The sequence below is a fragment of the Petromyzon marinus genome, unplaced genomic scaffold (genome assembly GCF_048934315.1).
Source record: "Petromyzon marinus isolate PM22_M1 ecotype Great Lakes invasive population unplaced genomic scaffold, UKy_Petmar_22M1.pri1.0 PM_G_Scaffold_94, whole genome shotgun sequence".
Taxonomy (NCBI): domain Eukaryota; kingdom Metazoa; phylum Chordata; class Hyperoartia; order Petromyzontiformes; family Petromyzontidae; genus Petromyzon; species Petromyzon marinus.
This window is the reverse complement of record NW_027423051.1, coordinates 621,414-729,048: the sequence shown is the minus strand read 5'-3', so window position 1 is coordinate 729,048 and position 107,635 is coordinate 621,414. Positions and strand designations below refer to the sequence as shown.

The window sequence follows — 107,635 nt, the reverse complement described above, 5'->3', positions numbered from 1 at the left end:
CCCTAGTGAGGGTTCCTCTACCAAGACGTCTTGAACAGCGTGGAAGAGTTCAGCCCCTAGTGAGGGTTTCTCTACCAAGACGTCTTGAACAGCGTGGAAGAGTTCAGCCCCTAGTGAGGGTTTCTCTTCCAAGACGTCTTGAACAGCGTGGAAGAGTTCAGCCCCTAGTGAGGGTTTCTCTTCCAAGATGTCTTGAACAGCGTGGAAGAGTTCAGCCCCTAGTGAAGGTTTCTCTACCAAGACGTCTTGAACAGCGTGGAAGAGTTCAGCCCCTAGTGAGGGTTCCTCTACCAAGACGTCTTGAACGGCGTGGAAGAGTTCAGCCCCTAGTGAGGGTTTCACTTCCAAGGCGTCTTGAACAGCGTGGAAGAGTTCAGCCCCTAGTGAGGGTTTCTCTACCAAGACGTCTTGAACGGCGTGGAAGAGTTCAGCCCCTAGTGAGGGTTCCTCTACCAAGACGTCTTGAACAGCGTGGAAGAGTTCAGCCCCTAGTGAGGGTTTCTCTTCCTTTAAGACGTCTTGAACAGCGTGGAAGAGTTCAGCCCCTAGTGAGGGTTTCTCTTCCAAGACGTCTTGAACAGCGTGGAAGAGTTCAGCCCCTAGTGAGGGTTTCTCTACGAAGACGTCTTGAACAGCGTGGAAGAGTTCAGCCCCTAGTGAGGGTTTCTCTTCCAAGACGTCTTGAACAGCGTGGAAGAGTTCAGCCCCTAGTGAGGGCTTCTCTACCAAGACATCTTGAACAGCGTGGAAGAGTTCAGTCTCTAGTGAGGGTTTCTCTACCAAGACATCTTGAACAGCGTGGAAGAGTTCAGCCCCTAGTGAGGGTTTCTCTTCCAAGACGTCTTGAACAGCGTGGAAGAGTTCAGCCCCTAGTGAGGGTTCCTCTACCAAGACGTCTTGAACAGCGTGGAAGAGTTCAGCCACTAGTGAGGGTTCCTCTACCAAGACGTCTTGAACAGCGTGGAAGAGTTCAGCCCCTAGTGAGGGTTTCTCTACCAAGAGGTCTTGAACAGCGTGGAAGAGTTCAGCCCCTAGTGAGGGTTTCTCTTCCAAGATGTCTTGAACAGCGTGGAAGAGTTCAGCCCCTAGTGAGGGTTTCTCTTCCAAGATGTCTTGAACAGCGTGGAAGAGTTCAGCCCCTAGTGAGGGTTTCTCTACCAAGACGTCTTGAACAGCGTGGAAGAGTTCAGCCCCTAGTGAGGGTTCCTCTACCAAGACGTCTTGAACGGCGTGGAAGAGTTCAGCCCCTAGTGAGGGTTTCACTTCCAAGACGTCTTGAACAGCGTGGAAGAGTTCAGCCCCTAGTGAGGGTTTCTCTACCAAGACGTCTTGAACAGCGTGGAAGAGTTCAGCCCCTAGTGAGGGTTCCTCTACCAAGACGTCTTGAACAGCGTGGAAGAGTTCAGCCCCTAGTGAGGGTTTCTCTACCAAAACGTCTTGAACAGCGTGGAAGAGTTCAGCCCCTAGTGAGGGTTTCTCTTCCAAGACGTCTTGAACAGCGTGGAAGAGTTCAGCCCCTAGTGAGGGTTTCTCTTCCAAGACGTCTCCCCAGCGTGGAAGAGTTCAGCCCCTAGTGAGGGTTTCTCTACCAAGACGTCTTGAACAGCGTGGAAGAGTTCAGCCCCTAGTGAGGGTTTCTCTTCCAAGACGTCTTGAACAGCGTGGAAGAGTTCAGCCCCTAGTGAGGGTTTCTCTACCAAGACGTCTTGAACAGCATGGAAGAGTTCAGCCCCTAGTCAGGGTTTCTCTAACCAAGACGTCTTGAACAGCGTGGAAGAGTTCAGCCCCTAGTGAGGGTTTCTCTTCCTTTAAGACGTCTTGAACAGCGTGGAAGAGTTCAGCCCCTAGTGAGGGTTTCTCTACGAAGACGTCTTGAACTGCGTGGAAGAGTTCAGCCCTTAGTGAGGGTTTCTCTTCCAAGACGTCTTGAACAGCGTGGAAGAGTTCAGCCCCTAGTGAGGGTTTCTCTACCAAGACGTCTTGAACAGCGTGGAAGAGTTCAGCCCCTAGGGAGGGTTTCTCTTCCAAGACGTCTTGAACAGCGTGGAAGAGTTCAGCCCCTAGTGAGGGTTTCTCTACCAAGACGTCTCCCCAGCGTGGAAGAGTTCAGCCCCTAGGGAGGGTTTCTCTTCCAAGACGTCTTGAACAGCGTGGAAGAGTTCAGCCCCTAGTGAGGGTTTCTCTACCAAGACGTCTCCCCAGCGTGGAAGAGTTCAGCCCCTAGTGAGGGTTTCTCTTCCAAGACGTCTTGAACAGCGTGGAAGAGTTCAGCCTCTACTGAGCGCCCTCTAGTGGAGGCCCTTTTGCCAGCAGTGATTACGATCAAACAATTTCAGATCTGCGCCTTAAACATTTTTACGTTCACAGCACTTGGCAAAGACGTTTTAAGGGAAAGTTAATTTAAAAAATAAAAAAACCGTGTATTTGTGCTTGTACATGACTTGATCGAGTTTTCGGTTGAAATGGAGTAATAATAATCAGTTCAACACGTAGGCTTTCACGACCAATTATATTCGTATAATAAATGTTTTTTGGGTTATATCGCGTAAAGTATGAATGTGTAAATGTTGTGGATTTACTCTCCGACACACCGGTGGGCCGAAGTAGTAATTCACTGGCGCGTTTTGTTTACGTGACAAACCTCACTGGCTGGGTCGGGTGGTGGAGGGTAACGACACACACTTACGCGAGCCAACCCAAGAACGTTTATCGCGAATGATCGGTCATCGGGCAGCGGAAAATCTTGATGTGTTCACGACACTACGGCTTGGGAAGCTGCTGACACACGCTCCTCATGCCGTGTGTTGTGTTTGGTTGTTTTTTTTTCTTCGCAGAATAAAGATCACGTGTCAAGGACGTACAATTCTTTGCGCTGTGAAATGAACAAGTTGAACATGTGGAAGGTCAGAGTTCACTCTGAGCTCAGCAAAAAGGAGGAAGCTGTCAGAATGGCCCAGGAGACGGCCGACGCTCTGCAGAAATCAACTCGACAAACACAGGTGGGTAGCAGCAGCAGTAAGTGGTCTCATTTCTCTAAAGCAGTGCTTCTCAGTGTGGTCACTCACCCCCGGTATCACCGGTGGTCCACCACGCTCCTCCGGGTGGTCGTCAGGGCTGTGAGTAACACAGGTGGGCAACAGCAGCAGCAGTAAGTGGTCTTATTTCTCTAAAGCAGTGCTTCTCACAGTGTGGTCACCCTCCCTCCCTCCCCCGTACCACCGGTGGTCCTCCATGCTCCTCCGGGTGGTCGCGGGGTTGTGACGCAGGCTGATCCGGAGAGTAATTACAATGTACGTCATTATTATTATTAAATTAAACTCGTGATATTTAAAAATTAGGTGAGGAAAAACGACCTTAACCCTCGGGTCTAAATGCGCCCCCCCTAAAAAAAAACCTCGTAGCTGCGTTTAAAAAAATAAAGCGTTTGTATTCCCGTAATATGAGTGATTTAGTGTTACTGCTATTTAGAGAAACAAGCGAATGCATTTTGTTGCTAGGGGTGGCTGAGTTGGTTTGCGGGCCGACGACTTGTCGAGTTTCCGCGGAGTATTTGTGCATTGCGCGCGGTCATTCTCTTGGCCTTTAATCTTTGGTTACTTCGGTAAAGTCACGTGGTAGGTATAAAGATGATAAAATGTCCACGACGTTTCGATCGCAACACCTTTGTCCTAGGGCGGTAAAAAAAGTAATCCCTGCAGTGGAACTGCTGAACCAGCGAGAGAGTCCTGTCACAACAACAACAACAGCAGCAGCAGCAAGAGGTTTAATTTTTATTTTCGCCTGAGGACGACCGCCGCCTGTGGTGTCGCGATGGAAACGTCGTGATTTGATTTATTATTTTGTGTTGTATTTTTATACGCGCTACGCGACTTTACTTGAATGAAAGCAAAGACTGTGGATTCCTGCGGTGACGAAAAACTTCAAATCTCTTAGTCTTATTAAATTTTTATTTAAATATTTCGTGACTGCAGGGATTCATATTCTTGGTTCTTTCGGTAAAGTCACCGCCACGTTGAAGGGAATCAATAAAATAATACAAATTTAAAACGATCAAATTATCATGACGTTTCGACTGCAACGCAAGCGATCATCGTCAGGTGTGAAAACCACAGCAAGAAAACAATTTTCACCGCCGCTCTTTAAAAAAAAATTCTTGCTGTGGTTTTCACACCTGATGATGATTGCTTGTGTTGCAGTCGAAACGTCGTGAGACTTTTATTGTTTGATATTTTTTATTATTTTATTGTTTCCCTTCTACGTGGTGGTGACTTTACCGAATGAACCAAAGATTATGGATTCCTGCAGTGACGTAAACTTCAAATCTCTTCTTCGTCTTCTTCTTGATTCTTTCGGTAAAGTCGCCACGTAGAAGGGAAAAAATAAAATAATAAAAATTTAAAACAATAAAATTCTCACGACGTTTCGACTGCAACGCAAGCGATCATCATCAGGTGTGAAAACCACCGCAAGAAAAAAATGTCACCGCCACTTTTTTAAAATTTTCTTTCTGTGGTTTTCACACCTGACGATGATTGCTTGTGTTGCCGTCGAAACGTCGTGAGAATTATATTGTTTTATATTTTTATTACTTTATTGTTTCCCTTCTACGTGGTGACTTTACCGAAAGAACCAAAAATAAATCTCTTAGTCTTGTCGACTAAAGCAGTGAAACGCTTTCATTCAATGTTGGTGTGAGTGGCTCCTCATTTCTCCAAACCCAAACATTTATTGTCAGCTAATCGGTAAACTTCATCAATCTTTTGACGTAGACACGTAGCCAATGATCAGGTTTGGTTTTCCTCAGTGCACTGTGTGTATGTTGAACTTCTTTCACACCGTACGTAGCCAACCGTGCTGTGTGTGTATATTGAACATCTTTCACACCGTACGTAGCCAACCGTGCTATGTGTGTGTGTGTGTTGAACTTCTTTCACACCGTACGTAGCCAACCGTGCTATGTGTGTGTATGTTGAACATCTTTCACACCGTACGTAGCCAACCGTGCTACGTGTGTGTATGTTGAACTTCTTTCACACCGTACGTAGCCAACCGTGCTATGTGTGTGTTTGTTGAACTTCTTTCACACCGTACGTAGCCACCTGTGCTATGTGTGTGTATGTTGAACTTCTTTCACACCGTACGTAGCCAACCGTGCTACGTGTGTGTATGTTGAACTTCTTTCACACCGTACGTAGCCAACCGTGCTATGTGTGTGTGTATGTTGAACATCTTTCACACCGTACGTAGCCAACCGTGCTACGTGTGTGTATGTTGAACATCTTTCACACCGTACGTAGCCAACCGTGCTGTGTGTGTGTTTGTTGAACTTCTTTCACACCGTACGTAGCCAACCGTGCTATGTGTGTGTATGTTGAACATCTTTCACAGTACGTAGCCAACCGTGCTACGTGTGTGTATGTTGAACTTCTTTCACACCGTACGTAGCCAACCGTGCTCAATGGGAGATGCAGTGGCATCTCAAATAACGTTGCTACATTTGCATATTGTTTCAGACTCATTAATTTCGTCTGGTTATAATCACGATTAGGTTGTTTTTGTGGATTCCCCATAGTCATCATTATGATTGGTAATTGTGTCCACTCATCATTCGTCATTGTTAACTAAAATAGAGAAACACTTGGTTTGCCAAGACAATAATTTAAAGGTGCTTCTAATCTGTTTGTAGCTTCAACTGGACAGCAATAAGATTCGTGTCTGTGGTTCCTCAGCGATCGCTTTGTCTGCATGATTGACGATGCTTTATGAAACCCGAACGTCATTATCAGTGCTGTGTGTCAGATAACAATTATCAGACAACTGTGTTGAAGCGGTATGCGTCACCTCAGCGAAGTGTGTGTGTCGTGTTTCCTTTCAGCTTGAAAATGTACACCTCAGCGCGCAACTTCAAGACGTGATTGACATCAAAGGAGATTTAATGGAGAAGTAAGAAGTTATTCATTTCCCTCGAATTTCATCTTTGTCCTCTGTTTAGGTTCCTAAACTTACTGGAGAAACCCGAAGAGCAATGAAGCTCTTTTTTTGTAACAAATGTCCGGTAGATTTCAGAGATGTCCGGTGGACTCAGGGGCGAGGAGCCAGGATTTTGACTTTGGGGGGGTTGCTGACTTCAACATTCTGAGATATCTCAGTGTGTTTGTGTTTTCCAATGGGCACCACAAATGTATAAAACTAATTATTGGATTTGAGCTGCGGAGTTTATTAATAGGTCGGAGCCGCCGACGTGGCCAGTAAGTTCGATAAGTTCGCAAGGCTGCCGCTCAAGCAGCCTGCAGGGCAGCACGCAAGGTGGCAGCCTGCAGGGCAGCACACAAGGTGGCAGCCTGCAGGGCAGCACGAGGTGACATCACAAGGTGACATCACAAGGTGGCAGCACAAGGTGGTAGCCTGCAGGGCAGCACAAGGTGACAGCCTGCAGGGCAGCACACAAGGTGGCAGCCTGCAGGGCAGCACAAGGTGGCAGCCTGCAGGGCAGCACGAGGTGGCAGCACACAAGGTGACATCACAAGGTGGCAGCTGGCAGGGCAGCAGCACAAGGTGGCAGTCTGCAGGGCAGCACAAGGTGACATCACAAGGTGGTAGCCTGCAGGGCAGCACACGGGGTGGTAGCCTGCAGGGCAGCACACAAGGTGGTAGCCTGCAGGGCAGCACACGAGGTGGCAGCCTGCAGGGCAGCACAAGGTGACAGCCTGCAGGGCAGCACACAAGGTGGCATCACAAGGTGGCAGCCTGCGGCATTTTGCAGCAGCCGGATATCCGGTTATCCCGATTGCCGACTTCCCCAAATTTTCAGGGGGGGGGGCTGACCCCCCCCATCCCCCCCTGTTGCTCCGCCCCTGAGTGGACTACTGGGTGGAGGTCAGAGGTCACGCCGGCAGAACAAACGAGCGACTTGTTGATGACACCAACATCCTCTCTGCATTTTCATTTTAAAAACTTTCGCGACTGCAGGAATTCACGTTCTTTGGTTCTTTCTGTAAAGTCACAGAAAACAACAAAATCACGGTGAGTTTTTATTTTGTTGTTTCCCTTCTACGTGACTTCACCGAAAGAACCAAGAATATCTTCATCTGCAATGCGCTTTGCCTTAAAATGGCGGATACGTTCCTACGAAGGTTTTCTGACCCGCCGTCCTTGCAATGTGCCCGTGTCCGTAAGGATCCGTGCCACCAGGCAGATGTGTGACGATCTGAAGGGCCAGTCCTCTTCAGTGCAACAAACATTAACCAGAGGTACATTCTCAACATTCGCCGACCATTGGACGTTGCCGGTGTTACACGTTTAGTGATTAAACTTGCTTGTCGTTGACTCACGTGGGTCACGTGCGTACGGTGATAATGGACGTTGACGGTGTAACACGTTTAGTGATTAAACTTGATTGTCGTTGACTCACGTGGGTCCCATGCGTACGGTGATAATGACATTGACGGTGTAACACGTTTAGTGATTAAACTTGATTGTCGTTGACTCACGTGGGTCACGTGCGTACGGTGATAATGGACGTTGACGGTGTAACACGTTTAGTGATTAAACTTGCTTGTCGTTGACTCACGTGGGTCACGTCCGCACGGTGATAATGGCAGCTGAAACAGAACAAGAAGAAGTGGAAGCTGTTCATTCGTCGCTGAAAGCAGAACTGAAGGTAAAATGTGTGATGCTTTTTAAATTTTGTTTTCATTTAATTGTATTTCTTGAGAAACGTGTAACGGTATGAACGTACGCACGTGCACATTTAACATTAATGCTGGATCCCCGCTGTCATCCTCTCTTAAAGACGTTTGCGGTGACTTTCAGCGAATTGAATTTAAAGTCTCAAAATGACAAGAATATTGAGTTGGGCAAAGGTGAGTCTCGTGCCGGGTGACGCAATGCACGGCTGCTCAGTGATACGCAGAGCACTGTCGATGATGATCAATGACCGTTGTGGTTTTTACTGGATGAATATTGACGCGCTCAGCCACTTTGTCGAACGTGCGACGCGCGTGTGTCGTACGCAGTGGAAGCAGCCGTGGAAGCGACGGGGAGAGCGCGGTGGGACTTTGTAAACAAGTTGACGATTAAAGAAAGCCAGGTTCGCGCGAATTCATGAGCTCATCGCTTTTGCTCACATTTTAAATGCATGACGCGTGTGTCGTACGCAGTGGAAGCAGCTGTGGAAGAAATGGAAAGAGCGCGGTGGGACTTTGTAAACAAGTTGACGATTAAAGAAAGCCATGTTCGGGCGAATCCACGAGCTGATCGCTTTTGCTCACATTTTAAATGCACGTTGGGATAAAAAAAAAATTGGATTAAATGACCATGCATTACCTTTTACAAACCAGTGTGTATATATATAGCTCAAACCCCAAGGGTCTGTTATAATTCAGGCTCATTAATTTTTGTTGATTTCAAATGTAAGAAATGCAGCTCCTAAAGGCATGCCTGTCTCAATCATAAAATATCCTTTGAAGATCAAGATCACCTTCAAATAAAAACTGATATATTAATGTTCCTATCCCATACTATTGCCTTTAACGCCTACTATTGCCATTGTGTACAGTGTTCATACATTGCTTTTACAATTTACAAACGTCTGTATAACAATATAATGCTTAAAATGTGAATTATTTCCACTTTAGAACGTATTCAGTGCCCTAAACGCATTTGTTCAACGAAATATATGGGATCTGCACATTTCGACCTCTTTGTCTTGATTTCTCAAGTTCATTTCAGTCTGGTAAACACAACTTATCTGACTTCAATGATGACTTTCAAACCAGAAAACTCGCCTTGCCCAGCAGTAGGTCATTTCATAGATCCGTGCGTAAAGTCGTATTATTATCTTTGTCGTTCAGTAGTTAGCAAACAGAGAGTTCCGTCTTTTCACTCTTAGGCCAAAGAAATGTCCGAGCTGTTGGAGTTAAAAAATGAAGAGCTCAAAATGGCCTCGCAAAAGCTGCAAGATTCCATTGAAAGCTGCGCTCGACTCGAAGAAACAGAGCGTGAGAGCACACTTCAAGTTGCCCGCTTTTTATTGCCAACGAGCCCGGATGTGTTTGTGCGTGTGCGCGGTGGGCAAATGTCTGCACGTCCCGACCGTGAAAGTCGATCCCGATTTCATTTGTTTTGCGTGAATTAACAGGCAACTTTCAAGCACGGCTTGAGCAAATGCAGAAAGAAAGTGGTACCCTGAAACTCGAAGTAAATCGCCGTCGGGAAATTGAAAGCACGCTGCAGGTGACCTATCCGTTCATTTTTTTTATTTAAAGCTTTCGTGACTGCAGCGATTCATATTCTTAGCTCTTTCGGTAAAGTCACCACGTTGAAGGGAAACAAAATAATAAAATATATTTAAAACAAGAAAAATTCTCACGACGTTTCGACCATAACACAAACGGTCGTCATCAGGTGTGTCGGTTTGCATTAATTTATTTATTTTTAAACGGTGTTTAAACGGTGTTTTAAAAATAAATACATTAATGCAAACCGACACACCTGATGATGACCGTTTGTGTTATGGTCGAAACGTCGTGAGAATTTTTATTGTTTTATATATATTTTATTATTTTTATTGTTTCCCTTCAACGTGACTTTACCGAAAGAGCTAAGAATATGTATCCGTTCATATTTATTACATCGCTAATATTGTCTGCATTCCTTAACTGGATATTTTTAACGGAATGGTTTTCTTTTTGATTTAAAGCTTTGGTCACTGCAGGGATTCATATTCTTGGTTCTTTCGGGTAAAGTCGCCACGTAGAAAGGAAACAATAAAATAATAAAAATATACAACAATAAAATTCTCACGACGTTTCGACGGCAACTCAAGCAATCATCATCAGGTGTGAACACCACAGCAAGAAACATTTTTCACCGCCACTTATTCCAAATGTTCTTGCTGTGGTTTTCACACCTGATGATGATTGCTTGTGTTGCCGTCGAAACGTCGTGAGAATTTAATTGTTTGATATTTTAATCATTTTATAGTTTCCCTTCTACGTGGCGACTTTACCGAAAGAACCAAGAATAAGGAATGGTTTTCTCTTAGCCTTTTTGGAAAAGTCTCAAGCTTTTTTCACTGTATCTGAACAAATGCAGCGGGTCACCCGCCTCATCGATTTCATCATCGTACGGTCTGAATGCAGGCTGGGATGCAAAACGCGGAGAGAAGTTTTGCGGAGAAGGAGCGAGAGTTCACCGCAAGCACCGCGGGGCAGCGGCTGTCGTGCGACAAGCTGCAGCACGAACGTCGGGACCTGAACGTGATTGTGCAAAACCTGGAGAAGGCAAACGAAGAGTTGACAGCAGCAGCCAGCCAGAGGCAAGTGGTGAACTTTTACAACATGGAACGTGGCGCGTGCCGAGACATTAATCATCGATTTAAAGCGTTCGTGACTGCAAGGATTAATTGTATTAAATAATAAATTAATAAAATTAAATAACACGATAAAATTCTCACGACGTTTCGGCCACAACACAAGCGGCCTTCATCAGGTGAAGGGACGAGACTGCCTCAGCGCTCCAGCGCTGTCCTCCAGACATTCTCGTCCCTTCACCTGATGAAGGCCGCTTGTGTCGTGGCCCGAAATGTCGTGAGAATTTTATCGTGTCATTTTATCAATTTATTATTTTATTCTCAATCTACGTGATGGTGACTTTACCGAAAGAACCAAAGAAGATGTTAATTATTGTTGCGTCGCTATTGTCACGTACTACGCTGGTTGACGCAGGAAAGCCCCACGGCGGTGTTCTTCACTCATTTTCAGAGGTGGCGGAGGGCGAGGGCGGGTCGTGGGGGGTGGGGCACGTCCGCCGATAAGACACGGTACAGCGTGAGGGCCGCCACACGTTTTAACACCGCTGGGTTTGACAGCAGCACACGAGGACGACGACGACGACGACGATGGGGAGGTGATTTCAGATCTGGGTATTGTCAGGGGCCGCACAAGAGGCCACCAGGGGCCGCTCGTGGCCCGCCGGCCTTGCAGTGAAGGACACTGCCCCGCAGTGTTCACGTTTAGAAGGGGGTCTGCAATTGTTTTGCAGTAGGGGGCGACAATTGCTTCGTGTTTCCCCCAATTAAGTTATTAGCGAGTTTTCAAGTTTGTGAATTGCAGACGTTGGGAGCTACTAAGGAGAAGGCGCTGCATTGCGTAGAACATCTCTGACTGTTGTGGTATCTGTAAAGCAAAACAAATACAGTACATATTCTTAGTTTTTTCGGTAAAGTCACGTTGAAGAGAAACAACAAAATAACAAAATATATATAAAACAATAAAAAATTCTCACGACGTTTCGACCATAACTCAAACGGTCATCATCAGGTGTGTCGGTTTGCATAAATGTATTTTGAAAACGGCATATTTATTTATATATATAAAAATAACGTTTGCGTCACGCGCAACGATTGGCTGTTTGCCAGGACTAGTCCATCTATTTTTTGAAAAGAGGAGGGGGGAGACGAAATTTGTTTTTATGTATGCTGTCTGAAAGCCACTGTAAGCGTGAACAATCAATCAAGAACTGAAATGATTTATCAAATCTTTCCAATGATTGCTAAGATAGAATCCATCTTCTCGGTTGAAATTGTCTCTGTGTTTGTATATGTGGATAGCCTCATGAACGAATCTCTCATGGAAGCCAGATGGCTTACAAAGAACCTCCGTCTTGGAAAAGTCAATGGCATGTGAGCCTACTGAATTAGAACAATGATCTGCTACGGCCGAGGTGTTGGTCCTACCGTGTTTAAGGTCTGCTTTATGTTCACGAATGCGGTCCGAGATATGGCGTTTGGTTTCTCCAATGTAACTACTACCACAGAGGCAACTTAGTTTGTAGACACCAGGGTATTGTATGTCCGGAATCACATCTTTTACAGACGGAACCAGATCACGGATTTTATGTAATGTGTTGAAACGGACCTGGATCTTGTGTTTATTCAAGATTTTGGAGATCTTTTTTGTGATCCCAGCAATGTAGGGTAAAGTGATGGTTTTGAAAGGCTCCTCAAGAGGGTTCTTCTTCATGGTTTGAGTGATAGCTTTGCGGATTGTATAGTCGGAGTAACCATTAGCCCTAAGAGCTTGGTGTACGTGCTTGAGTTCACTGCTTATGTGTTCCTGGTCGGATATGCATATATGCAGGATATGCATATATGCATATCCGACCAGGAACACATAAGCAGTGAACTCGGCCGTAGCAGTGAACTCGGCCGTAGCAGATCATTGTTCTAATTCAGTAGGCTCACATGCCATTGACTTTTCCAAGACGGAGGTTCTTTGTAAGCCATCTGGCTTCCATGAGAGATTCGTTCATGAGGCTATCCACATATACAAACACAGAGACAATTTCAACCGAGAAGATGGATTCTATCTTAGCAATCATTGGAAAGATTTGATAAATCATTTCAGTTCTTGATTGATTGTTCACGCTTACAGTGGCTTTCAGACAGCATACATAAAAACAAATTTCGTCTCCCCCCTCCTCTTTTCAAAACATAGATGGACTAGTCCTGGCAAACAGCCAATCGTTGCGCGTGACGCAAACGTTATTTTTATATATATAAATAAATAAATATGCCGTTTTCAAAATAAATTTATGCAAACCGACACACCTGATGATGACCGTTTGAGTTATGGTCGAAACGTCGTGAGAATTTTTTTTTATTGTTTTATATATATTTTGTTATTTTGTTGTTTCTCTTCAACGTGACTTTACCGAAAAAACTAAGAATATGAATTACTGCAGTCACGAAAGCTTTAAATCAAAATACAGTACAGTTTAAATTTCCATTTAAAGCTTTCGTGACTGCAGGGATTCATATTCTTGGTTCTTTCGGTAAAGTCACCACCACGTAGAATGGAAATAAAATAATAAAAATAAAACATAAAATAAAATTCTCATGACGTTTCGGCCACAACACAAGTAGCCTTCCTTAGGTGAAGGAACAGAACTGTCGGGAAGACGGCGCTCGAGTGAACACTGCTAAGCTTGGCAGTGTCTTTTAAGCTGGGTGGGAGGAGCAGAGCCCCTTGACGAAGGAGTTTACATATCAACAGAAGGATTTAGCATTGAAGTAGCTAAGTTAACGTGTTGGATTAGCATGATGTTAATGTGAGGAATTAGCATGTAACTGGGAGATTAGCAGGATGTTAATGTGAGGAATTAGCATGTAACTGGGAGATTAGCATGATGTTGATGTGAGGAATTAGCATGTAACTGGGAGATTAGCAGGATGTTAATGTGAGGAATTAGCATGTAACTGGTCACGGTAGTAGCTATGTTAAAGTCCGAGTTTACATATCAACAGAAGGATTTAGCATTGATGTAGCTGTGTTAATGTGTTGGATTAGCAAGATGTTAAAGTCAGAAATTAGCATGTAACTGGGAGATTAGCATGATGTTAGTGTGAGGGATCAGCATGTGACTGGTCACGGAAGTAGCTATGTTAAAATCAGAGTTTACATATCAACAGAAGGATTTAGCATTGAAGTAGCTGTGTTAATGTGTTGGATTAGCAGGGTGTTAAAGTCCGAGTTTACATATCAACAGAACAATTTAGCATTGAAATAGCTGTGTTAATGTGTTGGATTAGCAGGATGTTAAAGGCAGAATGTTAGTGTGAGGGATTAGCATGCCGGTTTATTTTTTCCTTGTTTCAACGTTAGCACCACGGAAAGCGACGAGCTTTGTTCAGACGGACGAGTCCATCATTGTTCGGAACGGAGGAGGGGGGAGAGGGAGAAGCAGCCACGATGCGCTGGGTCTGCAATTATTTTGCAGTAGGGGGCGACAGTTGCTTCGTGTTTCTCCCAATTAAGTTATTAGCGAGTTTTCAAGTTTGTGAATTTCAGACGTTGGGAGCTACTAAGGGGAAGGCGCTGCATTGCGTAGAACATCTCTGACTGTTGTTGTATCTGTAAAGCAAAACAAATACAGTACATATTAGTTTTTTCGGTAAAGTCACGTTGAAGGGAAACAACAAAATAATAAAATATATATAAAACAATTAAAAATTCTCACGACGTTTCGACCATTACTCAAACGGTCGTCTTCAGGTGTGAAAACCACTGCAAGAAAATTTTCTTGATATGTGGTTTTCACACGTGAGAATTTTATCGTTTTATATTTTTATTATTTTATTGTTTCCCTTCTACGTGGTGACTTTACCAAAAGAACCAATAATAGAGTACAGTTTGTTCACCGATGCAGTTTTCTGCATCGTTTAATCTGGCTTCTGCCGCACATCACGAACACAACGTCCGCGTGACGATTATCCGAACCGGTCCCGGGCCTCCACTCAACTCGGCCTCAAATGAGTACCCTGGTGCGGTGTGTGAACATCGCCACTGGGGAGACAAAGGCGGCCGGGCGTGGTGCTGGCCACCCACCCCCTCGTGTACCGTGCCGGCCTTCAATGATGCTCGCGAGCAGCACTTGACCCAACAGTCTGTTAAGGCTACACGGGGACGATTTTCGTCTTGCATTGATTGTGTGCTGCGTTGCGTATGACATTTTTTTAAACAATTAAATGAGGCAGATGTCTTGTTATGTTTTTTTTATCAGGCGCAGCGAAGAAGCTGAGATTCGTAGCAGGCTTGAAAGAAATATTCGTGAAAAAAATACAGAAATAGGTAGGCAACGTTTTGAGAGTGTCAGTGACCATTGCGAGTGTTAATTATTTATCGCACGTGCGACATTTGACCTCTATCAGGAGTGTACATTGTTAACGTCTGTTTAATATATTTTCATCGTTGTCCAACGTTTATTGGTAATCCTTAATTAATATTATCACTCGATTATTATTTTTAGATAATTTGAAGATTGCAAGCGACAATAACGACGTGAAACATCGCGAAACGCTGGTGAGCACATTTCAATGTCGTCTATCGCAATATCAGCCAGAAGAGCGGCGACGTTCAACGTCGCGATTGTAGTTCACAAGTTCATTAGCCAAGTAAAGCCCAATGAGCCAAAAAAGCTCCTTTGTCAATGGTGGCTCAGCAAATCATTCTATTTGAACAATTACACAGGTTTACATTTTTAAAATAAATCAATTAGATTGTACTATTTACATTCACATTTGAAACTTTTGTGATCTTAACAGTCGGTTTAGGTGAGGACAGAGATGACAGAGTGAAGGTGCTAAGAGACGATGCTAGATGGTTCCAAAGCTTTGTAGCAGCTACATTAAATGATTTAGATTTATCTTCCCACCCGCCCCACTTCTCTGAAATGGTTCAATTGCGTTGGGATTGTTTTCCGCCAGCGAAGTCACCTGCTTGAGCAAGCTATGCAGCGTTGCCGTATTGGGGCTCGCACTTTGTTACCCAAAAAAAAAACACAATCGCTTTTCGATTTATAATAATAATAGGGTTTTTCCCCTTTTTTCTGGCAATAAAACTGAAATCTTTTTACGAGGATTCACGTCACTGCATTAACCACAACACCTGCAGTCAAAATGCAAACAAAAAACCTACTATGATAATATATATGTGGCATTGTCCGTGAAACTGATTGGTCCACACCAAGGGACGGCTTTCTTTTGAGCCTCGACCCAATTGGTGCTCGACAAGATGACGCCAAAAGGCGTACATTGTTTTTGAGCTGTGTGACGCCTTTTGGCGTGGACCAATCAGTTTCAAGGACAATGCCACATATATATTATCATAGTAGGTTTTTTTGTTTGCGTTTTGACTGCAGGTATTGTGGTCGATGCAGCGACATGAATCCTTGTAAAAAAAGGTTTCAGTTTCGTTGCCAGAAAAAAGGGGGAAAACCCCTATTATATTATTATATTTTGGCACTGGCAAAGGAGGTCTAACGATGCTTTTCGATTTTATCAAACACGGAACGCCGGCCACTGCGTCGGTCTCCGTCGCTGTGCTCACAACGGCCTTTGGGTCGCGTCCCAATATTTTTTGTTTTGCTTGGCAAGGCGTTTCACGTTGGGCTCCCGAGAGGCTCGGGGAGCACGTGGGGGGGGGGAAGGGGGGAGAGAAAGGGAACGTTCAGACGGCATCCGAGAGCATTTACATTATGAGACCTCCTTTGCCAGTAACAAGATATAGTAATAGGTTCTACCCTTTCAAACTGGCACGAAAAACTGACACCTTTATTCAAGGCATCATGTCTGCAATAACCACAACACAAGCAGTCAAAATGCAAACAAAAGAGACAACTCTGATAATAATATTGGCACTGTCCTTGAATTTGAGTTTTTTGTGCCAGTTAAAAGGGTAAAAACCTATTACTATATCTTGTTACTGGCAAAGGAGGTCTCATAATGTAAATGCTCACCCCGAGCCTTCAATACTCTGATAGTGCGTTGTTTTTGAGTTGTACGCCTTTTGGCGTCTTCTGGTCCAACACCAGTGGAGACTAGGCTCTAAGAAAAGCCGTCTCGGGTGTGGACCAATCAAATTCAAGGACAGTGCCAATATCATTATCAGAGTTGTCTTTTTGTTTGCATTTTGACTGCTTGTGTTGCGGTTATTGCAGACATGATGCCTTGAATAAAGGTGTAAGTTTTTGGTGCCAGTTAAAAGGGTAAAACCTATTGCTACGGCATCCGAGAGCTTACGCCCACCGTGGTGCAATAAACACATCTTGGGGTATCGTAGGAGGTGTTGGTCTCGTGTCGTGTCTTGCGTGAAGGAATCCTTAGACGCGTTCAAACGAGAGAGAGCTTCACTCCAAGAAGCCGTCTGTCAAATGGAACAGCGGATAGCCACCATGGAAACGCTGAAAAACGAAAGCAAGGTATTTCGAACGTTTCTTAAATCTACGGGTAAAATAATAACCCGCGCAACACTTCCCTGTGAGCGTTATCGTTTGCAAACGCGTGTAGAATTGCGTCAATTGTCGTCGCTGCGGATGCTCTTTTTTGCGCGCACAAATGTGGCAATTCGCGTCGCCCGGCGCCGCATCTTGGGGCGTCGTTTAACTTCCAGAGCGAACTCAACGGAGCGAAAGCAAAAGAGCGCGTCTTGGAGAATGACCTCAGAGATGCCTTGAACGCGGCGAACGTCCTGGAATCAGAGCTGTCTCAGGAGAGGTAAATGTTGGAGCGTTATTTTTCAGCTCGCTCATTCGGGTGCATTTAGGCGTTCCCCTCCTCCTCCCCCTTCGCCCTCTCTCCCTTTTATCGTTTCGACCCCCGGCCGTCCTTCCCCCGAGAGCGGTGTCTCTTCACCTTGACCGCAGCCTGCCACCCCCTGTGGCTCTCAGCCGTTAACAACGTCGTACGACGTCGATACGGTAGAAACCGTGGGATCGCGAGCACGATTCGTTCCGGAAACGTGTTTTGTAATCCAAAGCACTCGCGTATAATCAGAGCACTCGGTACATCAGTTGTGATCACGTGACGCCCGGCAGTACAAAGCGTGTCTACACGTGCGCTGCGCGTATTGCGAGAACCTCGCTCGTTTATCAAGTTAATATTTATTTACAAATGTAGCCCGTCTCGCCAAACACTCGCAGGCCAAGTTACTCGCAATCCAAGGTTTTACTGTACACAGCAACTCCTCTGCACCCGCTGTGGGACGTAAGGCCACAATAAATACACAGGGGTTGATGAAACAAAGTAGTTGTACTAACGTATCCGCGCTAAATTTGCGTTTTGTTTTTTCACCTTCTAAAGAAAACAAATCTGGCCGTGTCTCGCACCCCCCCAGAAAGGGAATCTCGCACCCTCAGGTTGTGAAGAGCCACTGCCCTACAGGGTTATCCGAGTTCAGGAAGTAGACACCAGGGAAGTAGAGTTTATTGAAACGCATGGCATCGACGGGTTAAAGATATAAAACGCCGGTGAATAATCGGCGTGCTTGACAGGTGTCAAGTCCCAGGCAATGTCGTCTGTGTGTGTGTGTGTAGCTTAAGCGTTGGTTCCATAAATAGCTTTCGGACAAAAAATCGTGAAGCTTTGAGACAGTTTGGCAGTGTGTTTAAAAATCATGGTTTTATTTTTTCTCGGATGAATGCTTGTCAATTGACTCAAACGATAGATAAAATAAAACCTGAAAATAGTAGATATCGCAAACAAGTTCTTACTGATTATAGTATAATGTTACCCAATATCAATGTGTGTGTTTGTTAGCTTTATTGACACTGGGCCAAGGTTTATGGTGCATCAAACATTCCACAGCATCGTACAATCCAGAGAATAAATTGTTCCTCTCTTGGATTTACACAACTGTTGCTTATGGTTTTTTATATCCTGGAGCTAAGTAACCGCGTGTGAAATAAAAGTACCCGAACGATCTTGAATTTTTAACAGAATATGCAGCCTTGACATCAGAAACAGGTTGGGGCTGGTTATTTTGGAAAACGAGGAACTGACCGAGCTGTTCTCTCGCGTGGCGAAACAAAACGAGGAACTTACCGACATCATTGAGGTATTCTGGCTCGGACGTATGCACGATGCACATCTTTGTGGGACATTGCAGACCGCAAAACTGTTTTTACAAAATGATCCACGCTCTCGTTTTCAGACGACAAAGCGCAACGAAGCTGCGTTACAGGTCAAAGTTCAAAAGTTGGAATCGATTAATAAAAACCTAACGTAAGTTCTGATTCATAAACTTCGTTGAAAATTTCCAGCTGTGGTTTTCACACCTGACGACGATTGCTTCTTGCGTTGCAGTCGAAACGTCGTGAGAATTATATTGTTTTATATTTTTATTATTTTATTGTTTCCCTTCTACGTGGTGACTTTACCGCAAAGAACCATGCCCATACATGTGTCTCTCTCTCTGTCTCTGTGTTAACTCTTTCCGCTTATGCGTCTGTATATGTATGTGTCTCCGGTTCTGTGTCTTATCTCTCTCTTAAACGTAATCAACCAGGTAGGGTGTTGACTGTTATGTCAGCCGACATTCTGCGCTGTATTGCATTATATTTCTAAGTTTACTAGGAATTGTTTCTCTTTCATTTGTACCTGATGATGATTGCTTGCTTTGCAATCGAAACGTCGTATGATATTATGTAATTTATTATTTTCTATTTCTACGTGGTGACTTTACCGAAAGAACCAAATAATAATACTAAAGTAAGTTGTTCCTGCCTATTTTTTTGGGGGGGCTTTTCAATTCACAATATTTTCCTTTTTGTGAATGACATACTTTTGTTACAAACACAACTCCCATCTCTGTGAAAGACGACTCTGGCCCTTTATCCACATGGTAAGGTCTTTATTTCACGGCATGGGTCCACACCTTCATCCCCGCTCTCTCTCTCCCGCAACGACCCCAACTCCGCCTCCCGCCCCCTCTTTTAACCTCTTCCTGGCTCCGCCCCTCGTTGCACTCCACCAATCGTCACCTCTCTCTCACCCTCACCTGCAACTTCCATCACTACCTATGAGATCTTCACTCAAAACTGCTCTGGAGGAGTTGTACACCTCTAGCTGCCACTGCTATTCAGTGGCCTAAAATATGGCTCTAGGGTTTGGTGTTGCATGTTATTTATGTAGTTTATTGTAAAAAATTCGGTCACAGTCCCTATGATCACTGTTACATTGCATTTATGGCTTTTATTTTGGTGATTTTGAAAAGTTTATTTGGTTTGGCCATGTTTTTGTTTATTGTAGTACGGAGTTAGACTGATGGCCTTAATCTAAGTTGTATTGTGGTTGTTGTTGTTTGACTTGCATCCCACTGGGATTTTTGCACACAGAGTTGGTGTACGGTGCTATTTCAGGAATATTTTGATGTTTTTTTTCCTGGATTTTCTGTTTGCACAGTCACATAATCACTTTAAGATGTTTTCTTGTTCATGTTTTTTGTTTGTTGTGGTTGCACCTGATTCAAGAGCCGAATGGCTCACAGGGCTATACCAAATAAATGCAAATGGAACTATGGAACCTGGCCTAACCGTCCCACCTGACGCCCACCCAACCCTCTCGCTCTTTTACCTTTTGAATGTTCCGGGCCAATCCTCTTGGCTCCCCGTTCCCTAACCAATCGTCGCGTGGATGTGTTTGCTCCCGCCTTCTTGATTACTCTGTCCCGGGGAATCGTGTGGGACGATCACTACGCCTGCAATGATGTTTTTTTTTTCTTTTAATCCAGGGAAGAGTTGGAATCTGCCAAAACGCAACATCATGCACAGCTTGAAGCCCACGTACAGAAATATACAAACTTGGTAAATACGAAACATAAAACAGTACTCTACGAAGTGCTTTAAATCATTGATTATCATAATGTATTGCTTAGCACACTAGGTTTCCAATCCAGAAGTAGACGGATCAATCCTCTGGTGTGACAGTTGAAACAATGAGGACTATTCTGAAATTCGTCTTAAAAGTGTACCCAAGTTTTGCGTCTCAGTAAACTTGAGTATAGTTTTAAGATACGCACCCTGTATATTTTTGTTACGCAGACTGCCACGTAGTCTATTCTGATCAATTTATGATTCCTCTAGTTCTTTAATGGGGGGCATTACCTCGTTCTCAGTGAGTCGAGGATTTGTAGTGTATAGTGTCGTGTATAGTGTGTAGTGTAGTGTATAGGATGAACATTGAGATTTATAAAGGCACGGGGTGACCGATAAGGTCTGAATTGGTCTGTGATAAGGTAGACACTGATAAGGGGTTGACTGCTATGTAGTGTATAGTGTCGTGTATAGTGTGTAGTGTAGTGTATAGTGTTGTGTATAGTGTGTAGTGTAGTGTATAGGATGAACATTGAGATTTATAAAGGCACGGGGTGACCGACAAGGTCTGAATTGGTCTGTGATAAGGTAGACACTGATAAGGGCTTGACTGGTATGTAGTGTATAGTGTCGTGTATAGTGTGTAGTGTAGTGTATAGGATGAACATTGAGATTTATAAAGACACGGGGTGACCGATAAGGTCTGAATTGGTCTGTGATAAGGTAGACACTGATAAGGGGTTGACTGGTATGTAGTGTATAGTGTCGTGTATAGTGTGTAGTGTATGGGATGAACATTGAGATTTATAAAGGCACGGGGTGACCGATAAGGTCTGAATTGGTCTGTGATAAGGTAGACACTGATAAGGGGTTGACTGGTGTGTAGTGTATAGTGTGTAGTGTAGTGTATAGTGTGTAGTGTAGTGTATAGTGTTGTGTATAGTGTGTAGTGTAGTGTACAGGATGAACATTGAGATTTATAAAGGCACGGGGTGACCGACAAGGTCTGAATTGGTGTGTGATAAGGTAGACACTGATAAGGGCTTGACTGGTATGTAGTGTATAGTGTGTAGTGTAGTGCATAGGATAAACATTGAGATTTATAAAGGCACGTGGTGACCAATAAGGTCTGAATTGGTCCGTGATAAGGTAGACACTGATAAGGGGTTGACTGGTGTGTAGTGTATAGTGTAGTGTATAGTGTGTAGTGTAGTGTATAGGATGAACATTGAGATTTATAAAGGCACGGGGTGACCGATAAGGTCTGAATTGGTCCGTGATAAGGTAGACACTGATAAGGGGTTGACTGGTGTGTAGTGTAAGGTGTCGTGTATAGTGTGTAGTGTATAGGATGAACATTGAGATTTATAAAGACACGGGGTGACCGATAAGGTCTGAATTGGTCTGTGATAAGGTAGACACTGATAAGGGGTTGACTGGTGTGTAGTGTATAGTGTGTAGTGTAGTGTATAGTGTGTAGTGTAGTGTATAGTGTTGTGTATAGTGTGTAGTGTAGTGTACAGGATGAACATTGAGATTTATAAAGGCACGGGGTGACCGACAAGGTCTGAATTGGTGTGTGATAAGGTAGACACTGATAAGGGCTTGACTGGTATGTAGTGTATAGTGTGTAGTGTAGTGTATAGGACAAACATTGAGATTTATAAAGGCACGTGGTGACCAATAAGGTCTGAATTGGTCTGTGATAAGGTAGACACTGATAAGGGGTTGACTGGTATGTAGTGTATAGTGTTGTGTATAGTGTGTAGTGTAGTGTATAGGATGAACATTGAGATTTATAAAGGCACGGGGTGACCGATAAGGTCTGAATTGGTCTGTGATAAGGTAGACACTGATAAGGGGTTGACTGGTGTGTAGTGTAAGGTGTTGTGTATAGTGTGTAGTGTAGTGTATAGGATGAACATTGAGATTTATAAAGGCACGGGGTGACCGATAAGGTCTGAATTGGTCCGTGATAAGGTAGACACTGATAAGGGCTTGACTGGTGTGTAGTGTATTGTGTCGTGTGTAGTGTATAGGATGAACATTGAGATGTATAAAGGCACAGGGTGACCGATAAGGTCTGAATTGGTCTGTGATAAGGTATACACTGATAAGGGCTTGACCGGTGCACATTTCCAGCACTAATTGTGTCACCTGACACATTCAACGTTTAAAGACGCCGCGCTTGAATAGTACCGGTCGGTCACCTCGGACAGTTACGCTCGTTGGTCGGTGGCAAAGCGGCCGCACGGTGTGCGATGAACGCAGTCCGTGGGAGTGTTTTGCCGCGCGGTCTGTTTTAAGAAGAAGTTTGCGAGCCTCGTTTCAATCAGGAGGTGAGGGTCATCAACCCCCAACACGTCTGTTGCACGCGAACCGCAACAGGTTCACGAGCTGGACGAGCAGCGGGAGGCGCACCGCCGGAAGGACAGCCGCAATGAAAACAAGGTGAGCGCCAAAACGTTTCCGTGGCAACGCATGTATCATTACCGGAGCGTGTTTGCGTTCGATGTGTTCGCCGCAGGTACATGGTGGTTAATGCGGTGCTTGAGACCTTGCAGAAGGTGTCTACTTGGAGTTGGAACATCTTAAACACCTGCTGCTGTAATAATAATAGGGGTTTTTCCTCTTTTTTCTGGCAACAAAACTGAAACCTTTTTACGAGGATTCATGTCGCTGCATTAACCACAATACCTGCAGTCAAAATGCAAACATTTTGACTGCACGTATTGTGGTTAATGCAGCGACATGGATCCTTGTAAAAAGGTTTTAGTTTTGTTGCCAGATAAAAGGGGAAAAACCCTATTATTAAGGATTCATGTCGCTGCATTAACCACAATACTTGCAGTCGAAATGCAAACAAAACACATACTTCATCATCATCATTATTAAAACACACACTATGATAATATGATGCATTGTCCTTGAAACTGATTGGTCCACACCAAGGGACGGCTTTCTTTTGAGCCTCGACCCATTTGGTGCTCGACCAGATGACGCCAAAAGGCGTCACACAGCTCAAAGACAATGCCACTATCAAAGTAATGAGGGCTCGGGGTGAGCATCTACATCATCATTAGACCTCCTTTGCCAGTACCAAAATATAATAAGAGGGATTTTCCCCCTTTTTTCTGGCAACAAAACTGAAACCTTTTTACGAGCTTTCATGTCGCTGCATTAACCACAATACCTGCAGTAAAAATGCAAACAAAAAACACCTCCTGTTGTATATACCCAGAAAAGGTAAAACCTATTCTTGTTATTTTTCATACCAAAAAAAGACACCGACTTTCTTATTTCACTAACACCGGCTGATAAAAAAAATTGTATATCGTATATCCCGGATTATAACATGGACTCCTCCACCCGTATATTGAACTTCTTTCCCACCGCACATAGCCAACCGTTCTTAATCGGAGGTGCGGGGGAGGCTAAGGACAACCGTGGATAAAGCTTACTGTATTTCATTTAACAGTAAGTTCATATTCTTAGCTCTTTCGGTTAAAGTCACGTTAAAGGGAAACAATAAAATAATAAAATATATATAAAACAATAAAAAAATTATCACGACGTTTCGACCATAACACAAACGGTCGTCATCAGGTGTGAAAAGCAACGGCAAGAAACATTTGAAGGAAGTGGCGGTCCGCATTTATTTATTTATCTCCGGACGGTGTTTTATTTATTTATTTAAGCCATCTGGCTGCCATGAGAGATTCGTTCATGAGGCTATCCACATATACAAGCACAGAGACAAGTTCAACCGAGAAGATGGATTCTGGCTTAGCAATCATTGGAAGGATTTGATAAACCATTTCAGGTCTTAATTGATTGTTCACGCTTATGGTGGCTTTCAGACAGCATTCATTAATTTTTCGTCTCCCCCCTCCTCTTTGCAGAACATAGATGGACTAGTCCTTCTAAATAAATTGTCAAATCGCTGCGCGTGGTGCTGACGTTTTTTTATAAATAAATACACCGTTTAAAAATAAATAAATTTATGCAAACCGACACACCTGGTGACGACCGTTTGTGTCATGGTCGAAACGTCGTGAGAATTTTTTATTGTTTTATATATATTTTATTATTTTATTGTTTCCCTTCAACGTGACTTTAACCGAAAGAGCTAAGAATATGAATCACTGCAGTCACGAAAGCTTTAAATCAAAATGTAACAGTAAGTTGTTAGTGGTTCATGCCGAAGGTGGCAGGGGTTTTTGTGTGACGTGTGCCGTTGTGAGTCAATGTCTGAAGCCGGTTTACGTGCGATACTTTAGGCACAGAATGTGTAAGTCCGGCGTTGTTGTTGTTGTTGACTTTATAAAGAGCAGACAGGGCGTGGTGACCTATTAACGTTGACAGCACTTCTAAAACAACCCCCTTTTTAACATCTAAAAACCTAAGCAGTCGTTACCGTGACTGCAAATGTTCGCCCTGACCGAGTTCACTTCACTTTGCAGATCAAGGATTTGGAGTCTGAGATCGACTCGCTTGAGCGGCAGCGGCAGGACGACCGAGCACGCGACAACGCGATCGCGGAGTTAGCGGACTACATGGAGCAGATAAGACACTTGGAGGAGGTTTGCGAAATGAACTTGACAAATGTTGTTGTGATAATTGTTTTTTTACCCTTTTATCTGGCAACAAAACTGACACCTTTTTTTTACAAGGAGTCATGTTTACATTGACCACAATACCTGCGGTCGGAACGCAAACACCAAACAACAACTCTGATAATGTATGTGGCACTGTCCTTGAAATTGATTGGTCCACACTCGAGACAGCTTTCTTTAGAGCCTCGTCTCACATTGGTGTTGGACCAGAAGACGCGTTCCGACCGCAGGTATTGTGGTCAATGTGAACATGACTCCTTGTAAAAAAGGTGTCAGTTTTGTTGCCAGATAAAAGGGTAAAAAAACAATTATCATATTTTGTTACTGGCAAATGAGGTTTCCAATAATGTATATTGACAAATGTTGTTTACCTCCAGTTTTAGTCTTGGTAAAAAAAATCGCATCGAGTATAATGTATAGTACGTTGGACTTCTTCCGTGCCGTACGTAGCCAACCGTGCTGATCGGAGGTGCGGGGGAAAGACAGCAAATGATGCGTTTCTGTGAGTCTGGATTTCTGTGTGAGTCTGTGGGTTTATGTGTGAGTCTGTGGGTTTATGTGTGAGTCTATGGGTTTATGTGTGAGTCTGTGGGTTTATGTGTGAGTCTGTGGGTTTATGTGTGAGTCTATGGGTTTATGTGTGAGTCTATGGGTTTCTGTGTGAGTCTATGGGTTTATGTGTGAGTCTGTGGGTTTATGTGTGAGTCTATGGGTTTCTGTGTGAGTCTGTGGGTTTATGTGTGAGTCTATGGGTTTGTGTGAGTCTATGGGTTTCTGTGAGTCTGTGGATTTCTGTGTGAGTCTGTTGGTTTCTGTGTGAGTCTATGGGTTTATGTGAGTCTGTGGGTTTATGTGTGAGTCTATAGGTTTATGTGTGAGTCTGTGGGTTTATGTGTGAGTCTATGGGTTTATGTGTGAGTCTGTGGGTTTATGTGAGTCTGTGGGTTTATGTGTGAGTCTGTGGGTTTATGTGTGAGTCTATGGGTTTATGTGCAAGTCTGTGGATTTCTGTGTGAGTCTGTGGATTTCTGTGTGAGTCTGTGGATTTCTGTGTGAGTCTGTGGATTTCTGTGTGAGTCTGTGTGTTTATGTGAGTCTGTGGATTTCTGTGTGAGTCTATGGGTTTATGTGTGAGTCTGAGGATTTCTGTGTGAGTCTATGGGTTTCTGTGTGAGTCTGTGGATTTCTGTGTGAGTCTGTGGATTTCTGTGTGAGTCTATGGGTTTATGTGTGAGTCTGTGGATTTCTGTGTGAGTCTATGGGTTTCTGTGTGAGCCTATGGGTTTATGTGTGAGTCTGTGGATTTCGGTGTGAGTCTATGGGTTTACGTGCGAGTCTTCGTATGTACGTTGAACTTCTTCCGCGCCGTACGTAGCCAACCGTGCTGATCGGAGGTGCGGGGGGGGGACAGGACAACAACCCTAAACACAACAAAAAGCAGTTAATGCTAAAACTAATAAGAGTGCCATTTATTAAGTAAAAACCTCACCAAGTCTCGAGCTCTTTTCACCGATCACGTAAGAGTTCTGCTTGGAGATCGTTGGCCACGTCCCCATCATCCGTGAGCGTTTTGCGTCCGGTATATCAAAACCGGAGCGTCCGGCCAAAGATTCGCCGCTCACATGAGGGCAATTCATTCGCAGGTTTGCGCAACCTGATTTCCGTGTATTTTCTTGACCCCTCCTTATCAACAGAAGTTGGGTTCGGGGGGTTTCTGCAAACGATCAACGACCTTGGCCTTGCTTCGAAGGGTGCCGGATTCGCAGACAGCCAAACCCACCGCTCATGACGAAGAGGATGCTGCGTGTTGTCGCGTGCGAGCTGTGATTTACACAAGTGCGGTGGAGCCTAATGGTGCCGTGGCAGATGTTACGTTTCTACACGCGGAGCGGCAACTTGCGTCGATGTTATATATATAAAAAAGCGGCAAAGATTTTGCCTTCACGGCATTTCGTAATGAATTTCTTAACCGAGTCAAAATCCGAGGCGCATAGCGTGACCGTTGTTGAAATCTCCCTCTTCCAGATAAGATCCCGGAACATTTCAGCTGAGATTGAGGAGGCGAAAATCAGAGCGGAAGAAACCGCACAGTTCAAAATCACAGAAATGACTGCGGTGGTGGAAGAGTGGAAGGTAACGTGCGGAAGTTGGCACTTCGTCCTGGATACGCCCTCACATGTGTTTTTAAGCTGCTTCAAAATAACTGCAAAGTTTGTAAAAGGAAAATAAGGAAATGCCTTTTTGTCTTCTGATAGTTCATCGGCAGTGGTGGATTGTAAAATAACTTAGCACGCTCTGCAATGGCCCTCTTCTTAACAGCAACAGGAACATAATCTTGGTTCTTTCAGTAAAGTCACCACCACGTAGAAGGGAAACAATAAAATAATAAAAATATAAAACGATAAAATATATCACGACGTTTCGACTGCAACACAAGAAGCAATCATCATCAGGTGTGAAAACCACAGCAAGAACATTTGAAAACCACAGCAAGAAAATTTCAAATTGTTCTTGCTGTGATTTTCACACCTGATGATGATTGCGTCTTGTGTTGCAGTCGAAACGTCGTGAGAATTTTATTGTTTTATATTTTTTATTATTTTATTGTTTCCCTTCTACATGGTGGTGACTTTACCGAAAGAACCAAGAATATGAATCCCTGCAGTCACGAAAGCTTTAAATCGATATTTATATATATTATATGCCGGTGTTACCATCCGATTAATGCTGAACATCTTTTGCACCGTACGTAGCCAACCCGTGTTTACCGCAGGCGTAGGTGGGAGGACAACAGACTAAGCAGCAACAATTTGAATATTTCTTTATACTCCAGGAGGAATCAGATGAGCCGTAAAGCTCTTTTTCACAGATGTCCGGTAGAAATTAGTTTTTCCTCGAATCTAGATTTCAAAGTGAGTCGCTCCGGTAGCTTCCTAATATCAAAAGGGAGAGCGTTCTAGACGGCCCCTTCGTGTCTTATCTTGTTCCTCTTTGGGGCGGTTTTATTGACAGATGCGTTGGAGCTCTGTGAACGTACATTCGCCGGCGTTTATGTTTCAACTTACTTATCTTGCAGGTTTATTTATTTATTTTCAGCGGCGAGTCCGTCTTAGAATTTTCGAAGCGCCGTCTTCCGCCCCTACAGTGTTCGCGACATGTTCGCAAGATAACATCGAGACGCAATTTTAACCGTAGCCCAAGCACACACACACATCTACAAGTGTTACATCTACAAGTGTTACATCTACAAGTGTTACACACACATCTACAAGTGTTACATCTACAAGTGTTACATCTACAAGTGTTACATCTACAAGTGTTACATCTACAAGTGTTACACACACATCTACAAGTGTTACACACACATCTACAAGCATTTCCTGAGTGTTTTGTGCAGTTGGTAAATGCCGTTAAAATGTTTCGTGATTATTTTTTTTGTTTTTCGCGGCGATCCCTGACGTAAAGCGCGAGTGTGACCGGAAGCTGGAAGCTAAAGACTATTCTTCTCTCGACCACAAATATCAGGAAGCACTTGAACGTGCGCGAACGTCGGTAAGTTTCCCGTTTGTTGCACCATTTGCTTGGATCTTCCCCATTCGGTGAATCGTCGTTGGGAGTCGCCGCGCTCACGTTCACCCCAGCCTCACGATCCCCGGTGACGCTGTGGCAGGCGAGCCACGTTGCCAAGTCACGCAGCAGATTAAAGACTCATCGTAGAAACACAACGGTGACATATTCTTGGTTCTTTCGGTAAAGTCACGTTGAAGGGAAACAATAAAATAATAATTTTGTTTTTTATATATTTTTTATTGTTTCCCTTCTACGTGGTGACTTTTCCGAAAGAACCAAGAATGTGAATCACTGCAGTCACGAAAGCTTTAAATCAGAACGGTGACAATTTGGTGAAGGCAGAGCGAGCGCTCCGTTTTGCACGGTCGCACACCGCGTACAAATCTAACCGAGAGACGGTCCGCTCAGTTGCGTTACCCGTGAAACACTCCACGGATCTGCAGTTCAATTATCGTGAAAGTAGTCGACACTGAGATGCACGCAGAGACACAGAGACAGAGATTCCCCACCGTGTAGCCTTAACAGACTGCAGGGGCAAGTGCTGTTAGCGAGTAGCAGCACCTATGAAGGCCGGAACGGCACACGAGGGGGTGGGTGACCAGCGCCACGCCCGACCGCCTTTGTCTCCCCAGTGCTCACGATGTTTACTACACACCGCTACACCAGGTACTCATTTGAGCTTGAGTCGACCTAGGGGAGACCCAGGACCGGTTCAGATAATCGTCACTGACGGTGTTGGCCGCGGGGTTCGTAGCGCGACGCACTAACCGCTACGCTACCGCTCCCCACTCTTCTGAGATACTGAGCCACGTGACAGACACACAGATAGGGAGGCACAGAAACACGTACAGAGATGCACGTGAAGTTTCCTTGAGTAGCTTATAATGTAATAGATTTTTACCCTTTTGTCTGGCACCAAAACTGACACCTTTATACAAGGGATCATGTTTGCAATAACCACAACACAAGCAGTCAAAATGCAAACAAAAGAGACAACTCTGATAATAATATGCACTGTCCTTGAATTTGATTGGTCCACACCCGAAACGGCTTTTCGTGGAGACTAAGGGCCAAAAGGCGTCATCTGGTCCAACACCAGTGGAGACTAGGCTCTATGAAAAGCCGTTTCGGGTGTGGACCAATCAATTTCAAGGACAGTGCCAATATCATTATCAGAGTTGTCTCTTTTTGTTTGCATTTTGACTGATTGTGTTGTGGTTATTGCAAACATGATGCCTTGTATAAAGGTGTCAGTTTTTTGTGCCAGATAAAAGGGTAAAAACCTATTACTATATCTTGCTACTGGCAAAGGAGGTCTCATAGTGTAGCTTATAATGCGTGTGTCGTTCATATCCCCAGTGGCGCCTGCGTTACAGACGAGGCTCTTGGCGTGTGTACAAAACTCAAGCGTGCGATGTCAATCACCGTGACGTTTTTTGTTTGTGTACGAAAAACAGAACAAGGCTCAGTCTGATGAAATGAGAGCAGAGATAGCGAAGTTAAAGGAAGAGTTGAAGCGGAAGGTAACTTGTAACCGCAGTTGGGGAGACACTCACACAGGGAGACACAGAGAGACACGGAGACACACAGGGAGACACAGAGACAGAGACACGGAGACACAGGGAGACAGAGAGACACGGAGACACTCACATGGAGACACACAGGGAGACACAGAGAGACATGGAGACACACAGGGAGACACAGACACGGAGACACTCACAGGGAGACACACAGAGAGACACGGAGACACAGAGAGACAACCACAGAGACACGGAGACAGAGAGACAGACAGAGACACTGAGACAGACACAGAGACAGAGACAATCACAGAGAAAACCACAGAGACACGGAGACAGAGACAACCAAAGAGAGAGACAACCACAGAGACACTTAGACAGAGAGACAACCACAGAGACAGAGAGACAGCCACAGAGACAAAGACGGAGACAGAGAGACAGCCACAGAGACACTGATACACTCACAGAGAGACAACCACAGAGACACGGAGACACTCACAGAGAGACAACCACAGAGACAGAGACACGGAGACAGAGAGACAACCACAGAGACACGGAGACACTCACAGAGAGACAACCACAGAGACACGGAGACAGACAACCACAGAGACACTGAGACACTCACAGAGAGACAACCACAGAGACACTGAGACAGAGAGACAACCACACACAGAGACAGAGACACGGACACTCACAGAGAGACAGCCACAGAGACACTGAGACAGAGACACTGAGACACTCAGAGAGACAACCACAGAGACACTGAGACACTCACAGAGAGACAACCACAGAGACAGAGACAGAGAGACAGCCACAGAGACACGGAGACACTCACAGAGAGACAACCACAGAGACAGAGACACGGAGATAGAGAAGACAGCCTCAGAGACACGGAGACAGAGACACGGAGACACAGAGAGACAACCACAGAGACAGCCACAGAGACACGGAGACAGAGAGACAGCCACAGAGACACGGAGACAGAGACACAGATACAGAGAGACAGAGTGACCAGGGTTCGGGCAGTTAACTAACCCCTGGTCTCTCTCCCACTTGAGTAAACAATGTCCTTGCTGTGGTTGTCACACCTGATGATGATTGCTTGTGTTGCAATCGAAACGTCGTGATTTATTTCAATGTTTTTATTTCATATTTTTATCACCCACCACGTGACTTTACCGAAAGTCACAAAGAGTCTGGCTCCCTTCTAGATTTGAATCTTTCGTGACTGCAAGGATCCATACTCTTTGGTTCTATTCGGTAAAGTCACATAGGTAAAAAAATAAAACATCAAAAATCACGACGTTTCGGCCACAACACAAGCGGCCTTCATCAGGTGAAGGGTCCAGACTGTCTCGAGGACAGCGCTGGAGTGAAACACAGCCACGCTCAGACCGCGGACCTTTAAGCTGTGTGAGAGTAATTAAGGTGCCTTGACAAAAGGAATTAGCGTAAAAATTAGCATTTAATAGGCGGACTTAGCATGATGAAAGGTGGGCAGAGGGTCAACCTGTGCAGGCTGGCGAGGGGGCAAGGTGGAGTCCACATGCTGGTGGTGGTGTGAAAAGGGATTTTTTTAAGAAGCCGCAAAAGTTTGGGGTACCACTACTTGAAAAAATATACTGGCTCCCGCTTGCCGATGGAACTCGCCCCTCAAATGAGCCCGCAGCTTCGCCGTGGCGATTTGATTTCTCGCGTTCATCCCCGTGGGGAAGCCAACATTGACGTGTCGCAGCCGACCCGAAGTCGCCGGCGTCGCGCGCCCGAAACGTCGTGATTTAATTTATTTTGTTTTCTGCCTACCGCGTGACTTTTACCCAAAGAACCAAAGAGCGTGGGTCCCTGCGGTCGCGACAACTTCAAGTCCAGATTTTTCTGGGTCTCTACTCGATGAGTCGGGCTCGTTAAATAAATCCCGCTGCGTTAGGCGCCGATGTTCGGCGTTTGCGATCGGCACAGCACCCCTGTAGCCTGCGAGACCTAAATGTGGGATCTTTGTCTGTGTGTCGTGTGATCTGCAAGACTCCACTCCTACAGCCTGCGAGACCTAAATGTGGGATCTTTGTCTGTGTGTCCGTGTGACCTACAATCACTCCTGTAGCCTGCGAGACCTAAATGTGGGATCTTTGTCTGTGTGTCGTGTGACCTTCAAGACTTCACTCCTACAGCCTGCGAGACCTAAATGTGGGATCTTTGTCTGTGTGACCTACAAGACTTCACTCCTACAGCCTGCGAGACCTAAATGTGGGATCTTTCTCTGTGTGTCGTGTGATCTACAAGACTTCACCCCTACAGCCTGCGAGACCTAAATGTGGGATCTTTGTGTCGTGTGATCTTCAAGACTTCACCCCTGTAGCCTGGGAGACCTAAATGTGGGATCTTTGTCCGTGTGTCGTGTGACCTTCAAGACTTCACTCCTACAGCCTGCGAGACCTAAATGTGGGATCTTTGTCCGTGTGTCGTGTGATCTACAAGACTTCACTCCTACAGCCTGCGAGACCTAAATGTGGGATCTTTGTGTGTCGTGTGACCTTCAAGACTTCACTCCTACAGCCTGCGAGACCTAAATGTGGGATCTTTGTCTGTGTGTCGTGTGATCTACAAGACTTCACCCCTACAGCCTGCGAGACCTAAAAGGGGATCTTTGTCTGTGTGTCGTGTGATCTTCAAGACTTCACCCCTGTAGCCTGGGAGACCTAAATGTGGGATCTTTGTCTGTGTGTCCGTGTGACCTACAAGACTTCACTCCTACAGCCTGCAAGACTTAAATGTGGGATCTTTGTCTGTGTGTCCGTGTGATCTTCAAGACTTCACCCCTACTGCCTGCGAGACCTAAATGTGGGATCTTTGTGTGTCGTGTGACCTTCAAGACTTCACTCCTACAGCCTGCGAGACCTAAATGTGGGATCTTTGTCTGTGTGTCGTGTGATCTGCAAGACTCCACTCCTACAGCCTGCGAGACCTAAATGTGGGATCTTTGTCTGTGTGTCCGTGTGACCTACAATCACTCCTGTAGCCTGCGAGACCTAAATGTGGGATCTTTGTCTGTGTGTCGTGTGATCTACAAGACTTCACCCCTACAGCCTGCGAGACCTAAATGTGGGATCTTTGTCTGTGTGTCGTGTGATCTGCAAGACTTCACTCCTACAGCCTGCGAGACCTAAATGTGGGATCTTTGTGTGTCGTGTGACCTGCAAGACTTCACTCTTGTAGCCTGCGAGACCTAAATGTGGGATCTTTGTCTGTGTGTCGTGTGATCTACAAGACTTCACCCCTGTAGCCTGCGAGACCTAAATGTGGGATCTCTGTCTGTGTGTCGTGTGATCTACAAGACTTCACTCCTACAGCCTGCGAGACCTAAATGTGGGATCTTTGTGTGTTGTGTGATCTACAAGACTTCACCCCTGTAGCCTGCGAGACCTAAATGTGGGATCTTTGTGTGCCCGTGTGATCTGCAAGACTTCACTCCTACAGCCTGCGAGACCTAAATGTGGGATCTCTGTGTGTCGTGTGACCTTCAAGACTTCACTCCTACAGCCTGCGAGATCTAAATGTGGGATCTTTGTCTGTGTGTCCTGTGATCTGCAAGACTTCACTCCTACAGCCTGCGATACCTAAATGTGGGATCATTGTCTGCGTGTCGTGTGACCTTCAAGACTTCACTCCTGTAGCCTGCGAGACCTAAATGTGGGATCTTTATGTGTCGTGTGATCTACAAGACTTCACTCCTACAGCCTGCGAGACCTAAATGTGGGATCTTTGTCTGTGTGTCGTGTGATCTACAAGACTTCACTCCTACAGCCTGCGAGACCTAAATGTGGGATCTTTGTGTGTTGTGTGATCTACAAGACTTCACTCCTGTAGCCTGCGAGACCTAAATGTGGTATCTTTGTCTGTGTGTCGTGTGATCTACAAGACTTCACTCCTACAGCCTGCGAGACCTAAATGTGGGATCTTTGTCTGTGTGTCGTGTGATCTACAAGACTTCACTCCTACAGCCTGCGAGACCTAAATGTGGGATCTTTGTGTGTTGTGTGATCTACAAGACTTCACTCCTGTAGCCTGCGAGACCTAAATGTGGGATCTTTGTCTGTGTGTCGTGTGATCTACAAGACTTCACTCCTACAGCCTGCGAGACCTAAATGTGGGATCTTTGTCTGTGTGTCGTGTGACCTTCAAGACTTCACTCCTGTAGCCTGCGAGACCTAAATGTGGGATCTTTGTCTGTGTGTCGTGTGATCTACAAGACTTCACTCCTGTAGCCTGCGAGACCTAAATGTGGGATCTTTGTCTGTGTGTCGTGTGATCTACAAGACTTCACTCCTGTAGCCTGCGAGACCTAAATGTGGGATCTTTGTCTGTGTGTCGTGTGATCTACAAGACTTCACTCCTACAGCCTGCGAGACCTAAATGTGGGATCTTTGTCCGTGTGTCGTGTGATCTACAAGACTTCACTCCTACAGCCTGCGAGACCTAAATGTGGGATCTTTGTCTGTGTGTCGTGTGATCTACAAGACTTCACTCCTACAGCCTGCGAGACCTAAATGTGGGATCTTTGTGTGTTGTGTGATCTACAAGACTTCACTCCTACAGCCTGCGAGACCTAAATGTGGGATCTTTGTCTGTGTGTCGTGTGACCTTCAAGACTTCACTCCTGTAGCCTGCGAGACCTAAATGTGGGATCTTTGTCTGTGTGTCGTGTGATCTACAAGACTTCACTCCTGTAGCCTGCGAGACCTAAATGTGGGATCTTTGTCTGTGTGTCGTGTGATCTACAAGACTTCACTCCTACAGCCTGCGAGACCTAAATGTGAGATCTTTGTCCGTGTGTCGTGTGATCTACAAGACTTCACTCCTACAGCCTGCGAGACCTATATGTGGGATCTTTGTCTGTGTGTCGTGTGACCTACAATACTTCACTCCTACAGCCTGCGAGACCTAAATGGGGGATCTTTGTCCGTGTGTCGTGTGACCTACAAGACTCCACTCCTGTAGCCTGCGAGACCTAAATGTGGGATCTTTGTCTGTGTGTCGTGTGACCTACAAGACTTCACTCCTGTAGCCTGCGAGACCTAAATGTGGGATCTTTGTCTGTGTGTCCTGTGATCTGCAAGACTTCACTCCTACAGCCTGCGAGACCTAAATGTGGGATCTTTGTCTGTGTGTCGTGTGATCTGCAAGAATTCACTCCTACAGCCTGCGAGACCTAAATGTGGGATCTTTGTCCGTGTGTCGTGTGACCTTCAAGACTTCACTCCTACAGCCTGCGAGACCTAAATGTGGGATCTTTGTCTGTGTGTCGTGTGATCTACAAGACTTCACTCCTACAGCCTGCGAGACCTAAATGGGGGATCTTTGTCTGTGTATCGTGTGATCTGCAAGACTCCACCTTTGCCCGCACCAGCAACAGTGGCCAATTCGGCTTCCAAGGGCGTTCGCGAGCCCCTTGCCACGGCGAAGATGGTGAATAGAAAGCGAAAGTCACCCTACAGGTCGGACTTTGAGAGCTCGGAAGGCATGGATTTGACGGTGAGTTAACGCGACCGCTTTGATCGAGATTCTTTGGACGCCGCAATGGGACTCGATCCACTCTCGTAGGGGAAGGAGCGGCTCGCTTGACCCCACGGATGATTCGCCTCATGCCAGGGTCACTTGTGGATGTTCGTGCTGATTCGAGGCATTCCTCCTAATGTACGGCGCGCAGTCAAAACACTCAACGCCGGAACAACTGGGGGGAGAGCCTTTCCCGTTATGGGGGCTGACTGGCATGCCGCAGATAATTAAACATTTGCTATAATCTAATGAAAATAGTTGCTTGATTATTGCATGGCTGTGTAATTGGAATCTTAAGGCATTAATTTGACAATTGGCATTAAAATATAAATTTTTAATAAAACAAACAATCTCTACTCTGCAGTTTAATGCTAGTCTCCATCACCATGAAGCGGAACGAAAGGCTGAGGTCACTGGGTGCGTGGAGGTGGAATAAACATCGTGGCGAGCTTGAAGCATTTTGTTAAATAACCGTAGGATGGATGTGCCAGAGACGGAGCGCTCACAAAGCATGCCCGTGACCAGGGGGACGGGTTTCTGAATTCTCAAACATCTCAACGTGCAACACCTCGACGCAGATTTCAGATTTGCCCATGCGATGCGCGGACGGGAGAACTGATTTTTTTTGTAAAGTAAATTACGTAAAAAAAATTTCAGGAAGCCTTTTGTCTTAACGCCGTATTCCAGCAAGGCCGAATATGTTTTGTTAAATTGTAGGATCTTTTACGAACATGGATTGACTCTTCCTTATAAACAAACTGCCAAATCGCTTTTTTCCGTGGCGCTAACGTTTTAAAAATAAATAAATGCAAGCACCGTTTATAAATAAATAAATACAAACCGCCACTTCTTTCAAATGTTTCTTGCCATTGGTTTTTTCATACCTGATGACGACCGTTTGCGTTACGGTCGAAACGTTGTGAGAATTTTTTTTATTGTTTTACGTATATTTTATCGTTTCCCTTCAACGTGACTTCACCGAAAGAGCTAAGGGTATGAATCGCTGCAGTCACGAAAGCTTTACATCAAGATTTATCGTCGTCGATATTTACGAATGCTCGTTAGGCGGATGAACAGCTGAGAGAAAGTGCGTCTGGCGCGATGCCGCCCAAGCGAACCGGCAAGGCCAGGGCAGCAGGCAAGGTGAGAGTCTCCGACGTCTTCCTCATGTGGATGTCGAGGTTTCGCTGATGCGGCACCAATGGTGCCTGGACCAGGTTCAACCTGAACTGTTTATGTCACATGCTAGTCCCTCACGTTAACATCATGCTAATCTCCCAGTTACATGCTAGTCCCTTACGTTAGCATCATGCGAATCTCCCAGTTACATGCTAATTCATCACATTAACATCCTGTTAATCTCCCAGTTACATGCTAATTCTTCACACTAACATCCTGCTAATCTCCCAGTTACATGCTAATTTATGACTTTAACATCCTACTAATCTCCCAGTTACATGTTAGTCCCTCACATTAGCATCATGCTAATCTCCCAGTTACATGCTAATTCCTCACATTAACATCCTGCTAATCTCCCAGTTACATGCTAATTCATCACATTAACATCATGCTAATCTCCCAGTTACATGCTAATTCCTCACATTAACATCCTGCTAATCTCCCAGTTACGTGCTAATTCCTCACAATAACATGTTAATCTCCCAGTTACATGCTAGTCCCTCACGTTAACATCATGCTAATCTCCCAGTTACATGCTAATTCCTCACATTAACATCATGCTAATCTCCCAGTTACATGCTAATTCATCACATTAACATCATGCTAATCTCCCAGTTACATGCTAATTCCTCACATTAACATCATGCTAATCTCCCAGTTACATGCTAATTTGTCACTTTAACACCCTGCTAATCCAACACATTAACACAGCTACTTCAATGCTAAATCCTTCTGTTGATATGTAAACTCCTTTGTCAAGGTGCTCTGCTCCTCCCTCCCAGCTTAAAAGACGCTGCCAAGCTTAGCGGTGTTCACTGGAGCGCCGTCTTCCCGACAGTTCTGTTGCTTCACCTGAGGACGGCTGCTTGTGTTGTGGCCGAAACGTCGCCCCCCCCGGCTCCGTCGCCCCCCCCCCCCCCCCGAATGAGCTGTTTTAATGAATGGGATTGATTACTTCAAGTGACTTCACTTTTAATGGAAACAATTTCCTCAACTGAATATCCGTAACCGGGGCCTTGAAACGACTCAGGCAAGCTTTGAAACGTGGCTGTGCCAAGTTGCAGCAGCTACGTCATTGAGGCATTTGTGGAATGAAATTGGTCGTGGCTGGAGTGCACGCGGTGTGGCAAAATGTGGTTGGAGGAGGTGAACCTAGAAATTGATTTGACCTCTGAAGCTGCCCAAGTTAATTTGTTTCTAATCACTGTTTACATTTCCCTCAGAACCTTGGTGATGCCGAGGGGTCAGGTGACTCCGATGACGATGACACGGACACAATCCGAGTGAGGCTTTACCACTACACTTTAAATTTTTGGCAAAATTGTTCGTGGCAAATGTTGAATATACCTTGCGGGGGTCTGCTAACGATATCAGGTGTTGCTGCGAAGTTGCCGAGGATATGCCTGCATAGTATTGGATTCATATTCTTGGTTCTTTCGGTAAAAATAAAACAACACGAAAGTTTGTTTTATTTCTTCTATTGTCCACTTGTCTCATTGCATTGCTTCTAGGCGTCTCATTCCCAGTCCGCGTATAGCAGCGTCACTTCTATTGTCTGCTTATCTCATTGCATTGCTTCTAGGCGTCTCATTCCCAGTCCACGTATAGCAGCGTCACTTCTATTGTCTGCTTATCTCATTGCATTGCTTCTAGACGGTCGCTCCCATTCCTAGTCCGCGTATTGCAGCGTCAATGCCGGTCACCCGATCGGTCACCCACCCAATTCAAGCCAACAATTTTTACCGATCTTTAAAAGGGCCCACTCTTGTCAAATCTCAGACGCCAAGCAGGGTTTAGCCGGTGCAATACTTGCATGGGAGACTGCTGGGGACTACCAGGCTTGGCCTACGAGGTGGTCAGGAGATGGCAGTGCAGCCATGGATTCTTGAATCTATCAAGTGTGGAGCTTTTGAGTGCTCCCCCTCCCCCCCTCTTTTATGTAAACGCTGTTTAATGTTTGCAATAATATTGTGTTCGTGTCAGACGTTTGGAGCCCTCGTTTTCACGCTTCTACATTCTTGTTTTTGTGGCATGGAGACTCCCGTCGGCCGTAATCATTCCACTTTCCGGACGGAGGCCTCCCCGCGCAATCGCCACCTCTCTCGCGATCCTGCAGATCTATAACGATCCACACTTAGCGCCTGTGCACGCGGGGCTCAACTCGTCGCTCCGTCTCCTCGGTTGGCGCCGCCTCGGCCGAGTATTTTCCGTTGGGCGCCGCTCCGGTCCGTTTTTTCCCAGACCATTGTCCCATCGTCCCTCTCCTGCCCAGGCCGGCTTCTCTCGACAGTTTGAACGACGTCACGAACCCCCGTGTGTATCATCCGACCCTCGTGTTGTCCGTGCAGTACGTGCGTGTGTTGAACTTCTTTGGCACCACGGTGCGTCGCCACGAACCCCGTGTACATTATCTGACCCTCGTGTTGTCCGTACGTACGTACGTACGTACGTGCGTACGTACGTGTTGAACTTCTTTGGCACCACCGCGCGTAGCCAACCGTGCCAATCGGAGGAGGTGCGGGCTGGACGGACGACGAAAACGTTGCTCCTTTCACCGTCTCTCGGCGTGATCCCAAGCGGAGCATCTCGCCGTGCTTCTTTACGAGCGCCTCTGCGTTTGCGTCCCCGCGTCTTTGCGGCCGTTAACGATGGCGGTGTTGTCGTGGCGTCTCAGATGTGTCCGCTTGTCGCAGGCGAGCGAGGTCTCAAGAAAAGCCGCGTCGACGAGAAAGGTGAAACGAGGGAGGATGGTCCCTGCGTTTCCTCCCGGCAAGCGTCCTGCAAAAGAGTGGGGCAACATCTTTGACTGGTTTGAGGATCCAGACGTCGACGCTTTTGAACCCGAGGATTTTAAAATAAGCGGGGGTTTTTTTCGAGCGACGTCGTTTTGACGTTGTTTTGACGTTTTGACGTTGCTTTGACGTTGTAACGTTGTTTTAACGTTGTTTTAACGTTGTTTTGGCGTTTTAACGTTGTTTTGACGTCGTTTTGACGTCGTTTTAACGTCGTTTTGACGTTTTGACGTCGTTTTGACGTCGCTTTGACGTCGTTTTGACGTCGTTTTGACGTCGTTTTGACGTCGCTTTGACGTCATTTTGACGTCATTTTGACGTCGTTTTGACGTCGCTTTGACGTCGCTTTGACGTCGCTTTGATGTCGTTTTGACGTCGTTTTGACGTCGTTTTGACGTCGTTTTGACGTTTTAACGTTGCTTTAACGTTGTTTTGACGTCGTTTTAACGTTGTTTTGACGTTTTGACGTTGTTTTGACGTTTTAACGTTGTTTTGACGCTGTTTTAACATTGTTTTAACGTTTTAACGCTATGTTTTGCGTTTAATGTTCTTGGCGAAATGGTGGCCAGGGTGGAGACTTTTAGCCACCGCGGTTAAAATGTTTTGGGTGTTCAGTTTTAAGTAAGTGTCTTTCTGTTGATTTAAAGCTTTCGTGACTGCAGGGATTTATATTCTTGGTTCTTTCGGTAAAGTCACCACCGCGTAGAAGGGAAACAATAAAATAATAAAAATATAAAACAATACAATTCTCACGAAGTTTGGACTGCAACACAAGAAGCAATCATCATCAGGTGTGAAAACCACAGCAAGAACATTTGGAATAAGTGGCGGTGAAAAATTTTTCTTGCTGTGGTGTTCACACCTGATGATGATTGCTTCTTTTGTTGCAGTAGAAACGTCGTGAGAATTTTATTGTTTTATATTTTTATTATTTTATTGTTTCCCTTCTACGCGGCGGTGACTTTACCGAAAGTACCAAGAATAATAAAAGTGTCTTTCACCAATTTTCAGAGAGGAGGCGGGGGGGGACACTTTCTCCCATAAGTTTGAGTCGGGCGGCCACACATTTGAAACCACAGCTGGGGTTGACAGCAGCATGATCATGATGATTGGGGGGGGGGGGGGGTGGGGTTTTCACATTTGTGTATTGTCGGGGGGGGGGGGCGCACATCAGAGGGCCGCGCTAAAGGCCGATCAGTGGCCGCCAGTGGCCTGCGGGCCTTGCAATGAAGAGCGAACTCTGTGTAGGTCGACGTTTGAAGGCCACGCCAGTCAAGTGGTGATTAAACAACAACAACAACAAGCTGGGTCATTCGGAATAGGCGACACATGGTTCACGTCGGTAGCAATGAACTGGCCATAAACTTATTTGGTTATTTCGGTAAAGTCACCACGTGGAATGAGAATAAATTAATAAATTAAAATAACACGATAAAATTCTCACGACGTTTCGGCCACAACACGAAACGTCGTGAGAATTTTATCGTGTTATTTTATCAATTTATTATTTTATTCTCATTCTACGCGGTGGTGACTTTTACCGAAAGAATCAAAGAAGATGAATCCTTGCAGTCACGAAAGCATTAAATCGAAATTTGGCCATGAACTGTTTAATAAAGACGCTTGGCAGAACAGGAGCAGTACAACGTCACGGACGGGCGTGGACTTTCGTGGTAATGTATACGTTGCGATTGTAAAGTAAATGTTCGTTTTGTTCCGTTCGTTGCTGTAATATCGCTTCATCGAGTGCCGTCCCGTAAGGGCGACGTCAAGCGTACGCTCGAAATTAAAGCGCTTAAAAATCTGCGAGCAATTCCGTACTGTTTTTTTTTTGTTTGTTCAGCGTAAGGAAATACATCGGGAAAGGTCGCGAGTTCAATTTCGATTTAAAGCTTTCGTGACTGCAAGGATTCATCTTCTTTGGTTCTTTCGGTAAAGTCACCACCGCGTAGAATGAGAATAAAATAATAAAATAACAAAATAAAATAACGCAATAAAATTCTCACGACGTTTCGGCCACAACACAAGCGGCCTTCATCAGGTGAAGGGACGAGACCTGTCTGGAGGACAGCGCTGTCGCGAGTTCGTTAAACCTCGTCGCGAGCGTCGACTCGGCCCCTTCGCAACTTTCGGCGTTGTTGACGTTCTTCTGGGATGGATGGTGGTGGGAATCCGGTTTCAAGTAAGCATCCACCCATTTTTTCGCCATATAGCATTGTGATATATAACGACTTATGGTTGGTAGCTTAGCTGATTGGAGAATATAGAGTTTATTGATAACATGAAGGTAATTTATATTTTAGTTTTTATTGGTTCACTATATAGTACTGTGAATAGCTCAGATTTGTAGTCATTTCTGTGACCAGTCACTAGCAAATCACCCAGTTATTTCAATGCTAAATTCGCCTAGTTATTTCAATGCTAAATTCTCCTGTTTTGATTTGTACTAAGTGCCTCGGTGAATGTGTATGCTCTGACTTCAACGTAACTATTTCTGTAGCAGTTACAAGCGAATGCCTTAATTTAGCTATTTCAATGCTAAATTCTATGCTAATTCCTTTTAACAATGGGTGCCTCTGCGGATGTGTATGCTTTAACTTTTAACATAGCTATTTCTGTGACCAGTCACAAGCTAATCATTCAGCCATTTCAATGCTAAATTTTATGCTAATTCCTTCGTCAAGGCTCTTTGTTCCTCTCACACAGCTTAAAAGCCGTGATCTGAACGTGGCTCTCTCACTCCAGCGCTGTCCTACCAGACAGTCTCGCTCCCTTCACCTGATGAAGGCCGCTTGTGTTGTGGCCGAAACGTCGTGAGAATATTATTGTGTTATTTTATTTTATCAATTTATTATTTTATTCTCATTCTACGTGACTTTATCGAAAGAACCAAAGAAGATGAATCATTGCAGTCACGAAAGCTTTAAATCGAAATATAAACAACATCTACATTAACATCCAGTAATAGTAGGCTTCTTTAATAACGAGGAATAACAACATGAACAATAAACATCTACATTAACATCCAGTAGTCGTTGTTTTTGGGTGATGAATGTCATTAAACCCGCCACCACCCGGCATGGCCAACCAGTAAGGGTTTAGAAAGTTAGCAAAATGTGGCATGAGTTTAGGACTCACAGCTTGGATGTTGGAGAGGAACTCATTTTGTATACTGACGCAACCTTACGAATTGGCAGTGTCAGGCGGTGGCGGTGTTTAACGACTACAATACTATACACTACACTATACACTACACTACTATACACTACACTACTATACACTACACTACTATACACTATACTACTGTAGTGGGTTCCAGGACACGGAGACGGCAGAATAGAAGCAGCACTATTTATTTAAACCTTAACAAGGGTTACACTAGAAGGGGTAGCGGCCCCTCCACCCGTATAACTCAGGAACACACCCCAGGCTCTCTAGCCTAAGCTCTAGGCTCCCAGTTCCACCTGGTAGGGCTCTAAGGGAGGCTATCAGATCCAGCCCTGGTTAGGCACAGATCTCGGCACCCCGCCGACCAGACCGGCCCTTAGAAGGACTCTGACTCTGGGGCTCTGGGGCCGCACCACTGGCTTGCTGTGCCGGCCCTGAAAAGGGCAACGGTCACAGGAGTTCCAGGGTCTCACCTAGCTGGCCTTTCTTCACTGGTTGCTTCAGCCTCGGGCCCCACACTCTGCCCCGAGCTCCCTGGCTCCCCGCACTTTATACCCACTGGAGCCTTAGTGGACGTTGTAGCCACCAAGGTGTGGGTGAACCACACCTTCCCGTGCCATGTGTTTATTCCCCATAGCACCCCTACACTTGTATATGTGAATGGCCTCATGAACGAATCTCTCATGGTAGCCGGTTGGTTTGCAAAGAACCTCCGTCTTGGAGAAGTCAATGTCATGTGAGCCCACTGAATTATAACAGTGATCTGCCACGGCAGAGGAGTTCGTCCTACCGTGTTTCAAGTCTGCTTTATGTTCACGGATGCGGTCCGAGATATGTCGTTTGGTTTCTCCAATGTAGCTACTACCACAGAGGCACTTTAGTTTGTAAACGCCTGGGTACTGTATGTCTGGAACAGCATCTTTTACAGATGGAACTAGATCACGGATTTTATGTATTGTGTTGAATCGGACCTGGATCTTGTGTTTATTCAGGATTTTGGAGATCTTTTTAGTGACCCCTGCAATGTAGGGTAAGGTGATGGTTTTGAGTGGCTCCACAAGAGAATCCTTCTTCATGACTGGAGTGATGGCTTTGCGGATTGTGTAGTCGGAGTAACCATTAGCCCTGAGAGCCTGGTGTACGTGCTTGAGTTCACTGGTAATGTGTTCCTGGTCAGAAATGCATTGGGCTCTATGGTATAGAGTCTTGATGAGGGAGTTCTTCTGGGATGGATGGTGGTGGGAATCCGGTTTCAAGTAAGCATCTGTATGGGTGGCTTTCCTGTAGACAGAGTGGCTCATTGAACCATCATGTCTCCTTTTAATTAAGACATCCAAAAAGGGTAGTTTGCCATCTTTTTCGACCTCCATGGTAAATCTGATGGCTGAGTGTATGGAATTGATGTGGTCACGGAATTGGTCTAGAGCAGGCTGGCCATGTGGCCAGATGACAAAGGTGACATCCACGTACCTCTTCCATAAGGTTGGGCATAGAGTGGCAGTCTGGATGGTGTCAGTTTCAAATGTTTCCATGAATACGTTGGCTACAACCGGAGATAGGGGGGAGCCCATTGGGGTGCCCTCAGTTTGTTTGTAGAAAGTTCCATTCCAGGTGAAGTGTGTGTTGGTTAAGCAATGTCTCACCAGGGGGGGTACATCAGTGTGCAGTCCTTGATGAACCAGGTCTTCAATGATAGCGATGGTGTCAGGTACCGGGACTTTGGTGAACAAGGACACCACATCAAAACTGACAAGCAGGTCGTCTGGGGACAGGGAAATGCCTTTGATTGTCGATACCAGGTGAGTAGAATTTAGTACCGCAGAGGTGGTTTTTCCAGTGAAAGGTCGCAGTATATCAGCAAGAAAACGTGCCAGTTTATTATTATTATTTTATTCTCATTCTACGTGACTTTACCGAAAGAACCAAAGAAGATGAATCCTTGCAGTCACGAAAGCTTTAAATCGAAATTTAACCGCCTCTACGGGGAGGGATTTCACACATCCTTAAGATCATTCAACAGACTCCGGGATAAGAAGGCTCAACTAATCGAGTCTCTCACCTTTCTGAAGAGATGCCGCGATTCTAAGGTAATACCAACCGCATTTACACTAACCTCTGCTGTTGCAACTTCTCTCAATGCAAAACGAATTCTAGCTAGAACTAGCTTCGCTCTTATCTCGGAAAAAATCAGACTTACACGCACCGAACTCGATCAGTTAGACAAGACACTCTACAAATCACACTTAACATTAACAGCAACAATTTCTACATCGGATTGGGAACATGTAGACAATATGACTACCTCTTCGGCTGCCACTATGTCGACCAAATGTAGGGACAATTTGATTTCCAAATTCAATCACCTCTCCAACAAAAAATCGGACCCACACACCGAAAAGATAGACGTCAACAAAGTCGTAATTAATCACAGTAACAGTTCCATTTCTGATGGTCTGAAATCCGTTTTAGCTAAAGGTCTAAACTTTGCTGTCACACCGAGACACCGGTTAATGATATCATTGCCCATGTCGACGTTGCACTCAAGGGCTTGAGTCCCATCGCTGCAGACGTAGCAAGATCTGAAATCGCTGCAACCCTCAAAAACGCTAAGTTGCCACCCAGCAACTGCTGCGCCGCTCGACCAGGGGGGGCTGCAGCCGTGCGGTGACCATGTGGTGGTCAGAGAAACCCGTCGGGACCACCCGACTCTTGCCGAGCAGGTTGGCCCCGTCCGGGCTGATGCAGAGGCGGTCGAGCCTCGCGAGGCTGATCCGCCCCTGAGCGCCGCACCTGCACCACATGTATTGGCGCTGCGCGGGATGTTGGAGGCGCCACGCATCAAGCAACCGCTGTCTGTTCACGATTTCGGCCAGTGCCCTCGCGGCCTCCGGGTGGGGTTCAACGCCGTTGCGGTCGAGGGCCGGGTTTAGGGTCCATACTTCACCACGCTGGTCAGTGTGGGATGGTAAACGGGGGAAGTCCCAGGGACGATGAATAAATATGTAACTCTCCACTGATGTGAGTCACGGCTGCGAATTCAACTCAGATTTCTGGATTCATGTGTATGTTCATCATCATTTTCATCAGCCATAATCCACTCCCAAAACCGTTGGCATCTCTCATGGTCCTGGGATGTAGCGATCCATTTAGCACCGCGTAAGAACAGGACGCCTTCTTGATTCGATAATTACTCGATACAAGACGTACACAAGCTGAAGAATCAGACTGGCGAACGAGAGGCACAATTGAAATAAATACATCGTGACACGGTTGGCATAGATGAGGTGAGAAGGAAAGGAGAGCACCCCATACCTCTGAAGAGTGGCATAACCTTTCCTATCATAGGGGCACAGCTGACAGTAATTCTAGAGGAATGGGATTATATTATTGCTGTCTCTGAGAATCGCACATCGTGTTTGATCGCTCTCATCGGATAGGGCGACCTGAAAAACTGGCGGTGTACTTTCTCACTCTCGCTTGTGTACAATTACGGGTTACCAGAGCACAGAATGCAAGCTCACATTCACTCGGGTAAGATGGGCTGCAAGCACAGTGGCCAGATGTTAACTACCTCGCCTGGTATACAGGAGGTCGTTGGTTCGATCTCGACCCTGACGCCTGCTGCTGTATATTTGGATGTTCCCCCATTGATCGTGTGGCTTTTTCTCCGAGTCCTCCGGTTTTTCCCTCCCCATTCAGAAGCATGCGTTTGGAGTATTTGGCTGCTAGAAATTTTCACACGATAAGCCACTTCGTTGAGCTATCATTTGTGACTAGGTCACTTCTAAAAAAAAGAGCTTCATAGCTCAGTGGGCCCTGGTAAAATAAAAAATAGTTTTAATTTAGTATGAGAGCGCAACATTCTCGTCGGTAATGGCATAAGACAGGAGGCGGCAGTGTATACGTGGTGCATCTGCGTTCGAGGCTTAGCCAATTTTCACAGCCTCAGATCAATCCACTGCTGGATGATGCCTTTCCCCATATTATATGGGTCGCTTGACCATACTGCACCACACTGGTCAATGCGGTTTGTTTGAAGGGGTCCACATCTCACTTCCAATTCATGTTATAGTCATTCCCTGTAATCGAACTTACAGTGAGGGAAAAAAGTATTTGATCCCCTGCTGATTTTGTACGTTTGCCCACTGACAAAGAAATGATCAGTCTATAATTTTCATGGTAGGTTTATTTGAACAGTGAGAGACAGAATAACAGCAACAAGAATCCAGAAAAACGCATTTCAAAAAGGTTATAAATTGATTTGCATTTTAATGAGGGAAATAAGTATTTGACCCCTCTGCAAAACATGACTTAGTACTTGGTGGCAAAACCCAGGAGTGTCCCACTTTTGTAGAGGAAACCTTTACAGCAAAATCATCAAACACCCACCACCCCCACCCCACTACCGTTCCCAAAGTCCGCCGAGTGGAAGGTCATGGCAACGCAAGAAAGTCCACTGATCTTTCACGAGGCCAGGACTGCCCACGCCCGTGTCTGAGGGTTCTAAGGTCAACTGTAGTTTAGATTAACAAAAATATCTGAATGCAACCGCAACTCACAAAATAACAAAATTAACCCAGAATGCACCAAATCTCGTCAGATCTTTGAAGCTCAGCCGGGGAAGAGCCTGGGTTTAGTGCTTAATTGAAAGACTGTCTGGGAAAAGCAGACGTTTCAGGCCTTGCGCTGCAAGTTGGCCAACAGATGTCGGTGTACGGTGACGCTTTTTATATTCTTGGTTATTTTGGTAAAGTCACGTAGAAGGGAAACAATAAAATAAAAATATAAAACATCTATGCAGTTGTCGAGTGTTACCCCCCCCCCCACCACCTTTCGTATGCACAGGTAATCTCCGAGTTACTCCGGTTTCCTCTCACGAGCCAAACAAGCTACAAAGGAATTGGTCGAACATCTGAACGCTGGAACTTCATGAATACAAAATCTCAGAAACAGTCAGGATTTCCTGAGTAAATGAACGGGAAAAAAAAATATTCTGACAGTATTATTATCACCCACGGATGCGCATGTGAGCGGGGCTTAATTTCAACCACGTCCCACACACGGCACACCACGTCCAGTACGCACTTCTCACACTACGGCCGTGGCTACACAAAAAAAAATCACGTGTGCCTCCTCCGGTCTACCAGCGACCCGGAAAATATTCCATGAGAAATGTAAGGCCTCCTCGTGTGCGGGCGCGCCACGCGTGAAGACTGAATGGACTTTGGGGGGCTCTGGTCCTCTGGTTGTACGTGGAATGTACGGGGGGTGTGGTGGTTGGCCCAACTGGATGCGGACCGCTATAAATTCCGTGCACTGCACAAACCCCCGGAATAAAACCACGGCCTTTGCCGGACCACTGGGGGCAACCAGCGAGCTAAAAAGAGGTCAGAGTTGGAAAAAGTCCACCCCCCCCCTCCCCCTTCTTTCTCTCCCCCTCACTTGTGAAAATGACTGAACAATTTGTTCGATTACAATGCCATTGTTTCGAAGAGATCAAACGGATTATCTTTCGTCTTGGCTACACAGCCGTACGTGTGCGTGTATACATCCCCCGTTTGTCAATCCACTGCTGGATAAGGGCTCACGCCACCCAGCAGTCGGTAGTGAGGGGTTATCTGACCACACGTCAATGTGTCTTGATAAAGCTCAGGGGGAGTACAGACACAAAATGGATTTAGCTGCACTGCCCAGAACGCCCACTACTACTGCACCTGTGTTTTGTGCAAGGTGGTCGCCCATCCGAGCAGTATCCAGGCTCAAAACCTGCTCAGACGAGATAGGTGCGCGGTTAGGCCGCAGGCCAATAGGGGTCGCATGCAGACACTTCTAGAACACAAATCGCATGTCATTGTGGTTTGCGTTGACAACACTGCACGTCGGCGTCACGAGCGACTAGTCGCCATGCTGTGGACCCTGGGCAATAATCATTGGCAAATAAAAACAGATAAGTAGCTGGATATAAGCACACCTGCTATAAGCACAGTTCTTATATGGCAACACATTCTTACGTTACACTGGTGGCCTTGCTCTGTAAAGGGTGTGCTTATATCCAGATTCTACTGCAACTGGCGGGCGTGTTAGGAAAACTTGATAACCCACACAAGCAGCACACCTTCGTGAGAGGTAGGGCTTTGTAAAAGAGAGTAAGGGGATGGAAGAGATGATGCGAGCGAATGTTTTAAGGCCACTGTGCGGAACATCTGTACGGGGAAAGTTGTATTGTCAAGCGCTTCAAAGAAGTCACACGTGGGGTTAGAGAGAAGAATAATAAGTGTGGGTTACCAGGTTATTCTGGGACACCCCTCGATTGTGGTGCAATTGCTAGAGACCCTACAACAGCACCGTCACATTTGATCATCAACCGCAACTAAATCATTATTAACATCTAAAGATTCCAGTAATAATAAGCGAATTAACATAACCATTCATGCCTCCCCAATCTAATTACAGTGGCGAGTAAGTTCACCGAGCGAGCGATGTCAATTATAATGATGTTCTAAAGCGTTTGGAGAGCTTAAAATTTAAAGAACGAGAGCAGAGTCTCGACATTTACGACTTGGAAAAATTGAAAAACCGCCATTTTAATGACAGGCCCCTCAAATGTAAGACCAAAACATTTTAGACTTGGGCATCTTATTTTTCACAAACTCAGACTTAATCAAGTTTGCATCTGGAGATGCTGAAGGGTGACACATTCCAAACATGACATCAGATTTTAAAATCCGAAAACTGCGATTTGCCCTCTTAAAAATTCCGTGGGCTAAAACTTGTGTGTGTGTGTTTGTCGTTTGCAAGCTTGGGTCCTGCGAAAGTATTGTCTGGAAGTGTTGAAGGATGTCAAATCCAAACATGACAGAATTTAAAAAATTCGGCATCCGCATTGTTGCTTAATTTCAGCCTAAGCCTGTTCAGGTTTGCGTGTGTACGTATAGACGGTGCTTTGAAGGGGGTTGGCATTCGAAACATGTCGCGTTTTTCAATAACTGAATTTTCGGGGGATTTCTTTTTGTAAGTGCGTGGCACACAGGGTGGTGCGCTGCTATGCAGGATTTTCAAATGGATATGCGCGACATTGACAGCATAATTGGAAATCACATCGACAAGCGCCATAGGGAATATCTTCAATAACATTCATTTATATTTTTATTTTTTCGATTTTTATATTTTACGTGCCGAAAGTTGTTTTTGCGCCAATTTTTATTTTGCTTCTCACCTGCGCCGAAAAAAAATACACTTAACGTGAAATATATTCGGGGAGGGGGGCGGGGGGGGGCAGGAAACTAAAACAACACGACACAATAGTTCAAAGCTAGGCACACGTTGCACGCTGCACTGAAACTCTGTGTGAACTACATGTGAACTACATGTGAACTACATGTCAACTGTGAACGCCGTTTTGTCAACAGCGCTGGATGCAGCAACAATACGTTCCTAACGCACGAGCAGCTATGGCAGGGAGCAATGTTGGGATTAACCACAGGTTGTCGCCCCAGGAGGTAGCCGTGCAGAGGAACGCAAGCATCGTTTCCGGAGGATAGCTCTCCGCAGCTGGGCTGCTCGCGTCTCTCCTGTTTTGTTAAAAAATAAAGGCACTTTTGAAGGCGGAAAACTGGCTACACGCGTTACGCCAGTACTATCCTGTGCGCGCAGGTTATGCATGTAGGTAAATATTAGGCATGTACGAATAAGACTACCCCCCCCCCACCACCCAGCATCACTCGGGCGCTGCGATAGATTCAAGATTAAACAATTTGGTTTTAATTACCAAATGTGGTGAACGCGGCACCTCGAGTACCTGCGGTGGATTAGGTGACCGGATCAATTAGGTGGATTGCACGGATGGAATGCAAGTGGTTTCCCAGTAAAAGTGGAACATCTGGACCAGCGCAAGGGGTGAACGTTCGGCCAACGTTGGCCAAACGGTTTACTGGGCGATTCTAACGTTCACTATTTGCCACACGTGTTGCGAGCATACGGAATCGAGGATTCTGATCCGCTGCGTCGTTACTACGACCGATAAAAACACCGGTCCTGCAGTGGGTCACCATCGATGATGAAACTCGCATTTGTATTGTTTCACACTTTTTTTCGTTCTCGTCTCTACGGTTTTCGTTCACTCAACTTGGCCCGACTGCGATGCGTACGGTGTCGCTCGGACGTCGTTTGCATCACTTGTAAATAACAAATTCCCAAATGCACGATTAGATGCGAACGTTTGTGGGTGTAGGAATCGTTTGTTTACGGTCTATGCATCGCTACACGCCTAGTATTTGTGTATGCACACCCATACTTGTGTGTACAGATACGCTTATGCATGTAAAATACTATGGGTGATTTTCTGATTTAAAAAAAATTACTTGCTTGCATTTGTAACAATTATGGATCTTCTTATGGATTTTTGACCACTTACACGATGTCCTAATTTTTATGCATTTTGGGGTTTTAACAAGTGATGTCATGTGGCAATTACCTCCTGTCAAGTGACACCACTCTTGGCGTGAAGGTGATGCCACCTGTTTGTGACATCACTTTTTCAGATCAATATAAAGAATATTTATTTATTTTGTCCCAAATTTTACGTCTCAGCCTGGATTGCGATATTTTTCAGATTAATCTGAAAATCTGGAACATCCCTAATAGTAATACATATACATCATAATTCTAACAGCATGCATTTAATGTCTCAATGTACACGTTTACTGTATAAGATTGTGAATGTACCTGTTACATGGGTGTCCACCAATCACTGAAGGAAATGGATTACAGTAGACTGCAGTCCTAGCTATGTTTATGAAATCACATAACCCATACACACTTGGTAATGTGAAGATTTCATCATCTGTGTCTCATGCCCTCCTCTCGACCGCCACATGTCGACCATCGCGTTGACACGCATCATATCGAGATTTAAAAGTCCCAGGTGTTTGCCAACATCACGTGCTTTTCTCGTGTGCTGCTATCGGCGACCACTCTAGAAAGATGGATGACCAACGGATGCAGTTATTTAGGAATTGGTGATTTTGCACAATGACCAAGGCGGAGACATTTTTGTGCACTCGGCACGCGCCTCTGTGCGTGCTGCCGACACGGATTCGCTCGAGGTTTTCGCAATCGTTAAATGCAAGCACGGTAAGGATTATTTTTGCTGCCAATATTTCAGCCAGGGGGACACGTTAAAGATCCCTTGGCGTAGTTCGCAAGAGTGGGACCACTGTGCGCTGGCGTCAGGGTCCACGTTTGGCGAAAATTACACCGCAAATTATCTCAATTGGATACATGGTGTTCATCACTCTCCCTACTGCCCATCCGAATGGCCCAGGTCAGTCTTCACATGAGACCATCCTGGTCTCTTGGGTTCTCATCTGCATGAACATAGCAAACTTGAAACTTGAACCGCACAGTTCAATTAGATGTATAATTACGATTATTTAATTATGGGTACATTCAAGGACAACACACCCTGTACAGGACAATGTGCTATACATACGAATATAATTATATGGGCCTAAGTAAGCAATGTCATATACCCATGCATGTGTTGCGTACACATACATGGGTATATGTTTGTACGTGTATTTACAGATGTATATATCTGCAAACATGTTCCTACGTTTATTATTAGTGGACTTAAATATATATCTGTACATATGAATGCATGTGTCTATGTATGAATGTACACATGCATACATGCATGTGTACATTGTATACATACATGCATGCATACACACATGACCTATGGGAAAAAAATGTATGTGTATGGAAATACGTATACGTGTCAATGTACGCGCCATACAGACATATACCCATGCATGTGTTGCGTACACATACATGGGTATATGTTTGTAAATGTATTTACAAATGTATAGATATGCTAACATGTTCCTATGTAAATTATTAGTGGACTTATATATTTATATCTGCACATATGAATGCATGTGTGTAGGTATGAATGTACACATGCATACACACGTAACCTATGGAAAGCAAATGTACATGTGTATGGAAATATGTATAAATCCGCGTATGTACATATGCAACAAGGCAGTGGGTGACCAGTGCCTCCAGGTTGAGGAAACAACAGCTTCCACTTCAGGTTTGTTCAACCTCCGGTGACGTGAGATTGAGAGGCACGCGTACAGGCCTCGTGTCAATCCACTGCTGTATGAGGATGACCCCCACCCCACGTCGTGCTGCTCCGTTGGGGTCACGTGACCACAATTCACCGTGCCGGTCAGTGCGAGTTAAAGGCGGCCAAGAATGGACACGGGAGCATAGAAGCACAATACGACAATGGATTTTGTCTGTGACGGCCCTGTGCTTTCCCCGCCCGTCACTTGGCGCGTACAGGTGGATTCATTGAGAACTGGAACGTGAAAAAAAAGTCTGATGATGATGATGAAGCTCCTTTGCTAGGGACCAATTATACGGAGCAGTTTATCCCGGGAAGATATGTGCCCCTGTCCGGTTGGAGAAAGCGCCAATGTAACTGCTGCTCCGAATCTTATTCGTGCCTTCATCATGCTCGTTGATTAATCATGGAGGGACCCCTCTCTGTGGACTCCACAAATCTCCCACCTTCCTAAGTGCAAGTGATCGTCCAACCTTCAAACTTGTACCCATCAATGAGAACGCATCAACCCGGTACTCGGATCCCTCCACTGTGCTCTCAACCTAATTCCGACTCAACCGCAAGATGGAGGATCTTGAAGACGCCTTCAATGTCTTCAAGATCTTCCATGGGCTCTCAACGCTCCAACCTCTCCCCCCCCCCCTCTAATCGCCTATAATATTATCTGCACACCAGCAACTAAGATCTCCCATCTTACTGCCCCCTGTTCAAGTCCAGACCAAAATCTTTCCTCGTCCTTCTTGTCTACGATCGTCGCAAGTCTCCGAAATGTTTCAAAGAAGAAAATGAATACTTTCCTGTTTTTGGGCGATTCCCAGCGATGCGGATTTAGACGGTCTCTCAATGCGCTTGGATCGTATTGCTGATGAAGCCAATGCCGTCGCATTCCAGTTACTCAACGAATCCACCGGACGCGCGCGCCATCGCCCGAGACTGGAAAACCCGAGGTGGCACTTGTGGCCTCCTCAACCTGAAGCCACGAAAAACCTCCCCTATGCATTAAGTGCCTGGCATGAGCAATTCACATTTTTCAGATTCCGTATTCAAAGATCGCACTGTCCAAAACCAACGGCGCCACGATCAAGTTGAAACCGGTTCCTTGCGAAGCCTCGGGAGGTACCGGTGGGGCGAGTGGGAGGACGTGTCTCACGGTGGGCCCCCCCCCACCCCAAACTCCCCCTTCTCTCTCCTCGCCGTTCGCTCGATCTCCACCGCGGTTCTAGTTTCTGTACCGTGCCGCAACATCGGACCACAGCCTCTGCATGTCCTCCAGGCCCCTGGTCCAGAGCTCGCGTAGCTTCACCCAGCCGGTGCGCGCCGTTATCAGCAGGTAGTCGGCATTCTGCGGGTATCGCAGGATCGTGTAGCGGGCCATGACCAGCGACTGGCAGAACCTGCGGGGAAAAGTAGACCATATTGTTGTTGTCGCCGTTGCTGTCGTTACGGTTAATATCGTTTGTTATTCAAGAGGGTTTTTGCTGCCGACTTGTTGATCGACTGGGATTTTAGTGTCCCCACCTCTGCTCTCACCTGCACGCCACCAGGAAGTAAACGGCCCTCCTCTCGTCCTCGGTGAGGGCCTGCACGCTCTCGTAGCCGGCTAGGACGTGACCCCCGGCCTCCATCGCCTCTCCGCTCTCCACCATCATGTACATGATGGCCATGGCCAGGTCGTACACGTGGTAGCCGAACATCATCGAGTTGAGGTCCACAATGCCGGAGACGCGGTGCCGCGGCACTCCCTCCGCCGACTTGGGCCCCTGCTGCTGCTGCTGCTGCTGCTGCTGCTCGCTTCCCACGGCCACCTCCTGCACCAGGATGTTGTCGTCATTGAATTCACCGTGGATTATGCCTGCGGCGAGGGGGAACGTCGAATTTGATTTCGTCCGTTGTCTTTTATTGTTGACCGTCCTCCCCTCGTCGCCGTCGTCATCGTTCGTGCCCGTGCCGTTTTTATTCCGGCCGCACGATTGGTGTTGCGCAAGCCGCGTGTGCGAGTCTAAGAACGGCCCCCGCAGAGTCTCAGTGAATCACCGACTTCTCCTGCCTTCAAAGGCACAGAATTACAATAACCCACCAGCGTCGTACAACCCTGCACGGGGGTGAGATATGGAGCGGTGTGTAGTGGTATGCACACCGCATCACGAGCCCTTGATTCCCTGCCATGGAGAACATCACTGATATCTGAACCAGTCCTGGGATCCTACCTACCTCCTCACCGACCAGCATGGTGAAGGTGGCAAAACAACCCCCATGACCCTACACAGCCTGGGAATGCCTTCGTCCAGATAGTGCATTGACAAAGGGCTGTACATTATTATTATGAGTATATGTGTAACAAAAACTGTTGAACACAATTTAGCATCCATTGAAAAAGGATTTGGTAGAAATTACAATTATGATTTATATACAGTAGCGTCTGAATGTCATAACCCTGTCATTTGATTTCACCTGTGATCAGTGTCTGTGCGAGTGTCCCCCATTACATGCATGCCCTGTAATGCATCTGTGTATGCTGGGTAAAAGTAATCACGTAAAGCACATTGCAAAGAAAATGCTTGCCACAAATGAATCACAATACCTTGCTGATCTCGTCAAGCAGCATAAACCATCACGCGAATTCGGGTGATCCTCGCAGCGGCTTGTGGCTAACCATCGAACAAACAAAGACGGTCACCGCATCGCGCGCTTTCAGATGCACTTCTGCGGCCGTCTGAAAAGCTCTTCTTTCCGATATTAGGAAGGCACTGGAGCTATGCACTTTTAAACCTAGATTGAACACTAATTTATTTTTGAACTGATTTTTTGTGTTTAGTTTGTTGTCCTTCCCCCGCACCTCCGATTAGCACGGTTGGCTACGTACGGTGCGAAAGAAGTTCAACGTACACACGTACGCGGCACCCGTCGTGGCTTCAAGGCCTCGTCGGTGGCCTGAAGCGCCCCTCGCCCCCTGAGGCATGGAGCTACGTCCCGGGTGAAGCTGCGAGGCGAGCGTACATCTGGTAAACTTGTGCAGGTTGGGTTGGATCTCCTCGCGGAACTTGGCGATGACCTCCCTGACCAAACCCTGGTTGGGGTCGCCGTCCAGAGTGAAGAGGTAGGACTCGAGCAGGTGGGTGTTTGACAGGTTCCAGATGAAATCGTCTCGTTGCAGGGAGTGCAGGAACGGGTGCTCAAACTATGCAGATGTTTAAAAATGAAGGCGGTAAGATGACAAAAAATGCAATACGAGATTAACATCGCATTGGCCAGTTGAGTACATATGTAAGTTAAAGGCAGCAAAACGTCAAGCTAGCAAAGGATAGTCTTCGTTTCAAAAAAGATGTTCTCCTTGACTTATTATTTTCTCTTTGTTTTTTTTCGGTAAAGTCACGTAGGTAAAACTATAAAATAAAAGAATGAATGAAAAAACAACTACATTTTTTCATCATCAGGTGTGAAAACCACAACAAGAATTTTTTTTTTTCAAATTTCCTTGTTGTGGTTTTCACACCTCATGACGATTGCTTGTGTTGCAGTCGAAACGTCGTGAGAATTTCATTGTTTTATATTTTTTATTATTTTATTGTTTCCCTTCTACGTGGTGGTGACTTTACCGAAAGCAACAAGAATATGAATCCCTGCAGTCTCACGTCACCTGTCAAGAGGCGCTCGTGCGCTCGTACCTGCTGCAGGGCTTGGTGGATGCTCGCTGCCAGCTTGCCCACCTGGTAGTACAGGCTGCCATCCGCCAGCACCCTGGACAGCGGCACGCCGGGCAGGTACGTGAGCAGCCGCACGTTGAACTCCTTCTCTCCTTCGCCGCAGTCTGAGAATTCACAGCAGGAGTCGCCACCGAGGTCAAGAGGTCACCACGGTTAGTGAAATCTCACCGTCGCTTCCTTTTGCTGGAACATAAAAAGCTGTTCGGAAGCTGATATCGGAACCTCCAAGGTCTGGCCAAAGTGTCAACTCACCACTTTGCGCCCTGTGTCCATTACCCACGTGCTATACTACACAGGGTCTCTTATGAATTGCTCAACTGATAGCCAAGGCTACTATTCTTTTTTTAGGAAATTAAGCGACAATTTGCTGCTCAGTATTAAATGGTTAATAACAATAATGAACGTGCTAAGTCCGATATATAACGCACATAAAATTCGTGTAGTCTTTAAAACGCCAATCTCTCAAGCAACTTGAATCGAGTATTTCTGTTCCCCCCCCAAAAAAATAGTAAATTGGAGTGTTTTTTTCCTCATGACTTTCTTTCACGGTACTATAACGCAGAAATTAATAACACGAACGCATTCCGAAATTCGCATTCCTATATGGCCTTGTTGTCTAAACCGCTGTAGCTAAATAAAGCATTTGAGAGGAATAATACCTCGCCACACCCATGCGTAAGGCATCCGCCAAAGTTGCAACGTGGCACGCAACCCTCACGCCTTAGCGCACGCTGGCCGGAACCGGGGGCAATTCGCCCAGGTTCGGGCCAGAATGGATACGTCAGCACCACGAGTCTAGCTGAATTCCCTGGGTTCAGCTTGAGCAAATTACTTAGGAGCAGGGTGAATGGGGGCCCCATCTGCATCAGGAGGCGACTTTTATCGCTCGTTCCATCACGTAAATATAAGGGTCAGCGGCATTCCGTGATCTTCGCATTCCAAACACGGCGTTGGGTGGCGATGTCAGCTCACGCGATGAACCCCGAGCCTGGGTTTAAAGGAGCGCTGCTAGCCCAGGCATTATAATCAGAATATGTACTTTTACTGGAGGAATCCGATGAGCTATGAAGCACTTTGCTTTACAAATGTTTAGCAGCCCAGTGTTGTCCCAACTACAGCCCGTGGGCCAAGCCCGAACCACCAAAATTAATTCATTCTGGTCTACAGGACAACTATCCCGCCACGCCTTACAAGAACTAATTAAGTACATGTCTCAGTCAGCAATACTCACTTAAAATTACACACGACAACCGTCGCCCCCGCGCCCTACCCCCAACTGAAAAGTTTGACAAGACCCTCCCGATACTCAGTGAGGCTCTGCTGTGAAAACAAGTGTAACGATGATGATTACAATAATATTAATAGAAGTGATGCGATGCAGGAGGTCGGAGTGGGTGTGGGGGAGAGATAAGCTCTGTATCGACATGTTTGCATTTCTCTAAATCTCTCCTCTTGCGGATAGATCTTTCTCCTATCTCTTCCATATAAATATATTTCTGATTAAATCTCTCTATGAATGAGTTAAATGATGACATCACCCTGCTGCTCTATTTAAGACCGGGAGCAAGTGAGGGCTTCACCATTCTGGCGAATTGCCCGATGATGCTGGATGTAATTACCAGCGAAACGTCGTACTCAAATATTGTAAATGTTGTGTATTCACTCATCACACCGGTGGGCTAAAGTAGTGAACTATTTTGTCTGTTGTCAACGTGACACATTTTTTACTGTTTGGCTGTGTCGGGTGGTGGAGGGTTACGACAAATTTATTAATAACGCGATCTCACCCAAAAACCTTTATCATGAATAAATCTCTCTCATATCTCTACATTATATTGCTTGTGACATCTCTCTCCCGTCTATGCTTGTTCATGTAATACATGGTTTTGGTTTGACGTGTTCCCCTTGTCAGCCAATCCGGAACTCGATGCAAAGAGTTTGACGTTTGCTTCTCTGTGCCATTAAAACGTCTCAGGGTCTCGTGGGAAGATAAGCAGAAACAAAAATTACGATTTAGGTTTCGTAAGTATGTTGAAATTCTTTCGCACCATACGTACGTAGCCAACCGTGCTCATCGGAGGTGTGGGGAGGTGGAACACACTGTGCAGTTGGCGAATGGCGGCGTCGGTGAACTGTACAAACATTATATCTACCAACCTGCAGGTCAGTAGATGAGAAAACAGCAAGTGTGCTTCTGATCTCTCACCACAGATGTTATCGTCTCGTCCGTGTGGCTTTGCTGTGAGCAGTCATTCCAGTTTCATCCCACACACCAAACATTGTTTTTTTTTATATATATATGAAGAATTTACAAAATATCACAATGTGGACCTTGGGCCAGTACCAACAAGCAGTGCGTTACATCCACCAACCTCACAAAAACTAAAAAGTATGATCCTTTTACATCACTTATCGTCAGTGGAGTGCGACCCAGTATTATACCACCGCCTCATGCTCGGATATTGATCGTTGTCTTTGCAAGTATAAACCAATGCTGTGTTCGTATGATTACTATCAGCCTATTACTAAATCACCTGGAATGTGCCCTATCATAAGATCTGAAAGCTAAGCAGGTTGAGCCTGGATTAGGGCTTCTATGGGTGACAATCGTGCATTAAACAGGCATCACAGGCTGCTGCGTGGTGCTACGTTGTGGGGGCCAGAGTTCAGTTGCAGCAAAATCAATTGTACTGCACTGTACATCTATTAAACTTGATTTGTCGCTTTCGTGACTGCAGGAATTACTCTTTGGTTTTTTCGGTAAAGTCACGTAGAAATAAGAAATAATAATAAAATTACATAATAGCATACGACGTTTCGATTGCAACGCAAGCAATCATCATCAGGCATAGAAGAGCTAAATTTAAGAGAGAGGAAACACAGAACCGCAGATATATATACAGACACCTAAGTAGAAGGGAGTTCACACAGAGACACAAAGAGAGACACAACGTACGGAGCACAGAGAGATAGGGTCTCTGTGCCGAGGCCTTAGCATGTAGGGGGAGACAAAGAGAGATGGAGACGCACATCAAGTAGAACAAGATTTAGTATTATGTACATCTCTTCTCCAATGTCTCTGCTCCCGGGACCCACGCAGGCGCAGCTCACCGATGCTCTCGAGCGACATGATCTTCCCGCTGACGTTGTCCACCACCTCCTGCATGGGGAAGCCCCTCTCCCGCAGGAACCTCATCATGGCCATCTGCACCTCGAGCAGCTGCGGCCGCTGGCTGTCCCGCGTGTTGGTGACCTTGAGCACAAACTGGCGACCGTCGCGCGCCAGCACGCGGTAGTTCTGGTCGACGTAGCTCGCCAGCGGGCTCACCCCCGCCACGCTCACCCCGTAGAGGCGCTCCACCAGCTTCGCCGCGCGGGACTCGCTGAGGCACGGCTTCTCGTGCTCGTGGCCATCGTCCTGCGGCGCGGCTTGCATCGTCTTCAACGGACAAAACGAGGGCAATCGAAAAGCTTTTGGGTTTTGCAAGTGCACGTTGGCGTTCGCTCCATTCGTGCAGCGCGAGGCGCCTCCGATGAGCACGGTTGGCTACGTACGGTGCGAAACAAGCTCAGAGTACACACGAGGCTACACCCTGGAGGCGCTACGCTTCACGGACAGCCCACAGTAGTTTTCGCATTTACAAAGTTGTGCAGACACACGTGGCATACTACTTATTTAAATTACATCTCCGAGATCTTGAGCATCCGACTGTGAAGCAGACAGTGCGCAATATTTACAGTTCATACACCCACAGCGTTAACCGGGGCGGTCGTGGGACTCGTACCACAAACATCTGCAACGCGCTACCGCTCGGCCATGAAGTCAATCGATCGATAAGCGATCAATAAACACGTCTCTTTGCTCGCATTACATTTAATAGCAACACATTTCACCGAACAGAAAAGCACCACTTAAACATGTCAGATAAGATTCGTAATAACAGAGAATTCTCCTTGTGTATTTCAGTGGAAATACAGCCAGTGCCTGATAAAGTAGCATTACTGTAACTGGAATTTTAACAAGAACCGTGGGTTTATGCAGCATTGGGGAGCTGCAGCTATGGCCCACCGAGTAAACACCTTGTCCCGTAAGCACGAAATCACGTGTTCAAATTCCACTGGATGTGTAATTGTGTGAATAATAATCAGGGCTTAATCTGTCACTGAATATTTTCCGGGTCGCTGGTGCGGAGTGGAGTGGGCAGCACAGCCCCGGTAGCCACGGCGATAGCGAAAGGTACACACTGGACGTGGTGTGCCGGGTGTCAGCAGATTTTTCAGAGTCGCTGACACAGAGCAGCCCTGGCCGAAATTATCTCCATACATATGTAAAAGGCAAAGTTGTGATTATGTGTGTCTATTCAAAATGTTTAGCGTACTTTCCGACATGCAACAAACTTGAAATTTGCCATGTGGGTACTTTCCAGACTGTACACCACGCAAAAATTATTAAAATACACTTTTGTGTTTTTTTCTGGGGGGAGGAGGGGGGAGCTCAATAATGCATTTTTTTTGCACGGCAAGTGAGCTGTGACGTCAAATCTGTCACGTGACCCACGCATGTGGAAGCTTAACGCATTGTAGTGTAGCGGTTAGCGCACTGCGCTACGAACCCGGCAACCCGAGTTCAATTCTCGCTCACGGCCACCACCGGTGACGATTATTTCAACCGCTCCTGGGCCTCCCCTAGATCGACTCAGCCTCAAATGAGTAATTGCTGTGGTGTGTGAACATCGCCACTGGGGACACAAAGGCGGCCGGGCGTGGTGCTGTCACCCACCCCTTCGTCTGTATAGATAAAAGGGAAATTTGTGAATATGTGTGTCTGTTCGAAATGTTTAGCATACTTCCCGACATGCAACAAACTTGAAATTTGCCATGTGGGTAGCTTCCAGACTGTAAACAATGCAAAAAGTATAAAATATACTCTTTGGTTCTATTGGGTAAAGTCACGTAGGTGAAAATAAAATAACAAAAAATCACGACGTTTCGGCCACAACACAAGCGGCCTTCATCAGGTGAAGGGACGAGACTGTCTGGAGGACAGCGCTGGAGTGAGAGAAGCCACGCTCAGATCACGACCTTTAAGCTGTGTGAGAAGAAAAACACAAAGCGCCTTGACAAAGGAATTAGCATATAATTTAGCATTGAAATGGCTCATTGAAATAGCTAAGTTAAAGTATACACATCCGCAGAGGTACCCCTTGGCAAAGGAATTAGCATAGAATTTAGCATTGAAATAGCTGAGTGATTAGCTTGTAACTGGTCACAGAAATAGCTATGTTAAAGTCAGAGCATATTTCACGTAAACAAAACGTGCCAATTAGTTACTGCTTCAGCACACTGGTGTATTGGATAGTAAACCCAGAACATTTACCATTAGAGTATGACGTTTCACTGATTATTACAACCAGCTTCATCAGGCGATTTGCCATAATTGTGAAGAAGTATTCCTGTTTCCGTCTTTGAAGTCAACTCAGCCTTAAATGAGTACTTGGTGCAGGGTGTGAACATCGCCACTTGGGAGACAAATGCGGCCGGGCGTGGTGTTTGGCCACCCACCCCATCGTGTGCTGGGCCGGCCTTCATAGGTGTTGGCTCCCAGCCATTGCCCCGAGTCTGTTAAGGCTATACGGGGGTCTTTGTCTTTGTGTGTATGAGATGCATGTGAGTGTGTGTGTGTGTATGAGATGTGTGTGTGTATATGAGATGTGTGTGTGTGTATATGAGATGTGTGTGTGTATGAGATGCATGTGTGTATGAGATGTGTGTGTGTGTATGAGATGTGTGTGTATGAGATGTGTGTGTGTATGAGGTGTGTGTGTATGAGATGTGTGTATATGAGATGTGTGTGTGTATGAGGTGTGTGTGTATGAGATGTGTGTGTGTATGAGATGTGTGTGTATGAGATGTGTGTGTATGAGATGTGTGTGTGTGTATGAGATGTGTGTGTATGAGATGCACTGCTGTATAATAATGTACTACTCACTACTGAGTACACAGTCCCCACTGTGTTCACAGCTACCACCCCAACGCACGCATAAACTCAACTCAGTCATTAAAAATGTTAAGTTATGTTTAGCAAACAATAGTCATTGCAACGTTATACTTGAATCTAATAACAAGTTTAAGGCACTGCTGTATAATAATGTACTTGTCACTACTAACCACACAGTACCCACTGTGTTCACAGCTACCACCCCAACGCACACAAACTCAACACACACACACACAGTGCGCTAACCACTGCACCACCGCTCCCCACACACACACAGTGCGCTAACCACTGCACCACCGCTCCCCACGTCCACCACAACCTGGCACCCGATGATGTATCGATCGGCTCGGCTCACCGTGGTTGCTGCGCCAAGTCACCTGCAGTGAAAATCGATTTAAATTTCGATTAACTATACTCGCGCCGATTCCTAATGGGATAACATTAGGAATCCATTATAGTAGAGTTACGGATGTATGAGTCGATTTCCATTGGGATAACATGGGAATCGATTTATTTGTGGCTTAGGCTAATAAAATCGATTTGCATTGGGATAACATGGGAATCAACAGTGGTCTAAAATGAACCTTCATTAATCGATTCCTCCTGTGTAGACGTGGGAATCGACCACGTTAGACGATCACGTGTGTGGGCGTGGTCTCTCAACGTCAATCAACCAGGTAGGGCGTTGACTGGTGGAGAGTTTGGGATCTGATTGATTGATTGATTGCTTCTGTGGACAGGTGTCTTTTATACAGGTAACGAGCTGAGATTAGGAGCACTCCCTCTAAGAGTGTGCTCCTAATCTCAGCTCGTTACCTGTATAAAAGACACCTGGGAGCCAGAAATCTTTCTGATTGAGAGGGGGTCAAATACTTATTTCCCTCATTAAAATGCAAATCAATTTATAGCATTTTTGACATGCATTTTTCTGGATTTTGTTGTTGTTATTCTATCTCTCACTGTTCAAATAAACCTACCATTAAAATTATATTTCTTAAAATTATATTTCTTTGTCAGTGGGCAAACGTACAAAATCAGCAGGGGATCAAATACTTTTTTTCCCTCACTGTAAACCCCAATGATCCGATCGAAATGAGGGATTTTGATCGGATCATTGGGGGGCCACGTGTCACTACCACCCCCCCCCCCCCAAACAGTCATGAGCAGCACCTCCCCACACGCCCTGCCACCGAGAAAAATGTTTCACGTACGAGAGTGAAACTGATATTTTCATTCTCAGCTGGAATTTAGCCAAATGCAATACACTTGAGAAACCTGGTTTAAAATCACAAGCAAGTTGCCTGAATTTCAAACCCATGGTCTCAGCGGTACAGCTCGGTGCTCTTGACAGGCTGAGCCAACCGGTCACTTCATCGCAAGCAACCGGAAGCATCAAGGTTGTCAATGCCGTGTGCGTCGTCCTAATGGGGAGCGGCAGTGTGGTGGCTTGCAACGCTGTGTTGCGAACCCAGTGAACAGAGTTCAATTCCTCCCCACTCACGACCAATAATGGTGCCGAATATTTAAACCGCTTTCCATGGGTCGGCATGGCTTTAAATGAGTACCTGGTGCAGTGTGATCGTGGTGGTGGTTGTGATGGTGGTGATGATCATGGTTGTGATGATGGTGGTGGTGATGGTGTCTCTATGGGTCTCTGTGAGTCCCTGAGCCTCTATGGGTGTCTACGAGTCTCAGTCACTCTGGGTCTATATGGGTCTCTATGAGTCTCTACGGGTCTGTACGGGTCTCTGTGTGTCCCTGTGGGTCTCTATGAGTCTCTGTGTCTGTTGGTCTCTGTGTATCTCAGTGTGTCTCTGTGGGTGTCTCTGGGTCTCTGTGTGTCTCTGTCGGTCTCTCTGAGTCTCTGTGGGTCTCTGTGTGTCTCTGTCAGTCTCTATGTGTCCCTGTGGGTCTCTGTGGGTCTCTGGTGGCCGGGCCTGCTGTTGGCCACCCACTGCTCGTGTGCTGTGCCAGCCTTCATGGACGCTGTTACTCACCAACAGCAATTGCCTCAACAGTCTGTTATTTCAAGTTTCATTTCAAGTTTTCATGTATTAGGTATAGCCCTGTGACATGGGAATCAATAGTGGTCACCCACCTAAGTTCATTATAAATGTGGGAGCATTATACGCATTAGTTCGCTATCACGACATACAGTACCCTGGTGTCTACAAACTAAGTTTGCCTCTGTGGTAGTAGTTACATTGGAGAAACCAAACGCCATGTCTCGGACCGCATTCGTGAACAGAAAGCAGACCTTAAACACGGTAGGACCAACACCTCGGCCATGGCAGATCACTGTTATAATTCAGTAGGCTCACATGACATTGATTTCTCCAAGACAGAGGTTCTTTGCAATCCATCTGGCTACCATGAGAGATTTGTTCATGAGGCCATCCACATATACAAACACAGAGACAATTTCAACCGAGAAGATGGACTCTGGCTTAGCAATCATTGGAAGGATTTGATAAACCATTTCAGGTCTTAATTGATTGTTCACGCTTACGGTGGCTTTCAGACAGCATAAATTAATTTTTCGTCTCCCCCCTCCTCTTTTCAGAACATAGATGGACTCTTGATTTAAAGCTTTCGTGACTGCACTAATTCATATTCTTAGCTCTTTCGGTAAAGTCACGTTGAAGGGAAACAATAAAACAATAAAATATATATAAAACACAATATATATTTTATTATTTTATTGTTTCCCTTCAACGTGACTTTACCGAAAGAGCTAAGAATATGAATTACTGCAGTAACGAAAGCTTTAAATCAAAACATCAACAGGCTGATGTGCCACATCTCCTCCTTCAAGAAGTCTCACAGCCCTGCGATGTTGTGTCCACACAACCCAAACTACGGAGTGCCTGGTGGTAAACCGCTGTGCTGTAGCCTGCGCCCCTCCAGTGGAGGAGGAACAGTAAAACCTCGCTGATGCTCTCCTGAAGCACTCCTGTGCGCAACAATCATTGAGACTAGTTGCACGTGCATCGATTGTAAAACCCCGTTCCGTTTCAGGAAGTGGGGACAGTTGGTGCCGTGTGCTCGTTTCACGTCGGGGTGCCACTAAAGGCGCAGGTCCCACTCCTGAGTGATCGGTTACGCGACTCTCTTTTGCACGAATAATCAATCTCTTGCGATTTTATTTAATTATTTAAATCTTCCGTGACTGCAGCGATTCATATTCTTTGTTCTTTCGGTAAAGTCACCATGTAGAAGGGAAACAATAAAATAATAAAAAATATAAAACAATAAAATTCTTACGACGTTTCGACCGCAACACAAGCAATCATCGTCAGGTGTGAAAACCACAGCAAGAACATTTAACTCGTAATCACTTACATGTTAATATCGCCTGATGATGTCACTTACATGTTAATATCGCCTGATGATGTCACTTCCCTCTTAATGTCGCCTGATGATGTTACTTCCTGCTTAATGTCACCTCATGATGTCACTTCCCTCTTAATGTCACCTGATGATGTCACTTCCCTCGCATTCAATGCAAACATGTCCAGGGCCCCGAGCCCCCCACCTCCGTCTGAAATGTCCAATGCGCCCATCGCAGAAAGCTGGTGCTACACACAGGTACTTGTTCCCCTGTGGCCAATCACATTCAACGGGTCTCCGTCTTGTGCCGGTCAAAGTATGCGCATGGCTAATGCATTTCACTTTCACACGTTTTTTGTTCATCGCAAAGCCATCCAAAATGGTTTCATAATTATGTGTAAGTGCAATTATGGATTATCATTGTACAGGCTATTTTTGTACATCAGATTGCAAAGTTCATAGAATTGCACTAACAACATTATACTAGATAATTGTCTCTGATTTTGACTGGTAGTGTATTTATACAAAAGGGGCAGCAGTTTTTATCAAATAAAAAAAATAAAAAGGCCTTTTATTGCACACTCTAATCTATGACATGTTGAGACTTGTTGTGTTAACGCTGTGCAGTAATGAACATGCAAGGTAATCCCAGAACACTAATAAGACCCTTTCATTTACAGTAATGTTTCTTTCCTTATAGACAGTTTGTGTTTTTGAGCACAATATGATGTGTGGGTGAAATACTTGAGGGTTTGTCAATGGTCATGTATTTATGGTAATGAATGAGCTTTATAGCTGTTATGTGCTCGTGTGTTTCAGGTTAAGGTGGTAAAGTTCTCTTATATGTGGACCATCAACAATTTCAGCTTCTGTCTTGAAGAAATGGGCCAAGTTCTCAAGAGTTCTACATTTTCAGCAGGCACCAATGATACATTGAAATGGTACAGTAAATTCTGGCTATTTTATGACATTAAAAAAAATCACAATGCTCACGGAGGTGCTTTACTAGAACAATTTTGCATAGTGCATGTTTTAGTTCATACTATATTGTTTTAGTAATGTAGTCTGCGCGTACATACACACCTAATATGTCTTGTTTATATGTTCAATCAGGTGCCTACGCATAAACCCCAAGGGTCTTGACGAAGAGAGTAAAGATTCATCTTCTTTGGTTCTTTCGGTAAAGTCACGTAGAATGAGAATAAAATAATAAATTGATAAAATAAAATAACACAATAATATTCTCACGACGTTTCGGCCACAACACAAGCGGCCTTCATCAGGTGAAGGGGGTGAGACTGTCTGGTAGGACAGCGCTGGAGTGAGAGAGCCACGTTCAGATCACGGCTTTTAAGCTGTGTGAGAGGAACAAAGAGCCCTCAAATTTCCGTACTCTTTGTTCCTCTCACACAGCTTAAAAGCCGTGATCTGAACGTGGCTCTCTCACTCCAGCACTGTCCTACCAGACAGTCTCGCCCCCTTCACCTGATGAAGGCCGCTTGTGTTGTGGCCGAAACGTCGTGAGAATATTATTGTGTTATTTTATTTTATCAATTTATTATTTTATTCTCATTCTACGTGACTTTACCGAAAGAACCAAAGAAGATGAATCATTGCAGTCACGAAAGCTTTAAATCGAAAGAGTAAAGATTACCTATCGTTGTACTTGTTATTGGTCAGCTGTCCCAAGAGTGAAGTCTACGCCAAGTTCAAGGTTTCTATTCTTAATGCCAAGGGAGAGGAAACCAAGGCTATGGGTGAAACTACTTGTATTTAAGTATCAATTCACGTCATATGTGTATTTGGTAACAGGATTATATCATAATCAGCCATTATTTATCGACTGCTGGAAACATTTTATAAACCTTACGAACACCATCCCTCATCCTTCACATGAGCTGATCTAATATCTCCTTGTCTACGTTTGACATCGTCTTGGGCATGTACTCTACTTTTCTTCCTATTCGACCACTAGTCTCATCCATCAACCATCCCATTTAGCGATGTGTCCTGTCCAAGCCCAATCTATATTTACAACAGTGAATATGATGTCTCTAATTTGCTGTTTTGATTTGACCAACGTGTTCCTCTTTCAGTTTCTCACTGTAATTCTCAACATACTTCTCTCCACGCTTTGTGTACTTTTTAGTTTTGTTCCATTTGTCAGTGTTTCTATTTGTAATCAGTGTTTCATAGTAGGTAATATGCACTAGATTGGAATCTTTCATCCTGTAGCACATTGCAACTTTTCATTATCAAATTCATATTCCAAAAGTGCTCTTGATCCTGTTCCACCTTCAGAAGTTGCCATTATGCATATTTTTTGTGTTTTCCATGATATTGACCCTCCAATAATAATTTTATTTTGCTTAGTGTACCTGGACATTGTCATTCACGGACATTTCTTTTCCTAGTTTTACAATCTTCACCATGTGTTATTCCATTGTAATTTATCAAGTGACGGCTTTATTTTTTCTGCTTGCACTCACTGTTTATTACAACTTCATTATTTTTGTTTGTATTCTCATCCATTTTTTTATTCATTTCTGGTGGTTTTACAAAGGTTGGCATTTTCATCCCATTTCACACTTCTCCTTTACCTTGCTTTAGTGGTTCATATTGTTTGTTTTATAAATGCCTTATTACTTTCAGGATACTCTTTCAATGCGCGATAACTATTTTAAGTGATGACATCCATACATTTACTGTGCTTTGCTAAGGCTATTAACATTTTTCTGAGAGTCTAAATCTATCTTTTTGTTTTTAACTTTCATGTTTTTTTCTTATTATTTGCTTTGGTGTTGTCTTTGGTAATGTTAACATGTAACTCACGTCACACAACCATGTTTACAAAGACAAGCATTATGAATACACAAACACATTCACGTAATCCATATGAACTATATCTTCATACACTTAAATCCAGGTCTGATTTTCATCTAGCTTGAAGTTAAAAGCTAAACTGAACTATTTTTATTTTACCAGGCAAGGCCCACTGAGCTACAGTGTGGGAAAAAAGTATTTGATGCCCTGCTGATTTTGTACGTTTGCCCACTAACAAAGAACTGATCAGTCTATAATTTTAATGGTAGGTTTATTTGAACAGTGAGAGACAGAATAACAACAAAATCCAGAAAAACGCATGTCAAAAATTTTATAAATTGATTGGCATTTTAATGAGGGAAATAAGTATTTGACTCCCTCTCAATCAGAAAGATTTCTGGCTCCCAGGTGTCTTTTATACAGGTAACGAGCTGAGATTAGGAGCACACTCTTAAAGGGAGTGCTCCTAATCTCAGCTTGTTACCTGTATAAAAGAAGCAATCAATCAATCAGATTCCAAACTCTCCACCATGGCCAAGACCAAAGAGCTCTCCAAGGATGTCAGGGACAAGATTGTAGACCTACACAAGGCTGGAATGGGCTACAAGACCATTGCCAAGCAGCTTGGTGAGAAGGTGACAACAGTTGATGCGATTATTCGCAAATGGAAGAAACACAAAAGAACTGTCAATCTCCCTCGGTCTGGAGCCCCATGCAAGATCTCACCTCGTGGGGTTGCAATGATCATGAGAACGGTGAGGAATCAGCCCAGAACTACACGGGAGGATCTTGTCAATGATCTCAAGGCAGCTGGGACCATAGTCACCAAGAAAACAATTGGTAACACACTACGCCATGAAGGACTGAAATCCTGAAGCGCCCGCAGGGGGCCCTGCTCAACAAAGTACATATACATGCCTGTCTGAAGCTTGCCAATGAACATCTGAGTGATTCAGAGGACAATTGGGTGAAAGTGTTGTGGTCAGATGAGACCAAAATGGACCTCTTTGGCATCAACTCAACTCGCCGTGTTTGGAGGAGGAGGAATGCTGCCTATGACCCCAAGAACACCATCCCCACTGTCAAACATGGAGGTGTAAACATTATGCTTTGGGGGTGTTTTTCTGCTAAGGGGACGGGACAACTTCACCGCATCAAAGGGAAAATGGACGGGGCCATGTACCGTCAAATCTTGGGTGAGAACCTCCTTCCCTCAGCCAGGGCATTGAAAATGGGTCCTGTATGGGTATTCCAGCATGACAATAACCCAAAACACACGGCCAAGGCAACAAAGGAGTGGCTCAAGAAAAAGCACAATTAAGGTCCTGGAGTGGCCTAGCCAGTCTCCAGACCTTAATCCCATAGAAAATATGTGGAGGGAGCTGAAGGTTCGAGTTGCCAAACGTCAGCCTCGAAACCTTAATGACTTGGAGAAGATCTGCAAAGAGGAGTGGGACAAAATCCCTCCTGAGATGTGTGCAAACCAGGTGGCCAACTACAAGAAACGTCTGACCTCTGTGATTGCCAACAAGGGTTTTGCCACCAAGTACTAGGTCATGTTTTGCAGAGGGGTCAAATACTTATTTCCCTCATTAAAATGCAAATCAATTTATAACATTTTTGACATGCGTTTTTCTGAATTTTGTTGTTTTTCTGTCTCTCACTGTTCAATAAACCTACCATTAAAATTATAGACTGATCATTTCTTTGTCAGTGGGCAAACGTACAAAATCAGCAGGGAATCAAATACTGTTTTCCCTCACTGTACATAGCTCTTTTTCAGAAGTGCCCCGGCCACAAACGATAGCTTAATGAGATGGCTTATTGTGTGGAAATGTATAGCAGCCAAATACTCTGGATTTTTATAAATATGGAGGGAAAAACCGGTAGACCTGGATAAAAATACATGCAACCACAAGGAGAACATGCAGATTCCAAATATGCAGGCATCAGGGTTGAGATTGAACCCATGACCTATATACCAGGCGAGGTAGTTGACTGCCACCGTGGCGCAGGGCTTTAGAATACATTGCTGTCTTTACACTTTGAAAATAGAATTAAGTTTTTTTTTCCCATTACATGAAATTACCACAGTTTATTGTAAGAACTGGTGAGTATTGTTTGAAATCTATTTTTTTACAGAGAGCCCACGAGCATACCGCTTTTTCCAAGGAAAAGACTGGGGATTTAAAAAATTCATTCGAAGAGATTTTTTGCTTGATGAATCTAATAGCTTGCTTCCAGATAACAAACTGACACTCTTTGGTGAAGTAAGTATGACATGCTGCAGCTAATGTGAAATTTTCTATTTTATTCATTACAATTGCACAGTTGGAGTCAATATTCTACTTAATTGAAGATTGTAATAATTACTTTCCCTGTTCCATACAAGGAAATTGTTAACGTTTTTACAAGCACTTTTTTCCTCCACTGATGCTAGAGTTAACATAGCACAACAATTAAATAATCAAGCATAATTTTTTTTAGGTTTTCTCCCTCTGGATAGTGTTTATATTTAAACCTTGACATTTTTATAAACTAGAATGTCAGGTATTACATAAAGTGTTTTGTTTAAATATCGCCACATGAATTCCTTTTCCTATTCTCGGACATCAGCCAGTTTGATGTAAATGTTTCTTGTCCTTAGGGGGGTCCTTTTAATCAGCCAGATTTACATTTTTTACCTTTAAAATCCTTTACAAAATACAAGCATTTTTGATAATGAAAGGAAGCACATCAAGAAGGGCTGTTCACTTCCTCTGTTGTTGTGCAGAACCCATAATTAGGGGCCTCACTACCTGTTTAAACTGTTTATACAGTGTAAAATAACTTGACAAAAATATAGAATGAAAATTGATTAATATGAAAAACATTTCACGGACCACTATTTTGGCATTCACAACACTTGTTCTGATATAGGATGTCTGTGCAGATTTGCTTGCTTGATTGAACCAAAGCCTACATCTTCATGCAAAATGTGTAGTTAAGTGAGGATTTGTAAAAAAAAATCATCAAATGCCTTCTCAAAGCTGGTTGATGTCTATGCAGGTTAGTGTGGTGCAGGATTCCGTGAACATTTCTGGTCAATCCAGCATGAGTACATTGAAAGTGCCAGATTGCCGGCTGGCAGTTGACTTCGGGGAGATCTGGGACAATTCCCGCTTCACTGACTGCCTGCTTCGTGTTGGTGGCCAGGAGTTTAAAGCACACAAGGCCGTATTGGCAGGTCTGTGCCACAACAAGCAACACATGCGTCGTTTAGTGTACAATAGAACCATATAATTAATGATACTGTAATTAGTTTGGGGTAATCAACTACAGCCATTTCCTGTTTTACACTGAATTTTATTAACTAACACTGGCAAATGCTTACGTCAATTTGTAATGCTTTTTGTTAAAGGATACATCAGTAAATATGTGTAATGAATTCAACTGAGTCACAGATGCACTTCTTCAACCGACACACGGGGTACTACCCCTTAACACATGAACAACCTATGGTGGTGGACCACCAGGCTATCTACACTAATTACACGGGAATTAGCTCCGACGGACCGGACCCTGGCCGGGGTCCGGGTCCACGTGTTGGTGACTCTTGTAGGACGTAGATTCTTCAGGATGAACAACAGCAGCCGGTCCCTCTCAGGGACCCGGCTTTTATCCTCTGTGGCGGGGGTGGCTCCGCCCTTGGCCACGACCACCTTCTGGAATCCTCTAGCGGGTTCCCGGCCCTGACACGTGACCACCCCTAGCCCCCACCTGGGGGTCCTGTGTACACTTTACCGGTCACGTGTCCTTCGTGGTCAAGTGCCATGGCCCTTGGTAACCCCATTCCCATGGCCAGCACTCTCACACCCTATCCTGTAGGGGTCGGCACCGCACACAGAGCGTGGTGCCACTCAGCACTGTCAGACAGCGCTCACCATGTCCCTCACCACACACAGAAACCCACACACTCACCTCACACAGAGACCCACAGACTTCAACACACAGAGACACACAGACTCACCACACACAGACACACACACAGACCCACAAACTCACCACACACAGACACACACAGAGATCCACAGACTCACCACACACAGAGACCCAGAGACTCACCTCACACAGACACACACAGATACACACAGACACACACAGACTCACCACACACAGAGACCCACGGACTCACCTCACACAGACACACAGAGACTCACAGACTCACCACACACAGACACTCACAGACTCACCACACACAGACACACACAGACTCACCTCACACAGAGCCCCGTGTCGGCATCTTCAGGCTGAGTCGACCTCGAGGAGGCCCAGACAGGGTTCAGATTTTTCCCGCCATCGCCGCCATTCGCCCCGACCGGAAGCGGAAGTAGAAGCTGGGGGTGGAGGTGGGGGTCGCCGAAAGAGGCGGGGCGGGAGGCGGCTTCCGGGGGCGTGGTCTCGCACTGGGACGTCACTCGGAGGGGCGTGGCTGACAGCACCGGTGACGTCGCAATCACCACGTGTTTCCTCACAGTTCGAGACGGGAGTGAAGGAGACGGCCGCTTCTCAAATTTCAGCTGCTTCAGCTTCATCATCTTCGTCCAACTTCTGCTGAAGCCATCCGTGCCAAACCTTTGACGAGGTGAGTGTGTGGGCTCGTGGTGAGTGTGTGGGTCGGTGTTGTGGGCTCATGGTGTATGTGTGGGTCCGTGGTCAGTGTGTAGATCCATGTTGTGGGTTCGTGGTGAGTGTGTCAGTCCGTCTTGTGGGTTTGTGTTAAGTTTGTAGGTCTGTGTTGTGGGTTATTTGTGAGGCTGGGTCCGTGGTGAGGATGTGAGTCCATGTGAGTTTGTGGTGATAATGTGAGTCAGTGTTGTGAGTTCGTAGTGAGGATGGGGGTTCGTGGTGAGGATGGTGGGTTCCTGGTGGGGGGACGTGGGACAGTGGTGAGGATGTGAGTTCGTGTTGTGACTCTCTACACCATCTCCACCCCCCTCCCACCCCCCCACTCACAGCTTTCCACACAGAGACCTTGGGGACTGCTGCGTGAGCAAAGCCACTCTGAGCATCAGCACCATGGAGGTACGCATGGGCCCCTACACTCGACTTACTAACACCACCAGCACTTACGAACACCACTAGCACTTACGAACACCACCCACACTTACGAACACCACCCACACTTACAAACACCACCCACACTTACGAACGAGCTTCCATGAAATATATATTTGTTTAACATCGACTTACAACTCGCACTTGCGAACCGAACCGTGGAACGATCCTCCGCGAGATGGAGTGAGTGTTTGTGATGCCTGTACACTACTCTGTGGCACCACGGTGGCTATGAGATGTTAACAACCTCACTTGGTATACAGGAGGTCGTGGGTTCGACCCCGACCCTGAGGCCTACTGTTTATTTGAAGTCTGTGTAGAGGAGCCTACTCCAATATTGTTTTTGTGTGTGTATGTGCGTGTAGACGAGCCAAGCTGGAGCGAGAAGGAGGCAGGGAGTCTCTGACAACACGTGGAGCGCGCTGTCAGCAGCCGGCACCGGCCCTATCCGCAGTAAATCGCCTCGAGGTGAGAACAGCAGTGAGCAAACATGTCCATCGTTGAATGGGGGGAAGTCACTACCGCCATTTTGCATGGGGGACTTGACGGTGGCCATGTTGCTTAGGGGACTTTATGGCAGCCATGTTGCACGGGTGACTTCATTTTGGCAATTTTGCATGGGGGATGTCACGGCAGCCATGTAGTATGGGGTACATTACTATGGCCATGTTGCATGGGGGACATCACTCTGGACATGTTATGTGGGGGATTTCACGGTGGCCATGATGCATGGCAGTCTATAGGATGGCCACGTTGCATGAGGGATATCACAGCGGCCATGTTGCATGGGGTTGTCATGGTGGCCATGTGACATGGGGGATGTCACGGCAGCAATGTTGTGTGAGGGATGTAACTTCGGCCATGTTGCAAGTGGGACTTTTTTGGCGTGGTAGAATCGTTACTCGGTATAACCTTCGTGGGGACTTTGTTCATTGCCTGTTGCTGATGATGAGATGTGCAGTGACCCGCTGATTTTATTTTTGTTTGCTCAATTGCGATCACTCGTCCAGGTGTGTGTGTGTGTGGGGGAATGTTGGTGCGGTGATGTGTGCATTGTGCTGTGAGCCCATTGAGAGAGGTTCACTTCCCTGCCACGGCTCACGTCACAGACGAGTCGATGTATCAAATGCTAGCGGGCATCCTTCTAGGTCAAGCTATGCCTTAAATAAGTATGTCGTGTGGTGCGTGAACACCAGCATTGGGGAGACGAAATCATTCCGATCTTCGTAGTGGACATATCTGCCTTTGATTTTTTGTCTTGTTGGCTTTAATCGGTGCTTATTCTTAGCTCTTTCGGTAAAGTCACCTTCAACGTGACTTTACCGAAAGAGCTAAGAATATGAATTACTGCAGTCACGAAAGCTTTCAATCAAAATTTAATAGGTGCTTGTTAACACTTGCTGCTACAATGACTAAAGGGTGGGATTTTCTTGTGTGTGTAAGTGTGGTTACTTGGGTAGCGGTGGTGTAGCTGTGCTTTGAATAACCGCAGGAGCCCCGGTTCGATTTCCGGCCACGGCCAACATCGGGAACGAGTGATGTTGAACCGATTCAAGGAACCTCCCCTTGAGCTCGCCCGAGCTGAAATGACTGCCTGCTGCGGTGTGTAAAACATCGGCACTGGGGAAGACAAAAGCAGGCCAGGGGTGTACCCCAGGGCCACATCGCCACCACCGCGACGGTGTGGCGGTCTCAATAGGCGCTCGCCAAACGCGTTTCACTTGTCCGTTGCTTGTACCCATCATCATCGTCATCGTCGTCGTCATCATCGTCGCCGTCTTTCCCCCACCAACCCACTCTCTTTGTCCTCAGGTGCTGGAGCTGGTGTAAGGGGCCGCCCGCTGCAACGGCACTTTGCGCGGGGACCGGCCCGCGGCACCGTACGACGCACAACCCCGCCGCGTTCTTTGGTTCTTTCGGTAAAGTCACCACCATGTAGAATGAGAATAAAATAATAAAATAACACAATAAAATTCTCACAACGTTTCGGCCACAACACAAGTGGCCTTCTTCAGGTGAAAGGAACAGACCTGTAGGGACGACACATTCATTGAAGCTCTGTCGTCCCGACAGGTTTGTTCCTTTCACCTGAAGAAGGCTGCTTGTGTTGTGGCCGAAACGTCGTGAGAATTGTATTGTGTTATTTTATTTTATCAATTTATTATTTTATTCTCATTCTACGTGGTGGTGACTTTACCGAAAGAACCAAGGAAGATGAATCCTTGCAGTCACGAAAGCTTCAAATCGAAACCCCTCCGCGGTCGAGCGGTGGGCACCGCCCACCGCCCGACCGCTCGACCACCGGCACAAACCAAGCCCCCCCCCCCCGCCCCCCCGCATCACACGAAGACGTTTCCGCGAAACACAGCGGGATCTCGCCCTAGACATTGGGACGTCGGTTTCTTTCCGTGTCGTGTCTACGCAGCTGACGTCTACAACGCGGTCAAGATGGACATTTTTATTGTAAACCACGGGTAAGCGGAAACGCGGAGGGCAGCGATGGACCGAGCGCTTTACGACGCAGCGAGCCCTCCGGACGGGCGCATGCCCCACAGAATCAGATTCCGATTTAAAGCTTTCGTGACTGCAAGGATTCATCTTCTTTGGTTCTCTCGGTAAAGTCACCACCACGTAGAATGAGAATAAAATAATAAATTGATAAACAGAAATAACACGATAAAATTCTCACGACGTTTCGGCCACAACACAAGCGGCCTTCATCAGGTGAAGGGACGAGACTGTCTGGAGGACAGCGCTGGAGCGAACACAGCCACGCTCACCTGATGAAGGCTGCTTGTGTTGTGGCCGAAACGTCGTGAGAATTTTATTGTGTTATTTTATTTGATCAATTCTATTATTTTATTCTCATTCTACGTGGTGGTGACTTTAACCGAAAGAACCAAAGAAGAGAATCAGATTCATATTCTTAGTTCTTTCGGTAAAGTCACGTTGAAGGGAAACAACAAAATAATAAAATCTATAAGCAATAAATATTTATTTATATATTTTATTATTTTGTTGCTTCCCTTCAACGTGACTTTACCGAAAGAACTAAGAATATGAATTACTGCAGTCACGAAAGCTTTAAATCAAAATAGAATCAGATTCGTTCATCAGGATGATTATTTATACACGGGAGGAATCCCATCGTTATTTTTTTGTTTTATATATATTTACAATTGTTAACAAATACGTAGAGTTTGATGAGACAAGTTGCCACTTACACGTGCCCGCGGCTTAATTTGTGTTTTCGATTCTATTTTGCCTTCTGAAAAAGAAATCTGCCCAACGAACCCCCCCAACAGGGAGTCCGTGCACCCCGGGTTAGGAGGCACTGCTGTGCACTGTAATTCCTGGTTTTACTCTATCATTCTGTACGATTGGCGCTGTGTCCGCATAAGTACATTAGACACACGCACGCACACACACCAATACGTGCGCTGTTTGAAATTGAAAATGTAATCGAGGCGGGTTTTTACATGTAAGTAAAAAAAAAGATACATTATTATTAGCATCAATGCAGATTAAAAAAAACACGTACGCACAGAATCTCTGTTCGAGTCGACATACGTGATCAAACACAAACTCGTCCGTCTGTCAGCTGGTCTAACGTGTCAGTGAGGAGGACCGGGTGTCGGTCACGCACACGAGAGTCGAGTCAGCCTGGGGCGCCTCGCTCCCTGCCGCGAGCCACCATGGGGAGCCGTGGCATCGAGCGTGCGGCGTGCGGCGTACGGGGGGGACCCGATGGCCCCTTGACCCCCGTACTCTTTGGTTCTATTCGGTAAAGTCACCACGTAGGTAAAAAAATAAAACAACAAAAATCACGACTTCGGCCACGACACAAGCGGCCTTCATCAGGTGAAGGGATCAGGCTGTCTCGAGGACAGCGCTGGAGTGGAACAGCCACGCTCAGACCACGGACCTTTAAGCTTAAAGGTCCCTTCACCTGATGAAGGCCGCTTGTGGTGTTGTGGCCGAAACGTCGTGATTTTTGTTGTTTTATTTTTTGACCTACGTGGCTTTACCGAATAGAACCAAAGAGTATGGATCCTTGCAGTCACGAAAGCTTCAAATCTAGAATTCCTTGACCCGTATCGGTCAAAAATAACTTCCGTCACTGAAATACGACGCGACTCAAGATGCGTTAAACACGCCTTCCCCAAACTTCACAATGTTTTCAAAATCAAATAGTTTGGTGGTGGTGGTGGTGGTGGAGGAGCCCACGTTGGCCTTTGGGCGCGTGTGCTTTCTCGGAGGCGCGTATTGAAGCAGACTCCTCGCAACAAAGTGAACTTGGTTCTGTCTCTCACTGTTCAAATAAACCTACCATTAAAATTATGGACTGATCATTTCTTTGTCAGTGGGCAAACCTACAAAATCAGCAGGGCATCAAATACTTTTTTCCCTCACTGTATACACACACATACACACACATATATACACGGCTGGTTGGGTGGGTGAGTGGGGTGTTTGTTTTTGGCATCATCCGAGCAAGTGCTTTGGCGCGCGGCAGTCACACACACAAAAGACAAAAGATCCCCCGTGTAGCCTTAACAGACTGTAGGGGCAAGTGCTGTTAGCGAGCAGCACCTATGAAGACCGGCACGGCACACGAGGGGGTGGGTGGCCAGCACCACGCCCGACCGCCTTTGTCTTTCTCTCCGGGCGGCGCACGATTCTGCTCGCAGCTCCTCACTCACTCTCAGAACTCATCAATTGTATTCGCGCGGCTCTTAGCTTCTCGCATCTCTTATCGCTCATCGAAATCCTTGACTCTGCAAAGCGACTTAAACTATCAGGGTAAATGTAGAATGAAACTTTCAGCGACGCTGTCGGTCAGCACCTAGCAACACATCACCCCTCTCCTCTGCAAGACTAAGTTGCATGATCCTTTGTCCTTGCTTATATGTGAAACGACTTCGTGATATATAAAAAAAATCACGACTTCGTGATATTTTAAATATTTTTTTATTCACAGTCTGTTCAAGGCTACACGGGGGATCTTTGTCTTTGTGTTGGGTGCTAACAGCACTTGCCCCAACATTCTGTTCAGGCTACACGGGGGATCTTGGTCTGTGTTAGGTGCTCACTAACAGCACTTGCCCTAACAGTCTGCTCAGGTTATACGGGGGATCTTTGTCTTTGTGTTGGGTGCTAACAGCACTTGCCCCAACATTCTGTTCAAGGCTACACGGGAGATCTTTGTCTTTGTGTTAGGTGCTCGCTAACAGCACTTGCCCCAACAGTCTGTGTGTGTGTACACTGTGTGTGTGTACACTCTGTGTGTGTACACTGTGTGTGTGTATACTGTGTGTGTGTCCACTCTGTGTACACTGTGTGTGTATACACTGTGTCTGTGTGTACACTGTGTGTGTGTCCACTCTGTGTGTGTCCACTCTGTGTGTGTGTACACTGTGTGTGTGTGTACACTGTGTGTGTACACACTGTGTGTGTACGTACACTGTGTGTGTGTACACTGTGTGTGTGTACACTGTGTGTGTGTACACTGTGTGTGTGTAGTGGGAGGCACAGGTGGTGCATTGGCCAGTCATCTCAGTCAGTCGACCCATGGCATCTTTTCATCAATTTATTATTTTCAATTTATTATTTTTACTTGTTACGAATTTTATTAAAATGTTAATTTATTATTTTTATCTTTAATTCTGTTTATTTTTTGTTTTCTACCTACGTGACTTTACCGAAAGAACCAGGAATATGGTAGCGCATTCTCAAATTTGTTGCAGAGGTTTAAGGTTCAAACCCGACAGGCACACCTGCCCACCCCAGTAACATTCACCACAATATGCGCAGTCTGCTTAACAGCGGATGTCAAACATAGTATTGTGTCACTCAAAACGCACAGGTCATATTGCGTGTTGGTGTCACGGTCAAAATTGTGGTAATTCCAGTAACATTATCCAGAATCTCCACAAGAGAGATGACGCGTCAATGATCGCCTCCTTACCGACATACTCATGCCCACGTGCAGGCTGGTGTAGGGCCACCTTGTGCCACACAGGGGCAGCTGCCACTTAGGGGCACCCTTCGATTGTTTGAGATGAGATTCGATACGAAACACCGAGTAGGCAAGCGACTTATGAGTGCAAATATGTTGTGTATAACGTAGTGAATCGATAATAGAAGTTTTTGGGTTTCATCGCATAAATATATAAATGTTGTGTCGTTAAAACCCGCCACCACCCGACACAGCCAACTAGTAAGGGTTGTCACGTAAACAGAACGTGCCAATTCGTCACTAGCACAGCACGAGTGTATAGTGTAGTGTATAGTGTAGTGTATAGTGTAGTGTATATAGTAGTGTATAGTGTAGTATATAGTAGTGTATAGTGTAGTGTATATAGTAGTGTACTAGCACAGCACTAGCGTGTAGTGTATAGTGTAGTGTATAGTAGTGTGTAGTGTATAGTTTATGGTACTAGCACAGCGATAGTGTGTAGTGTATAGTGTAGTGTATAGTGTAGTGTACTAGCACAGCACTAGTGTGTAGTGTAGTGTATAGTGTAGTGTATAGTAGTGCATAGTGTAGTGTAGAGTAGTTTAGTGTAGTGTACTAGCATAGCACTAGTGTGTAGTGTAGTGTATAGTGTAGTGTTCTAGCACAGCACTAGTGTGTAGTGTAGTGTATAGTGTAGTGTATAGTATATTGTACTAGCACAGCACTAGTGTGCAGTGTAGTGTTTAGTGTACTAGCACAGCACTAGTGTGTAGTGTAGTGTACTGTGTAGTGTATAGTGTAGTGTACTAGCACAGCACTAGCGTGTAGTGTAGTGTATTGTGTAGTGTATAGTGTAGTGTATAGTGTAGTGTACTAGCACAGCACTAGTGTGTAGTGTAGTGTATAGTGTAGTGTACTCGCACAGCACTAGTGTGTAGTGTAGTGTATTGTGTAGTGTATAGTGTAGTGTACTAGCACAGCACTAGTGTAGTGTATAGTGTAGTGTACTGTGTAGTGTATAGTGTAGTGTACTAGCACAGCACTAGTGTGTAGTGTAGTGTATAGCGTAGTGTATAGGGTAGTGTAGAGTAGTGTAGTGTATAGTGTAGTGTACTAGCACAGCACTAGTGTGTAGTGTAGTGTATAGTGTAATGTATAGTTTAGTGTATAGTGTAGTGTACTAACAGAGCACTAGTGTGTAGTGTATAGTGTAGTGTACTAGCACAGCACTAGTCTGTAGTGTAGAGTAGTGTAGTGTATAGTGCAGTGTATAGTGTAGTGTATAGTGTAGAGTATAGTGTAGTGTACTAGCACAGCATGTGTAGTGTAGAGTAGTGTATAGTGTAGTGTATAGTGTAGTGTATAGTAGTGTAGTGTATAATAGTGTATAGTGTAGAGTAGTGTATAGTGCAGTGTACTAGCACAGCACTAGTGTGTAGTGTATAGTGTAGTATATAGTGTAGTGTACTAGCACAGCACTAGTGTAGTGTATAGTGTAGTGTAGAGTAGTTTAGTGTATAGTGTAGTGTACTAGCACAGCACTAGTGTGTAGTGTAGTGTATAGTAGTTTATAGTGTAGTGTAATAGCACAGCACTAGTGTGTAGTGTAGTGTATAGTATAGTGTAGAGTAGTTTAGTGTATAGTGTAGTGTACTAACAGAGCACTAGTGTGTAGTGTATAGTGTAGTGTACTAGCACAGCACTAGTCTGTAGTGTAGAGTAGTGTAGTGTATAGTGCAGTGTATAGTGTAGTGTATAGTATAGTGTAGTGTACTAGCACAGCATGTGTAGTGTAGAGTAGTGTATAGTGTAGTGTATAGTAGTGTAGTGTATAATAGTGTATAGTGTAGAGTAGTGTATAGTGCAGTGTACTAGCACAGCACTAGTGTGTAGTGTATAGTGTAGTATATAGTGTAGTGTACTAGCACAGCACTAGTGTAGTGTATAGTGTAGTGTAGAGTAGTTTAGTGTATAGTGTAGTGTACTAGCACAGCACTAGTGTGTAGTGTAGTGTATAGTAGTTTATAGTGTAGTGTAATAGCACAGCACTAGTGTGTAGTGTAGTGTATAGTATAGTGTAGAGTAGTTTAGTGTATAGTGTAGTGTACTAGCACAGCACTAGTGTGTAGTGTAGTGTATAGTGTAGTGTACTAGCACAGCACTAGTGTGTAGTGTAGTGTATAGTGTAGTGTACTAGCACAGCACTAGTGTGTAGTGTATAGTGTAGTGTACTAGCACAGCACTAGTGTGTAGTGTAGAGTAGTGTAATGTATAGTGTAGTGTACTAGCACAGCACTAGTGTGTAGTGTATAGTGTAGTGTATAGTGTAGTGTAGAGTAATGTATCGTGTAGTGTACTAGCACAGCACTAGCGTGTAGTGTAGTGTATAGTGTAGTGTACTAGCACAGCACTCGTGTGTAGTGTAGTGTATAGTGTAGTGTATAGTGTACTAGCACAGCACTAGTGTGTAGTGTAGTGTATAGTGTAGTGTAGAGTAGTGTAGTGTATAGTGTAGTGTATAGTGTAGTGTATAGTGTAGTAGTGTGTAGTGTAGTGTATTTCATACAGCTGCGGGGACATGCCCCTTGCACTGCACACAATTTTTATAATCATGTAATGACTGGCTCCGACACGGTAAAGACTTGAAGTTTGTTTATTAATAAATATTCGGCACAGACTTGTTCCTCTATCTCTCTCTCTCTCTGCGGATGTCCACCCGCGCTCACCCCGCTCACCAACACGCCGCCGGCTGACGGCGCGCTGGGGAGCGGCTGAGCGACTGGAGGTCTCGCCGCCACGTGGCCGGCGGAGATGGCGGGGCAGCAGCAGCGATGGGGAGCTCCTCTCGATCTTCAACACCGACCCCTAACGTTGCTGTGCCCCCGGCTTATATTCGCTCCGCGGAGGCTAAGCCCCGCCTCTGGCCACGCCCCTCTTGGAACCTTCGGGAACGTTTCAGAGGCTTCCCTGGTGGATCCTTTCACCCAGATGTAATACCCACTATAGATAAACACAGCCTGTATAAGGTAATTCAGTTCGATCCTCCACACATTTCGAACCGCTTTTAATGAACGCACGCCCAGTGTCAATTGTGGCATTCGGCAAAGGTAACTTTAAACCTAATGTCAAAATAATTAACGTCCACAAACAAACGATAACCATCGAACGAGGAAGGACACCAGTTCAATCCCTGGTTGGGGGCTAACTCAGCCCAACATGTCTACAACAACTCCACGTCCGAGGCCCGAACGCAAAAAGACGGAAACCTCCCCAGGATTCCACGTGGAGACCTGGGGTCCCTTGGAGGCATTTTGACACCACTCACCACCCCCGCACGGTGCGATGCTGAGACGCTTGGAGCAGGCCGCACACACCCCCCTCCATCCTCCCCTTCCTCCCTCCCCCCTTCCCTCCCACCCCTCTCTCCCCTCCCTCCTCCCCTCCCTTCCTTCCACCCCTCCCCTCCCTCCCACCCCTCTCTTCCCTCCCTATCTCCCTCACCCACTGCTCGTCCCTCCTGACCCCCCCCTCCCGAACTGATGATACGGGTTCCATCTCAGCGTCATTGCCTGTCGCAGTTGCTCCATCCACTCACGCCCCCTCCGACCCCTCTCCGCGCCCCCCCCTGCACCCCCTCCCTCCGCCCTCCCTCCTCCTCCCCCTCTCTCCACCCCTCCCCCCGCTCCACCCAGCCCTCCTCCCTCCGCCTCCTCTATAACCCCCCCTCCCCCAACTCTGCTCCCTCCACCTCTCCCCCCGCGCCCCGCCGTGCCCCCACCGGCGTGTCTCCACGCCTCCTCCGTCGGGTTGAAGTGGACGTTCCGCCCCCGGCTGGCGAGCTCCTGTAGCTCCCGTCGCCTCTCGACAGAACTCCGATGCCGCGAGAACTGCTCCCTCAAGAACACCTCGCGCTCCATCGCAACCCTCGCCTGCTCCACCGCCTCCCTCTGCCTCACCCGTGAGTCCCTCCTCGACTCCCTGTCGCCTCCGGCCCCGCTGCTGACCCCCCGCCCCCGGCCCTCCCTGTCCGGAGGCCGCTGCTGCCCCCTGTCGGCGTCAATCAGCTGCCTTAGCCTGTCCGAGATGTCGGAGATCCTCCCGCGGTTGATTTCTCCTCCTCGACCTCGGCCCCTCTCCATGGCCGGCGGTTGTCACCGGTCGGATTCTTGCTCGGCCCCTCCTGTGCTGTCACAGCAACCATCACAACCGTCATCGCCTCCAACACCGTCACCTCTGTGTGGGTCTCTGTAGGTCTCTGTGAGTGTGCTGGTTTCTGTGGCTCTCCGTGGGTCTCTATCAGTGACGTGCGGTGAGGTCAATGGCTGGGGAGGCACTGGCTAGTGTCAGAGCCAGATTCACACACTGAGGGGGGCGTGGCCTCACTGATGTGGGCGTGGCCTCACTGAGGGGGCGTGTTAGACACGTCCCCCTCAGTGAGGCAGATGTGAGAGCTGCCTCCCCTGGTGCTTTTTCATTGCAGTTTCACGAAGAAACCAGCGGGCCTACATATCTTTATACACACACGTGAAATAAGTTACCTGGAGTATGGAAGGCAAGGACATGAAATGAAGGGGTCCAGGGGCGGTGCCGAGGGGTGCCGAGGGGTGGGTCCAGGGGCGGTGCCGAGGGGTGCCGATGGCTGGGTCCAGGGGCGGTGCCGAGGGGTGCCGAGGGGTGGGTCTAGGGGCGGTGAGGAGGGGTGCCGATGGGTGGGTCCAGGGGCAGTGCCGAGGGGTGCCGAGGGGTGGGTCCAGGGGCGGTGCCGAGGGGTGCCGAGGGGTGGGTCCAGGGGTGGGTCCAGGGGCGGTGCTGAGGGGTGGGTCCAGGGGCGGTGCCGAGGGGTGGGTCCAGGGGCGGTGCCGAGGGGTGCCGAGGGGTGGGTCCAGGGGCGGGTACAGGGGCGGTGCCGAGAGGTGCCGAGGGGTGGGGCCAGGGGTGGGTCCAGGGGCGGTCCCGAGAGGTGCCGAGGGGTGGGTCCAGGGGCGGGTCCAGGGGCGGTGCCGAGGGGTGCCGAGGGGTGGGTCCAGAGGGCACCCCAATGGGCTCCCCCCTTTCTCCAGTTATAGCTAACATTTTCATGGAGAAATTTGAGACTGACGCCATCCAGACTGCCACTCTGCGCCCAACCTTATGGAAGAGGTACGTTGATGACACTTTTGTCATCTGGCCACATGGCCGGCCTGCTCTAGACCAATTCTTCGACCACATCAATTCCATACACCCAGCCATCAGATTTACCATGGAAGTCGAAATAGATGGCAAGATACCTTTTTTGGATGTCCTAATTAAAAAGAGACCTGATGGTTCAATGAGCCACTCTGTCTACAGGAAAGCTACCCATACGGATGCTTATCTGAAACCGGATTCCCACCACCATCCATCACAGAAGAATTCTCTCATCAAGACTCTGTATCATAGAGCCCAATGCATATCCGACCAGGAACACATAAGCAGTGAACTCAAGCACGTACACCAAGCTCTTAGGGCTAATGGTTACTCCGACTATACAATCCGCAAAGCTATCACTCAAACCATGAAGAAGAACCCTCTTGAGGAGCCTTTCAAAACCATCACTTTACCCTACATTGCTGGGATCACAAAAAAGATCTCCAAAATCTTGAATAAACACAAGATCCAGGTCCGTTTCAACACATTACATAAAATCCGTGATCTGGTTCCGTCTATAAAAGATGTGATTCCGGACATACAATACCCTGGTGTCTACAAACTAAGTTGCCTCTGTGGTAGTAGTTACATTGGAGAAACCAAACGCCATGTCTCGGACCGCATTCGTGAACATAAAGCAGACCTTAAACACGGTAGGACCAACACCTCGGCCGTAGCAGATCATTGTTCTAATTCAGTAGGCTCACATGCCATTGACTTTTCCAAGACGGAGGTTCTTTGTAAGCCATCTGGCTTCCATGAGAGATTCGTTCATGAGGCTATCCACATATACAAGCACAGAGACAATTTCAACCGAGAAGATGGATTCTATCTTAGCAATCATTGGAAAGATTTGATAAATCATTTCAGTTCTTGATTGATTGTTCACGCTTACAGTGGCTTTCAGACAGCATACATTATAAAAAATGTCGTCTCCCCCCTCCTCTTTTCAAAAAAATAGATGGACTAGTCCTGGGCAAACTGCCAATCGCTGCGCGTGACGCCAACGTTTTTTTTAAATAAATAAATGTGCCGTTTTAAAAATACATTTATGCAAACCGACACACCTGATGATGACCGTTTGAGTTATGGTCGAAACGTCGTGAGAATTTTTTATTGTTTTATATATATTTTGTTATTTTGTTGTTTCTCTTCAACGTGACTTTACCGAAAAAACTAAGAATATGAATAAATTATGTTAATGAGCCCGGCCCATATGTCGAGGGATGGGGCGTGGCTGCTGAACCCGACGGCAATAACGGACACATTATGTTAATGAACCGCAGTCACTGGGCGTAGCTTTGCCCAAATAAGGATTGGCACTGGATTGATATCGGCAGTGACCCAAGCGGAGGTGACGTCACGCTCAAGAGCGCTGTGGACGGGTTGGGGGGAGTGTGAATAGCTTGGTGACATGATGTCACTAGCGAAGTACACCTCCCGCTGGCACTTCATGCCGATGAGGTCATGCTGAGTGGTGACGTCACAGAGCGGGGATGCAATTTAAGTTGATTTAGATTCATTTTCCATTGCCCCCTCCCTTGGGTGTGTGAACTCAGCAACAACGTGGACATTGTTGTGTATACACTGTGTGTGTGTACGTACACACACAAACAGTGTGTGTAGTTGGCCAGTCATCTCAGTCAGTCGACCCGTGGCATCATATCAATTAATATTTAAAAATGTATTATTTTTATTTATTTGTATTTTTTAAAATCTTTTTTTATCTTTTATTTCGTTTATTTTTTGTTTTCTATCTACGTGTTCTTTACCGAAAGAACCAGAATTATGGTAGCGCATTCTCTATTTGTTGCAGAGGTTCAAAGTTCAAATCCGACAGGCACACTTGGCTACCCCAGTAACATTCACCACATTATGCGCTGTTCTGCTTCACGGCGGATGTAAAACAGAGAATTGTGTCACTCACAACGCACAGGTCATTGCATGCTGATGTCACGGTCAAAATTGTGGTAATTCCAAACATTATCCAGAAACTCTACAACGGAAACGTTTGGCTACGTACGGTTTGAAAGAAGTGTTAGTCAAACAGAATGTGTATTTGCGTGCGCGTGTTTAAGCGTATCTTTGTACGAGCGGTAGGGCAGCGGTTAGCGCTACGCTGTGCTACGAACCCGGAGACCCGGGATCGTTTCCCGCTCACGGCCAACACCGCCAGTGACGATTATCTGAACCGGTCCTGGGCCTTCCCTAGGTCGACTCAGCCTAAAAATGAGTACCCAGTGTGATGTGAGCATCGCCACTCGGGAAACAAAGGCGGCCGGGCACGGTGCTGGCTACCCACCCCCCTCGTGTGCCGTGCCAGCCTTCATAGGTGCTCGCTAACAGCACTTGCCCCTAGAGTCTGTTAATGCTCTACCGGGGATCTTTGTTCTTGTTGTTGTGTACGAGTGGGGAGCGGTAATTTAGTGGCTATCGCACAGCACTCCGTAACCCGGTGACCAAAATTGGATTCCTGCTCATGACACACAACACTGGCAGATATTTAAACCAGTCTTGGGTTTTCCCTACATCGATGTAGCCTTGAATGACTTCCTAGTGTGATGTGTAAATATCAGGGGAGACAAAGGCGGCCAGGTGCGGTGTTGGCCACCCTCCCCCTCGAGTGCCGTGCGTGCCGGCGTTTATAGGAGCTCACCAACAGCACTTGCCCCAGAAGTCTGTTGCAGGCTGTATGGGGGACATTTGTGTGTGTGCAATAAGATCAGGCAACATGACTGGCAGAGAAAATTGCTTGAGATTATATTAAAAGCATGGGTTTAGAAAAGTGAACAAAGCATGTCTCTATTATGTGCATTACCATTGAAGGGTGCATTGGGTTCAAAGCCATCCGCATAGCCTCAAATCTGCATTAATGCCAATTTGTCTCCGTATCTGGTAAGATCATAGTATTACAGGAGGTCCTCTCACGCGCTAAAATAAGCCTATTTAATAAGGCTATTTAATAAGTCTAAGTTGCTGAAATAAACCTATTTAATACCAAGTGAGTCGACCTAGGGAAGGCCCAGGACCGGTGAGTGCACGATCTCTGTATTAGTTTTTTTTTATTGTCCTTAACTCAAATCAAGCAATATGCAGTTCAGGTCAAATAAGACATTCCTTTTTAACGCTTTCCAACCAAGGTTGAGATATTAATGTATTAGCTCTGTTCGTTCATATCTGCCCATCTGTCTGTACCATGGCATTTCGATAACACTCTTAAAAATGTATGGACTGATGCTGTACAGAAGGATGTGGAGTTGAGTGGACTTGCCGATGACCGGTACCAGCGGTGTCAAGATCGGCCTCTGTGGAGGAGGCTCGTGAAGTACGCTGCTGGGCAGTTGGAGGCAGTCGCCCTCCAGTAACAACGGAGGGCGGATGAGCGACGCTCACGACAACGAGCGGAGCGTCTACCACACCAAGTCGGTGGAGTGGTGCCTCTGTCAGTCATCTTATTGAGCACACGGCACTTGGGTCTGTCCTGTGAGCTGGCAGAGAGCCTTCGACACATCACGTGGCCTCAACACGTAAGACAAAACTATAATTCGTGTTGTAGAGAATGTACCTCCTCCTATACGTGTAGCTTTTAAGTGGTATGCCTTGTAACTGATGAATGATCCGAGTGTGCCACCTATTTCAAAGACAATGAGTTGCTCCAGATGCTTCGTGGAACACAAAAATACCGTTTGACCTGTATCACAAGAACAAGGGGTCTCACCTGAGTTCTCCGTACAGGTTACTTTCAAACACACACACACTTTGTCCTAACATCACTTATTCAATGTTTGACCCTTACAGATCAAATGTTACAAGTATGCACAAAACCAGACAAGTATTCATTCTAAATTATTGACAGGCATATTAACAAAATTGGATTACTGCAGTGAAATATACTGCATCACATTACATCGTATTAACAAGAAGCTTTAAAAAAAGAGTTGCACAGTCTGCTTCAGTGTATGTAAAACATACCATTGTGTCATTCAAAACGAGTAGGCCATTGCATGCTGGCGTCTGAGTGAAAATGTAGCAAATTCTAAACATTACCTACAAACTACACAACTGAGATGACACATCAATCATCGCCCCCTACAGACAGGCTCTTGTCCACATGCAGGCCGGTGCAGGGCCACCACCTTGTGCCACACAGGGGCAGCTGCTACTTGGGGATGCTCTTCGAGTGTTTCAGACGAGGTACGACACAAAACTCCGAGTTGCTGAGGCGATTAAGCCAGCACCATGTAAAAGCAATTATTATAACATAGTGAATGCTTAGGAGCTTATTGGCTCTTGCTCCTGGTTAGAGATCTACCCAACCCACAGGCCCACAAAGTGTTCAACTTCACATTCTTGTCATGAAAGGCCTGTGACAAAGATGCATCTATTGTAGCGACATCGTCTCTGGCTTACACATCTACCGGGTCTCCACTTGACTTTGTATTGTCTAGGAGTAAGTCCACCCACACCTCCACTTCCACAAACTGCTGGGAGTTGCCTCACTCTGCCTCACAGTCAGAATTCTCCTCCTGCTTCACGTTGTAAAGGTCCCATTTTGGAGTTGAATCTTCATCTTCACATTTTACCTTCACTTCTTCGCTCATCACTTCTTCACATTTCACCATCACCTCTTCATATTTCACCTTCACCTCTTCATATTTCACCTTTATACCTTTAAAAGTGTCCAAGCTGGGATTTTCGTCCGGTTCTTGTTTCATGAGGGATGGGCTCATTGCGGCACTTTGACTTTCACAAGCTGACTTCAGACTCCGCTCCTTGTGATGCTTTTGTGTTCTCTGGTGTACTTGAAGATTTGATGAATCTGCAAACGGCTTCCCGCACAGAGTACACTTGAAGGGTTTCTCTCCTGTGTGTGTTCTCTGGTGTTTTACAAGATCAGATGAATGTGCAAATGCCTTCACGCACACACTGCACTTGAAGGGTTTCTCTGTGTGTGTTCTCTGGTGTTTTACAAGATCAGATGAATGTGCAAACGCCTTCCCACACACACTGCACTTGAAGGGTTTCTCTCCCGTGTGTGTTCTCTGGTGTACTTTAAGATGTGGTGACTGTGCAAACGCGATCCCGCACAGAGTGCACCTGAAGGCTTTCTCTCCCGTGTGTGTTCTTTGGTGTACATTAAGATTTGATGAATGTGCAAACGCCTTCCCGCACAGAGTGCACCTGAAGGGTTTCTCTCCCGTGTGTGTTCTCTGGTGTGTTACAAGATGACATGAATCTGAAAACGCCTTCCCGCACAGAGTACACTTGAAGGGTTTCTCTCCTGTGTGTGTACTCTGGTGTTGTTTAAGAGTAGATGACCGTGAACATGCCTTCCAACAAACACTGCACTTGAAGGGTTTCTCTCCCGTGTGTGATCTCTGGTGTGTTAAGAGATTATATGACTGTGTAAATGCCATCCCGCACATTGTGCACGTGAAGGGTTTCTCTCCCGTGTGTGTTCTTTGGTGTATTACAAGTTGACATGAATCTGAAAACGCCTTGCCGCACAGAGTACACTTGAAGGGTTTCTCTCCCGTGTGTGTTCTCTGGTGTTTTTTAAGAACAAATGAGCGTGAAAATGCCTTCCCACAAACACTGCACTTGAAGGGTTTCTCTCCCGTGTGTGTTCTCTGGTGTATTACAAGATAACATGAATCTGAAAACGCCTTGCCGCACAGAGTACACTTGAAGGGTTTCTCTCCCGTGTGTGTTCTCTGGTGGGTCTCAAGAACTGATGGCCATGCAAATGCCTTGTCACACACACTGCATTTGAAGGGTTTCTCTCCTGTGTGAGTTCTCTGGTGCTGTGTCAAGTTTCCAGTCCGGTCCGTGCTGTATGCACGCTGGTCGCATTGTTGACTTGTCGTACCGAGCTGCTGCCTTTGCTCCATGAAACCAATTCTGCAGAGGAAGCGTCAGAGGAAGCGTCAGCTGCAGACAGAAAATAAGAATATCCACGCCATTTACAAGTCAGTTTAGAGGCACAGAGGAATGCATATATACACAGTAACACGTGACTTACACGTCTATACTTATTACTATATTCATGATGTAGTGAAAACGTTTCCCAAATTCATCACAATGAGAGGGCAAATGTCTTAAATATGCCTGGAAGCCCTCATATCTTCAAAATGAATGTTAACCCAAAACTCCGAGCACACAATTTCGGCTGTCTGACTACAAAAAGAATATTTAGGAAAGCTAAATTCGACTGACATAGCAAAGGGTGTTGAAAATACTATTTCTGTTATGCAGAAATGCATTAACGTTCAATCGCAACTCAGGTGTGAATCCAGGCTCATATGTCCTTGAATGCTGGGATGAACAGTTCCGACTTCAGCTGCATGTATGTGCTGTGTTCACCTCCTGTTTCCATTCTTACAAAGAGTTCCAGAGGAAAACAAAAATAAACTATTGTTTTGATATAACCTCCGTGTTCAACAGAATTAATAGACTTTACTTCAAACACAAACTTGACACTGTCACACACTGCCATCGGTAAACAGGTGGTGCTGTGACCAGAACCATGCCTGGCCACCTTCATCTGCTCAGCATTAATTCTTCCTCACTCCACCAAGTAATGAATCGAGGATCAATCAACATAGCCGAGGCTATCCGTGTCTCTGTCTCTCTCCCCGTGGTGAAGGTGTTCCCCTCCACACATTCAGAGTCAACAGCGGCACACGCTTAGCATCTTTGACCGATAGATACATTGACACACGTATTGTTGGTTCTTTCAGTAAAGTCACGTAGATAGAAAATAAAAATAACAGATTAAATTCAATAAGATAAAGACCACTTGTGTTGCGATCGAAACGTCGTGGGTTTTTTGCTTTATTTTCAGTTTTTTTATTTTATTGTTATTTTATTTTATTTTCTATCTTCGTGACTTTACCGAAAGAACCAAGAATATTAATTCCTGCAGTCACCAAAGTTTTAAGTCAAAACATTTACACACGTTGACAAAGCCTCACCTTGTGTTGTTGTGGGCAGGTCGCTTCTGATAACAAGAGCGGTATAGCAGCTCAAGCGGGCTTGGCCTGCTAACAAAAGAAAATAAAAACTGCGTGAATATTTACAATAAAACAAAGTTACAAAGTGGCGAGCCGGGTGAAGACAAATTAAACTTAAGCCAGATAATTAAAGTGAATGCAATCAGGCGAGGGCAGGAGGCAAGGCCACGCGTGGCTAGGCCCCGCGTTGTAAAGTTCCAACCTGGACGTTGATTCCCATGCTCGCTGCTACTCAACTGACATCCCTACGAGAGAGAGAGAGGCTCTACCTTGGTAAACAACAACAACCACCACGACCACCATGAGAATTTCTCACCTCGGATTTCAGTGCAAGCGTGGATCGGTAGCCTCCTGTTACCTAGCCACGTCACAATGAGCGGCTCTGTAACTGAATAAATTATGTTAATGAGCCCAGCCCATATGTCGAGGGAAGGGGCGTGGCTGCTGAACCCGTCGCAATAAACTCTCGACGGCTTCAACGAATACATTATGTTAATGAACCGCCGGAGGTGACGTCACGCTCAAGAGCGCTGTGGACGGAGTTGGGGGAGTGTGAATACCTTGGTGACATGACGTCACTAGCGAGATACACCTCCCGCTGCCACTTCATGCCTATGAGGTCATGGGCATGGAGTTTAAGTTGATTTAGATTCATTTTCCATTGCCCCCTCCCTTGAGTGCGTGAACTCAGCAACAACAACGTGGACATTATTGTGTATACGTACACAATGTGTACACTTTGAGGCCACATGAAGCGTCAAAGGCTCGCTGGAAGGAGGAAGTCGCGTGACAGACTCAGCAGTTGCGATGGGTTAACTGACGGAAGGCTATCGATTAGAAATCACATATCCCTGAGTCTCACCGGTGAGTGGCACCGCCTCACGCTGTTGTGGATCCCCACGTGGCTCGGAGCCTCAAAAGCTCCGTGACTCCTGGGTGGTGATACAAAGACAAAGATCCCCCGTGTAGCCTTAACAGACTGTTGGGGCAAGTGCGGTTAACAAGTAGCAGCACCACCTATGAAGGCCGGCGCGGCACGCGAAGGGAGTTGGTAGGCCAGCACCGCGCCCGACCGCCTTTGTCTCCCCAGTAATGATGTTTGCACACCACACCGGGTACTCACTTGAGGCTGAGTGGACCTAGGGGAGGCCCAGAACCGGTTCAAATAATCGTCACTGGGTGTTGGCTGTGAGCGGGAATCAAACTCGGGTCGTTATGTTCGTAGAGCAGCGTACTAACCGCTGGACTACCGCCGAACACGTTACACACACACACGTTACACACACACACAGTACACACACACACAATACACACACACACAGTACACACACACACAGTACACACACACATAGTACAGACACAGTACACACACACGGTGCACACACACACGCACAGTACACACACACACAGCACAAACACAGTACACACACACGCACAGTACACACGCACGGTACGCACACACACACGCACAGTACACACACACGCACAGTACACACACACACGCACGACACACACACACGGTACACACACACGCACAGTACACACACACACACAGTGTACACACACATTGTGTACACACACAGTGTACACACACAGTGTACACACAGTGTACACACACACAGTGTACACACACATTGTACACACACAGTGTACACACAGTGTACACACACAGTGTACACACACACAGTGTACACACACACAGAGTACACACACAGTATACACTGTGTGTGTGTGTACACACAGTATACACTGTGTGTGTGTGTACACACACACACACACAGTGTACACAGACAGTGTACACACACACAGTGTACGCACACACAGTGTACGCACACACAGTGTACGTACGCACAGTGTACACACTGTACACACACACAGAGTACACACAGACAGTGTACACACAGTGTACACACAGACACACAGTGTAAACACACACACAGTGTACACACAGTGTACACACACATTGTACACACACAGTGTACACACACACAGTGTACACACACACACAGTGTACACACACACATTGTGTACACACACACAGTGTACACACACACAGTGTACACACAGTGTACACACACACAGTGTACACACACAGTGTACACACACACATTGTGTACATACACACAGTGTACATACACACACAGTGTATACACACAGTGTACACACACACAGTATATACACAGAGTGTACACACACACAGTGTACACACACACAGTGTACACACACACAGTGTACACACACTGTCCACACACACAGTGTATGCACACAGAGTACACACACACAGTGCACACACACACAGTGTACACACACACAGTGTATACACACAGTGCACACACACAGTGTACACACACAGTACACACACACACAGTATATACACACAGTGTACACACACAGTGTACACACACACACAGTGTACACACACACAGTGTACACACACACACACAGTGCATACACAATAATGTCCACGTTGTTTTTGTAGCTGAGCCCACGCACCCAAGGGAGGGAGCAATGGAAATGAATCTAAATCAACTAAAACTCCAATCCCGCTCTGTGACGTCACCTCTCAACATTACTTCATCGGCGTGAAACGCCAGGGGGAGGTGTGACTCGCTAGTGACGTCATGTAACCAAAGTATTCCACCGCGCTCTTGAGCGCGACGTCACCTCCGCTTGGGTCACTGCTGATTGCGTTCCAGTGCCAATCCTTATTTGGGCAAAGCTACGTCCAGTGACTGGTGGCTCATTAACATAATGTATTCGTTAAAGCCGTCGCGAGTTTATTGCGACCAGTTCATTGCCCACGACACATGGGACGGGTCACATTACCATAATATATTAATTCTCTAATTTATTTAGTTACGGAGCAGCTCATTGTGGGAGGAGCGTGTTTTGTACTCCAGAAGTGACGTCACGTCACCTGCTGCCGCGTGACGTCACGAGGTAACAGGAAGCTATCGCTTCCTGCACTGAAATCCGAGGTGAGAAATTCTCATTGCGATTGTGATTCTTGTGGTGGTTGTTGTTGTTTACCAATGTAGAGCCTCTCTCTCGTAGGGATGTCAGTTGAGTAGCAGCGAGCATTGGAATCGATGTCCAGGTTGGAACTTTACAACGCGGGGCCTAGCCACGCGTGGCCTTGCCTCCTGCCCTCGCCTGATTGCGTTTACTTTAATTATCTCGCTTAAGTTTAATTTGTCTTCACCCGGCTCGCCACTTTGTAACTTTGTTTTATTGTAAATATTCACTCAGTTTTTATTTTCTTTTGTTAGCAGGCCAAGCCCGCTTGAGCTGCTATACCGCTCTTGTTATCAGAAGCGACCTGCCCACAACAACACAAGGTGAGGCTTTGTCAACGTGTGTGAATGTTTTGACTTAAAACTTTGGTGACTGCAGGAATTAATATTCTTGGTTCTTTCGGTAAAGTCACGTAGATAGAAAATAAAATAACAGATAATAATTTTTCTTTTTTACAATGAAGCAAAAAACCCCACAACGTTTCTATGGCAACATTAATGTTGAAGATGCGAGGGCTTACAGGAATATTTATGACATTTGCCCTCTCATTGCGTGCCATGACAGTGCTGTTTGCACAATCACACATAGTCACTGTAAGATGTTTTTCTTGGTCCTGTTTTTGTTTTGTTGCTTGTTGTGGTTGCACCCGATTCAAGAGCCGAATGGCTCACAGGACTATAACCAAAATAAATCAAACTGAAAATCAAAAAACTGAAACCGCGTGATGAATTTTGGGAAAGTTTTTCACTGCATCTCCAAGTATATATAAAAGGCAAAGTTGTGATTGTGTGTGTTGTCTGTTCAAAATGTTTAGCGTACTTCCCGACATGCAACAAACTGGAAATTTGCCATGTGGGTACTTTCCAGACTGTACACCGTGCATACATTATACAAATACACTTTTGTTTCTAGGGGTGGGTGGGGGAGCTCAATAATGTATAGATTTTTTGCACGGCAAGTGAGCTGTAACGTCAAATTTGTCACGTGACCCTCGCATGTGGAAGCGTCACGCATTGTAGTGTAGCAGTTAGCGTTGTCTGTGTGTGTCTGTGTGTGTGTGTCTGTGTGTGTGTGTCTGTGTGTGTGTGTGTGTCTGTGTGTGTGTCTGTGTGTGTGTGTAAGCGTAACGCATTGCAGTGTAGCGGTTAGCGCTACGCCGCACTACGAACCCGGCGACCCGAGTTCGATTTCCGCTCACGGCCACCACCGGCGATGATTATTTGAACCGCTTCTGGGCCTCCCCTAGGTCGACTCAGCCTCAAACGAGTAACTGTTGTGGTGTGAACATCGCCACTGGGGAGACAAAGGCGGCCGGACGTGGTGGATCCAAGTCCCGGGCGAAGCCGGGTAGTACAGCTAGTCATGAATACATGAATGAATATAGACGTGTAAGTCACGTGTGACTGTATATATTCATTCCTCCATGGCTCGATACTGACGTGTCGATGGTGTGGATATTCTTATTTTCTGTCTGCAGCTGACCCTGGTCTGATGGAGCAAATGCACTCAGCACAGCAGCTCGGTACGACAAGTCAACAATGCGACCAGCGTGCATACGGCACGGATCGGACTGGAAATTTGACACAGCACCAGAGAACTCGCACAGGAGAGAAACCCTTCAAGTGCACTGTGTGTGACAAGGCATTTTCAGATTCATCGGCTCTTAAAAAACACCAGAGAACACACACGGGAGAGAAACCCTTCAAGTGCACTGTGTGTGGGAAGGCATTTTCAGATTCATTGACTCTTAAAAAACACCAGAGAATGCACACGGGAGAGAAACCCTTCAAGTGCACTGTGTGTGGGAAGGCATTTTCACAGTCATCTGCTCTTAAAATTCACCAGAGAACACACACGGGAGAGAAACCCTTCAAGTGCAGTGTGTGTGGGAAGGCATTTTCAGATTCATCTACTCTTAAAAAACACCAGAGAACACACACGGGAGAGAAACCCTTCAAGTGCAGTGTATGTGGGAAGGCATTTTCAGATTCATTTGCTCTTAAAACGCACCAGAGAACACACACGGGAGAGAAACCCTTCAAGTGCAGTGTGTGTGGGAAGGCATTTTCAGATTCATCTCATCTTCAAAGACACCAGAGAACACACACGGGAGAGAAACCCTTCAAGTGCAGTGTATGTGGGAAGGCATTTTCAGATTCATTTGCTCTTAAAACGCACCAGAGAACACACACGGGAGAGAAACCCTTCAAGTGCAGTGTGTGTGGGAAGGCATTTTCAGATTCATCTCATCTTCAAAGACACCAGAGAACACACATGGGAGAGAAACCCTTCAAGTGCAGTGTGTGTGGGAAGACATTTTCAGATTCATTTGCTCTTAAAACACACCAGAGAACACACATGGGAGAGAAATCCTTCAAGTGCAGTGTGTGTGGAAAGGCATTTTCAGATTCATCTCATCTTCAAAGACACCAGAGAACACACACAGGAGACAAACCCTTCAAGTGCAGTGTGTGTGGGACGGCATTTTCAGATTCATCTACTCTTAAAAAACACCAGAGAACACACACGGGAGAGAAACCCTTCAAGTGCAGTGTGTGTGGGAAGGCATTTTCACATTCATTTGCTCTTAAAACACACCAGAGAACACACACGGGAGAGAAACCCTTCAAGTGCAGTGTGTGTGGGAAGGCATTTTCAGATTCATCTCATCTTCAAAGACACCAGAGAACACACACGGGAGAGAAACCCTTCAAGTGTAGTGTGTGTGGGAAGACATTTCCAGATTCATTTGCTCTTAAAACACACCAGAGAACACACACGGGAGAGAGACCCTTCATGTGCAGTGTGTGTGGGAAGACATTTTCAGATTCATTTACTCTTAAAACACACCAGAGAACACACATGGGAGAGAAACCCTTCAAGTGCAGTTTGTGTGGAAAGGCATTTTCAGATTCATCTCATCTTCAAAGACACCAGAGAACACACACGGGAGAGAAACCTTTCAAGTGCAGTGTGTGTGGGAAGACATTTTCAGATTCATCTACTCTTAAAACACACCAGAGAACACACATGGGAGAGAAACCCTTCAAGTGCAGTGTATGTGGGAGGACATTTTCAGATTCATCTACTCTTAAAAATCACCAGATAACACACACGGGAGAGAAACCCTTCAGGTGCAGTGTGTGTGGGAAGACATTTTCATGGTCATCTGCTCTTAAAACACACCAGAGAACACACACGGGAGAGAAATCCTTCAAGTGCAACACACCAGAGAACACACATGGGAGAGAAACCCTTCAAGTGCAGTTTGTGTGGAAAGGCATTTTCAGATTCATCTCATCTTCAAAGACACCAGAGAACACACACGGGAGAGAAACCTTTCAAGTGCAGTGTGTGTGGGAAGACATTTTCAGATTCATCTACTCTTAAAACACACCAGAGAACACACATGGGAGAGAAACCCTTCAAGTGCAGTGTATGTGGGAGGACATTTTCAGATTCATCTACTCTTAAAAATCACCAGAGAACACACACGGGAGAGAAACCCTTCAGGTGCAGTGTGTGTGGGAAGACATTTTCATGGTCATCTGCTCTTAAAACACACCAGAGAACACACACGGGAGAGAAATCCTTCAAGTGCAGTTTGTGTGTGAAGACATTTTCAGATTCATTTGCTCTTAAAACACACCAGAGAACACACACGGGAGAGAAACCCTTCAAGTGCAGTGTGTGTGTGAAGGCATTTTCACGGTCATCTGCTCTTAAAACACACCAGAGAACACACACGGGAGAGAAACCCTTCTTGTGCAGTGTGTGTGGGAAGACATTTTCTGATTCATCTGCTCTTAAAAAACACCAGAGAACACACACGGGAGAGAAACCCTTCTTGTGCAGTGTGTGTGGGAAGACATTTTCTGATTCATCTGCTCTTAAAAAACACCAGAGAACACACACGGGAGAGAAACCCTTCAAGTGTAGTGTGTGTGGGAAGACATTTCCAGATTCATTTGCTCTTAAAACACACCAGAGAACACACACGGGAGAGAGACCCTTCATGTGCAGTGTGTGTGGGAAGACATTTTCAGATTCATCTACTCTTAAAACACACCAGAGAACACACATGGGAGAGAAACCCTTCAAGTGCAGTTTGTGTGGAAAGGCATTTTCAGATTCATCTCATCTTCAAAGACACCAGAGAACACACACGGGAGAGAAACCTTTCAAGTGCAGTGTGTGTGGGAAGACATTTTCAGATTCATCTACTCTTAAAACACACCAGAGAACACACATGGGAGAGAAACCCTTCAAGTGCAGTGTATGTGGGAGGACATTTTCAGATTCATCTACTCTTAAAAATCACCAGAGAACACACACGGGAGAGAAACCCTTCAGGTGCAGTGTGTGTGGGAAGACATTTTCATGGTCATCTGCTCTTAAAACACACCAGAGAACACACACGGGAGAGAAATCCTTCAAGTGCAGTTTGTGTGTGAAGACATTTTCAGATTCATTTGCTCTTAAAACACACCAGAGAACACACACGGGAGAGAAACCCTTCAAGTGCAGTGTGTGTGTGAAGGCATTTTCACGGTCATCTGCTCTTAAAACACACCAGAGAACACACACGGGAGAGAAACCCTTCTTGTGCAGTGTGTGTGGGAAGACATTTTCTGATTCATCTGCTCTTAAAAAACACCAGAGAACACACACGGGAGAGAAACCCTTCTTGTGCAGTGTGTGTGGGAAGACATTTTCTGATTCATCTGCTCTTAAAAAACACCAGAGAACACACACGGGAGAGAAAACCTTCAGGTGCAGTGTGTGTGGGAAGGCATTTTCAGATTCATCTACTCTTAAAAAACACCAGAGAACACACACGGGGGAGAATCCCTTCAAGTGCAGTGTTTGTGGGAAGACATTTTCACGGTCATCTGTTCTTAAAACACACCAGAGAACACACACGGGAGAGAAACCCTTCTTGTGCAGTGTGTGTGGGAAGACATTTTCTGATTCATCTGCTCTTAAAAAACACCAGAGAACACACACGGGAGAGAAACCCTTCAGGTGCAGTGTGTGTGGGAAGACATTTTCAGATTCATCTACTCTTAAAAAACACCAGAGAACACACGGGAGAGAAACCCTTCAAGTGCAGTGTTTGTGGGAAGACATTTTCACGGTCATCTGCTCTTAAAAAACACCAGAGAACACACGGGAGAGAAACCCTTCAAGTGCAGTGTGTGCGGGAAAGCATTTGCACATTAATCAAATCTTCAAGTACACCAGAGAACACAGACAGGAGAGAAACCGTTGAGGTACACTCTGTGTGGGGTAATGTTTGCACAGTCATCACATCTTAAAGTACACCAGATAACACACGGGAGAGAAACCCTTCAGGTGCACTCTGCGGGAAGGCGTTTGCACATTCATAAAATATTCAAGTACACCAGAGAACACGGAAGCATCAGAAGATCTGCAAGGAGTGGAATCTGAAATCAGCTTGTCAAAGTCAAAGTGCCACAATAAGCCCATCCCTCATGAAACAAGAACCGGACGAAAATACCAGCTTGGACACTTTTAAAGGTTTCGAGGTGAAATATGAAGAGGTGATGGTGAAGAGGGAAGAAGTGATGGTGAAGAGGGAAGAAGTGAAGGTGAAATGTGAAGATGAAGATTCAACTCCAAAATGGGACCTTCACATCGATGGAGGCAACGTGAAGCAGGAGGAGAATTCTGACTGTGAGGCAGAGCGAGGCAACTCCCAGCAGTTTGTGGAAGTGGAGGTGTGGGTGGACTTCCTCCGAGACAATCCAAAGTCAAGTGGAGACCCGGTAGATGTGTAAGCCAGAGACGATGTCGCTACAATAGATGCACCTTTGTCACAGGCCTTTAATGACAATGTGAAGTTGAACACTTTGTGGACCCGTGGGTTGGGTAGATCTCTAACCAGGAGCCAGAGCCAATAAGCTCCCAAGCGTTCACTATGTTCTAATAATTGCTTTTACACGGTGCTTGCTTAATCGCCTCAGCAACTCGGAGTTTTGTGTCGTACCTCGTCTGAAACACTCGAAGAGCATCCCCAAGTAGCAGCTGCCCCTGTGTGGCACAAGGTGGTGGCCCTGCACCGGCCTGCATGTGGACAAGAGCCTGTCAGTAGGGGGCGATGATTGATGTGTCATCTCAGTTGTGTAGTTTGTAGGTAATGTTTAGAATCTGCTACATTTTCACTCAGACGCCAGCATGCAATGGCCTACTCGTTTTGAATGACACAATATGTTTTACATACACTCTGAAGCAGACTGCAACTTTTTTTTCAAAGCTTGTTAATACGATGTAATGTGATGCAGTATATTTCACTGCAGTAATCCAATTTTGTTAATATGCCTGTCAATAATTTAGAATGTATACTTGTCTGGTTTTGTGCATACTTGTAACATTTGATCTGTAAGGGTCAAACATTGAATAAGTGATGTTAGGACAAAGTGTGTGTGTGTGTGTGTTTGGAAGTAACCTGTACAGAGAACTCAGGTGAGACCCGTTGTTCTTGTGATACAGGTCAAACGGTGTTTTTGTGTTCCACGAAGCATCTGGAGCAACTCATTGTCTTTGAAATAGGTAGTACGCTCGGATCATTCATCAGTTACAAGGTATACCACTTAAAGGTTACACGTATAGGAGGAGGTACATTCTCTACAACACGAATTGTAGTTTTGTGTTACGTGTTGACGTAGATTTTGTCTAACTGGGACTAGAAATGCTCCTTGCTGATTAACGTCTGGATGTTCGTTACCTATCGGTTGAAGCAAACCCCACTGCTGTTGTTGAGACGCTGTGCACCATTTAATGCTCCAACACATTGACGGCCTTCAGGCCAGGAAAGTCACAACATTTGCACACGAAGGACGCATTCACGCAAGTACCCCATGCTCCGTTTTGAAGTTTTAAAATGAAACATCTTTGAATTGTGTTGTGTTTTGAATTAGATAATTTGTATTTCTTCATTAAAAGCTTGTTTCAATTTACATCTGGAACACTTCATTGAAAAGGACATTTCGTGTGAATTTTCTCTCGTCATTAAGTAGATGGCCTTGCCGGGGGTTCGGTTCAATGCGGACACAAACAGTGAACACACACACAGTGTACACACACAATGTACACACACAGTTTATACACAGTGTACACACAATGTACAGACAGTGTACACAGACAGTGTACACACACACAGTGTACACAGTGTGTACACAGAGTGTACACAGAGTGTACACACAGTGTACACACACACTGTATACACAAAGTGTACACACACACAGTGTACACACACAGTGTACACACACAGTGTATACACAGTGTACACACACAGTGAACACACAGTGTACACACACAGTGTCTGTACACAGTGTACACACACAGTGTATACACAGTGTACACACAGTGTACACACACGCACAGTGCACACACACAGTGTACACACACAGGGTACACACAGTGTATACACAGTGTACACACAGTGTACACACACACTGTATATACACAGTGTACACACACACAGTGTACACACACTGTACACACACAGTGTACACACTGTACACACAGTGTACAAACATACAGTGTACACACATAGTGTACACACAGGGTACACAGTGTACACACACACAGTGACACATACACACAGTGACACACAGTGACACAGTGACACACAGCGACACACAGTGACACACACAGTGTACACACACACAGTGTATACAGTGTACACACAGTGTATACAAATAGTGTACACACATTGTACACACACAGTGTACATACACAGTGTGCACACACAGTGTACACAAACTGTACACACACAGTGTATACACACAGTGTACACACACAATGTACACACACAGTGTACACACACACAGTGTACAAACACGCAGTGTACACACACAGTGTATACACACAGTGTACACACAGTTTACACACACGCAGTGTACACACACAGTGTATACACAGTGTACACACACACACAGTGTACACACACACACAGGGTATACACAGTGTACACACACACAGTGTACACACGGTGTACATACAGTGGATACACCCAGTGTACACACACAGGGTACACACACAGTGTATATATACACACAGAGTGTACACACACAGTGACATAGTGACAAGCACACTGACACACAGTGACACGCACACAGTGACACAATGACACACACAGCGACACACAGTGACACAGTGTATACACACAGTGTACACACACACAGTGTATACACAATAATGTCCACGTTGTTGTTGCTGAGCTCACACACCCAAGGGAGGGAGCAATGGAAAATGAATCTAAATCAACTTAAACTCCAACTGTGTGACGTCACCACTCTGCATTACCTCATCGGCGTGAAACGCCAGGGGGAGGTGTACCTCGCTAGGACGTCATGTCACCAAGGTATTCACCCCTCCCCCGTCCACCGCGCTCTTGAGCGTGACGTCACCTCCGCCCGTGTCACTGCCGATATCGTTCTAGTGGCAATCCTTATTTGGGCAAAGCTACGCCCAGTGACTGGCGGCTCATTAACATAATGTTACCATTAAAGCCGTCGCGAGTTTATTTGCGATGGGTTCAGCGCCCACGCCCCCATCCCTCCACATATGGGCCGGCCTCATTAACATAATTTATTCAGTTACAGAGCCGCTCGTGGGAGGGAAGTGACGTCATGCTACTTCCTGCTGTCGCGAGGTAACAGGAAGCTGCCGTGTGAGCGCTTGCACTGAAATCCGAGGTGAGAAATTCTCATCGTTGTGGTTGTGGTGGTGGTGGTTGTGGTGGTGGTGGTTGTTGTTGTTTACCAAGGTAGAGCCTCGCTCTCTCTCTCAGGGATGTCAGTTGAGTAGCAGCGAGCATGGGAATCGATGTCCAGGTTGGAACTTTACAACGCGGGGCCTAGCCACGCGGGGCCTTGCCTCCTGCCCTCGCCTGATTGTGTTCACTTTAATTATCTCTCTTAAGTTTAATTTGTCTTCACCCGGCTCGCCACTTTGTAACTTTGTTTTATTGTAAATATTCACTCAGTTTTTATTTTCTTTTGTTAGCAGGCCAAGCCCGCTTGAGCTGCTATACCGCTCTTGTTATCAGAAGCGACCTGCCCACAACAACACAAGGTGAGGCTTTGTCAACGTGTGTCAATGTTTTGACTTAAAACTTTGGTGACTGCAGGAATTAATATTCTTGGTTCTTTCGGTAAAGTCACGTAGATAGAAAATAAAATAACAATAACATAATAAACATAAAAATATTAAACAAAGCAAAAAAAACCCCGCGTTTTGATTGCAACACAAGTGGTCTTTATTTAATGTAATTGTATTATCAGTTATTGTTATTTTTAATCTACGTAACTTTACCGAAGGAACCAAGAATACGTGTGTCAATGTCTATCGGTCAAAGACACTATACGTAGAGACGCGCAAACTCCAAATATACAGCAGGCGTCATGGTCGGGATCGAACCCACGACTTCCTGTATACCAGGTGAGGTAGTTAACATCTCACCACGGAGAGAGACACGCAAACTCCAGTTAGCCTCGGCTATGTTCGTTGATCCTCAATTAATTACTTGGTGGAGTGAGGAAGCATTAATGCTGAGCAGATGAAGGTGGCCAGGCATGGTTCTGGACATGCCACTGCCTCTTGACCCGTGCCAGTGTGTGACAGTGTCAAGTTTGTGTTTGCAGTAAAGTCTATGCTAAATTAGCCTGTTATGTAAACCCCTTTGTCAAGGTGCCTCACTTCTCTCAACCAGCTTAAAAGACTCTGCGAATCTTAGCAGCGTTCATTGTAGCTCTGTCGTCCCGACAGGTCTGTTCCTTTCACCTGAAGAAGGCCACTTGTGTTGTGGCCGAAACGTCGTGAGAATTTTATTGTTTTATTTTATTATTTTCTCATTCTACGTGACTTTACCAAAAGAACCAAAGAAGATCTATTAACTCTGTTGAACACGGAAGTTATATCAAAACAATAGTTTATTTTTGTTTTCCTCTGGCACTCTTTGTAAGAATGGAAACAGGACGTGAACACAGCACACACATTCAGCTGAAGTCGGAACTGTTCATCCCAGCATTTAAGGACATCTGAGCCTGGATTCACACCTCTAAGTTGCGATTGAACATTAATTTATGAATTTCTGCATAACACAAATAGTATTATTTTCAACACCCTTTGCTAGGTCAGCTGAATTTAGCTCTCATAAATATTCCTTTTGTAGCCAGTCAGCCGAAATTGTGTGCTCGGAGTTTTGGGTGAACATTCATTTTGAAGATACGAGGGCTTCCAGGCATGTTTATAACCATTTGCCCTCTCATTGTGTGCCATTACAGCCTGTGTGATGAATTTGGGAAACGTTTTTACTACATTATGAATATATGAATAAGTATAGACGTGTAAGTCACATGTGACAATATATATGCATTCCTCTCTGCCTCGATACGGTCGTGTAGATGGTGTGGATATTATTTTTTTCTGTCTGCAGCTGACGCTTCCTCTGACGCTTCCTCTGCAGAATTGGTCTGATGGAGCAAATGCATTCAGCACAGCTCGGTAGGACAAGGCAACAATGCGACCGGTGTGCATACAGCACGGATCGAACTGGAGATTTCACACGGCACAAGAGAACTCACACAGGAGAGAAACCCTTCAAGTGTACTGTGTGTGGGAAGGCGTTTTTACGGTCATCTGTTGTTAAAAAACACCAGAGAACACACACAGGAGAGAAACCCTTCAAGTGCACAATGTGCGGGAAGGCGTTTGCACAGTCATCACATCTTCAACTACACCAGAGAACACACACGGGAGAGAAACCCTTCAAGTGCAGTGTGTGTGTGAAGGCATTTGCACATTCATCAAATCTGCAAAGACACCAGAGTACACACACGGGAGAGAAACCCTTCAAGTGCACTGTGTGTGGGAAGGCGTTTTTACGGTCATCTGTTGTTAAAAAACACCAGAGAACACACACGGGAGAGAAACCCTTCAAGTGCATTTTGTGCGGGATGATGTTTGCACAGTCATCACATCTTAAAGTACACCAGAGGACACACAGGAGAGAAACCCTTCAGGTGCACTCTGCAAGAAGGTGTTTGCACATTCATAAAATCTTCAAGTACACCAGAGAACACAGAAGCATCGGAAGATCCGCAAGGAGTGGAGTCTGAAATCGGCTTGTGAAAGTCAAAGTGCCGCAATGAGCCCATCCCTCATGAAACACGAACCGGAAGAAAATCCCAGCGTGGACACTTTTAAAGGTATCGAGGTGAAATATGAAGAGGTGATGTTGAAGAGGGAAGAAGTGATGGTGAAAAGCGAAGAAGTGAAGGTGAAATGTGAAGATGAAGATTCAACTCCAAAATGGGACCTTCACATCGATGGAGGCAACGTAAAGCAGGAGGAGAATTCTGAGTCAGAGTGAGGCAACTCCCAGCAGTTTGTGGAAGTGGAGGTGTGGGTGGACTTCCTCCGAGACAATCCAAAGTCAAGTGGAGACCCGGTAGATGTGTAAGCCAGAGACGATGTCGCTCCAATAGATGCACCTTTGTCAGAGGCCTTTAATGAAAAGAATGTGAAGTTGAACACTCAGCTCCTAGGTTCAACTTGCAGAGTAAGAGCGGCCAGTCTTTGTGGACCTGTGGGTTGGGTCGATCTCTCACCAGGAGCGAGAACCAATAAGCTCCCAAGCATTCACGATGTTCTAATGATAATTGCTTTTACATGGTGCTTACTTAATCGCCTCGGCAACTCGGAGTTTTGTATCTCGTCTGAAACTCTCGAAGAGCATCCCCAAGTAGCAGCTGTCCCTGTGTGGCACAGGGTGGTGGCCCTGCACCGGCCTGCATGTGGACAAGAGCCTGTCAGTAGGGGGGGATGATTGATGCGTCATCTCAGTTGTGTAGTTTGTTGACAATCTTGATTCGAAGCTTTTGTGACTGCAGGAATCCACAGTCTCTAGTTATTTCGGTAAAGTCACCACGTGGGTAGAAACATAACAGACCACGGCGTTTAGATCACAACACGCACAATCGTCATCAGGTGGGACAACCACAGCAAGAGAAACTGCTGAAGTAGTAGGCGCCTACTCCAGCAGTTTCCTCTTATTGCTGCTGTGCTTGTCCCACCTGATGACGATTGCTTGTGTTGCCATCGAAGCGCCGTCATCTATTATTTGTAGCGTAATGTTTTAAATTTGCTACATTTTGACCCAGACGCCAGCATGCAACGGCCTACTCGTTTTGAATGACGCAACAATAGTACGGTGTACATACACGGTTAAGTAGACGGTGCGTATTTGTAAAATAACTTCTTGTTAATACGGAGGTTATATCATAACAATAGTTTACTTTTGTTTTCCTCTGGAACTCTTTATACGAATGGAAACAGGAAGTTAACACAGCACGCACATGCAGCTGAAGTCGGAACTGTTCATCCCAGCATTCAAGGAGATCTGAGCCTGGATTCACACCTCTAAGTTGCGATTGAACATTGATTTATGAATTAATTTATGAATTAACACAGATAGTATTGTTTTCAACACCCTTTGCTATGTCAGCTGAATTTAGCGCTCATAAATATTCCTTTTGTAGCCAGACAGCCGAAATTGTGTGCTCGGAGTTTTGGGTGAACACTAATTTTGAAGATACGAGGGCTTCCAGGCATGTTTATAACCATTTGCCCTCTCATTGTGTGCCATAACAGCCCTGTGATTAATTTGGGAAAGTTTTTACTACATCATGAATATATGAATATAAACGTGTAAGTCACATGTGACTATATATGCATTCCTCTGTGCCTCGATACTGACGTGTAGATGGTGTGGATATTATTTTTTTCTGTCTGCAGCTGACACTTCCTCTGACGCTTCCTCCGCAG

General features: G+C 45.8%; 2 protein-coding genes and 2 long non-coding RNA genes across 7 annotated transcripts; 3 read left to right on the top strand and 1 right to left on the bottom strand.

Annotated features, from left to right (window-relative positions):
- The first annotated feature begins 2,814 nt into the window (after positions 1–2,814).
- Positions 2,815–41,179, top strand: LOC142922428 (uncharacterized). 4 transcript variants are annotated; one of them, XM_076063227.1, is made up of 25 exons: positions 2,815–2,999; positions 5,876–5,943; positions 7,177–7,250; positions 7,602–7,660; positions 7,793–7,862; positions 8,016–8,089; positions 8,891–8,999; positions 9,140–9,234; positions 10,143–10,318; positions 14,563–14,630; positions 14,809–14,861; positions 16,654–16,758; positions 16,950–17,053; positions 18,275–18,392; positions 18,489–18,559; positions 20,067–20,139; positions 22,537–22,599; positions 24,612–24,731; positions 26,790–26,897; positions 28,230–28,316; positions 29,792–29,857; positions 35,234–35,380; positions 36,470–36,547; positions 37,807–37,866; positions 39,277–41,179. In XM_076063227.1, the coding sequence occupies exons 1-25, from the start codon at positions 2,880–2,882 to the stop codon at positions 39,472–39,474; spliced, it is 2,364 nt and encodes a 787-aa protein (XP_075919342.1). In that variant the 5' UTR covers positions 2,815–2,879; the 3' UTR covers positions 39,475–41,179. The 4 variants fall into 4 exon arrangements, with proteins under 4 accessions (XP_075919342.1, XP_075919344.1, XP_075919341.1 ...); XM_076063229.1 differs by having other exon boundaries at positions 39,258–39,477; XM_076063226.1 differs by lacking the exon at positions 39,277–41,179 and having other exon boundaries at positions 37,807–39,018.
- A 5,532-nt stretch (positions 41,180–46,711) lies between these two features.
- On the bottom strand, positions 46,712–59,815 carry LOC142922427 (hydroxylysine kinase-like). Its single transcript, XM_076063225.1, has 5 exons — positions 59,491–59,815; positions 56,341–56,483; positions 55,673–55,853; positions 54,206–54,527; positions 46,712–54,069 (listed from the first exon to the last, which is right to left on the bottom strand). The coding sequence occupies exons 1-5, from the start codon at positions 59,813–59,815 to the stop codon at positions 53,895–53,897; spliced, it is 1,146 nt and encodes a 381-aa protein (XP_075919340.1). The 3' UTR covers positions 46,712–53,894.
- A 6,036-nt stretch (positions 59,816–65,851) lies between these two features.
- LOC142922424 (uncharacterized) lies at positions 65,852–66,855 on the top strand. The gene is made up of 3 exons (XR_012940049.1): positions 65,852–65,965; positions 66,527–66,648; positions 66,821–66,855. It is a non-coding gene; the product is annotated as an uncharacterized LOC142922424 (long non-coding RNA).
- Positions 66,856–73,525: 6,670 nt separating this feature from the next.
- Positions 73,526–77,959, top strand: LOC142922431 (uncharacterized). The gene is made up of 3 exons (XR_012940054.1): positions 73,526–73,594; positions 73,993–74,095; positions 75,440–77,959. It is a non-coding gene; the product is annotated as an uncharacterized LOC142922431 (long non-coding RNA).
- The last annotated feature ends 29,676 nt before the right edge of the window (positions 77,960–107,635 follow it).

What these genes read in the sequence shown, in the direction of transcription:
- LOC142922428 (XM_076063226.1), top strand. Translation starts at nt 2,880, where the DNA reads ATGAACAAGTTGAACATGTGGAAGGTCAGAGTTCACTCTGAGCTCAGC. An exon ending in AAATTGAAAGCACGCTGCAG is followed by an intron (nt 9,235 to 10,142) that starts GTGACCTATCCG and finishes GTCTGAATGCAG; the next exon opens with GCTGGGATGCAAAACGCGGA. An exon ending in AGGAAGAGTTGAAGCGGAAG is followed by an intron (nt 29,858 to 35,233) that starts GTAACTTGTAAC and finishes GTGATCTGCAAG; the next exon opens with ACTCCACCTTTGCCCGCACC.
- LOC142922427 (XM_076063225.1), bottom strand. Translation starts at nt 59,815, where the DNA reads ATGCAAGCCGCGCCGCAGGACGATGGCCACGAGCACGAGAAGCCGTGC. An exon ending in TCCACCAAGCCCTGCAGCAG is followed by an intron (nt 55,854 to 56,340) that starts GTACGAGCGCAC and finishes ACATCTGCATAG; the next exon opens with TTTGAGCACCCGTTCCTGCA. An exon ending in CCTGCACAAGTTTACCAGAT is followed by an intron (nt 54,528 to 55,672) that starts GTACGCTCGCCT and finishes CCCTCGCCGCAG; the next exon opens with GCATAATCCACGGTGAATTC.